The 144,179-nt window shown below is 36.7% G+C and overlaps 3 protein-coding genes and 1 long non-coding RNA gene across 9 annotated transcripts; 2 read left to right on the top strand and 2 right to left on the bottom strand.

The window, feature by feature from the left end:
- Positions 1 to 25,173: 25,173 nt before the first annotated feature.
- Positions 25,174 to 30,197, bottom strand: LOC113081301 (BEN domain-containing protein 6-like). 3 transcript variants are annotated; one of them, XR_003282154.1, is made up of 8 exons: positions 29,850 to 30,195; positions 29,185 to 29,336; positions 29,015 to 29,074; positions 28,802 to 28,910; positions 28,287 to 28,420; positions 26,580 to 26,782; positions 26,384 to 26,480; positions 25,174 to 25,882 (listed from the first exon to the last, which is right to left on the bottom strand). XR_003282154.1 is itself a non-coding variant. In XM_026253376.1 (7 exons), exons 1-6 carry the CDS (start codon positions 30,061 to 30,063, stop codon positions 26,603 to 26,605), a joined length of 849 nt encoding a protein of 282 aa, XP_026109161.1. In that variant the 5' UTR covers positions 30,064 to 30,195; the 3' UTR covers positions 25,174 to 25,882; positions 26,580 to 26,602. The 3 variants fall into 3 exon arrangements, 2 of the variants coding, with proteins under 2 accessions (XP_026109161.1, XP_026109162.1); XM_026253376.1 differs by lacking the exon at positions 26,384 to 26,480; XM_026253377.1 differs by lacking the exons at positions 26,384 to 26,480; positions 26,580 to 26,782 and having other exon boundaries at positions 29,850 to 30,197.
- Positions 30,198 to 30,372: 175 nt separating this feature from the next.
- On the top strand, positions 30,373 to 38,366 carry LOC113081300 (uncharacterized). Of its 2 annotated transcripts, none has more exons than XM_026253373.1 (8): positions 30,373 to 30,527; positions 30,605 to 30,726; positions 31,238 to 31,291; positions 31,502 to 31,552; positions 31,671 to 31,730; positions 32,008 to 32,064; positions 32,443 to 32,505; positions 35,210 to 38,366. In XM_026253373.1, exon 8 carries the CDS (start codon positions 35,554 to 35,556, stop codon positions 37,450 to 37,452), a length of 1,899 nt encoding a protein of 632 aa, XP_026109158.1. In that variant the 5' UTR covers positions 30,373 to 30,527; positions 30,605 to 30,726; positions 31,238 to 31,291; positions 31,502 to 31,552; positions 31,671 to 31,730; positions 32,008 to 32,064; positions 32,443 to 32,505; positions 35,210 to 35,553; the 3' UTR covers positions 37,453 to 38,366. Both variants share the same exon structure in this region, with proteins under 2 accessions (XP_026109158.1, XP_026109159.1).
- Positions 38,367 to 41,841: 3,475 nt separating this feature from the next.
- LOC113081297 (LON peptidase N-terminal domain and RING finger protein 2-like) lies at positions 41,842 to 136,998 on the top strand. 2 transcript variants are annotated; one of them, XM_026253371.1, is made up of 12 exons: positions 41,842 to 43,416; positions 91,282 to 91,400; positions 99,921 to 100,043; positions 104,356 to 104,517; positions 104,704 to 104,872; positions 104,982 to 105,084; positions 105,164 to 105,278; positions 121,734 to 121,855; positions 122,094 to 122,252; positions 135,093 to 135,255; positions 135,351 to 135,500; positions 135,699 to 136,997. In XM_026253371.1, exons 1-12 carry the CDS (start codon positions 42,675 to 42,677, stop codon positions 135,855 to 135,857), a joined length of 2,286 nt encoding a protein of 761 aa, XP_026109156.1. In that variant the 5' UTR covers positions 41,842 to 42,674; the 3' UTR covers positions 135,858 to 136,997. The 2 variants fall into 2 exon arrangements, with proteins under 2 accessions (XP_026109156.1, XP_026109157.1); XM_026253372.1 differs by lacking the exon at positions 104,356 to 104,517 and having other exon boundaries at positions 42,675 to 43,416; positions 135,699 to 136,998.
- Positions 56,984 to 59,555, bottom strand: LOC113081299 (uncharacterized). 2 transcript variants are annotated; one of them, XR_003282152.1, is made up of 3 exons: positions 59,510 to 59,555; positions 58,045 to 58,130; positions 56,984 to 57,037 (listed from the first exon to the last, which is right to left on the bottom strand). It is a non-coding gene; the product is annotated as an uncharacterized LOC113081299 (long non-coding RNA). The 2 variants fall into 2 exon arrangements; XR_003282153.1 differs by lacking the exon at positions 59,510 to 59,555 and adding an exon at positions 59,449 to 59,466.
- Positions 136,999 to 144,179: the final 7,181 nt, after the last annotated feature.

The raw sequence follows: 144,179 nt of genomic DNA, 5'->3' as shown, positions 1-144,179 counted from the left end.
GGACTGAGGAGATCAGTTAAGGGAGAGGCGACAACGGAAAAATTTGCGCAAAAATTCCTGTAATACCCAACCATGCCCAAAAATCGAGGCAACTCACGGCGCGTAGTGGGCACAGGAAAATGAATAATAGCCTCCACCTTAGACTCGACAGGCCGAACTTGACCGCCCCCCACAATCTTTCTCAGGTAAATCACCGTAGCTCGTCCGAACTCGCATTTCGCTAAATTGATTGTAAGATTCGCGTCAGACAGACGACTGAAAAGAACATGAAGCTGTTCAACATGTTCTGACCAGGATGCACTATAAATAACCAAGTCATCCAGATATGCTTCAATGTTATGCATGCCGTCAATAACACGATTTACCAACCTTTGGAAAGTCGCCGGTGCGTTTCGTAGACCAAAAGCCATTACAGTGTAATGCAGGAAGTGATCCGGTGTTACAAACGCAGAGATTTCTTTTGCGCGATCCGACAGAGGCACCTGCCAGTAACCTTTCAAAAGATCGATTTTGGTGACGAAAGCAGCATTTCCAACACGATCCACACAATCCTCCATACGAGGCAGTGGGTAGCTATCTGGTTTAGTTACGGAATTAACACGTCGAAAGTCGGTACAAAAACGAAACAAGCCGTCTGACTTTTTAACCAGCAAACAGGGTGAACTCCAAGGGCTAAAACTTGGCTCAGCGATGTTATTTTCGAGCATGAAAGTAACTTCTTTTTTCAACTGAGCTCGCTTCTCAGGATTCACCCTATATGCGTGCTGTTTTATAGGCCTTGAATCGCCAACATCAATATCATGCTCTACCAGCAATGTACGTGAAGGAATGTCAGAGAACAGATTACCATATGTCTGAATTACACTAATCACGTCAGAGCGTTCGATAACAGTCAAATGAGAAAGAAACGAGTCAAGATTTTGAATTATCTCAGAATTTCTCAACCTTCCCGCCACCAACTCTGTAGAAGGAAAATCAACATCATCCTCCAGCGTGGTCAGGACGGCGGCACTATCAGAGGTATGCGAGTACAATAGACAAGGCAAAGGTTCAGCACTGGACAGCACCCCATCAGCAGGTAGATCAGCACTGGACAGCGCCTGCTCTTTGACCACCGGAGAATCTGTAGGTGAGACTATTAACACAGCGGACTTCGCTCTAGACAGATCTGGCTGTCTCTCAAAGTACGGTTTAAGCATGTTAATATGACACAGACGAGTTTTTTTCTTTCTATCGGAGGTCATTATCACATAATCAAGCTCACTCACCTTCTCCTTCACCTGGTAAGGACCATGATAACGAGCCTGCAGTGCAGATCCAGGTACTGGCAACAGCACTAGCACTTTATCACCAGGAGAAAAGCTACGAAGTTTAGCACCACGATCGAAACGTGTTTTCATTCGGTGTTGTGACATCTTCAAATTTTCTTTGGCTAACTCACATGCACGGTGCAGTTTCAAACGGAACTCTGAAACATAATCAAGAACATTGTTTGTTCTCAGATCATTAGCCCAATGATCTTTGATTAGCTTTAGTGGGCCACGAACAGTATGACCAAACACTAACTCGGCCGGACTAAAACCTAACGATTCCTGTACTACCTCCCTGACTGCAAACATTACCATAGGCACTCCTTCATCCCAGTCTTTCTGGAACTCTAGACAAACCCACGAAGCATTGATTTTAAAGTCTGGTGGAACCGTTCGAGTGCCCCTTGGCTTTCTGGATGGTAACAACTTGACGTGCAGTGTTTAATGTGTAGCTGATCTAGAGCCTGTTTAAACACACGCGACATTAAATTCGTACCTTGGTCGGATTGAATAGTACGCGGAAGACCAAACAATGAGAAAAACTTGAGAAGTGATTTTACGATCACCGGTGCAGTAATTTTCTGCAAAGGAATTGCCTCCGGAAAACGCGTAGATGTACACATTATTGTCAATAAGTACTGATTACCAGACTTCATTCGAGGCAAGGGACCGACACAGTCAACCATCACACGCTCAAATGGTTCACCAATGGCTGGAATTGGATATAACGGAGCAGGTGGAATATTTTGATTCGGTTTCCCAATCTTTTGACACACATGACAACTTCGGCAATAACTTGCTACATCTTTTTTTAAGCCAGGCCAGAAAAAATGTCGGATCACGCGATCATATGTTTTGTTTACTCCTAAATGACCGGCGAACGGACCGTCATGTGTAAGTCTCAAGATTTCAGGACGATATGAGGAAGGAACTACTACCTGTTTAACAATCTGCCATTCGTCAGCAGCAGCAGCATTTGATGGTCTCCACTTCCTCATCAACACACCATCTTCAACAAAGTATCCTTGCGATACACACTCAAGTTGCTCAACAGGAACAACAGCTTCAAAGAGGGATGACATTTTCTCATCTTTCCTCTGTTCAACAATAAGCTGCTCGCGTGACAGAGACAATTTATCAAGCTCCATGAAATGTTCGTCTCGTTTCTTGATGGCGATGTCTAAACCATCAACAGAGTTTGAACAAGTCCTTTCACCAAAATCTGAATTCGAGAGGAACGTATTATTCAAATCAAATTCCCACTCACCTTCTGATTTATCAAAGCTTTTATCTTTAAGTCTCTGTGAAATAGCGTGGGTCACAGCACACAAAGGAAATACCTCTGGATATTTCTGAGCCAATTCATCAGGAGTATCAGGAAAGAGGAACATTTGTTACCTCAGGGCTGGCAAAAACTTTTCCTCCCGCCAAGTCATTCCCCAAAATAAATGTGACATCACGAATGGGAAGACACGGACGCACTCCAACAACAACGCGGCCGGTCACAAGGGAGGTCTCAATTTCAATTCTGTGCAGAGGCACATTCACAAAGCCCATCTCAAATCCCCGTACCAAGACACTTGAACCAATAGAGCTCTCATTTGACAACGGTAATATTCCTTATAGAATAAAACTCTGAGCCGCTCCTGTGTCACGAAGTACCCTGACTGGTTTTCGCGAATTTGCATTACCAACCAAAGACACAAATCCATCCATTATGAACGGGACATACCCCTGTTTTTCACACATGTCAGCCTGTAAAGCTAACGACTCCAGTCCTTCTAAATGTGGCGAGGCATCAATAAACCTACCGGTTTAGGGACACTATTTTTCTTTTTGAGTGCTTTGCACTCAGCAATAATGTGTCCATGTTTCTTGCAATAGAAACAAACGGGTGAGGACACGGATTTGATAGTATTCTCCGCCACTTTATCCTCACGCGGAGCGCGATCCAAGATGCGCTTTACCCGTCGACTGTTGCTACCAGGATTTTGTGCAGTACCAAACACAGTCTTATGTGTAAGCACATATTCATCCGCTAGAGCAGCAGCGGCAGAACATTTGAGAACTTTCTGCTCATTTAGATACGTTTCAATGCGTTCTGGTAAACAGTTTTTAAATTATTCTAAGAGAATCAGTTCACGTAGCTCTTCATACGTTTTTACTTTCATAGAAGCACACCACCGATCAAACATTGACTCTTTCTCATGAACGAATTCAACGTAGGTCTCATCAGTTTTTCGATGATTACGAAACTTTTGGCGATAAGCCTCAGGAACCAATTCATAAATTCGAAGAACAGCAGCTTTTACTTCCTCATAATCGAGAGACTCCTCCACGGACAAAGAAGAATAAGCTTCCTGGGCTTTTCCCACAAGAACACACTGCAACAACATGGGCCAAAATGTTTTCGGCCACTTAAGATTGATGGCAACCCGTTCAAAAAGAGCAAAAAACTTATCTACCTCTTTACAAATATTGCGACCCACATCGAAATCCTAAACATCCGCGGCACCCCTTTCACGAGCTTTCAGCTCGATTTCCTTGAGGCGGCAAGCTTGTTCCATCTCAAGCCGTTTCAACTCAAGTTCATGCCTCTCACGCTCTCTTCGTCTCTCTTTCTCACGCTCCCATTCTTCCCTTTCTTTTAACAACTCTCTATCGTGCTCTTTAGCTTGCAACTCCAACTTCTTGACTTGTAAAGCAAGATCTAAACTAACCTCATCCGCTTCAGGATAATCAACCAGCTTTTCCTCCTCACCAAAGACGCCCTGTTTATGCAACGAATCCACAAGCAACACCTGAAGTTCCCGTTTGGACTGCGTATTACGAAAACCAACCTTATAATGTGCAGCAATCTTCATAAGATCAACCCTATTAATTTGGAACAACTCAGCTTGCGTCGGATTCGCAATAAAATTCGTTAATTCAAACATGATTTATAAACGTCTCAGGTTAAAGAGAAAAACAATAAAGCACTACACAATCCAAAAAATGCCCATCAAAGTCTGTGATTCAACAAAGTTACAAAGTAACAAATTCAAGTGTGAACAGATCAAAAAGATCACACGAAGTCACACAAAATCCAGAACAATCCCTGGACGAGCGCCCAAATATGTTACGGCCCATTACCATTTCAAGGCTCGTGAATTCTAAGGACACAGGCCGAACATATAACAAGGAAGAATCACAACCCCTGATGTGAATTCCAAGACGTCTCTATTTAATTAAAGTTCGAAATCAAACATTCACAAATAATATTTATAATAAAGAAAACAATCTAATGGATGATAAAGAGAACAATCAGTTCACGGGTAGGGAAGCTAAGAAAACAGTTCCCTAACTGTTCCCTAACAGTTCCCTACACCTGTTCTCAGAGTAAAGTTCTTACCTGGCTACCGAAAAAAATAAAAACAGGTGAGTCTTCCGGACATCTGCTTCCCTCGCTCAGTTCTCACTAAATAAGCAAAGTGAACTAATAAATAAATACATACACTACCCGCAACTGAACAGTAAGAAATATACTAAATATCAAAACACAACTTTATACGTTAAACCTAAGCTTAACATAAAGCAAACAAAAACCGCCTCCAAGAGGCGATGAGAGACGCTGATGAATGGGAAGCGGAGAGAAAGAGAGCACCGCCATTGCCGTCTCGGAGCCTTTTAGCCGGTTTCCCTGATGATGTCACATAATTCTCGCATAAGAAATCCTCCCACAAGGCCACCTACGGACTCAGAAATAATTAAATCACACAGATACACATAACACTCAAGCAAAAACTTACCTGTCAACCAAAGATGTCTCTGGGATTCTATCTTAGCTTGAGCAAAGAGATGAGCCCTTCTTCGGCCTGCGATAGTGAGCTGATGTTTTATGATCTGCAAAAACAGAGCACTGACTGAATTATATCTGCCTATGTTTGGCCGACACTTGATGTTAGAAGTAATGTGGCCAACATTTCATGGTCCGACGTACATGTGCTGTCTGGGAATGGTTCATAGGTGTTCACTTTACAATAAGATTCACTTAAACAGGCTGCTAACATTTATAGCTCATTAATAAATGGTTCATATGTGATCACTTTACATTAAGGTTCACTTTTAGATGTTATTAACATTTATATATTATTAATTATATAATTATATAATTCATTAAAAATCAAGATGATAATTTCAACTAAATATATTGGAATCTTATCATTGCTGTGGAATCATGCACATTTGTGGTGAATCATCTGTGAGGTACAGAGTAGATTCTTGTAAGAAACATTGTTAGAAAAGTGACACAATTCATGAGATATAAATGAGAAAAACGTAAATACACCCTTTAGTCTTGCGAAAATAGTAAATTTTTCCTGCATCATGAAATAAATCAAGAATCTGGAAATAATTATTTATAAATATGTTTGTTAAGCATTTATAACATGCAAGTAAAAAAAATGGCTCACTATTTGTCAGGTATTACATAAAAATCTGCCTTTTATTAATGTATTTATAACTGCTTATCAATTATTCATAAAGCATTTGTAAGTGAGTTATTAGTTATTTATTATTTTTTATAATTAGTTATTTAGTTTTTTATATTTTTTATGAACCCTTTATAAAGGGAACCTTAATGTAAAGTGTTGCCAAAAACTTTTCAACTTCTGAACAAAAAAGACAACCCACCCTGCCACGTGTCTGTTCATGGCTATGGCCCCATGTAAAATCCTCTATTGGAGGTCACCTGATTGTATGTTAATTGGTCCTTTATATAGGGACCACCAAAAGTCTTTAGGAGAAAAATTAGTTCCAATGTACCCAGTCCATATTGTTGCTGGAACTCCTCTCAAAAATGAGCATTAGATGCCTTTACTCGGGAAACATAAAAGGTTTTCCTCTTCCTCAAACTTTTTCAACTGAAGGGTTTTTAATGGCAAAAAAAACTATTTTCATCATCTTCCCACTCCCCACATGAGGGAAACACATTAGGAACTCCCATCCTCCATTGATCAGTTGTTGTTAGATCACTTAAAGGAGCTGTAAGAAATCTATTTCAATAAATCATAAAATGGCCTTGATGTGTCACTAGACATTAAGAAATCATGTTCATTTCAAATACTTATATCACTGACAACAGTAGTCCGGCCAGGATATTGTCATTTAAAAAGTGGACTTGCAGCCCTCAACTGATGTTGATGTTGTCATTTTGTGTTTTGGCCTGACCCGCCTCCCTCCACCTATCTACCAATCACAAAGTCAGTAGTGTTTCGGGATCCGTGTTGCCAGCTTTGCTGTAACCTACCCTAACTCCAGTCGAATAAAAATGTCTTAATGTTACTAAATCAAAAAGACCTTGTTATAATTCAGAAATTTGGTGTGACAAAGTCCGAAATAAAAAAAGAATTTGTAATGTAGATGCTTTTGAAAGTATTGTCCCAGCTCTATGAGCAGCAGCAGCAATTAAACGTGAGCGCAGAATAGGGGCAGGCATGAGACCTAACCTAACATCCCTAGTGAAAAAATAGTATGCTTAAGTACAATTTATTCATATGTACTTTAGTATTACTAAATATATTTGTGACACACTATAAGGTATAATTCAAGTCTGCTAAATTGGAGCAACTAATTTTTTTTTTACTAAATGCATTTTAGTTGTGCAAAAGCAGTGCTGAAGTTCAACTAAAGATGTATTAAATATACTTGTTTGTGCTTAAGTGGAACTAGTATACTTAAGTACACTTATCCACTATTTAATAAAATTTTTGAAATGCAGAATTAATTCAGCATAAACTTAAAATATATTTTGGGTACATTACGATTGCAATTCAATTACACTTTAAGAGTGTTGAACATACAATAATATAAAGCTAATAACAAACTGAGGTCATACTATCCCTTACTTTTAGGCTACATTCACACTGCAGGGCTTAATGCTCAAATCGATTTTTTTGCAAGGCCGTTCACATTTCCAATTAAATGCGACCTTTTGTGATGTCTTGTGTGAACGTGAAATGGCCCAGAAGTGACCTGCATGCACAGAAGAGTACTCAACGGTGAATGACGTCACTCGTTGTTTGCGGAAATAGCTAACGTTAAACATGGATGTCAACAACAGTGTAGTCAACAGCGGAGCTCTTTTTGCAATATTAAAGTTATTTTCCCAACGGAGCCAGCACAATTACAATCTTCTCGTTTTAAGAAGAAAATTAAAAAGGTCTTTGGCCATGGCGTTTTGTGGAGCAGTGTTAGCATCGTCGGTACAAAGAAACGTGTGGGTGCGGAGTCGACTGTCACGCTGTCAGTCTCTGTTTTCCTGGGTGTTCCCTAGTGAGCTCACTTCTCCTTAGGCACTTCACCATAGGCACTTTAATTCCTCTAGTCTGGTCCTGTCTTCACAGTAATTGCACTCCAATTAAATCGCACAGGTGCTGACAATAAACCATACTTGCAATTGGATCCACCCTCTCCTTGTGTTTTTCCCAAAACCCAATCGTCACATCGACTCGCAGCCAGGAGTGATGGGATACTTATGTGAGTGGCTCTTCTCGTTCCCGCCTAACGTTACTTCAACGCAGAATTATGATGTTTGTATCGTATCAATGGACGTACGGGTCGGATACATGTGTCCTGACAGTTCAGACGGAGGTCGCATTTCAAAAGATCGGATATGTATCGGATTCAGGGCCACATACCCAAGTGGCCTGGGTCACATTTGAAAAGATTGGATCTGTGTCATTCAGACTGTCATGAAAAGATCAGATACAGGTGGCATAGGGGCAAAAAAAATGGAATTGGGTCGTTTCAGCCTGCAGTGTGAACGTAGCCTTAGTGACTTTAAAATGGATTGCAATGGCATTCCAAGTAAACTTGAAGTGTGGTAATGGAACAATTAGTGTGTGGTTCTAATGCAATATATAAATAATGGCACAGCTTAAGAAATCGCATTTTACTTATCCCCAGCATACCAGTCAACTAAATTATCCAGAGAACATCAGTGGAACACTGGACACAGCCATTTGAACATTGGCTGAAAAAAATATACTGCAGAATGGATTTGAACATGGGTCACTGCCACAAACATGCACTCACTTTACCAAATACGCCACCAAAGCAGACAAGTGCTTTGATAAATTGCGGTTACTTGTACTCTTTCTTTACTGTTACAAATACTACGCGTAAACAGTTTTTTTTTCCCTCATCAGTAACAGCACAAATTATATGAACTTAAAGACTGAGAATCACCTAAAAGTGTTAATATAAGAAACGGCCTGTATAGAACATGAAATTGTATTAAACTTGAAGCTGTTAACAGTCAACAGATATACAAAATTAAATATAATCTGGGGAATGTTTTGCTTCCCTTTTATCTTGCATGATCTTTCATTAACGCTGCAGGAAACAGTTGGATAAACCAGCATTACATTAATTTTATTCTTGCATATGCACTAAAACACAGAAAATGCAATGAAATGTTGTGTCTCGCAGCACTCTGCGGATTTATATATGACATATGAATTTAAATTATTTGAGTACATTTTGTTACTTATCATGTAGTTAATGTCTCAGAATTTATTTGACATTTGAAATTTTTGTGTAGTTTTGAGGGCAGGGCAGGGCAGGTCAGGATAATTTTAATAATTTGTTTAATAATTCATAATATTTTGACAGCCCAAAGAGCTATATAGATAACGAGAGCTGTTAATATAGATAACATATCAAATGTTGAAAGTGAGACCTTTTGAAATGTTTTGTTATGTTGTAATAAATTGAGAAAATGCACATCAATGTTTTAGTGGAAAAGGGGCTCTGCTGAATTACAGCACTGATACACACCTGAAAAAAGTTGCAGTGTGAGAGAGAGACGTGCAAACTAAAAGTGCAAAAAGCAGTGTCTGTTTTATGCACAACTTGCACAAACTGCAACAGGTAAAGCTGTCAGATGTGGAGATATTAGCAATATCATTAACAATTACTTATAATCAATACTATGGCTTCTTGTTATAAAGTTGTAGTTTATGCTGGGTTCTGTTGATGTGTGAACTTCCGCATTAACAGTAGCACACTTGCTGTCCAGTAATCGCAGTAAATTTTGTGTTTTGTTAGCTTTTAATAAAAAAAGCTAACAATTGAGATTGTGATCGCTGAATAAATGCACTTACTCTACCGCTGATGTTTGAATAGAGAAACATAGACTATGGCCATTTGGAATTACTAATAGGGATTATAGATATTAGATATTATAAATTTAGATATGTGCTTCAGCAAATAGCTCCCCATCTAAAGCACTATTCGGACGGGACTAGTTTTCTAAACTACGTTTGAGTTTCGATTCTTATCACCTGACGTCTGTGATTTTCATGTACCAATTCGGACGGGACTAACATCTCCGTGTTTATTACAGAGGTGGGAGGGTCCGATTTGTGCATCTGGGCGTCACAGAGATCACGCGCTCTGTATGCGTGCATTGCATTCATTCAGAATGATTGCCTTAGTATTATTACACAATAAATACTAAATGGCTAGTATGACAAAACCATATTAATGTGTGGTTCCTTTAGTTTAACTTGTTTTCATCCTTTTTTTTTTTTTTTTTTTTTTTTTATTAAATGTAATTAAAACATTATGTAACTGAGTACATAAATGAACGTGAGTAATCTTACCTGATGCTGATATTACAATAGCCGGTATTAACAGTTTATGCGATCTTGCTCTTGATTTTATTATTTGTATTATTTTGTTATTATTATTTATTTGCCGCTAAGCAAATAACGCAGCAGGGGTTCAGATAAAAAATCGGCAGCTGGCAGCAGGAAGTGGCTGCCATTGACAGCCGGAAGGCAGTAACTGACAGCCGGAAGGCAGTAACTGGCAGCCGGATGGTAGGCGGGACCTGCCATTCGGTGGGAGCCAATCAGTATCGACCAACGTGGGCGCAACCAATCAGATATAACTGCACCCAAACGCTTCAGTAATGGTTGCGATTGATCAAACGGTAAATTCAGAAATTGGTCATCGGAGTAAATAATGTTTTTTTGCGTTGTAAGTTTGATTTTAATTGTTATCTTGGTGAACGACTTGGTAGACTTGGTGCCTACTTTGGTTTAATTGTTCAATGAAATCTAATTAGTGGTAGCAACGTTGTTTGTGTACCTTGTTAGGGGCCTACCATTAACTTCAAATTACGTTTGACGTACCATTAAATATTAACGTTTGTTACCGTGTTAACAGTCTATTGAATAATATAAAAGAATGTTGTTTGACTGGAATGATAGAAGATAAATTTGCAACACTAACCATATATTTTTGCATGTTAAGTCTTTCAGGAGATTGTGTGATATACATTAACTTAAGAGTTCTTAAAATAAGTTTTTTTTTTCTTTCTTTTGCACTATTGAGGTGTGTTTTCTCTAATACTATGCATGTGCAGAACTGTTCTGTGTACCAGTTGAAGTTGTAAGCATGTGAACGCAAAACTATTTTGTTATTTTATTTTTATTATCTATACAAAATATTATGGACCGGTTCATAATTCCTTATAACTTTTAGGTCTAGTTTCACAGACAGGGCTTGGATTAAGCCAGAATTAGGCTGTAGTTAAATTTATTACATTGAAGTAGCTTTTGTAAACATGCATTTAGAAAAAAAAAAACATTACTGATGTGCATCTTGAGACAAAACCATGGCACTGACACCTTTTTTTTTTTTTTTTGTAATACCCAATAGTTGCCAGATGCTGTCCTGTTGGAATTTCTTCTTTACGTGATCCTGGAGGAGGGTGATGCTACATTGCTAAGTCCGTCTTTGGTTTGTTCCAAATTCAGAAGTCTGCTGTACTGTATACAGACTCCTTTCGAAAGAGGGCACAATCCAGCTGGCTTGACTGAGTATCTTCTTTTACATATTTGATTAAAGGTTTAAAAAGGTGCCATAACATTACATTTCTCAGTTGCCATGTCTGAATGTTTATCTTTGTAATAATGCTGTTTTTATGCTCCTCATCTCAATATACAGGTGGAACAAAATGGAGAACAAGTCTAAGCCATGTCAGGAATTCAACAAAATGTACACCCTGCAGACACTGCGACGAGGTTTACAACAACTGCTTACCAGGTGTGCAAATTATGCATGAAAATGTAATCACTGCTCTGTACATGATGACAACATGCAATGGGAATAATCATTAATATGGCTGTGCATGCATGTCTACTGTTAATAAAGCAATTTAGGTATTAAAGTCACCATTTTCTTATGAATAATAAAATGCAGCAGCTAGAGTTCTTCCTAGAATCAGGAAGTATGACCGGATTAGCCCAGTTCTGTAAACCCTGTACTGGCTCCCTATCAAACATCGTATAGATATTAACATCTTCAATTATATTAATCTGTTTCTTTCTTATTCGAAGGTCACTGCAGTCACCCGGATCGAGTACGTATCCAGACCAGATGGTGGATCGCACCTAGAAAGGACCTCTACAGCCCTGAAAGACAGCGAAGACCAGGACAACTAGAGCCCCAGATACAGATCCCCTGTAAAGACCTTGTTTTTTCTCCATTTTGTCACCGGTGGAGTTTTGGTTCCTTGTCGCCTCTGGCTTGCTTCGTTGTGGTCACTTCATTTACAGTGATATCATTGTCATGATTGCAAATGATTCCACAGATACTATTTAAACTCAACCGAGCTGAAGGATGACATCACTGAATTGAATGATAAACTGCCTTTTAAACTGACTACAAACTGAGTTTACTAATGTCCTTCTGCATTATTGACTGACACACTATTTTCCTATTTAATACTGTAAAGTTGCTTTGCTTTGATCTGTATTATTAAAAGTACTATATAAATAAACGATGCTTGACTTGACCATGTTGCAAGGGGAAAATGAGGGGAGATGCACATCCACCCTGGGTTTTAAGGTGATTGGTGCAAGATGCTGGAGAAGTAACTCTGTATACCTCATCAGTTCTGATCTAAGAGTCTTGAAAATACCTCCGGATTGTTGTTAGTGATTCTGATTGATATTTTAGTCTGCTTGCTTACTGGATATATTTTATACGGTTTACTTGTAAAGCACTGACTTTGACACCTTACTAACCCAGTTACAAATTTAACAGCTACTTTATACTATATAAATTTATACTATATATATATAGTTGTTTCTTGAAAACTACAAATATAACCGCAAATTATGATTTTAAATAAAGGTCTCTGAGACTTCTCTCTTTTCAGTCATTTGTGTATAGCCTATAATAAATATACAACATACACCCAGTAAGTGCCACTCTCGTATATAAATATAAATTGTTTTATTTCACACAAACAATGATACATGCATGCATAAACATTCAGCTGGAAATTAACGTTTAGCAAAATAATCTTATTTCTTTGTTTATATTTTATCAATATTTTAAATCAAATAATATACAATACTGACCTTTATACTTATTTAAAAAAGTATTAAACATAATCATAAGTGTATATAATTATTTATTTGTCTTGTTGCCGCTGGCAGCCTCCTCCAATTTCCGGGTATTAGCGACAGCTGCCATCCGGTTTTATTGGCAGCCACTTCCTGCTGCCAGTGACAGCCACTTCCTGCTGACAGCTGCCGATTTTTCGCTGAACCCCCTCTCAAATAACGTTATATCAAACTCCCGCGCTGTAAGAGCATCTACGGTAATTCACGTTGGCCAAAACACACAAGGAACAGCGTTGTGAAATAAAATATCACCAGCAATCACAGACATTCGCATTCGGACGGGATTAGTTTTCTCAGAGGATCACTGAGTTTGCTGAAAAACGGTAGGTAATTTGCTCTGGAATTATCACAGAGGTTGTGTGAGAAAAACTCAGACGTGGCAGATTCGGACGGGATTAAAATCACCAAGTACGTATGTGAAACGCAGATTTCTCTAACGACCCCCTGTAAAACTAGTCCCGTCCGAATAGGGCTTTAGAGGGTTTTTAGTGTCAGTGGGAACATAGTTTCATGCCACAGAGCTTCTCTTAAAACCGCAGAAAGTTGACAGACTTGTGTTCTTAACTAAAAAACTTGTAAAAAAAAAAAAAAGAAAAATTGACAGAATGTACTTTCTGTACTTGTTTTGCACTGCTTCAGTTACATACATGTGTTCATTTAATAAAGAGCAGTACGTGATCACTTGGTCTAGATTTTTTTTTTTAACTGCTTAAACCAGCTGTTCAATCTAAAAAAGTTTTTTTTAATGGGCAAAAGAAAATCATGTTATTATTATGGTAGCACTTTTTTTGCAGTCCTGTTCCTCATGTACATACTATGTACTTATTATAGTAATTATAATAACTATGTAATAACTAGGTACTAACCCTGAACCTACCCCTAAACCTAACCCGGTAGCACTTTATTTTACAGTCCTGTTCCTCATGTACATACTATGTACTTATTATAGTAATTACAATAACCATTATTATTATTTAAATGCAAATGCAAATATATCAAGATATATATTGAATATCATAATTTTGACAATATAGAGATATCATTTTTTATATATATCGACCAGCCCTACCCAATGGTAGTTGCTTGCATGCAGCTTGTCTGAGTGACATTTCTAGCTGGATGAATGACCATCATCTTCAATTCAACCTTACTAAGACAAAACTGCTGGTGGTTCCAGCTAACCCATCGTTTAATCACAACTCTATAAAGCTGGGCTCGTCATAACTCCTTCCAGGACAGCCAGAAACCTAGGAGTTGTGATGGATCATCAGTTATGCTTCACAGACCATATTGCTACAAGGACCCAGTCCTGCAGATTTGCCTTATACAACATTAGGAAGATTAGACCCTTCCTAGCACTAAGCTTTTCTTTTCTTGTCTATCATAATCTTGAAAAAAAAATAAAAAAATAAACTACCTAGACTAAGCTAGACTAACTGTGACTTGTCATGGCACTTGTATACTGATGTTGTTCTCTTGTAGGTCTGATTGCTTCTATTGTTTTGGATAAACAATATTAAAAACGTCTGCTAAATGATTAAATGTAAATGAAATGGAAATGTACTGGTCACACAACTTCATATGATGCGAATTCGCAGGTCAGAGTTCACCAAATTTAACTTTGGAATGCAGCGAAATGGTAAATTTTTCACATGAGCTTGCGTTTCCAGTCTGACGCATTCACATGCGAATGAATGGAAGTCAGTGGCTTCATCCGAAATCTGAAAAATTCTGCATTCGAAGGATGCATTCCAAGGTAGGAAGTGTGGTGGAAAAATTAATTTAACATTGCTTCTGTATACCTATATATATGCATGTGTTTTCTTTGAATTGCTGTGTTCAACAAGACACCTGGGTGGGAAACAGATGTCTGAGTATGACCTGAGAGGGTCATTGGGCCATATAGTGGGGGGGACGATGCCTGAGGATGACCTGAGGGGGTCACCTAAGTCCTAAATGTGTGAGAAACAACCCATAGAGAGTGTTACTGTATGTGTGGAAAGTTACAGTTGCTAAGACTTTGAAACCTTGACGCAGCAAAGGGATATAAGGTGGAGGACTGCCCTCTTCCTGGGTCGGTTTCACTTTGCAGGAACTCAGTGTTGCTGTATGACTGTCTGACCTTCTTTGCAAAGGATAAAAGCTTTCTTTTTAATTATACCTGAATTGGAGTCTGTCTCTTATGCTGACGAGAGTTGATTTAAATTTTGCCACAACAGAAGGCATCAAGGCACGTACGAAATCAATGTTAGCTTCACTTCTTGTCCCCTTAAGATACCTTCATCTGGCCGATTTTCAAAGGCAGCATAGATTTTGCTGCCTTTGATATCCCACAATCCTGTGCAATCCATTCTGTGAGAGTTAAGCCAAAAAATAAAGATGGCATCTGAAAGTTGCGGTCGGTGGTCAGTTTGTGTGTAAATGTATGTTTCTGGTCAACATTTTCCGCTTTTTATGTCATTAGCGAGAAATTAATATTGCAGTAATGAAACATCCACATAATTTCATTTCAATTTCATTTAATATTTTCCTGTAGATCCTAATTATTTCATATTTTGCTCTGCCTCAGAAGCCTGTCCAAAATTTTTGTGAGGAGCCTTCATGCAAAAACGCTGCCTGATACGGCAGCGAGGCAGCAAGTCACCTGCCTTCGTTTTCAGATGCGGCCAATGGAATGAAAAGTGCAGTGTGACCGCCCCTTGAGAAGGGAGCAGGGTTGCCAGGTTCTTGCAACAATACCCTCCTGTGGACATGAAAAGCAACCCTTTTATCTATGGGGTATGTCGAGATAAAAGTTTGCATACACACTCTGGGGACATCAGAGAACAATTTAAAGTCTTGTATCAATGCACTCTATTGCACCTTTAAATTCTAGACATGTATCATTAAGGAAATTTGAGTTACTTCTGAGTTTCCAGGTAAATATATAACTGATTCCTTGCAGGCTTTAAGAAGGTGTCCATTGAGAAAACCAATTAAGTTTCTCACTGTACATTTAAATTACAATACAATTACCAATGTAAGTACAAGAGCTCTCGTATAGTGAGCTCTTGTATAGAGCTTACTAACCTATGTATCACATGTCATCAGAGAAGATGTGGGGGTGGGCATGTTAAGATTTTTTATTAAAGATTATGAGGGAACTTAAAAAAAAATATCCACAGATAAATCATACATTATATAACAAACACTCCAACACTGCATAAAACACAATAATTTTCTATTTTGATTTTATGGTAAAGCCCAGGGTGGGTATCTTTAACTTCTTCAGACAGGTGTTTCCAGGGAATACTTTTAAATATGATTTTAGGTGTTGTAGGATTACTACAAGGATTGAGTACACTTGGAGATCCCAGAAGTTCATTTTTGCCACTTTTCACAAAGAAACTTTGAAGATTTAGCTATTCTTAAAAATTAAGTGTGGCAATTTCCATATTTTAGTGTGCAAGTTAACATGCAGGGGAGGATTTAGACATTTTGGGGCCCAAGGCAAACACAGACATTGGGCCCTCTACATCTCTTGTTTCCCTCCTTTTGTCAATCATTATTTTTTTTATTTTTTTTAAAGTCCTACTTGTTACTTCTCTTGTTTTTTTCATGTCTGTGATGTGTTCTGCTGACCGCTCATGCTGTCTTAAGTGTGCAGAAAGATTTTTCCAGTAATTAAACCCATCTGCACTTAGCTGAGTGGCCTTTTCTCGGTTACCAAACAAGCGGCAACAAAAGCACAAAACACAATTTTTTTTACTGTACACGAGCCAGGACCTCTTTATTTTTTCTCCATTCTTCATTTGCAGGTAATAATTGCTGTTTCTAAATCTTCTGCCCTCTTGATTTTTAGGATAAATTCTATCCTTGCTCTGAACTGGGCCTCTCTGCACTATTGAGCAGCGCTCTTTGTCAGTGAGATGTTTTGGCCAGAGTGCTGGGTCATCTTCAAGTTCAAGTGTAACACATTGGTCAGAATGACTGCTAGTACTGATTAGTTGTTCATTGGACATGGAATTGTCATCTTTTTCATCATAGACGTCGTTATCATTATTATCACTGTCACTGAAAGTGAACGCGGAAGTTTTGTTACCTGCAGCTGCAGTTGAAGGATCCTCCTCATCCTGTAAAATTGCTGTGCATGTAACGTTAGCAGCAATATCGCTTGAACAGCCTGGGCTAGCACTGTCGGCGCCGGCGGCAACGGGTAGCTCCTCCACGCTAGCAGCAATGCTAACAGTCATGATGGTGTTAGCGTTGTTGTCATTGTCAGCGGGGCCGGGCATCACAAAAAAAGTTTGTTACCTTTGGCAATTTTGCTAAAAACTTTTTGCTTTCCTCCTGTTTCTTCCTTTTTTCAGCACCGCTTGGGTAGCTTCGCTTCATTTTTACTGTCAACACTCTCTCTCTGTACACTCTGTCTATCACTGTCAATCACTTCTTCTTCGTCAGTTTTTTGGCGCATTACAGCCTTGTCACTTTTGCAGATGCGCAGTAAGTGAAATAATGGAATAGTCCAATGTAGTGAGGTGGGGGGGGGGGGGCTCCTGTTTGCGACACTAATGATTTGATGCCATTTTTCGCAAATGGAGTTTTAGAAATATATATTTTGCACGAAGTAAAAAAAAAAAAAATCTTTAAGCAAGTTAATGGGGCATTTTGGGGGCCCCTAGGTAGCTCGGGCCCAAGGCAATTGCTGACTTTTGCCTAATGGTAAAGTCCGCCCCTGTTAACATGTACATCAAAACTGATGTTTATTTCAGTACATAATGTGTTTAATAAATAAATAATAGCCTGCTGCATGTTACATAAATATCGCACATTTTTTCAACAAGGTTTAGTCCTTATTGTTACACACTGAATGTAGGCTATTAAATGGTGTCTTACATAAAGTAAACAATTACATAAAACTTTGCATAAATGTTAGGTGACTATGTTCTACCAAGTAGCATTTATGAATGTCTTGTCAGATTTTAAATACCTTTAGATGCCATAGACTCAAAATTTCATATATTCTGCATACCTTCCCTGTTTAAAGGGATAGTTTACCAAAAAATTATGTTCATGACGTTCATGTACATGTCGTTCCAAACCCGTAAGACAGGTTCGGAACACAGTTTATGATATTTTAGATTTAGCCCGAGAGCTTTCTGTCCCTCCATTGAAAGTGTGTGTACGGTAGAGTCCTGCACGGGTTCGGGTACATTTGGCTAAAACGGGTGAAAAATATCCAACTGTGTCGGATACGGGTGCGGGTCGGGTCGGACACAGGGGAAACACGGGTCTAAACACGGGTTCAAAACGGTCATGTGCAAACATAAAAATAGGCCTACGTTCCACTTTTTAAAAAATCACAACCGCGCGAATGGCTGCATGAGGCTGCATGAACGGCTGCAAGTTGTTTCCGTTTATATATATATATATATATATATATATATATATATATATATATATATATATATATATATATATATATATTCTGAATTAAAATGTGTTTGATTTAAGCCTATTTCAAAATTTGTGTCATAAAATTATATTGCGCATACAGCTCAACTAACGCAATCGTTATAAAGGTTATAAAGGTGTTTAAAGAACAATACACTTCCACTTGCATGTATTTGGCAATCGGAATATCAGATATTTCATTCCATAGCTAACACATTTGTGAATATGGGCCTATAATATAATCTAGGCTATCCAGGGTTGTTTTTGTTTTTTTATTGCATCTGAAAATGACTTTGTGCAGCTCATTCACATGTGCGCCCTGGCGCAGATCCACCTCTCGCGATGCTCAGCTGTGAACGATTTAAAAATTGGTGCATTCGACTTAAAGCACAACCTCAGACGGTGATATGATTCGCTCTTTTGTGGTTCTGTTTTCTTTCAGGATCAAAAATACAACAAAAGAAAGTTTATCTGTATTTCCAACTGATGAGAACTATGCATATTGTGACGAGTCAGCTGCCTCCTCCCTGATTGTCACCGGCACCACGTCCTAAATCGCCGCTCTTCACCAGGCTCCCGAATGGAGTGGGTGAGAGGAGGGGCGCTGGACGAGTCAGGGCTGGCGGCGTGTGATGGGGCACACCTGAAGGAAGTGGAGCCTCATTACCGCCGCTGTTTAAAAGCCCAACGCGCCTCTCCTCAGGAGAGCGGTCTCTTCCCTGTGCATGCACACTGCATGGTGTCCTCGTGGGTCTAGGAAGGGTGCGTTGAGGGACTCCCGCGCCACCAAGACGTGAGCTGCCGGACCCGCGATCCGGATGGGAACCGCACCCGTATACACGGCCGACGGGCCAGGATGCCGGGCCGTCCATCCCCTACCAGCGCCGCGGCCAGCGAGAGAGACGCGGCCGCTAGGAGAAGCCGCCGCCCCTCGCGCCCCGGACCGAGGAGGGGAGCGCGTGCGGCCGCCGGACTCCGCCCCTTGCCTGGACCCTTCCTCGATGAACACTGCCCCACCCACACAAACCCCGCAGCACGACGAGGACACCAGATTCCCTGTTATTTTGGACACTTCCCCCCTTTGGCCACTTTTATTCCCTGTGTTATTTTATGATTTCTGTTAATAAAAGCCTCTCCGAGGGCTGCCCTTACGAAAATTAACCATGGTTTTACTATAGTAAAACTGTAGTTAACTATGACTGTAGTAACCGTGGTATTTTGGTGCGAACCATTTTGATACCATGGTTTTACTTCAATTGTATTGTAATAATAATATAGTAAAACTGTAGTTTTCCATGACTGTAGTAACTGGTATTTTTAAAAACCATGGTTATGATTCCATGGTTCTACTACAGTTATATTGTAGTAATACTACAGTAAAACCATAGTTACCATGGTCTTTGGAGCAAACCATGGTTTTTAAAACCATGGATCATTACCATAAATTGGTTATAGTGTAGCCATATGGTTTTACTAAATTATCTTGAATTACATTTAAGTCATTTTAGTTACAACAAACATCTACAAAATAACAACAGAAAGAAGTTCCCATGATACAGACTTTATTACAGAAATTACATAATCTGAAAGAAAATATAAACTTGCATTTGTTCTCACGTGTGACATAAAACAATAAACTACAAAGTTGTACAAAATTATTGCTGATAAAGTGGTGCTGTGCAATGGTTCAGTTGCTCATTTACAAATAAAAAATAGCAATTTGTTCTACTGTAATAATGATTTATATACAAAAATAACATTGTACAAATAAACATGACTAAGAGCACCTTTAAATACACAGCTACCTCCTCTAAAATGTCTATAACCTGTAAACACGTGCCCAAGCATAAATTTGCAATTTATACTGTATATTAACATGATTACAACACCATTACTTAACAATGAATTACTTCATTACTTAAAAACACAACTAAAAGTTTATTTTTCTTTTAAATGGAAAATTCTTACATAATACAAAATAAATTCAGAAGAAATGAGCAGTTCTGTAAAATAATGTTTAAAATGATATCCACTCACAAGAGATGAAGACATAGAGTCTCCTCATGGGGGATGAATACTCCACACTTGAAATTCAAAGGGAAATTTTTTTGTTCAAAAACATGTGATGCAGCATCCATGCCAGTAGCTGTCAGTATGAAGTCTGTCATATAGGCCAGTAGGTTACAGTCCAGCTTTGGTTTGGTTCTGTCTTGACCTTCAGCCCAAATGGACGCAGGAGCTAAAATGAGAAGAATACACACCACATTAACACACAGCTTGCTGGAATACTCAACTGTACTATTGAGTAGCCATGTAACAATGTCCAAGTGCAATAATGTCCATTCAGCCAGTGTTTTAATAAATAACCCATAAATTATTAGGGCTCCAAAAGCCAAGCAGAAAGAATGTACATTATATGATCAGCTGAGTGTATTCTCCTTTAAAGTGTATACTCTTGAAATGTTAAACAAAACAAGAAGTACTAGTCTCATATATACATCATTTCACAAAAGAGAAAATGGGTTGGAATAAAGGACAAAAGACATCTAACCAACAAAGGGATAGATCTCTAGACACTCAATTCAATCTTAAATGCATAAATAATAAGGAATTGAGAAATACCCAGATAGATAATCAAGAAAGGGTTTTTATTCACCTAAAGCTATTGTATTGTTTCAAACTGGACCTATTTTATGGTTATTTTTTATTCCTTTTACAATTTAAAAAAAAGATTGGCTCTGTTATATTTCACTTCATGGTAAGAACAAATCAGAACATTCTTCCAAAGTTCACGTTTTGTGTTCCACAGAGTCATAAAGGTCTGAAAAAACATGCGAGTAGATGATGACAGATATAAGATATTTTTTTTTGGTAAGTTAATTATCCATTTAATATTTATCATATTTAATTTGGGGAGTTATACTGACATTTGTTAGACAAACATTCATTGGATTGTAAATGTACTTGCCAATAGAACTCACTTTCTTTCAGTCCAAGAATTATTTCTTTTTTTTTTTCATGTTGGTATACACTGGACAGGTCTTTTTTAGCAGACTGGGGACCAAAAAAAAAATTAGATATACAGTACATACCATATAATCATTATATGTTTATTGATGGCATTCACTACGACTTTACTATTTACCTATAGTAAATAAATCAGCAAACAGCTGATGGTTTCACACTCTCTCTTTTCTGTATTAAAGAAGATGATAATTAGAAATGACATTTTTGCCAGTCACAAGTTGTCCAAAATCATTAAATGTAATGTTTAAAGGGTTAGTTTATGCAAAAAATGAAAATTCTATCAGTAATTACTTACGCTCATGTTGTTACAACCCCGTCATTTTCGTTCATCTTCTGAACACAAATTAAGATATTTTTGATGAAATTTGAGAGCCGCCTCACTCCTTCATAGGCTTCTTGGTAATTTCATCCTGCTGGCCCAGAAAAGTTAGTAAAGACATCGTTAAAATAGTCCAAGTGACTACAGTGGCTCAACTAGAAGTTAATCAAGCAATGAGAATACTTTTTGTGCACAAAAAATAAAAATATATAAATAACAACTTTATTCAACTATTAACTTTCTTCAGTGTGGGCCTCTGACGTTATGGAAGCATATGGGTAGCATTATTCAATTTGGGATGTAATATGCAAAATGACAATGCAATATGTAAAATGGCAATGCATTTCTGTATTTACATTTACATTTTCCAATACATTTGTGCAACCTTTGGTGCAAAATGAAAATGAAAATGAAATTACATAATTTTCATTTGCCATTTCCTACACCAGTTTTAATATGTAAAATGAATATTAATTTTAACGCTTTATAAGTTGCAAAATTAAAATGAAAATGTATTACAGAAATGATTAGATATGTCTAACACGTTCAAGCAAAAACTGTGGCAAAATGATCATTTAAATGCTATTTTTGTTAAATGCATTAACACTCACAGTCAAGACACTTACGATTGCATTTTCATTCAATGACCCTCAATGAATGTAGCAAAATCAAAGTGCACATTGAAAATGTATTCCGAGCCGATCAAATCTCCGCCCCCTCCCGCCCTGTCAATCACTGCGTGAACAAGGCGGGGCTTACAGAAGGTCAAGAGACTCAAGTGAGAGAAAATGGACAAGACAGTTGGCCGGTGTACGTTTTGATCATTTCGGTTTATGGCTTCAATATTTCATTCGCACTTGTGGGCGGAGCTGAAACGCTGCTTTCATCTGATTGGTCGAATCGCTCCGCCTTCAGCTCGGTCTTTTTATTCTTTCAGGCAGAATAAGAGTCAGTGCGAGTGAAGCACTATGTCTGAAACCACCGCTCACTGTTCATTAGCGTAATATTTGAATCAGATGTAGCTGGGCACATAATTCGTGCTGCTGAGACCTGCAAATTATTTCTAGGTTGTAGTATTGTATGATTATTGTCCCACTGATAAATACAGTGCAAATAGTTCTCTCTCTTTGGATAAAAGTGAAGTGGAAATAAAAATCAATAATAGACTGAACAGTTCCATGTCTGTAACATTTACCACTCTCATCTTTTAAGTCAAAAGGCACTAGGTATGTGTGTGTGTGACATTAATAAATAATTGTAAAAATTAATATAGTTACATTTCTAAATAAAAATAGTAAAATTAGCTCTATGCTGCTCAGTGCTCATGCTGCTCAGTGCTCCTGTAGCCTACCCCAGAGCGCCCTCTCGCGGCTGTGGACGGTAATGTTTTCTCTTGGTCCTGAATAAATGCGACTTATAGTCCAGTGCGACTTATATATGTTTTTTTCCTCGTCATGACGTATTTTTGGACTGATGCAGCTTATACCGAAAAATACAGTTAACATTATTATTATTATTTATTATGAGAGTAATTGATACAGGCTAGAACTTAAATGTTTCACCCAATTCAGCTCAGATCTTCAGACTCGTCCGACCCGTGTTGCTTGTATAACTGGCCAGACTTACCTTCCCAAAAAATCCTATTTAATTTTATTTCATAAATTTAACTATATTTATTTCCACTTCACTGTTATCCAAGGAGACAGAACTATTTGCACTGTATTTATCAGTGGGACAATATTCATACAATTATTTAACGGGGTCTCTTGCAGGTCTCAGCAGCACAAATTATGTGCCCAGCTACATCTGATTCAAATATTACGCTAATTAACAGTGAGCGGTGGTTTCAGACATTACACTGCTTCACTCGCACTGACTCTTATTCTGCCCTGAAACAATAAAAAGACCGAGCTGAAAGCGGAGCGGTTCGACCAATCAGATGAAAGCAGCGTTTCAGCTCCGCCCACAAGTGCGAATGAAATATTGAAGCCATAAACCGAAATGATCAAAACATACACGGACCAACTGTCTTGTCCATCTTGTCTCACTTGAATCCGCTCCTTGAGATTTGAGTCTCTGACCTTCTGTAAGCCCCGCCTTGTTCACACAATGATTGACGTGGCGCGAGGGCGGGGACACGTGATCGGCTCGGAATGCATTTTCAATGTGCACATTGAATTTTGCTACATTCATTGCGGGTCATTGAATGAAAATGCAATCGTAAGTGTCTTGACTTTGAGTGTTAATGCATTTAAGAAAAATAGCATTTAAATGATCATTTTGCCACAGTTTTTGCTTGAACGTGTTAGACATATCTAATCATTTCTGTAATACATTTTCATTTTAATTTTGCAACTTATAAAGCGTTAAAATTAACATTCATTTTACATGTTAAAACTGGTGTATGAAATGGCAAATTAAACCTATGTAATTTAATTTTCATTTTCATTTTGCACCAAACGTTGCACAAATGTATTGGAAAATGTAAATGTAAATACAGAAATGCATTGCCATTTTACATATTGCATTTCCCAAATTGAATAATGCTACCCATATGCTTCCATACTGACGTGAGTTCATGAGAGCGATGGGTCAGGATCTACCATTATAGATTGGTCTGGATGTAGTGTTTAAAATGGTTATAAAGTGTGCATTTCCTGGATGTCCGAATCGTGAGAAACCTACAAGAAAACGTAAAAGTGCCTTACCAATGCCGCAAAATTAATGGCTTACATTTCACTTTCCCATCAAATGATCGTGAGCTTCATCTTCTCAGTTCTCGCGCATGCGTTTTGGATTTCATCAAAAATATCTTAATTTGTGTTCCAAAGATGAACGAAAGTCTTACGGGGTTGGAACAAAACGAGGGTGACTAATTACTGACAGAATTTTCGGGTGAACTAACCCTATAAGATCTGTGCATGGGAGACAGTGGATGTCAAAATATATTAACAATACAAAACAATTTTAGATTCAAATTCAATTTCTATTGTTTATAGATCTGCCAGGTTCTCACACCAGCCAATCACAGTGCACTCCCTCTCCCGAATACTGATTACTCAGACCTGCACCTCATCATCACACTCATCACCTCCATCATAAATACACACACCTTACCCCAGCTCATTGTCCGGTCTCATTACCTTACCTCATCCAGCAATCTCCCAGCTTTGTCCTTGTTCCTTCTCCATTGTATCTGTCTTGTCACCCATCGTATCATCCATCAGTCCTCTCACCTGTAAGTGAAAACATTCCATTCACCTCCAGAATCCAGTTCTCCAATTTATCATTGTGCATCTCACTTACCTGCTTTTTTCTGTACCGCTCACTGTTTTCAATAAACTTCCTGTTAACTTCCCTCTTCCTTTCCTGAGTCTGCTTCCAAAACAAAGTTCTGTGAATGTGAGATGCATTACACACGGAAGAAAATGGTGGGTAACAAAGAAATCTCCAACCACAAGAACTCGTTTTTCTCAAGCCATTTTTCCACACCTGTCGAATGTAGTAACATTTTCAGTGAGACGAGATTAAACGTGACTTCCGAAGAAAAGCATATCAACATTGCGATTTGGCTTAGTGCAGATCAAGTGTGACATGGGATCATAGTCAAATACTTCATATATAGATGTTCATCCATATTTTATTTGGGAAGTAAAACTAAAACTAGTTTGACAAAAGTATTTATTTATTTTTTTGTACAAATTTACTTATCACAAATGCATTTGAACTAGAACACATCTTCAGGTCCTTTTTTTTTTTCATGGGGGTATAGTTGGCTGGAAAAAAGGTTTTAAAAAACAAAACAATTCATTATGTACCATATATATTCATTAATGTTATTTTAAGGCAATAGTTAGAATTTATATTTGAACAAGCAGCCACAAGTTGAAAAGACAGTTTGAAGATGAAAATGTGATTGAAAACTTAACTGACACTTTTTTTTAATTTTGGTCCAGAAAATTTTTGTTTTATTTTTTTATTTGGAAGTGTATTCTTACTGTATTTTAGTCTTGTCACGTTATTTAATGATTTCTGATTCATATAATTTGTCAGATACAAAGCAATAAAATCAAAAGGCAGAAAATGAACCCAAATTGACTAATAAACCTATAAGGACATACAGTAAAAGATTTGGCAGTTGTATTATTATTACCTTTTCCCATCTGATTGAACACATTTAACAAATTTCTTTTACTGGGGTCCAAAGTAATAACATTTAATGCACTAAAGAGATAACTAATAAAACAATGTATTTTAAAATAGATTTATAGAAAAGTCAGAAATTGTATCCAACATCCTTCCTTTACTCCTCATCCAGAATTTGGTGAGATCTGTAAATACACAAACACACAATACATCAGCATAAAGCAGAAGTCACAAAACTATTTTTTTAACTCAGGTTAATGCATTTACATACTGCACGAAATTGTAGTAAGAGACACAAAACTAAAAAGTCGACCTTACTCCGGTGTGCGTTATTGGTTTATTAAGCATAATTGGATGTTTTTAAAAGAGAACTGACAAAAAAACTAGGTGTTAGTTTTATGGCTGGACGATATAACGAAATATATAACATTGATATGAGTGATCACCGGGATTTTGACCTAACTATATTGTATTTATATAAAGCATTCACAGGCAAATTTTGCTTTATATCTTGGAAAAATCTGACATTGAGATATGTTTTTTTCTTCTACACATATTTGCGATTTGAAATTATACCCTCGTCTTCCATTGCTCAGACAAACAGCTAGAACCAGCTCAAACTCAAGTCATAGGAAGGCAAATATTCTATCACTTGCCCAAGATCAAAAATTGCTGTCTTAACCTACCCTTTCTTGAACAGCTTGCTTGCATTGTTTAATTTATTTCTTGCTGCCACTCTTAGCTCGTTAATATTTGAAGAAGGAAACTTCTTTAAAGTGTACTCTAAAAATTAATTAAAAACTATTATGAGAGATATTTAGTGACAATTAACACAACTGTACACAATATAATGAATAAAAAATAATGTATGAAGTATCATACCAAAAATGGCATTGACATGCTTCTTATTCAAGGAAGGTTTCACACTCTGATGCACCTCCCTTTAATCCAGTTAAGGAGTGTGTTGACAGCTCCTCCATTGTGAACATCACCCCAAGCAGATCACACACAAGTTTTGAAGGTCTCTGATGGTTGCATCGCATAAGCTGTATTTTGTTAACTGTAACGCCATCAGCAATGGTCACCTAAAACATAATAAAATAATAGTAGAACACCCAAAATGGCATTTAAAAAAATGGTAACACTTTACAATAAGGTTTCATTAGTTAACATTAGTTAACTACTATTGTTAACATGAACTAAAAATTAATAATACTTCTACAGCATTTACTAATCTTCGTTAATGTTAATTTCAACATTAACTTATATATTATCAAAATCAAGTTGTATTCGTTAACATTAGTTAATGCAAAGTAGGGCTGGATGATTGAAACCTCGATTAATTGAATATTTTACCTCGATTTACGATTAATGAACAATTATTTTGTTTCTGTTTTGTTTTTTTTGCCCTCATAGTTCACTGACAAGGTTTGTACTGTAAATATGATTGACTATTAAAGGTGGGATATTTTTTCCTGTTGAGAGAGCGATCTGACATCATAGCTCACTATCAGCAGTTATCTTATCTATGTTCGTAACATTTCTTACAGATCTCAGTGTAAGAGATAAATAAGGATCAGATAAAGATAAATTAGCCCAGTACCAGTACCAGTGATTGCGTGTGTGAATTAGTCATACCGTCTCTATATTAATTGTGAAGCAGTGGGTTGTAAAAAGCAGAGATCTAGACTAACTTTTTGCATATACATTCACATTCAACATAAAACACACTCTCACATATATAAAAACTGTTGAAAAATAAAAGAAACAAAGAAAAGTCGATCGCTGTAAGTTCCGCCTCCATCAGCTGACAGGTGCGTCAGAGCGCGTCACGAGCCCACAGGAGAAAGCGCCAAATTCAAATAAACTATCTTCCGCCTATTTTTCATTCATTCTTTTTTCTGGTGGATTGCCTCATTCTGTTTGTGACACTGTACGCTGCAAAACCATGCCATGTTTTTACTACCAAGATGCAGTTTCCGGCCGTGAGTTATTCCATAACGGACACAAACAATTCTGTCGCTGAAGAAATGAAATGTAAACAAAGGAATTATGATCCATATAACAACGTTATTGCTTTGTTGGACTAAACGTGCTTCATGAGATGTCATTCAGTGGACCCTTACCTTCCTAACTAAACCGGGATTTACAGCTGTGGATGTGTTTATGACTCGTTATTACGACGGATCTGGTATGTACAGCGTTTTCATTGCTTATTTTTTTTTATGTGTACTGCTTACACAAATGTAGCAAATACAGTCTTTATAAGCTTTCCATTGAAAAACAGCGATCTGTCGTCAATGCTTGGGGCTTAGATCTTTATAATGATACATAGTTTGTCAAGATTACATTTTTTTCATTTAATCTATTCATAATCACTGACACGTGCAAGTGGAGAGGCTTTGAGGACGAGGTCGTTCTGGTGCAGGCTAACAGGTTAAAGAGTACCTGCCCACGTTTTTAGTTAATAAAAGATTCTATTTATGTCAAAATATTTGAATCCTTATGACAAAATAGTAAGAAATGTACTCAGCTTTTACAATTTTATTTTATCAACCAATTGTGCTTAAAAACAACAACTAAACTTACATCATCCTCAAGGGGTTCCACCTGGTTGTCTTGCGATGAGTGTGGATGTGCAAATATGGCTGGTTTTTGATGCTTTGAAGGGGCACTTCTTTCTTCTAAGTCCCCTTTCAGCGCACACACCATGCTCTTCAACTCTGAAACAGGGATTCATAAATTGTGCTTTATTACATGACATATAGCTTATAACACGCTCTTACACATTTATTTTTTAGCATTGTTGGGAGGAATACAATTGTGTATATGTGGTTTTCACAATATGTGGTTTCATAAACCAGATGCATTTACACCAGTTTTGTCTGGAAAGTGGCCCAGACCCCCTCCTGAAGTGGTTTGAGCGATTGGAATTAAATCTGCCTCGAATGCATTATGGAGAGCATTTACACCTGATCTTTTCATGATCGAATAGATTAAACGCATGAAGTGGCCAGATGTAAAGAGCCCCTATAAATCTCTATCAATTATAACAATGCACTATCTGTACATAGACTACAAAGAAGGCCTGAAATGTTGTTTACCATTTATGGTGTCCAAGTGAAGAACTACTCTTCTGTTGTCTTCTTCCAGCTGCTTTATTTTTTCTTTCAAGGCACAGCAATTTGTGCATTCCTGTACAGCTGTACTGCCCTATACACATATAATATTGGTAGTACAAACTGTTGCAATGTATGTACCCATTTACAGCTAACAATATCTATAATCATGCACTAAATCATGATGCATTCACTTACAATTAACTGCTCCTTGCGCTTTTCCAGCAGTTTTGATAAGAGACTAGGCCTCTTTTCAGGCTTAAAAGTGTAGAAGATCACAGTATATAATTTTTCTTAGCAGAGTTACAATATTACAGGTTAAATTATATAAATTTAATTGGATACTATTTTAAACACATGCTACATACCTTTTTCTTAATTATGTCCTTCTCCGCAGGCTCTTCATCATCAGAAGAGATGCAAAGAGCTTTTCTCTTCCTTTTTCCACGACCACAGTCCTCTTCGCTTTCATAGCCCTTTATAAGCTGATCTCTTAATTTGATCAGACTGTGCTTATCAGCTGTTTGGAAAATAAATTTGTGCAAAATTACATTGAAACCTCTCCTAAAAGCGGTTTAATTTTTTAAGCATTTGACAGTAGAGCAGAATCTGTGGGCTTGATAAAACTGCACAGTTTGTTTGATTGCATAAAAACACCAAAAAAAGTTAAATATTTTTTATTTGAATTTATCCACTTAAAAGCTTTTCACGCTATTAGATATATATATATCGTGCCTGTGTGACGTCACTCGCTTAGTTTAGGTCCATGTTTGACGCCTCAGGGCGAAAGTTTTATTTTTATTTTGCAAAAGCACCGTTTTTTACGCAAATAAAAACATAACTACAGTATGAAATTATGTAACGTTACTTACACTCTTATTGTTGTATGACAAAAAAAAAATGAAAATGTGAGTGAATAACGTCGACCGTCCTGAGATGTTAGCAACGACTAACTTATTAGTTGGGAACAGTGACAGCGAGAAAAATAAACATTTTAAAAGGATTTTCACTGCGGTCCAAAAACTTAACTTACCTGACATTTTAAGAATTTTCGCAGGGTAGAGCTGATACTGGCCCTTTTTGTCAGGCCATCTCACCGTTATCACGGTATCTTTTTTCCAATGTTTTGGGTTCAATTTGTCTCTAGACACTCCACAACCACTCAGGTTTACCCACTTGAGGTCCCCTACAGCAAACGAGTCCTCTTCAAAAAATGAAAAAAGGCAGTGGAAATTCGGCACATCCATTTTCCCACAAATTAATCTGAATAAAGGCTAAGCTTAAGCAAGCTGGAACTGGAACCACAATTTAAACTGTACTGTAACCGTCCGTTTACTTCTGAGCTGACGCACGCGACATCACGCGAGTACGCAATCGCATACACGCCAGTAAGTGGTATGTATACACGTATTTCGCGCCCTTTTCGTTTTGAAATGTGAACTGTGAGCCCGGTACTGGCTGCTATCAAGCTCTTGTCTACTGATTTTTCTAATTATTATAGTATATTAGTATATTAATTAATCAGTACATTATTATATACTGATTATTTTCATACAAAACGTCTATTGACGGGTAACGTTGTTACTCATCACTTAGTTTTAATTTACTTTTTTTTTTTTTTTAATCGGAACTTTGCAGTGGAACAAGGTCTTGTTGACATAAATCAGCAATCTAACATAATCCAACCAGTACGGGGGTGGACGACATGAAGGTGAGTTACAGTCTTTTTTCCGTTTAGCAGCGATACGTCTGTGCCTAATCTTTCTTTAACGTTACATATTTGTTTAGAAAATGTTAAACAGTTGTTGAATCAAATCGACCTGATAATGGCGCAGCGAGGCCCATACAAGAAGTATCTTTTGGACGTGGAGGCCGAGATGCCTGCAACTACCAAAAGGCGCAGGTTGCAGGTAAATAATTCATGTAGAGAGGCATTAGGTTACATTGATATCCACGGAAATCATCAGTTGTTAAAATACAATGTGTATGAATCAATAAAAATGTTTTGTGGTTGATTTCATGAGCTATATTCTTGAGTCAGCAAAAAAATCTAAATTGATCATATCATTTTTTAAATGTTACTGTAAACAATTTATCTGTTTGTTTATTTTTGTGAAACTATTTTCCATATGAAAATAGTTTTCACAATCCAATCAAACAGCCAATTTATGTATGTAATGAGTGGAGCTTGTAAAGTCTCCCAAACCCTGTCCATAAACATAATTAAGCTTCACCCAGTAACTGTTATGTCCAGAGAGAGGCAGCTAGACATCAAGCACCACATGAAGTCAGTCGCAACTTCAGTTTCATGCTAACTTAAGCTTTTAATTTTTTTTTTCATCAGTGCACAAGTATCAGTTGTCTTGTTTTACAATGTGATGGTGGACAAACACTTATCAGTTTATATCTTAAAACATTTAGGCAAAAGATGCCCAAACAATACATGGCGACATATGTTCTGAAATGGAATCTCAGGTTTGTGTGATTTAATTTATATAAGAAGTTACTAAACTAAAAAAAGTAATTTTGATTTTAGTAAAATTTACTTTTAAGGCAAATAAACAGAAACACCTGTTAATCGTTAGTTATAATGTACATTTTAAAGAGTCAAGTATGTGGTCTTTGAATCATTTTTACAAGCAATGGCATGATAGATAAATACTTCTGTAATACAATATTTTTTAGGAACCAGCCAATTCAGAAAATTTGGAGGTACTTCCAGAAACTGAACATGAGGTCAGTATTAAATGTTATTGGATTTAAGTGTCACAGAGTATTTTTGTCTAAAATAAAAGGTCCTAAAATCTCAGCCAAATAATAACTAATGTGAATAAATTTGTAATGTGATGTGTAGCAATACACAGATTCAGCAGAGATTGAAGATGTGAATGAATATCCAGAAGCTGAACCAGAGGTAAGCTAAAATAGTTATATATTACTCTTTAGTTTATTATAATGTTTGATTAGGATTCAAGCTAATCTCTGCAGGACATACAGCGACAATTGGTATTTCTATCTGATTTTAGAAACTATTTTAGAATATTTTAGAAAGTCTGACTGATAAAACTTTTGCTTTTGCAATTACATATTATGTCATACTTGTGGTACAGACATTGCACACTTCACTTAAATTTTCGTCTCACGTTTTCTGCGTGTTATTGACTTATTGACTTCTGTGTTGTGTTTTACAGGAAAGCAATAATTATTTTGACCATGAGAGGACTAACAGTTCAGATGAGGAATCTGAGGTGTGTAGAATGAAGTGTTTACCCAGAAATTAAATATCTATTATTCAACCTCATATTGTTCATTTTATCATCAATGGAACACAAAAGGATATTACAAAAAGATTATCAAGTTTACAAGAGCTTGCTCTATTTAGTTAATTTAGTTAGTTATTTTTTCAACTTTCAAGACTATCAAGTTTATAAATGACCAGCTTCTAAAAACAAATTTCTAGTTTTGTAAAAAAGCAGCTGCGTCTGCAGCTGCAGTGACGATGTAGTTATGCTGACGTGAAGCTGACGCGCCGTTCACGCTTGCGATGTGAAACAGCCGTGAGCGTGAATACAATTCTGTAGCAGTTAAAAATAAAAAATGCAATGTTTTGTTGTTTTCTATTGTAGGAAGTGGATGACCCACAAAATGCTGAGTGGAGCAGTGATGTAAATTCTCAGACTGCACCTAAGGTTTGTTTGAATTTGAAATTAGTAAAGTGTTTATTTTGTAGTCATTATCTAGTAAGTGTTGGATCATTCCGTGTCAACTCAACCAGAGGGGTCCCTGGCAAAAAACTGTGAAAACTCACACTTATTTAAAAATAACATTAAATTACAATCGTAACAGTGGCTGCAAAGGAGCATTCATTAGCTATTTCCACTCCCTTATTTACATTTTCACTCGTTTTGATTTGAATTAATATTAAGACATTATGAATGATAATAAAGTTAATTTGATCTACAGCTCAACTCAAGCTCATTGCTTTATCTTCAGCCCCCCAGTGCTACCAAATACTGTCTGTAGATCTGAGTGGCTCTGGTAGGGCTGGGTGATATATCTGACGATATGATCATGTGCATCTAGTCAGTTAATCTGGTGATGGCGATTTAGCGGTAATCAGGGAACCAGATTTACTGACTAGATGCGCATGATCATATCGTCAGATATATCACCCAGCCCTAGGCTCTGGTGCTGCTGCCCTCAAATGTTAGTCTGGAGCCTGTGAACTTAAAAATAAAACTGCACATTGTAATGTCTGTAAAAGGCATTTGTTTGTAATACAGTAAAAATGGGGGGAAATGTGAAAAACTGCGTTGCAGATTGATTTAAGGTGTGCCTCTAAATTTTCTGCTTGTGCTCCTAAAAATGTTCAGTAAGGGGCTACAGTGTTCCTAGTAAAAAAAAAAAAGTTAGTCTGGAGCCCTGGATAGTATTGAAGAAAAATGTATATTATCAATATATACAATATATATACAATATAAGCTTCAACAACTTCTACAACTATGACAACAGCTGCTGCTGTAGTCACTACAAGTGTAGATACCGTAGGAAAATCGAGCAACATTTGAGCAGCATTTGGCTATTGATAATCTAAAGTCTCCAGAGCCATTTCTAATTCAGTTCAGAGTGATATAGTTTCATCATTGCATCATCGTCAAACTGAATGGTTGCAAATCAGAATTTGGGACATGGGTATTAAAAAAAAAAAAGTATTGTGTATATATGTGTGTGTATATATATAAAATCTGTGGTTAGTCATGGGTCATGTATGGCATTAAGAATGTTAAAAATAACATTAAAAAGCATTAAATTGGATTTGAAGATACCTGCAGAAACCCTGAAAATAGGTGGAACTAACGTTCGCGCGAAAGTCTCTGTTAACAGTGACAATGATGGAGATAACTAAACATTCAAACGACTGGTTACACTTTAGCCCTGTGATATTAATCAAATTTTATTTTCGATTTCGGCTTCCTAGGATTATAATAAGAAGATATTTGAGGTAAAACTATTAAAAACTAGCCGCATTCAGTTTAGTGCATCTTCCTTCCCTTCACATTGCAGTGATCGCACGCTGTCATTTCTCCCTAAACCCAAATTTAACGTCGGAATCAGCACAATCTGTGATTTTTGTAAAATGCAGTCTCTGCTGTTGCTAAATTGCAGGACGTGTTTGATAATAAAAAGAGCTATTAAAAGCATAATCTGTGCAAGAGACGTTGCCCCGTTCCCAAGGCGTGCACACTCGGAAACGGACCGCAACTAAGCAAACTGTATTTTGGGTTTCGTGTGCGCGTCTAAACAATCAAATACACACAAAATATAAACACAGTTTATGTCTTAAATGGTAGTTAATAGTTTGGAGAAAATATGTGTATTATTAGATCTGCATTCCGTCTTAAAGTGATAGCATCTAACAAACCTGCTGATGATTAAGCCATTAATGTGAATCAAACAACTAAAGGCAAAGAGAAAATCACTCAAGCTCTTGAATGAATAACTTTAGCTTTAATAAGCATTAATCTATCTATAATAAACTATGAAGTGTTATTTTACATTTGATAACTTGGTAACACTTTACAATAAGGTTCATTAGTTAGGATTAGTTAACTACATTAGTAAACATGAACTAATCATGAACTGCACTTATACAGCATTTATTAATCTTTGTTAATGTTAATTTCAACATTGACTAATACTAATAATTGATTAAATATGAACTTTATTAAAACCTTGTTAACGTTAGTTAATGCACTGTGAACTAACATGAACTAACAATGAACGGCTGTATTTCTATTAACTAACATTAAATATTAACAAATACAGTAACAAATGTTATGTGTTATATGTCATGGTCATGATTAGTTCATATTAGTAAATGTATTAATTAATGTTTAATAAATGAACCTTATTGTAAAGTGTTACCGATAACTTTATTAATTTCTTTTGTAGGTCATATTACTTAACTGAACAGCATGTAGACCTTCCTTAAATTAAAGCACTGTTTATTTAATTTCTATCTTTGTTTTATTGTATATTTATTTTATTTTTGTTTTTGTTGTTTGCTTATTGTGTCTTATCTTATGTAGTCTATATAAAACACAAAAAATGCCAAATAATGTTAAAACATTACTGTTTCTTTTGCTGTAGATATTTATTTTCAAAATATAAAGCCATGTTAATGTTCTTAATTATTTCTTTAAATAAAATAACAAAAATAACCGATAAGAATACTGTTAAACTGGGGAAGTTTCTCAAATTTGGTTGATTTGACATGAAATGACCCTATTGCAGTTTAAGTTCTTTTTGTAAGGTTGTTCCATCCAAAATCATGAAAGTTTGCACACATGGCTTAAAACAATTTAATCATGGTAATACTTAACTTTTTTTTAGGATCCCTTGCACTTGGATGATGGAGATGAACCTATATATCCAGGAAGTGATGTCACAAAGGCAGAGACTATTTTAATGATTCTCACATTTGTCCTGCGTCATAAAATAAGTGAAGAGGGTCTGAAAGATTTCCTGTCACTACTGCACATCTTGTTTCCAAGTATTCTGCCAGCCACAAAATACCTATTTTTAAGTACTTTCTATCCATTACAAATCAATTTGAAATTCACTTTTATTGTGAGTCGTGCAAAGGATACATTTGTAAGGAAATAACAGTACTCACCAAATGTCCTCATTGTGATCTTCCTTTTGACATTGCCTCTAACCTTAAAAGTGGATCATTCATGATCTATTTGCCATTGTCTTCCTCATTGAAAGATGTCCTTGAAAGTCTGAAAAAGAACTCCCAACAGCTAATAAACAAAGCTGAATGGGAATGGGATGACACAATACGTGACATTTTTGATGGTGACGTCATGAGAGAGCACATTCAGAACAAAACAACTGGCCGGTGGGATTTGACTTTACTGTGGAATTGTGATGGAATTCCCGTATTTGAATCATCTCAGTGTTCCCTCTGGCCAATACAAGTAACTATCAATGAGCTGCCACCAGCTATGGGAAAAGAACATATCCTGCTGTCATCACTATGGTTTGGCAAGTCAAAGCCAGTCATTGAGACCTTTTTAAAGCCATTTGTTGAAGAGATGGAAGTTTTAAAAGAGACTGGACTACAGTGGATCGATGGTGATGAGATTCGCACTAGTAGAGCCTTTGCAGTTGTAAGTGCTTGTGATGCGGTTGCAAGACCAATGCTAAAAGACAGCACACAGTTTAATGGCAAGTATGGATGTGACTGGTGTCTTCACCCTGGTGAGCGTGTAGAAAAGGGAAATGGCTTTGTGAACACCTACCCTTATGATGATTCCCCTGTAGAAAAAAGGCAACCCCAACAATGGGAAGAGGATGCAGTCAAGGCCTCACAAGAAGGCTCTCCTGTGAGGGGAGTAAAAGGAATATCCCCACTTCTGTTTCTGCCATTTTTTAACATCATAACTGGTTTCGTCCCAGAGTACATGCATGCTGTCCTATTAGGTGTTGTTCGTCAGTTTATGACCCTGTGGTTTGACAGCTCATATCACTGCAAGCCATGGTATATTGGAACAAGAAAACAAGTCATTAGTAGTCGGTTGCTGTCACTTAAGCCCCCCAAGGAAGTCACACGTACTCCTTCTTCATTGGACAAGATAAGATTTTGGAAAGCTTCGGAATTTAAGAATTGGCTGCTTTACTACTCCTTTGCTGTTCTTCAAGGTGTCTTGCCCTCACAGTATCTAAACCACTGGTTGCTTTTGGTTTATGCTATGCATGTGCTCCTTATGAATAACATCTCACGGCAAGCTATACAAAAGGCTGATCTTGCTTTACATAAATTTGTGATACAAGTTGCACCGTTATATGGCAGAGAACACATCAGCTTTAATGTTCATCAGCTAACACATTTAGCTGATACTGTCAAGTTATGGGGTCCATTGTGGTGTATATCAGCATTTGCATTTGAAAGTAATAATCATAATCTCATGATGTATTTTCATGGTACCCAGTGTGTTCCTGAACAGATCTGCCGCACATTTCTCCTTTGGCGTTACATCTTTAGACAAACAATAACAGAGCAAAATAGTCTTGTTTTCCGTTACTGCAGGAGACTTACGGGAATGAGACAGGTAAAAAACCTGCTCATTTTAAACAATCTACATCTCTTTGGCACTCCAAAATTTCAACCACTGTCACCAAGCCAACTTGCTGCTATTAACCGAACATTTCACATTATCGTACTTCGTCCATTACAGTTCTTCAAAAGATTTTTACATGATGGCATTTTGTACACTTCTGATACGTACACAAAAATGCGAAAGCGCATTAATTCTACAGCGATGCTTCAGGATGGAAGCTTTTTGCGTATTCAGCATTTAGTTTTGCTGAGGGGTCATTGTGGCTGTGGATTTAGTGATTGTTCCTGCGCATCAATGCCTTTAATTCTGGGTCGTCCTCTCAAAAAACAAACAAAAGCGCCATTCACAGACAGACAATTAAACTTTAGTATTGATTTTGTGACCGAGGTAACGGAGAGTCTCGAAACAATTGCGGTTCCGGTTTCATCACTAAAAAACAAATGTGTTTTCATCAAGATTAGGGAAAAGCGGTATGTGATCCCAATTGTAAACACAATCGAAACAGACTAAAAGCTTAGTTTAGTGTTGTTACAAGCATCTGAACAGATAGGTAGCTTTACCCACTTGTGTTATTAGATCAAATATCTATATCTAAATATCTATACGCTACATTGTACACCATACAATTAAGTTTTATTCAACAGATTAGTTCTATGAGTTCAACACTCTTGTGTCAGGAGAAAATGTCTTTTTTAAACTTTGTAAACTACACAATCTGTTTACACAATGATTCATAACTATTGTACTCCATAATTAAACACACAAGTAGTCCTATATAGTAATGTTAAATAAAAGACAATAAGATGTCTATGTTATAAGTAGATGGAAGTTTTAAAAGAGACTGGACTACAGTGGATTGATGTTGATGAGATTCGCACTAGTAGAGTTTATGCAGTTGTAAGTGCTTGTGATGCTAAAAGACAATACACAGTTTAATGGCAAGTATGGATGTGACTGATGTCCTTCATTGTTAAAAGAAAATCAGATGTCAATGTACTAGCTGGATGAACATGTATGAATATTAAACATTGTAAACCATACAATTATTTATTTATTTATTTAATAGACCAGTCCAGCAGTTCAACACTCTTGTCATGAGAAAATTTAATGCACATGTACAACAGAAATGTGTGTGTGTTTTAAACATTGTAAACTACACAATTATCTGTTTATACAATGATTTGTTACTGTACTGTTATTAACACAAGTAGTCCTATATACTAGTGGTAAAAGACAATTAGATGCACATGTTAAAAGATGTAAGGAAATGTGTATGTGCTTTTTAAATATTTTCTTGGCTTTATATGTCTGGATTATATAAAGATATGTTGAAATGGCACTTAAATTTGGATGTTGGTATAGTGTTGAAAGACTGTCATAAACCAGAAGTAATAAAGAGATTAAATAAAATGGTCTTACATTTTTTTGTCTTATTAATGACATGCTGTCATGATTCTGCCCTCGTGTCCTTGATTTTTCCTAGTCTTGAGGCAGGATCATGACAGACCCGTGTTTTGTGTACAAGCACATGGCCTTGCCTTTGGGCCATGTGCTTGTGTTGTCTCGTTCCCTTGCCCCGCCCCCCTTGTTAACCTAGTCGTGTCTTGATTGTCCCATCTGTGCCACCTGTCGTGTCTTGATTGTTCCCCCTATTTAGCTTTCCTAGTGTGCTCTGTCTTGCGTCGGTTCATTGAGATTTGTTCCCTAAGAAGTGTCATTGTGATTGTACCTCAACTGTGTCCTACAATTGTGATTGTGTGTGAGATTGTGCTGTACCCGCTGAAGTCCTTGTATTACCGTGAGTGTTTATAGTTAGTATTTAGAGTCCTTGTTTATCTTGTCAGTCCAGTCCTGTTTTAGTTATTTAGTCTTTACCTTGCTCCGTGTTTTCCCCCTCGTGGGTTTTGTTTTCCCCTTTTTGTAATAAACCCTTTGTTTGAGAATCCCTGTCTGCACCTGAGTTCCTCCCTTACCAAACCCTGACACATGCTGCAAGTTGATTTAGAAATATTTTCAGGGAAGTTTAAACATCAATGTGTATAATTTTTTTTAGTTCATTCATGATTGTTCATTTTAAAACATGCATCTTATATGGCTGCATTTTCGTCTTATCTAAAAAGATGACTTTCAGATATTGTTGGCTCTTATTTATTTTTGTTACCCCTGGATTCCATATTTTTCCTTTTAATTTAGTAATTTTATGAAAACTTATTTACTTTTGAAAACTTAGATTAAATTCAAAACTCACAATTTGCAATTGCTAATTTTATTTGCCATGTTTACATTCAAATATAAAACATGTCAAGTGCTGAGAATTCAGTAGGCTAAAAATTTTTATATTTAATGAAAAATAGTAATGACATTTTGGGTGTATGAAAAATAAATGATAGATGACTAGACAAACTCATTAGTAGACCTGTCACAATATATATATATATATATCTATGTATGTATATATGTATGATTTTTAATGTCTTCATTTAGTTTATCAAAAATACAGTGAAAAGTAATTTTGCATTGCTAGTTTAAATTTTTTTTTAACTTAATAAAATGTAACTTATTCAAAGCTGTTTTATAAATGTTTTTTGTTGTAACAACTTACAAAAAAACACATTTGCCAAATTTAATGATTGTTTCATTTTCACAAACTATTATAATAAGATTAATTATAATTATTCTATTAAAACTAAGAAAAAGCTAAATCCCGAGTTAATATATACTGTAGTAAAAGCATTCTTCATTTCGTTGTTGGTTCTTCTGCAAATGCTGTGGTAAAACCATGGTTCATCATGGTTTTCTGTAAAAACCATGGTTCATTTTGTAGTTTTTTTGTAGTTACTATGGTTTTACTACAAAAACCATGGTTAAACCATAGTAACTACAAAAAAACCATGGTTACTACAAAATGAACCATAGTTTAACTATGGTTTTTGCAGTAAAACCATAGTAACTACAAAAAAACCATGGTTCCTACAAAATGAACCATTGTTTAACTATGGTTTTTGCAGTAAAACCATAGTTACTACAAAAAAACCATGGTTAAACCATAGTTACTACAAAAAAACCATGGTTAATTTTCGTAAGGGTGACGCCACGCCCACTGTGTCTGTCTTGTGCTCCTCCCGTGACAATATAAATTCATAAATCAGTCAATTTTGTATTTTATTATGAGATTTTATTCTGACTCAAGCACTGATGGACGAAAAAGCACGTATTTCGACATTTGCAGTAAAAACGTGAAATATAAATTCTCAGAAAATGCATTTAATACCAATATATTGAAACATCTGTTTATATACTCCATTAATAAAGGAGTCCAGACATTGGAAAAATATCAGTCCACATGCGTTTTATATTTAATATGAGGGAAATAGACATGCATGCATGCGTTACACAAAAAATATTTAACATTTAGGTAGCAAAATATTTTATAGTAATTCTGTCAATTACACTAAGGTTATTACATTGTCTGCTATATATTTGCTTCTTATTTATTAAATACGGGCAATGGATTGATAAAACATTGATAAAAATTAAGATAAAATCACAACAGACCCCGAAGAGAAGACAATGCTGAATAAAGTAGTAGTTTTTGTTATTTTTGGACCAAAATGTATTTTCGATGAGTATTTTCGTTACACAAAAAATATTTAACATTTAGGTAGCAAAATATTTTATAGTAATTCTGTCAATTACACTAAGGTTATTACATTGTCTGCTATATATTTGCTTCTTATTTATTAAATACGGGCAATGGATTGATAAAACATTGATAAAAATTAAGATAAAATCACAATTGTCATCCAGTTCTGCGCGCGCGCACATTACAGCACGTGGAAGTCACGCAGAATTTCACTGTTATTTCACATCTATTTTTGGGCTAAATTTGGACCAAATCCGACAGACAAAACAAAGACCAACTTTTCAAGTCAAGTTTGAAGGCCATGACGAGTCGAGTTGATTTAAAAAAAAAAAAAAAAAATGAATTAAAAATAACCTTTCCAAACGACGTATGGTGGCAATCCAAGACAATACATACCACCAATAGAAGAAAGCAATTTACCAATAGAGACCCACAGGGACCATTACTGTGACCATTACAACCAACATAATTTCCATTATAACCATTAAAACCATTACAAATTTTGTAATAGTTTCTATTGTTTGTGTGTTCATTTTTTTTCAGCAGTAGCCTACCCACTAAGACCATTACAGTTTTCCAAAGAAACCACTAAATTTATTGGAGTCATAATGGTTTCTACTGGTGTCCAGTAGATACCACTAGAAGTTTCTAAAGGTGTTCTATTGGTCCTTAATGGTATCCAATAGACAATACACGCCACCAATAGAAGAAAGCAAATTACCAATAGAGACCCACAGAGACCATTACAGTGTCCATTAAAACCATTAGAATTCCAATAAGAACCATTAAAACCATTACAAATTCTGTAATGGTTTCTATTGTTTTTTTCAGCAGGGAACAGACCCCGAAGAGAAGACAATGCTGAATAAAGTAGTAGTTTTTGTTATTTTTGGACCAAAATGTATTTTCGATGCTTCACCAAATTCTAACTGGTCCCTCTGATGTCACATGGACTACTTTCAGGATGTTTTTATTATCTTTCTGAACATGGACAGTATACCTTACGCACACTTTCAATGGAGGAACAGAATGACTAAATCTAAAATATCATAAACTGAGTTCCGATCATGAACGGAGGTCTTACGGGTTTAGAACCACATGAGGGTGAGTCATTAATGACATAAATTTCATTTTTGGGTGAACTATACCTTTAAATTACACATCTGTTTTGTAATTATATAAGGGAGCTATATAACACACCAATGGTGAAGGTTCTCTTGCAGTCTTCAGACAGACGCTATTGCACCAATGAGGCTTCAATCCTGACGTCATGTGCTTCTTACGTGAACGAGAGCCAGGCAGACCGTATTACACGCTCCCGTCTCGTGTTAGTGCGGGCAGAATGGTAACGTCTCGACTTTATTATAACAACCGATTATTATTTACCGTTTCTACTAACTCGTATAAGACATGGACATCCTGTAGAATCATCAGAACAAAAGTGCCCCGGAGAAGGACCGTTTTAAAGGGTACTCTAAGCAAGAGAGTTCAGGAGGATTAACGTTACGCAAAGTACCGCTGCCGGAGACATTGAGTCTTACATAAAACGAATGGGCCTCGGTCATGAATCTGCTTCATTCGACAGAGATCAAGAAACTTATCATCAGCACTGAAGTAGATGTGTGTAAATCAGCTATCGACTTTTTTTCGACGGTCGCTCGTCAGCTTCGTGTTTCGAGACTCGTAACGTTATGTGATTTCATATTTTGAAGACATTTAAACATTGCCCTCGTTAGATGTGTTATGATAATATCGTTAACGTTAGATGTGTTATGTGGGCCTCTTGTTTTGTCAGAGGTTAGACAGGATTTTTTTTTCGCTTTACCGGGAAATGTACCGTAAAGTCATTTAGATGATTTGGTGGGCCTAGCCGTGGTGAATGGGAAATGAATAGTGTAGGTTATATAAACATTTAGCCTTTGGTCTCATTGTTATAGATTTCTGCCAATATTCCGATCGTGCTACGTTAAATGTGTCTTTATTTTGAAGGAACTAAAAATAGGACTATAATTGGTTATTTGTAACCTGTATTCTTAAAAAACTTTAAACTAGAGCCCTGCACGTTGCATTTTATGCGGTGTAGCAGACAATGGACGCAGGGATTCAAAACAACGCAGAACATTATGTGCACGACCTCTCCAGCCCGACCGCAACGGGATTGTGTGCGGAAATGCTCGGGGTTGCGGACGAAGCTTGTCGGGCTGGAGACTTTGATCTGGCCGCGGATATCTATACTTCTCAGCTCGCCGAGCTCGAGCACACCGACCGTGGCCTCTGCCTGCGGAAAGCTGACGCGCTAGCCCGTGGGGGACGCATATCCGATGCGCTGGACTCGTATTGCATCGCTGCAAACCTCCAGGCACTGAGACCTGATGAACTGCAAATTTTAGTTGAAGTTATAGCGCATACGATCCATACAAATAAAGAGCAGAGTGACAGTAAGACAATAAGCGTGGGCTCTACCTCAAATAGCAGTTTTTTTGAGAGTGACGAGATGGAAGAAGAGCAGAACTTAGACTTGTTTTCATGCCGCCTTTGCAAGAGCTTATTGATGGAGCCGATGTCTTTGGTGTGTGGACACACTTTCTGTAAGCGCTGTCTGGAAGATGACCTGGCAAAAGAGTGCAGAAGCTGCAGTTTAAAAACCAACAATTCACCCAGGCAGTTTACTATGGACGGACTCAGAGTAAATGTCATTATCAGTGGCTTGATTGGAAAATGGTTCAACTCGGAAAGCAGGGCGAGACGATACTGGTCGGAAGGGGAATGTCTTTGGAAAAAAATGGACTTAACCAACGCAGTACTGAAGTTAAACACGGCGATTGATCTAGGTAAGATACTGTTACATTCACGGCCTTTTTATAAAGAACTGACCTACTTTCCGAGACTGACAGAACAGCCACAGGGGGCGACGCTGTGCTTCTTATTCTAAGTGATGACACTGTTTTGTAACAACGTGACCAATACAATTCACATAAACCAGTTGAATTAGGTTTGAATTGACCATATGCACGGAGCGCTATTTTTAGAACTTGCGGATAAAGATAAGCCAGCTCGTAATCTTGCGGTGAAGCTCATTGTTCTATATATAGGAAGCGACTCCTCTCCATATTCTTATCAGAAACTGAGAAACAAAATAATTGCAACCTCATAAATAATGATAGCGGAATTAACATAAAGTTTCATGTTATTAAAGAACACATAATGAGTCTGGTAATCCCAGGAAGGCACCGAGACACATAACTGTACATTTAAATGCTGACATTTATTCATTTACATTTAGCTGACGCTTTTATCCAAAGCTATATATGCCAGAGGTCGGACGCCTCCGGTGCAACTAGGGGTTAAGTGTCTTGCTCAGGGACACATTGGTGTCTCACAGTAGATTCGAACCCGGGTCTCTCACACCAGAGGCATGTGTCCTATCCACTGCGCCAACACCACCCCTTATTATTTAATTTAATAACAAAATTGTTTTATCCAACAAAGACGTGTTGCTTCTGTAGTTTTGTTTAGTCTGAATCAATTAATGCACAGGTCTATTTTGACATCAGCTCGTCAGATGATTCAATCAGTTGCCACTGTAAAATCACTCGTGTCATGATTTAAAAGATTTCCTTGCGTAAATTTAAATTTAACATTCACATTTGTCATTCCTGCAACAAATGGGTGGATGTTTGGTCCTCTCAGGCAAACAAAACTTTTCTCCAAATTGTGAGTGTATTATGTAGAGGAACTGAGCAAAGTTTGGTCCCCTTACTGCATCGAACAGTTGAATGGAAATAACTGAGGTGGCTTATCTAAAACCAGGAAGTAATCATGCGTATGGTCAAATGGGGTTCATTGAGCTGTTAGGTTGATGGAGAATATGTACATCAATGTTTAGTCACAGCTGTTAACAAACAACATCCATTGTCTTTGGATTTGTTACATGTTATTAACCCAACCCAAAAGTCTTCTGAACATGCAGTGCTCTCTGTCTACACAGTTAGGCACAATAATGATTAATACTAAATTAATGCAGATCTTTTGTATGAACTTTAATGAACTTTGTTTAATTTTGTTTAGGAGGCTGTTAGACTTTTGTTTTAGGTCTTATCTGGACTTATCAAAAGTAGATCAATGCATTGGCCCTGCTTATAATTTGAAGTGTGAAAAATATATGCTGTCTTCAGTTTCATAGGCTATTAAATTTCAAAGAATAATAGTCAAATTTTGTAATGGTTATTTTTCTGAAATGAGACATCCTTGATAATGTATGCGGCTGACATATAGGCTATGACCTGCAAATGCACAGCCTTCAAGACATAAATGGGACAGTGGCTTAATAAACCTACTGAATAGCAGAGACACTTTTAAAGGATGCATGCTTTATCCAACAGCTTAGCCAGACATTGATAAGATTTTCTATATACATGAAAATATTTTTCCAGATACATACAGAATTTTAAATGGAAAAATTCAGAAGTACCCATTCCTGTTCTTGAAAATCTTCCTTTCTGCGAAAATTGAAACCGCTAATAAAGATTTTGATATTCTTTATGTGTAAATTAAAGTATAGTACCAGTCAAAACTATTGACTGGGACTGTATGTAGAACACTGTATATACATAAATGCTTGTGTGTGTGTGTGTGTGTATATATGTGTGTATATACCGTATTTTCCGGACTATAAATCACACTTTTTTTCATAGATTGGCTGGTCCTGCGACTTATAGTCAGGTGCGACTTATTTATCAAAATTAATTTGACATGAACCAAGAGAAATGAACTAGGGCTGTAGCTATCGAATATTTTAGTAATTCTACCAAAAATTCGATTAATCAAGTAATCAGATAAAATGTGTTTTTGCTTAATTAAAGTGCAATATTAATTATGCAAGAGAGAATGAGACTCCTGGGTCTCTTAAAATGAACAACTAAGTTTCCTTTTTTAGAATTTTTTTTTTTTGTATTTTACAAATGCATAGAATGCAATGCATACATCAAAAATAAACATTTAATTATTACCCATTGTTTCTCTGTCTGTACTTGTACTGTGAACAGTGACAATAAAGTTGACCGATGAATTATTTTTTTAAAAAAAAATTTTGTTTTAGTAGTAGGCTATGTACATTCTGCTGAACAAATATGAAATCACTGCGAGCGTCACACTCTTCAGTGTGTGTGATAAAAAGGAAGACGCGTTTCTGCTCCATTCATTTTCTGCATTGCGAATTTAAATTTAAATTTACATTTACGTTTGCCCGTGCCCTTAAACCAAAACACTGCTGACTCCTTGCAGTATGTGATTTTGGATTCAGCACTTGTGTCTCCTTCCGCTTTGTGGATGACGTAAACGCGTTGTCAGATTAAAAAAATATTTGTGATAGAACCTGACGTGAGATTTAAAATAAATTAAAAGAGGCTTCGAGGCAGAGGAATTTGCCTTGATAATTTTTTGTAATCGAGTTACTGTAGGAATCGTTTCAGCCCTAAAATGAACCAAGAGAACCAAGACTGCAGAAAGATACATACTTTTCAGTGTGCTACATTACTGACTGTACTGTCAAACTATGCTGGTGTTGTAAGCATCAGTGACATGGCAGTTTTAAGGGATCGAGTTATGTTGTATTGGTCTTGGGAAAAGGCAAACTTATGGGGACATTGCTTATTAACTTTACAGTAAGTTATGCATTTCACAAACTAGTTAGTAAATATTTGTTCTTGAATAGGATTAATTAATGTTAATTTTACAGATCATGCTTGACCTAATTTTGTTTGGATTCCAAGCTGTATGTGTAAGGAGTGGTTGGGCAATATGACGATATATATTGGATGGATGAAATTAAAAGTCTATCATTTTATATAATGCTCTATCGTTTATTTTGAGGTGATTCAAAACACATTGTTTACGGCAATACATTTTCACTATTTGAATGACGGCAGTCTGTCATGCATTACACGGTGATGCAGGCAGAAACGTGAATAACCGCATTAGGTCTTGGACGATAAATCGATGCAGAATCGATTCGTGGATCGATTCTTAGATTTTCAGAATGCATCACGATTCCTATGGAATCGATTCTGAGCTTAGATTTTAACAGCAGATCGCGCTCTAATCTAGATTTTTATCTGCACACTCATGAAGAAGAGTGCTAAAGAGTGCTTGTGTGTTCTGCCTAGTCATGTAACTTTACTTCATCTTAGAATGCTTTTATGATACAAGATTAATGTAAACACAGCCCACTGTGGACACCTTTGTAATTCGCTTCAACCTTTTTGAATTTTATGAATGATTATTTTAGGTTCAGGTGTCTGTAAGGATTTGGAAACCAGCAGAGTACGGGTGTTTCTAAAGCATGCACTGTAAAAAATGTATTGTCAAATTAACAGTAACTTACTGGCAACAATTATCCAGTAGATGCTGTATTTCATTCAACAGTACAATTACTGTAATACTAACTACAGTAGTGTTTAGCTTACTGTAATGTTGAATACAGCATTTTACTGTATTTTTAGTATTATACTGTTGATTTTTAATAATACTGTATAGTATTATACAGTTATGAAATGTTATTTAAATTTTTTATAGTGCTACTGTATAACATTTAGAATTTGTAGAAAACCTGTAAAAGTGCTATTTCAACTGCTGATGGGAAATAGGAAAAAGAATAATTGAAGCTTTAATTTCACAAAAACTGTTTATTTAAAAATTTTAAACAATACATTAGTAAAAAAAATAATGACAAATCTAACAAATTAAACCTGCAAATTGTGTGAGTGTGCGTGCTTATGTGTTCGATTAGCTTACCGTATTTTCCGGACTATAAGTCACACTTTGTTCATAGTTTGGCTGGTCCTGCGACTTATAGTCATTTGCGACTTATTTATAAAAATTAATTTGACATGAACCGAGAGAAATGAACCGAGCGCGGATGGTAATGTTTTCTCTTGGTTCTAAATAAATGCGACTTATAGTCCAGTGCGACTTACATATGTTTTTTTCCTCATCATGACGTATTTTTGGACTGATGCGACTTATACTCAACTAGATTTATCTAATAAAGCCTTATTCATATTGAAAAGAGAAGTATCTTGTGTTTTGTTCTTACAAGTTAATGTCTTAAACTGCCGATATTGTTACTGTGCTAATTAATAGTGTTTTCACTATAGTTTGGATATTAATATCCAGTGCAGATTTGATGTTAAATGGCTCGTTCAGTGAATCGCAGGGCGTCTCAGTGATCAGCCATGAAAAAGTGATTCCGTTCAAATTCCCTTTAAAATCTTAAAAATGATGCCCTTTGAGCTAAATTGACCTGTTTCCCTTACATTTATTTATTGCAATTTATTGTCCTATTGCTTGTAATTAGTTTCTTATTCTTATTTCATCACTGATTGTTTGTCTCCAGTGAGCTTGAGTTGTTGTTTTTTTTTATCATTATTTCCTTGATGAGTTTGACAGCGGTGACAAGAATTATGAAAATTCTATGGTATCAAAGATTTTAATATCATAAAATCCTTATAAAAAAACAAAAAAAAAAACTATATTGTAATATATTGTTATGGTGATATTTATAAAATTACTCACATTGTGATACAAGATTATGGTCATATCGCCCAGTACCAGGGCACTCACAGAGACCGCATGAAACAAATCTGAAAACTGAGTTTGTGTCATAGTGAGCGTCGCTGCTATATTTATGAATTAGAGTGTTGGCAGAAATATCTTTGGGTCTCTCACATGGTTGTATGTAGGCGTTTTGTGGGCTGCGTGTTTTCTTATCTCACAATATGTTGTTCAGGCAGTTTGACAGTAAACCCATATGTTGCCTGCTTGTTCAATGCTGACACAGTCTCTGACTTCAGAAACATTGTTGAGTCATATCAAATCCTGTTAATGCTGAGAAACATTTCTCTGTTATTTTCTCACTGCTCTTAATGGTTGGCTCATATGAGAATTTAACTGTTTGGACTTAGTCCTTACCAGACTAAATAAGCTCTTTTGCACTACAATAATTATATCTGCACTGTTTACTTCACTGGTTTGCACTCTCTGCCATGTGCTGCTTTACTTATCTTTCTTTTTTACATTAGCTATTTGTATAGTTGTACTTTATATTTGATTATTTTATTATCTTTATTTGATGTTCTACAGTGTGTTATCTGTACGCACCAAGGGTCTGAGAATAATTCAATTTAAATTCTATATATGTATGTACTGTACATGTGAAAGAATTGACAATAAAGCAGACTTTAGTAGCCTATATAATATAATCATAAAATTGCCATTAGGAAACAATTATCGATTACAAATGGTTGATTATTGTCCAGCAGTGTATTTGATTTCTTAAAGCAAATTAAAAGTAACAAAAAAAGAAGAGAAATATATATATATATATATATATATATATATATATATATTAGGGGTCGAACCGGGCTAACCGGCAGCGAGTGGCTTTAGTAAATAGGTAAACAATGAGAAATATTAGTTTAAACTCATAAATATAAGTAGAATATATCAATGATTATTCCATATATGTGCCAATCTTCCTATCATTATAATGGAATATTGGCCTTCAGATGTGTTCAGGAGAGGACTCTTATCGAACATGTCAAGTTTGGGGAAGATTGAACATTTTATGCCGGAGTTACAACAAATTATCTTGCTGTGGCGAGACATCAAATTTTTTCATGGCGTTATGGACACGCCCTTTAACAAAAACTCAAGATTAGATTAGACTGACCACAAAAAATACATTAATGTCAAAAGATTTCTAGGAGTAGTTTGGCGCAGCGTAAAACATGTCACTTCCTGTTGCAAATAGGTACCGCAATGACTATAACTGAATATGGGCATGTCAATCTGTTCAGGGTCGGAGTCTCATCAAACATGTGAAGTTTGGGGCAGATTGGACCTTGTATGTCTGAGTTATAGCAACTTCACGCCCTTCAACGGAAACTCAAGATCTTCGCAATTTAAGGCCTTCGCAAAGGCCTTTAGATTGGGCATACCAAATTTGGTGTTGATTTGAAGAAATCTCTAGGAGGAGTTTTAAAATACAACACATGGAAATGACCAAAATTACACAAAATTTGCTCATAATATTAAAAGTAACCGACTTCCTGTTGGGTTTAGAATTTTTCTCCAAGAGTCTTTTTTGTAGGTATTGGTGTGTTACATATGTTTGCCAATGTTCGTGCATGTACGTGAAACATAGCTGGAAGGCTGTTGATTTTCTTAGTATAGGTGGCACTGTCGAGCCATTTTGCCACACCCTCTTCTGAATCCTATATCAGACGAAAATTTTCACCAGGTTTGACGCGTGTGCAAAGTTTCATGACTTTTTGAGCAATGTTTAAGCCGTCAAAAATGCGATTGATTCGGGAGAACAAAAAGAAGCAGAATAATAATAATAGACAAAGCAGATACAAGAGGGTCCTCGCACCATCGGTGCTCGGGGCCTACATATAAATAAATAACTATGATTACAGTGCAGCATTACCAATCCCAGCTTGTAGGCCTGCTCATATAAAAAAAAAAAAAACGCTTGATGCATTTTGAAAACATTAGGCCGGTGACACACTAGCATATTGCACCTGTCAAACATAGTCTATTTTGCCGTCAATACTGTTGACGGTGTCCTTTATCAGTAGGCTTTATATTTATGATCAACGTGAAGTATAGATATTGTTGTTGTGAAGTCAAGATCCTGGTCTGTCGGCGGCCTCCCAATCATTCAAGATTCTGTTGAATGCTTAATAATAATTTGCCAATATGCTCTTGTGGCTGCTGTGAGTCACAAGACGACCCCCCCCCCCCACTCGTGCCCCCTCAAAAACAATGAGTGCATGACTCCCCTGCTTATAGATTAAATAAAATATTATTTTTACATTTAATAAGCTGTCATAGAGTATGAAATAAATACCCTTTGATGAATAGAAAGCTAAAGAGAACATCACATCACACATATACACAAACACCTATATATTTTATATATCCCAACCCAGCATATCCACATAAGAATATATTATAGATATTGAGTATATGATCCAAAGTATCTAGTAACTAACTACTTGAGTAGTTTTTTTATTCGATACTTTTTTACTCTTACTCAAGTAACTATTCAGACTAGTACGCTTACTTAAGTAAATATTTCTATAAGTACTTTTACTTGAGTACAATTTTTGGGTACTATACCCACCTCTGGTTATACTTGAAGTGCAGCTTACAGTTGGGAAAGTCTCTTATTACTGCCCACATTACTGGGTAAGATTCATAACCATTCTTCTTCCGCTCTTGAAAGTCTATGGAAGCCCATAGAATTGCTTGCAGGAAAGTGATGAAATTTGGTCCACAGATCAGAGAATCTGATTGGTCACCATAGCAGTTTTGGTGTCTGTAACTCAGGGTTAGGTAACTCTTTAGTGCTATAAAGACACAGAAAACGCGAAGCAGCCATCACATAATATATATATATATATATATATATATATATATATATATATATATATATATATTAGGGATGTCAAATTTCGATTATTTCCATGATCGATCGTCGTTTAAATTAACGATCAATTAATCGTTAACCATAATACTGCAAAATGCGTCTATTGCAGGCACGCAGTCAGCGGTATGACAGGATGTGCAAAAGCCACACACACACACAAAACGCTTTCTCACTTGAATTAAAGAGGTTTTAGTCTGAATAAAATGCTAGTAGCAGGATTATAAAATGAATAGATGCGATTATGATCATTTGATAAAATGAAGAGAGCGCGCCATACTTTTGAGGTCATTTTACTTTGTTGACAGTTTCCAATCCCGCACGGAGAACGCTGAACGCGCCTCTTTAAATGGTTTTGTGGTGCTCGTTGTTGTATTTTAAAGCACAATTGCAATGTTTTCAACTGACATTATTGTATAAAATTATCCGAAATGTGGAGCGCGTGTGACTGCGCTGCACATTAAGTGAACTACATCGGCGCTGCTGCACCAAAACACAGTTGCTCACATTAATTTGATCCTGCTGGATTCTGTCCTAGAAAATGTCAGATTTTTAAAAATCCGGCATACAGCGCATTAGATCGTGACAGTGCATGCATGCAGACGAAGATGAGCGAGCGCGGCTTTGGCTAGATTTATTTGGAGGTTATTGCTCATGTCTCATTCGGCACAAATCGAAATGTTTCCATATTCGCAATGTATTTGAATGTTAAACTATTATTTATAATGTAAACTAGGCCTGTAGCCTACTTAACACGCATTCGCATATAGACGGAAAAGATGATCCTCTTCATATGAGCAAAAACGTCCTTGGCATAACAGCAGAGTGGACCGGTATACTACGGTCTATTTAAACTGACCAGTGTAACCTTTTAATGTTTAGTTGACATTTTATTTTGATAATGAACAGACTGCGATGTAAGTTTGAATCGCTAGAATATACGTGTGCAGCAGGCTCCGGGGCGATCGAAACAGCTGAGACATTAAAAAAAATATATATTTTCCGCAAAAGTGTTTACTTTCATTTGTGCACACTCACAATAAAAACAGAAGATTTGTGCTCTTGTAAAATAAAGCAAACAAACAGAATGCGTTGTCATCCTTTTTTTTTTTTTTTGTGTGAACTTATGGAGCGCCCACACTTCTGTTTTAAATCCGTTAATCTTAATTAGCCTATTTAAGTCGGATATATTTCGCATAGCCTATTTAAAAAAAAAAAAAAAAAACACATGAAAACAAATTGTTATTTTTATGTTGGGCCTATTACTTAGTAGGCTATAAATTTTCCTTAAAGCATCCCATTTTGTCCCAGGGCTTAGAACCTGTGCCCTAGTCAGGTCCATGCAGAAACTTGTGAACGATGCTCGGCGTCATCGTTTAGTGACAGCAGTGAATGCTCCAGGAATGTGTCGGTCACAGCGCCTATTAATCGCTGTTTTGAATCCAGCAATTATTTATTTAGAAATGATAAGATCTGATTATGACAAGTGTGGTATAAAAGCTTTGTTTATTAGAGGAATAATAGGTTAACTGGAAAATGTTAGATCGCGACCATGCTTTTGGACCCCATAGTCTTCATTTACGCGGCTTTGTTCTGGTTTGCTGGTTGGTCACGAATTTCCACAAATTCAGTATATTTAGGCATTGTTTCTTTTCCTAAATCTTCATAGTCTAACCCTCTAATTTCCCAGGTTTATTTTATTATCTTTCGCTTTTAATAACTGTTTTCGCATCTCTTACTGTGGTAAACATGGGAAGGGAAATTAAAGATTTCATGAATTAAGAATTCGTTCGATTTATTAATTTGTTCCCTTATTTCACTTAAATCATGGGTTATTTAGGGAACAAAATTAATGAAACATGGGCAATTGCCACATTAATAATTCGTAGGAATGAATTAACAAGTTGTAGGAATGAATAGACTACCTGTCCTGTCACTGTGTCCCGCAGCCCTGCAAAGCGCACGATATAAAACAGTTATCTGATGAAATGATTAGTAACTACATTTCTATTGCATTTAATGTTGAATAACTTTTATGTTGTTTCTATTTTAATGTACTTTAAAGTTTAAATCACATTAAAAGCTTAATTTGTACATTGTGAATGAATGATGATGCTTTTATATATCGTCACCGTCACTCACAGCCGTTCGCACGTGTTGAGTGCGCATGAGCCGCACGCAGCCCAACATTGAATCGGTTAACCGACCATCGATAGCCTTAATCGATTGCATCTCTTATCGACAATTAATCGATCATCGATTAATCGTTGACATCCCTAATATATATATATATATATATATATATATATATAATGTGATAATACATAGGCTACATACATCAAATGATTGTATTTGATATTTTTTTCAATTCTGAAATTACATAATACTTAAAGCTTTTTTTTTAAATCTTGGCTTACATACATTTTTATGTATGCCATGTCATGTCATGCCATCAAAACCATTAAGCGGGCATCCAACAATGGGAATAGGAGATGTGGCAAAAAAAAATGTATCATAGATAATTATCATGATAAATGTCAAATTTTTATTTCTTTCAAGTTTAAAGTCAGACTTTTGCTCCAAAGTGAAAGTTGTAAAAACTAGACCATTAAATTTCCATAACAAAATAAATATCTAAGTAGAAAAAGTTATTTTTGGTAGCACTTTAGAACAGGTAACACTTGTTAACTATTAACTATGACATTCCTCTCAATAAATTCTTAATTTGCTGCTTATTAATAGTAAGGTAGTTGTTAGGTTTAAGTATTGGGTAAGATTAGGTATGTAGAAAAAGGTCAAGTGGAGTAAGGCATTAATATGTTCTTAATTAGCACTAATACATGGCCAGAGATGTATAAAGTACTAGAGACCCATACTTGAGTAAAAGTACAAGTGCTCTATCAAAAAAGTGACTTGAGTAGAAGTAGAAGTGCTCTTTAAGCACCACACTTAAGTAGAAGTACTAAAGTATTCAGCATTTTTTGTACTTAAGTATTGCAAGTAGTCTATTTTAAAATTTACTACTCAAGTACTGAAAGTAAAAGTAAAAGTATTGTGTTATGTAGCTAATAAAGAAAGTAGTCAAAAGTTTGAACATATTGTTTTTACTATTTCAAATGATTAACCTAAAGGACAATCACAATTCCTTTGACTGTATCTTCTTGCAAACAAAAGAACGGTTACTAGGGTTAGTTAGCCCAATTTGCAAAATGATGTCATTAATAACTTACCCTCATGTTGTTTCAAACCCGTAAGACATCAGAGGGTCATTTTGAATTTTTTGAAGCTTCGAAAATACATTTTGGTCCAAAAATAGCAAAAACTACGACTTTATTCAGCATTGTCTTCTCTTCCGTGTCTGTTGTAAGACAGTTAAAAACAAAGCAGTTTGTGATATCTGGTTCGCGAACGAATCATTCGATTTAATCGGATCGTTTTGAAACAGTCCACCAAATCGAACTGAATCGTTTTAAACAATTCGCGTCTCCAATACGCATTAATCCACAGATGAATTAGGCTGTTAACTTGTTTAATGTGTCTGACACTCCCTCTGAGTTAAAACAAACCAATATCCCGGAGTAATTCATTGACTCAAACAGTACACTGAACTGATGTGAAGAGAGAACTGAAGATGAACACCGAGCCGAGCCAGATAATGACTCGTTCACGAGTCAAGAACCGTTTCTGTCAGACGCGTCCGATTCGTGAACCGAGGAGCTGATGATACTGCGCATGTGTGATTTAGCGTGAAGCAAACTGACACACAGAGCGTCTGGAACCGAACTGATTCTTTTGGTGATTGATTCTGAACTGATTCTGTGTTAATGTTATGAGCCCATGTGCAGTCAACGCCAATGACGCCATTGCATCGAGCGCAAAAGAATCGGTGAACTGTTTTCTTCAACTGGTTTATTGAATCGAACTGTCAGAAAGAACTAACGTTACTGGTCATCCGAAAACCGATGCAACCGGTTCTTGACTCATGAACGAGTCATTACCCAGCTAACACAGTTACGTCGTGACGACGTAACTGGACCAGATCATATTCGTTGCAGCGACGTCCCAAATAACGTTCCAGCGACGTAACTTTGTGATTCCCATATCCGTCGTGGCGACGTTATAGTGGAACGTCGCTGGAACGTATTGAGTACGTCCCAGCGACTAAACTGGCACATTATGAGAACGTTACTATAAAGTACCATATTAGTCGCAGTGACGTACCATATAACGTTCCAGTGACGTAACTTTGTGATTCCCATATCCGTCATGGCGACGTTATAGTGGAACGTTGCTGGAACGTGATGAGTATGTCCTGACGACCAAACTGTCACGTTATGAGGACGTTCCTATAAAATACCATATTGGTCTCAGGGACGTACCACATAACGTTCCAGTGACGTAACTTTGTGATTCCCATATCCGTCGTGGCGATGTTATAGTGGAACGTTGCTGGAACGTGATGAGTATGTCCTGACGACCAAACTGGCACGTTATGAGGACGTGACATTACAGGATCATATTGGTAATTCATATTTTCACCTCACCATTACCTTGAAATACATAAAGAACTAATAAAGTCAATTCATCTCTAGGGCAAAAAATAAACCTTATGAAATCTAATTGTAATCTAATTATAGGGGATTCATAGTTAATACATTAATTACATACATGCAATGCAAACAAATACAAAAACATTCTAATATAAAATAGACAAAAACACACTGCATTCATTCACAAATCAATATTTATTCAGCACTACTTTCTAAAAATACGAAGCCAAAACATTTTGAACATTGCACCTGTTCTTTAACCATGCAAAATGTTACTAAGTTATGAGCACAGAAAACTAAACACATCAATTCATAGATTACACAATATGAACAACAGAAAATGTTTGTCTTAAGGATGGGGAGATGGTTAATCATGTTATCAGTGAAAATTATAAATAATTATCAGTAAACTTATTGATACAACATAATTTAGTGCAACAAAAAATACATGATATATAGATATGAAACAATTCAGCAGATACTGCACAGAGATACTGCACAAAGTAAAACTGTGAGCGTCGTATGAGGCTCCTGTTATAAATGTCTGGTGGTGATGTGCTTTAATTACACGACATGCAGGAAGAATATTTGGCTAATTCATGCGCACGATTTTCTATTTCATTCCCTCGATTTGCTAAAACGTGTACACTATTTATACATCAAGAGAACAAATTAGTAAATTGTGCATACGATTTAGCAAATCAATGAAATGTAAAAGTAATCGTGCACGTTTTAGTACATCGAGGGAACAAATTAGTAAATCATGGACATGATTTCTTTCTTTTTCTTGCATGTCATGATCAGGGCTCTGTGCTCACTATCAGAGGATAAACCTAAACAATAAAGCAAAGAACCATAATTTTTGAGCTTCTCAGAAGAAAAATATTCATAAAGCGTAAAGATATGAAAAATGAACAATATAGAGATTTCTAGCATCTCTCCTGTATTATTTGTCCCACCCGAAAAAACAAAGTTTTTTCAGAAAATGAGCATATCGACTTTCTCAGAAGAATCTGTGATCTCTGATTACTGACTGTGGAGAAGACTCTTTCAGACAGTGCTGAGGAGGCAGAGTTAGGTGCAGGACAGCTGATAGAGAAGAGGAAGAGTGTGTTTCTTACCCCAGCAGCAGAAGACAGGCTCTTCTGAGGGAAGGACAGGAGGCTTGATGCAGTGTTTTGCTGTAGAACAAGGATCTCTCAGCACCTGATCTTCTTCAGAAAAGAGTTCCTCTAGTGTAGAGTCAGACACTCAGATTTCTTGCAAACTGGAATCTTTTAATAACATTTAGCATATTATTGTAGCCATGTTCATTGTTTTTATTATAACACATGGCAAGCTTATGAGAAAATTGTTAAACGTGTTCTTCCTCCTCTTCTTCATCCTGGGCCTGCACTGTCAACATCCTCTGAGCTGAAAGGGAGGATCATCTTGTTAATGTTGCTCATGTATGTTCACAACCAGTCAAAAATCTGGAATCTTTTCTTTATGGTTTTCAAGAGAAGTCTCTTCTGCTCACCAAGGCTAGATTCATTTGATCAATTTAAAAAAAACAAAAAACCGGAAAGAAAGAAATAACAGTTTTCATACTGTTTTTTTGAATATACTTAAACATATTTATTGAAATAATTATGAGGCAAAGCTGAATTTTTCAGTAACTTTACTCCAGTCTTCAGTGTCACATGATCTTTTTCATATACTGATATGTTGATCGGGAAACATTGCTGATTATCACAAATCAGTGCATTTACATGCACCCAATCGCATTATTGCCGCTAAGATCAAAGTGTACATCTGCTCATGACATACATGATGTAAATCACATCTGCAGTTAGCTTGCTACGGTTGTTAGTTCCACTGAACTCTATTGGTAACGAAGGAACTTTTTGAACAAAGTTGGTTTTAGGGAAGCGCACCCCATATTAGAAATGATGGGGAAGAAAACTTAGCATTTCTGGAAAGTTGAATTTTTTCTTCATGATTACTTTATGAAACACAAAGTTCAAAACATTGAAAAAAAAGGTAATCTTTTGTAAAATTACAAAAGTCTACTCTACCACTGGTTTTCAATTTTATGCATTCTTGCTATTAGCCCCCCCCCCCCCCAAATAAAATAAATAAATACAATAAATAATAAATAAATGTAACTAGTGTAGACAAAAGTTTGGGCAGCACAACTGTTTTCAACACTGATAATAATCAGAAAAAAATTATTGAGCAGTAAATCATCATATTAGAATAATTTCTGAAGATCATGTGACACTGAAGACTGGAGTAATTAATGCTGAAAATATAGCTGTGCATTATAGAAATAAATTAAACTTTTAAAATATATTTAAAACTTTTGACCAGCTGTGTACATTGCCACATTTAAATGAAAACTCAACTTGTAATAATGCACACATTCTCAAAGAACTTACATTCTGGTGATTACTTCCTTCCCGCACTGCTGTCAGATCCCTTCAGTCATTCCCAGACCTCCTTGTTTTTAATCTTTCCCTCAAATCTACAGAAACAAACATCATTTTATAGACAATTTGGATAAGTCACGAATTGCAATAGTTATATAACTATAATCACAATGCTAAGTTATATATATATATAATTATAAATATATATTGAATCGGCATCACAATTATCGGGATAGTATTGAATTGGCAGATTAGCATATCATCCCAGCCCTAGTTACTACAGTCAAAACAATGAAACTCTCTTCAAGAGTGCACAATAACTGATATTTAAAACTGTTAAAAGAAAAGGCTCAAAATATTGCACACATATAATACACAACAATATCTCTTCCTTTGGTGTTTTGAACATTTCTATGAGTAATGCTACACGCTGTGACTCTGTGTTGCTTCAAGTGCGTCATTCTGCGCACTGGTTGTGTTTACGCGATGCACGCTGTATAGGAGCCATACCCTTTCGTATTATAATACATTAGCACAATGAAAGATTCTTGTTCTGTCCCATCTACCACATGTTGCTGCCTTCATTACTGTGCTATACATTTAAAAGAAATGTATTTTACACACACACATACATTATACACACACACACATATATATACAGACGGTTTCAACGGCAACAACATAAACAAACTTTTATAAACAAACGCTTTTGTGGACCTAACCTAACCGGTAGACTTCCAAATAGAATCAATAACAACAGCCAAGTCCTTCTAGAGTAGATATTTTTTGATAACAAACAAAATGTTTGCTGTGTGAATCAGGTGGACTTAATGAAAATGCAAATTCATCCTTTGCCAGCAGGAGATGTTTTAAAGCATAGACATAAAGTGCGAGAAATAAAGGTTTCCCCAGTAACAACTGTAAACAAAGCAGAGCTACGCTCACACGCTGCTTTATCAGGCATGTAACATGCACGTCTTCTTTCAGAAATACAGCGATATAAAAACACCTGTGCCTCGTTTTGATATTTAAACATATAAATGTTAGGAATTATTAAACGTGCAGTACGTAACGTTACTCATGTTTATTCAACGAAGCCTTTTTGAAAATTGATCAGTTTTAAAATTGTGGCGAGTCTCCAAAAATAAATAAATGTATGGGAAACATATCCCGCAGCACTACCACCTGAGCCCAACTTTAGACTACTCATCACCTTGACTTTAAGTTTGAGACCAAAAGTTTGGACACACCTTCTCATTCAAAAAGTTTTCTTTATTTTCATGATTATGAAAATTGTAGATTCACACTGAAGGCATCAAAACTATGAATTAACACATGTGGAATTATATACATAACAAAAAAATGTGAAACAACTGAAAATATGTCATATTCTTGGTTCTTCAAAGTAGCCACCTTTTGCTTTGATTACTGCACACTCTTGGCTTTCTCTTGATGAGCTTCAAGAGGTAGTCACCTGAAATGGTCTTCCAACAGTCTTGAAGGAGTTCCCTGAGAGATGCTTAGCTCTTGTTGGCCCTTTTGCCTTCTGTCTGCGCTCCAGCTCACCCCTAAACCATCTGGATTGGGTTCAGGTCCGGTGACTGTGGAGGACAGGTCATCTGGCGCAGCACCCCATCACTCTCCTTCTTGCTCAAATAGCCCTTGATGCCTTCAGTGTGACTCTACAACTTTCATAGTAATGAAAATAAAGACAACTCTTTGAATGAGAAGGTGTGTCCAAACTTTTGGTCTTTGCTGTAAAATATATGTAAAACTGTGTGTGTGTGTGTGTGTGTGTGTATATGTATATATATATATATATATATATATATATATATATATACACACACACACACACACACACACACACACTTTTGCACATCCTGTCATACCAGTGACTGGGTGTTACTGCAATAGACTTTGCAGCATTAAGGTTAACGATTAATCGATTATTTGATTGTTAATTTAAACGACGATCGATCATGGAAATGATTGAAAATTGACATCCCTACACAGAAGTATAGAAAATTCTACATTGATTTAAACATTTTTTTTGCAAAAAACGACACTGATATCGGATCAGAATTACTGTCTCTTCTCATAGTGACAGCCAATCACATTAGTTTTCTGGTATTGCATGCACTCGATTGGCTTGCGTCTGCGCTTGGGTATTTGCATAAGATGTTCTGACTGGAGGAGGGCTGCATTGGCGCTTGAAAAGTCTTCAACTTCTATTTAGAATTAATTTCTAGAATTAATTTCACCATGCTTGACGTCACTTCATTTAAAAGTAAACGAGAGGCGTTGACGCCCCGTGTGATGGGGCGTTATATGTCTGGATACCGCTGCACAAATCTTTCAACCACGAGAAATGTAGTTCCAGCACGGCCTTACATCCTGGACAGCACAATGGTCAGGATGACCTGAAACACAACCAACTGAAATCAATTTAAAAGTATTTAGTCTTGCCTGAGTGATGCTGAAACAACCAGGTTTAGTATTTCACCCAGGAGAAACTGTTTCCTGTGGAACAGTCTCCATGAAGAATGATCTCTTGATCCTGGATCCTTGCTGCCATCCACTCGGAGATGATTTGGAGGATATGTGGTTGTGTCTAAAGGGTAATGAATCAATGTTACAAGAATACTGATAGCAGCACTATTGATCCTGTACCTTATGTAAATGTTTTCAGTGCTGAACAAGTCAGGAACCAAATTAGTACCAGTTCTTGAAACCCATCTCTACTTGTAATAGTTGTCTTGTTGCTGCTGCCCAGACTGTCTCTTCCCCTGATGATAAATATATGTGTTCATTTTAAAGCAATAAATAATACATTTAAATTACTAGGTGGTAACAAATATATTTCCTTATAAGGAACTGAATCATGGACTCAACTGGTGGTTGTCAGGCCCTAAAAAAGTGAACAATTTGTTTACTTTTTGTGAAAGAAAGTATCAGATCAATTTGAGAATTAAACTAGCATTAAAAAGCATGCATGTGAAAAACACCATTAACACCAATAATGAACAGATGACAGAATTTACAAGCCTGCCACTTGAGGGAGAAAAGGGGAAATTATTAATCCCACATAACGTTACACTGAACATGATTTCGGCAGCCTCGGTCTAATTAACGTTAAACTTTATATTTAACGTTATATCGGATTATATTCAAGTTCACAGCATGGATAGCATGAGCATCATCAAGCTCGAGCAGCAGGTATTCAAACAAACTAATTAACGTTACTACGGTTAAAAATTGAATAATTAGAAAGTTAATACTGTATAGTTTATAGTGATAAATTTCAAATAATTTAAAACAGGTAAGGTTATATTCGATTTTTACAGTTAACGTTACCTTAGACCACCTCTGAGACTGCTTTTGAGCTAATTAACCAAACAGAGCATTTATTTATTAAATTGAAAGAGAAAACCTACAAAAATACAAAACACTACTCCTCTTTGATGGCATTTACCGTTGTATCAGTTAAAATCTATGAATAAAAGTAGATTTATAGGACTTACCTTTCCTCCGTGTCCGTCCGCTGGAAGTTGACCGTTACAAAATGACGGGCACGCGCACGTCGCGCACTTCACTCAGAAAGTGACGTGCCCTGCTAGTTTAAGGTTTAAATGTTCTTTTGTCCCGTACTCTCTTTCATTAACAAACATTATCACCATTTGCTAAGTAAATTGTTTATTTTATTTTATTGTTCTTAAACTGATGGCGCATATATATATATATATATATATATATATATATATAATTATTTTAACATGCTTGATAAATTTTTTTGTATATTTCCCAAAGAATATGCTGTTCAAATGGTATCTTAATAATAATAATACATCTAGTGCAATAATATTAAAAGTTATCTGAAGACCAGCTGACCACGTTGCTACAACGTCCCCAATGGGACTAACTAGCGACGTCTTTTGAGTACGTGCCCTCAACGTTTCTGGGAAGTTAGCCAAGATTTAAAAAAATGGAACTTTACCACGACGTCCTCACAACGTTGCCATAAAGTAATGTCGCGCTGACCAAATGACGACTAACTGGCGACGTCCTCACAACCTTCTGTGTTTGCTGGGTATCTGGCTCGGCTCGGTGTTCATCTCTCTCTTCACAGCAGTTCAGTCAGCACGCGCAGTCTCGCTTGATTCGCTCAATGATGTGCCAGCTTCATCAAACCTTCCATCTACAGTTCTGGCAGTGGTTTGTAATGGAATGATTCGTAACATTATTATAATTGTAACGAGTAACGATGCAGCACATAAAAAAAATATCGGAGTAAAAGTATTAAACTCAGCGAAAATATGTACCGAAGTAAAAGTGGAAGTAGGAGAAAAAAATAATACTCTAGTAAAGTACAGATACCGCCTTTTAGTACTTAAGTACAGTAGTGAAGTAGTTCTACTTCGTTACTATACATCTCTGTACATGGCTAATATTCTAGTAATATGCATGCTAATAAGCAACTTTATAGGTGTTACCTTAATAATAATTATATAATTTTTTGTCTCTTAGAAATGGACATTTGATAGTAGCTTGAGTTAGGATGCAGAGGTACATTCTTATTCATTTATAAAATGTAAAATGTAATTAAAATTGTAGCATCCTCAGTTTTATATGGTTTTATTTATTTAATTTTAAATTAAGCATCAGTCTCCCATAGTAACACACATACAGTACATACTATAATTATATACCATTACTCCTTTAATAAAATTAAGTATGAATCCCAATCCCAAATTTCTTCCACAGTACCATGGTGCAGTGAGTGTTACTACAGTAAATCCATGGTAAAAGATGGTGATGTGTAGACTGAAAAGCCTTCTGACTTCTGTTTGGATTTGAACTACTTTAAATCATGGAGTCATTGTGTTGTCACTGAATTCAAACACTTTACACTGGATCTCATGGTGAGCGTGATTTCACCAAGTACAATGTGTTCTTGGATCAACATCATTATTGATCCTGGAACAACATTCCAATCAACCAATCAGAATTGAGATTTAACTTTTCAGGAAATATGTTTTAGGCTTAAAATCAGAGTCAGGTGATTCTACACCCTTGTTGAGCAGCTATCATTTCTCACTGATTTTAGGAATAGATTATGGGTAGGGTTAGGTTTAGGGGTAGGTATTGGGTTAAGTTTATATTTTTGGACCATAATGTTGATCCAGGATCATCAAAAGATGGGAACATGTCTTACTTGGCAAATCAGGGCAACCAGATTTCACAGCGAAGCTTGGTAGGGGTGTAATTCACTCGTTTTCTCAATGCATCGATTACAAACCCTGACGATGTATATGCATCGATCTTGAAAAAAAACTATTTAATGCTAAGAATCGAATGAATCGCAATTTTCTATAGTGATTCAGTGCTTTTAAAATATATACACATTAAATGACTACACGCACAAATTAATGAGACCTTGAACTAGGGCTGGACGATTAATCGAAAAGTAATCAAAACCGAAATTGAGAACCTCTAACCAACACAATTTTCCCATGTCGGTTATTTCGGGGTTTTTTTTAAATCCTGTTAATTCTTCCCCCTTAAAAGCATACTAGCGCGTGTGTAGCCACATGACTCTGCCCTGTCCAGTCAGTGGCATAAAAGCAAAACACGGAGGTGAACGCCGGTTCAATACTTAGTGATGGCGCACGAGCGGTGAGCCTTGCGTCTTCAATAAACTTTGTCAGTAGTATTTGTTTTATGGTTTGGACATTCAAGCGATTGGATGATTGGATGTGTATTATTATATTGAGCTACCATGTTCCCGCTAGGGAAGATCTTGTTTACATCAAAACTTAAACCAAGCTGTTTACACAGAACACATATTTTGCATTTTCTAGAGAGGGACATCTTCTATTACCCTTGCACTCGCGTCTCACACAATAGAGCTGCTTGTTTAGAAAGCCATGTCAAATTTAATTTATTTTTTATTTAATGTATGTTTTTTTCAAAAACATATCTTGAGACTTTATGGTGGGTTTTCCCCATCCTACCGCATCTTATGTTTAAATGAAAAATGTACTCTGTGTTATTGGCTTTCACCCCTCTGAATTAAATGCATGCACACATGATACTGTTTTGTTTATAGTTCTTTAAGCTACTATATTAAAATTGGTTTATAAACATTATTTTAAATATTATGCACTTTTTTTTCACAGTCATATTTTTTTATGCTTTGAATAAACGTCCATTAGTAATATTTTGCCCAATGCGCCCTCTTGTGGCCTCAGAAGAGAAGCCAAAAGCTTTTCTTCACCCTAACTAAAATTATGCATTTTAAATTTGAATATAATTCGAATTTGGATAATATTTAATTGCAAATTCGAATTTAGTTTTTCAGCCATTTTGACAGCCCTAGTTCGCACAGCTGCATTGTGGCACGAACACTCATATAAACAGTAGTTGTGAAGATCACAGGCACAGAGGAACGAATAAACTAGTTGTCAGCGCTGTCCTGTGATTTATCACTAAAGTAGCTTAGAATCTCAAAAATTATTATAGCATATTTTTCTACTTTTGAAGGAACTAGGCTATTTGCAATCAATCGTACTGATACTGTGCTAATTTATCTTTATCTGATCATTTATTTATCGCTTACACTGAGCAATAATCTGTAAGAAATGTTGCGAACATAGATAAAATAACTGCTGATAGTGAGCTATGATGTCAGATCGCTCTTTCAATAGGAAAAATATCTCCCCTTCAATAGTCATTCATATTTACAGTACAAAAAGCGAACTATGAGGGCAAAAAAACTAAACCGAAACAAAATAATCGTTCATTAATCGTGATCGAGGTAAAATGTTTAATTAATCAAGGTTTTGATTTTAGGCCATAATCATCCAGCCCTACCTTGAACAGTGTTCGTGCCTCGCATCTATCCTTCACGTGTTCCACTATTACCCCCCGAGACTGTCACAGGATTGTGCTTGTGCTCTGTTCATTTCTGACGTAACTGATGTGTGATCTCCCCTCAGGACTTGTGGCCAGTAATCGTTACCTTTAGAAGTCGAAAGCTGCATATTTATTGCATGGGCAGACCAGAAATGTCTCTAAATCCTTCCACTTTAATGATAAACTAATGAACCGACTGTACGAAGGAAACTGTTAAAATAACCACAGAATTAACAACGACCTTGAAATAAGAGCGCAAGGTTTATCTGATAATCAGATGCATGAAAGCAGTGTTTGTTGCTTTAGCAAACAGACATCTGGCGCGTTGTCTCTCAGAAACATAGTTAAATGGCTACTATAGCATTTTATTTTGTAAAAATGAGATAAAGAAGTTTTCACAATGAAAGAGAAGTAGCACCATTAAGCTGGCATGTAACAATGGACAAAAGGTATTTTTTTTTACCTATAGTTCTCTAACCATAAAAGCTGCAGTGTAATTTTCTCCCTGACTAAGCATTTAAAGAATTTAGGAGAAGCATTTAAATAATCCTGTGAATCAATCAATCAATCAATCACCTTTATTTATATAGCGCTTTAAACAAAATACATTGCGTCAAAGCACTGAACAACATTTATTTGGAAAACAGTGTCTCAATAATGCAAAATGATAGTTAAAGGCAGTTCATCATTGAATTCAGTTATGTCATCTCTGTTCAGTTTAAATAGTGTCTGTGCATTTATTTTCAATCAAGTCAATGATATCGCTGTAGATGAAGTGACACCAACTTAAAGGGGGGGTGAAATGCTATTTCATGCATACTGAGTTTTTTACACTGTTAAAGAGTTGGATTCCCATGCTAAACATGGACAAAGTTTAAAAAATTAAGTTGTACGTTTGAAGGAGTATTTCTGTTCCAAAAATACTCCTTCCGGTTTGTCACAAGTTTCGGAAAGTTTTTTTTCGAGTATGGCTCTGTGTGACGTTAGATGGAGCGGAATTTCCTTATATGGGTCCTGAGGGCACTTTTCCCGGAAGAGCGCGCGCTCCCGTATAGCACAGCACCGAGAGCACAACAGACTTCACTGATCAGAGCCAGAGCGTCACGAAATGTCACAAAAGGAGTGTGTTTTTGGTTGCCAGGGCAAGACAACCCTGCACAGATTACCTAAAGAGAAACCGCATTAAGGGACCAGTGGATGGAGTTTATTTTTACAGAGCATCAACGGAGTTGTGCAAGTGTTTGTGTTTGTTCCCCTGCATTTCGAAGATGCTTGTTTTACAAACAAGGCCCAGTTTGACAACGGATTTGCACATCGTTTATTTCTTAAGGATAATGCAGTCCCAACGAAAAAGGGTCACGATCGTGTGTTGGAACCGCACGCGGTAAGTAAAACTGCTTCAAATATCTCTGTGTTGTTAACTTAGCTGTCGGCGTGTAAGCACATCAAGTAAACAACATGTGATGTTGTCATCAAACTGCACGAGTAAAACAGCTTCAAATATCTCTGTGTTGTTAACTTAGCTATCGGCGCGTAAGCACATCAAGTAAACAACATGCGATGTTGTCATCAAACTGCACTTTCCACATGTACAGCTTAAAAAAAAAAAAAAAAAAAAGACTACAAAGTGGAACTAAGTCTTTTTCCAAAACCGCTAAGCAAATATATACAGTTTCAGTACATACCACATAGAGATGTTGTTGTTGCTGCTGCTCTTGTTAAATTTCAGCCTCTGGATCTGATTCTGGATCATAAATATACGCTGAATCTGACTGTTAGCCATGGTTTGTTTTGGTTGGTTTTGTCCTCACGTAATGTCACAGCTTCTTTAGCTCCGCCACACGTCACGCCTACAGACGCTCGTGTTTTTCCGGGAAAAATCGGTACAGACTATCTTTCTCTTATGAATATAATAAAACTAAAGACTTTTTGGAGTTATGAAGGATGCAGTACTACTCTATAGGTACTCAAGATTAACAGGATATTGAGTGAAAACAAGCATTTCACCCCCCCCCCCCCTTTAAGCAAGCCAGAGGCGACAGCGGCAAGGAACCGAAACTCCATCGGTGACAGAATGGAGAAAAAAACCTTGGGAGAAACCAGGCTCAGTTGGGGGGCCAGTTCTCCTCTGACCAGACGAAACCAGTAGTTCAATTGCAGGCTGCAGCAAAGTCAGATTGTGCAGAAGAATCATCTGTTTCCTGTGGTCTTGTCCTCGTGGTCCTCTGAGACAAGGTATTTACAGGGGATCTGTATCTGGGGCTCTAGTTGTCCTCCGCTGTCTTTCAGGGCAGTAGAGGTCCTTTCTAGGTACTGATCCACCATCATGTCTGGATATGTACTGGATCCGGGTGACTGCAGTGACCCTCTGATCTGGATACAGACTGGATCTGGTGGCCACGGTGACCTCGGAACAAGAGAGAAACAGACAAATATTAGCGTAGATGGCATTCTTCTAATGATGTAGCAAGTACATAGGGTGTTATGTGGAGTGTTTCCGGTTCTGGTTTACCTAATTAATGCAGCCTAAAAATCCTTTAACGGATTTGGATATTAAAGCATATTAGTATGTTATGTGTATAGCAGGTTAAAGAGATGGGTCTTTAATCTAGATTTAAACTGCAAGAGTGTGTCTGCCTCCCGAACAATGTTAGGTAGGTTATTCCAGAGTTTAGGCGCCAAATAGGAAAAGGATCTGCCCCCCGCAGTTGATTTTGATATTCTAGGTATTATCAAATTGCCTGAATTTTGAGAACATAGCGGACGTAGAGGAGTATAATGTAAAAGGAGCTCATTCAAATACTGAGGTGCTAAACCATTCAGTGCTTTATAAGTAATAAGCAATATTTTAAAAACTATACGATGTTCGATAGGGAGCCAGTGCAGCGATGACAGGACCGGGCTAATATGGTCATACTTCCTGGTTCTAGTAAGAACTCTTGCTGCTGCATTTTGGACTAGCTGTAGTTTGTTTACTAAGCGTGCAGAACAACCACCCAATAAAGCATTACAATAATCTAACCTTGAAGTCATGACATTGAGAGCATAGGCCGTAATTTAGATATATTTTTGAGATGGAAAAATGCAGTTTTACAAATGCTAGAAACGTGGCTTTCTAAGGAAAGATTGCAATCAAATAGCACACCTAGGTTCCAAACTGATGACGAAGAATTGACAGAGCAAACATCAAGTCTTAGACAGTGTTCTAGGTTATTACAAGCAGAGTTTTAGGACCTATAATTAACACCTCTGTTTTTTCTGAATTTAGCAGTAAGAAATTACTCGTCATCCAATTTTTTATATCTACTATGCATTCCATTAGTTTTTCAAATTGGGGTGTTTCACTGGGCCGCGAAGAAATATAGAGCTGAGTATCATCAGCATAACAGTGAAAGCTAACACCATGTTTCCTGATGATATCTCCCAAGGGTAACATATAAAGCGTGAAGAGTAGCGGCCCTAGTACTGAGCCTTGAGGTACTCCATACTGCACTTGTGATCGATATGATACATCTTCATTCACTGCTACGAACTGATGGCGGTCATATAAGTATGATTTAAACCATTCTAATGCACTTCCACTGATGCCAAAAAAAGTGTTCAAGTCTATGCAAAAGAATGCTGTGGTCAATTGTGTCAAACGCAGCACTAAGATCCAATAAAACTAGTAGAGCGATACACCCACGATCAGATGATAAGAGCAGATCATTTGTAACTCTAAGGAGAGCGGTTTCAGTACTATGATACGGTCTAAATCCTGACTGGAAATCCTCACATATACCACCATTTTTCTCTAAGAAGGAATATAATTGTGAGGATACCACCTTTTCTAGTATCTTGGACAGAAAAGGGAGATTCGAGATTGGTCTATAATTAACTAGTTCTTTGGGGTCAAGTTGTGTTTTTTTTTTTTTTTATGAGAGGCTTAATAACAGCCAGTTTGAAGGTTTTGGGGACATATCCTAATGACAATGAGGAATAAATAATAGTCAGAAGAGGACCTATGACTTCTGGAAGCACCTCTTTTAGGAGCTTAGATGGTATAGGGTCTAACATACATGTTGTTGGTTCAGATGATTTAACAAGTTTATACAATTCTTCCTCTCCTATAGTAGATAATGAGTGGAACTGTTCCTCAGGGGGTCTATAGTGCACTGTCTGATGTGATACTGTAGCTGACGGCTGAATGGTTGCAATTTTATCTCTAATAGTTTCGATTTTAGAAGTAAAGTAGTTCATAAAGTCATTACTGCTGTGGTGTTGGGAAATGTCAACACTTGTTGAGGCTTTATTTTTCGTTAATTTAGCCACTGTATTGAATAAATACCTGAGGTTATGTTTGTTTTCTTCTAAAAGAGAAGAAAAGTAATCAGATCTAGCAGTTTTTAATGCTTTTCTGTAGGATATGTTACTTTCCTGCCAAGCTATACGAAATACCTCTAGTTTTGTTTTCCTCCAGCTGCGCTCCATTTTTCGGGCTGCTTTCATTAGGGTGCGAGTATGCTCATTACACCATGGTGTCAAACTGTTTTCCTTAACCTTCCTTAAGCATAAAGGAGCAACTGTATTTAAAGTTCTAGATAAGAGAGAGTCCATAGTTTCTGTTACATCATCAAGCTGTTCTGAGGTTTTGGATATGCTAAGGAATTTGGCTACATCAGGAAGATAACTTAAAAAGCAGTCTTTTGTGGTAGAAGTGATGGTTCTTCGATACTTGTAACAAGAAGTAGAATTAAAAATTTTGGCTATATGAAGATTGCACAGAACTAAATAATGATCTGAGATATCATCACTTGGCTGAAAAACTTCAACACTATCAACATCAATTCCATGTGACAGTATTAAATCTAGAGTATGATTTCGACAATGAGTAGGTCCTGAAACATGTTGTCTAACACCAATAAAGTTCAGAATGTCTATAAATGCTGATCCCAATGCATCTTTTTTCATTATCAACATGGATATTAAAATCACCAACTATTAAAACTTTATCCGCAACCAGAACTAACTCGGATGTAAATTCATCAAACTCTTTAATAAAGTCTGTATGGTGCCCTGGTGGCCTGTATACAGTAGCCATTACAAACATAACAGGGGATTTATCATTAACATTTGTTTCTCTGGATAATGTTAAATGAAGCACCATTACTTCAAACGAGTTATACTTGAAGCCTGCCCTCTGAGAAATCCTGAAAACGTTGTTATAAATTGAAGCAACTCCTCCCCCTTTGCCTTTTAGACGTGACTCGTGTTTATAACAGTAATCTTGGGGGGTGGACTCATTTAAAATAATGTAATCATCAGGTTTTTGCCAGGTTTCTGTCAAACAGAGCACATCTATATTATGATCAGTTACCATATTATTTACAAAAAGTGTTTTCGTAGAAATGGATCTGATATTCAATAAGCCAAGCTTTATCATTTTTTTATCCATATTGCATCGGTTTTTTATTTGTTGAACCTCAATTAAATTGTTAACCTTAACTTGGTTTGGACGTTTTTTGTATTTTCTAGTTCGGGGAACAGACACAGTCTCTATAGTGTGATATAAGACGGTCGGTTTAGCCAGTCTGTCTGCTTCCTGACCTGGGCCCCAGTTAGTCAAGTATAAACACTAAGACTATTTGCCATATTTCTAGAGAGAAGAGTGGTGCCCCCCCAGGAGGGATGAAGACCATCTCTTTTCAACAGGTCAGGTCTGCCCCAAAAGCTCGTCCAATTGTCTATGAAACCTATGTTATTCTGTGGGCACCACTTAGACATCCAGCCATTGAGGGATGACAATCTGCTATGCATCTCACCACCACGGTAAGCAGGGAGGGGACCAGAGCATATTACAGTGTCTGACATTGTGCTTGCAAGTTCACACACCTCTAAAGTTATTTATAGTGATCTCCGACTGGCGAAGTCGAACATCATTAGTGCCGGCATGAATAACAATCTTACTGTATTTACGTTTAGGATTTACCAGCACTTTTAAATTTGCCAAGATGCCAGGCGCTCTGGCTCCCGGTAAGCATTTGACTATGGTGGCTGGTGTCTCTATATTCACGTTCCGTACAATAGAATCACCAATAACTAGAGCACTTTCATCGGGTTTCTCAGTACAGAACAGAAGAGCTGTGTTTTGACCCACGACTACGCTGCCTCACCGTCACCCAGTTGCCCTGCTGCAGGTGCTCTGTTTCCGGAACCAAACAATGTACAGTATTCCCTGAGCTAGACGCGTCCAAAGTCGTATCTAGAGCCCTAACATTCTTACTGTCCTCAATTAAAGTTTGGATGTGTGTCTCTAATTCTGAAATCTTCTCTGTCAGCCTAACTATTTCCCTGTATTTATCACATGTGAATCCCTCATCAGCGACAGAGATAGATAAACTGTACATGTGGCAAGAGGTGCAAATTACGATAGCAGGCAAAGCCATTACTCACCGTGCTTGATGAAATATTCTTACTGCGGTTGTTTGATGAACTTGTGAAAAACTGGAGCGAGAGGAGAGGAGAAAAGAAAACTCTAATGACAAGCTAACGAGTACTAACGCTTTGCAGGTGTACTGCACTCACAGAAAAGTGAACGATCAAAGTTAATCTGATAAGATTGATCGATAAAATAAGAAATATGGTGTGAATTAAGTTATATTTTACCACTTAAAAAAACAAACAGACAGTGATAGTAAAATAAAGATTCTAGAGAAAAAAGAAAAAAAAAACAGTAGAGAAAAAAAACCTTGAATGCACTTAAAGAGTTTCGAATTGAATCGGATTTAATAAATTTAATTTGAGTAAAAGCATCTGCTCTGGTAAGCTCGCGCCTATGGAGCCAAAAGAGTATCAATAAAGATAAATGCACACACTACATTCACATATGCACACATAGGATTCATACATGCGCACACACAATTCATAAATACACACACAGGATACACAAATGCGCCCAAAATTCACAAATGCACACACAGAATTTAAAAAGCACAGAAGATTCACAAATGCTTACAAAATTCAGAAATGCACACAAAATTCAGAAATGCAAACAACATTTACAAATGCACTCAAGATTCACAAATGCACAGGACAAGATTCACAAAGATATTTCTGATGCACACACACATACATCTTGATTTACAAACTGCTTGCGGTCTGTGAACTTCACTGCATTTGTGTGTGAATTTTGAGACTCCTCTGACGATGTGCAAATCCGGCGTCAAACTGGGCCTTGTTTGTAAAACAAGCATCTTCGAAATGCAGGGAACAAACAAAAACACTTGAACAACTCCGTTGATGCTCTGTAAAAATAAACTCCATCCACTGGTCCCTTAATGCTGTTTTTTTTTTGGTAATCTGTGCAGGGTTGTCTTTCCCTGGCAACCAAAAACACACTTCTTTTGTGACAATTCGGTCTCTCGCTCTGATCAGTGAATGTCTCGTCTCTGCTCCACGGGAGCGCACGCTCTTCCGGCAGAAGTGCCCTTAGGACCCATATAAGGAAGTTCCGCTCCATCTAACGTCACACAGAGCCATACTTGAAAAAAACTTTCTGAAACTTGTGACAAACCGGAAGAGGTATTTTTGGAACAAAAATACTCCTTCAAATGTAAAACTTAATTTTTTAAACTTTGTTCATGTTTAGCATTGAAATGGTTAGTTCCTGTAATGAACTCCGTTATCCCCGCTATTTCTTTGCCCGCTCTTGAACAAAAGTCACAAAACATTATTTGTGTCTCGTTATTTATACCTCAGCCAAGAAAACTCCTGAATCCAGGACGTTTTGAAATATCTTTTTTGTTAGCTGTAATAGGATTTATCTGAAAACTTTAACAAGGGTTTTCAAAAATCTCCATTCTGCCTTAAGAGCAGTGATGTCACATCCATTTTTCAGCAAGATGTCTTGATACCATTTCAGCAGTGTGTCAATTTCATTTACCCCAAAAGTGTAGATGTAGTCTGGCCAAGAATCATGACAAAAGATTGAGAAGCATTGAATGATCTCTGTCCCTTGTGTGTTTTTGAGTGTAGTCTCTCATTATTTCAAACCTCCTTTCAAGCTCCTTAACTGTAATGTCTACAGTTTCATCAATGAGGTGGTTTAGTTCTTCACTGAAACCTTGGAGATCACCGCCTTTCAGCTGTATGATTTGAAAGGAAATGCCCACGTAGTCAGATGAGGCTGCTTTTTTCTGCCTTCTGGTCTGTTTTTCTCTTTGGGCTTTGTCCTGATGCACCACATTTTCATGCTGAGCAACTGAATTTAAGTTTGTGTGACTGAGAAATTCCTCCAACTATCCATTTCTCACTGGTTTGTCCTTCATTCCCTTGATTGTACAAACACAGGAGTCAATAGCTGCTTTAGCCTGAGGTAGAATAAGTGAGTTCTTCTGAAGCACAAGACTCAACTTTGAGATTTCTTCAAACAGGTCATGGAGAAAGTGACAAAACCCCACAAAAGGCAACTTATCCAATTGTTGTGAGATGTGTTTGGCTCTTCCTGTTATTTCAGTGTTTTTGGATGAGGCAGCAAGGTGTTGCATGTGGAAGTGAACAGCTGTATATTGACCCTGGCCTGTAGTCTGATCAGATGCAAGAAAAACAAAGGGCTCTGTAAATGTGAGGCAGCCAGCGCTGGGTCTTCACAGCAGAAGGTGTTCGTATGGAACAGCCTAACTCCATGCCAGTGGCTTTCAACTCGTGCTTGCTTTTGGGGCTAAAATGGTATGTTTTCCATATTAGCTGCAGCAAGTCATAGACATTTTCAATCATTGGAACAGACTTGTGAACATCTAGCATGGTTAATTCCAGTGTGTGTGGCATACAACGAAAGGAAAGAATGTGCTGTCCTATTTCTTCTCTTAAGAGAGCACCTACTCCTCCTCGAGCACACGTTAACGGCAGCCCCATCTGCTCCAAATGCAGTAATCTTCTTCTGCCACCAATCACGATCAATTTGTTTAGCATCACTAAACAAGCATTTTATTTTATCTAATACTCCATGTGCATGGCAGTGTTCAGGCTCAGTTAAACCAATAAACCTGTTCACTGCCACACCTGCAGAAATGTGCCTGCAGTATACAATAACGTTGTCTTTCCCAGAAACGTCTGTGCCACAGTCAGTGATAATGGAAATGTAATTAGCTGTCTGTGCGTCAGTCAGTGCTTGTTCTTTGAGCTCATCTGCAATGCATCCTACAAATTCTGCACAAGATGTGTCGTTATCATACGTTTTGCTCACATCAAGTCCGTCTTTTCTTATTAATAATTTCTGTGAACTAAATTTATTGAACGTCAGCTCTTCCCGTGTGATCATATAGGCTGTGTTAAATTTCATTTTTAACTCCTTCCATTCCTTTTCGTCCTGCAGCTCGCATGCAAGGCTGTAGTCTGTGGAGCATTCCTCGCGATTATGTGATCAAGTGCATTTTTATGCTTGTTACTGTCCCCGTGTTTTCTCACAGTCTCTTTTTTGAAATGGTTAGTTCCTGTAATGAACTCCGTTTTCCCCGCTATTTCTTTGCCCGCTCTTGAACAAAAGTCACAAAACATTATTTGTGTCTCGTTATTTATACCTCAGCCAAGAAAACTCCTGAATCCAGGACGTTTTGAAATATCTTTCGGCACAGTGTTCATTGACTGATGCGGAAAGATGAATCTCTGTGTCTCTGGCGTTCTCTACAGCGCTCGTGCTGGCACAGCTGCTGGAGCCTCCTTTTTGTTAAAAGGAGTGTCATCCGTGCTGGTGATTAACAGAGATGAGGATTGCTTGAAGTAGTCAGATATTTTTTGCTTTGACATTTTTTTTCTGGCACGGAAAGGTGACATTTGCTTTACCCGTTCATATTTTGGCGTTTTGGTAACACTTTAGAATAAGGTTCCATTAGTTAATGTTAGTTAACTACTTTCGTTAACATGAACTAAGCAAGAACAATCCTTCTACAGCATTTATAAGTCTTAGTTCATGTTAATTTCAACATTTACTAATGCATTATTTAAATCAAAAGTTGTGCTTGTTAACATTAGTTAATGCACTGTGAATTACCATGAACTAACAATGAATAACTGTATTTTCATTAACTAACATTAACAAAGATTAATAAATACAGTAATAAATGTATTATTCATTGTTTGTTCATGTTAATTAATACATTAACTAACATTAACTAATGGAACCTTATTCTAAAGTGTTACCGGCGCTTTCACTCAGTGACGTTCACGCAAAGTATCTCATTTCATGACGTTAACAAAACTAATGAAGCGATAGGCTATTGGTTATAAAACATGCACGTAGGATGCAAATTTTACAATCAAAGGGAGTACATTTTTATTGACCTTGATAGAAATTTCACTCACGAATAAATATATTCGGTCACAAATGCGACCATTTTAGTCGCAGTTTGGAGCCCCGTGTTCAGTGACAATATTATTCCTTATGTCCAGTATTTGCTGACTATATGCTTACCTCAGCTTACTTGTTGTTTTGGCTCATACTCAACACATATGTAATCCATATCTCATTGGAAAAGCTAAAGCACATCCCATTGCAATGCAACTATATAATGTGTGAATGTAATAATAAACTTGGAAGAAGTTAGTGAGCAGACTAAAAGGCTTTATGTTCATTTACTTCTTTCCATGGGCCCATGCTGAGAATGGTCAGATGGCATCGGAACATAAAGACAAAGAAATGTGTTAATTAAAAACTACTTTATATGAAGGTAAGAGGAGAAGAAAATGCCATTGCCATCGAAAGTTTTCTCAAGACAATTTCAGTTCTTATCAGTGATACATTCATATAACCCATCATCCCCAATTCAATGTTTTCTTCCTATATTTTGCGCATCGTGAACAGTGAGCGGCTCTGCCTGTGCAGTATTTTCTCCTCTTTTCGAGATTAACTGCAATAGTGATAAAGATCTACCAGTTGATCGTGATCGACAGGTTGGCAACGACTGGTATAGCACAATTATTTTTTTTGGAAATTATTTTTATTAATTTATTTTTATTATTTTACTTGATCTTGCCATGGTGCAAAATTATTAACAAACATCTTGCTGTTAAAACATGTAATATCATAATTCTGTCTGACTCTGTTTACTACTAAAGTTGTGAAGTGTCACAACGATATATTATTACATAAGTATATGAACATAAGCATTGACAATGTGGCTAATGTGGCCTATGAAGGGGAAGTAGATTAATTTGTGAATAAGGCATCCGCAGTGCTGTAGCCCTTGAGTGCTGCTCTGATTTTGCGATCTGGTTCATATGTTGCTTTACAGGTACTCAGAGATGTATAAAGTACTAGAGACCCATACTTGAGTAAAAGTACAAGTGCTCTATCAAAAAAGTGACTTGAGTAGAAGTTGAAGTGCTCTTTAAGCACCACACTTAAGTAGAAGTACTAAAGTATTCAAAATTTTTTGTACTTAAGTATTGCAAGTAGTCCATTTTAAAATTTACTACTCAAGTACTGAAAGTAAAAGTAGAAGTATTGTGTTATGTAGCTATTAAAGAAAGTAGTCAAAAGTTTGAACATATTGTTTTTACTATTTCAAATGATTAACCTAAAGGACAATAACAATTCCTTTGACTGTAACTTCTTGTAAACAAAAAACGGTTACTAGGGTTAGTTAGCCAAATTTGCAAAATTATGTCATTAATAACTTACCCTCATGTTGTTTCAAACCCGTAAGACATCAGAGGGTCATTTAGAATTTTTTGAAGCATCGAAAATACATTTTGGTCCAAAAATAGCAAAAAGTATGACTTTATTCAGCATTGTCTTCTCTTCCGTGTCTGTTGTAAGACAGTTAAAAACAAAGCAGTTTGTGATATCCGGTTCGCGAACGAATCATTCAATGTAACCGGATCTTTTTGAAACAGTTCACCAAATCGAACTGAATCGTTTTAAACGGTTCGCGTCTCCAATAAGCATTAATCCACAGATGAATTAAGCTGTTAACTTGTTTAATGTGTCTGACACTCACTCTGAGTTAAAACAAACCAATATCCCGGAGTAATTCATTGAATCAAACAGTACACTGACTGAACTGCTGTGAAGAGAGAACTGAAGATGAACACCGAGCCGAGCCAGATAATGACTCATTCACGAGTCAAGAACCGTTTCTGTCACGCGTCTGATTCACGAACCGAGGAGCTGATGATACTGCGCATGTGTGATTTAGCGTGAAGCAAACCGACACACAGAGCATCTGAACCGAAATGATTCTTTTGGTGATTGATTCTGAACTAATTCTGTGTTAATGTTATGAGCCCAGGTGCAGTCAACGCCAAAGACGCCATTGCGTCGAGCGCAAAAGAATCGGTGAACTGTTTTCTTCAACTGGTTTATTGAATTGAACTGTCAGAAAGAACTAACGTTACTGGTCATCCGAGAAACGATGCAACCGGTTCTTGACTCGTGAACGAGTCATTATCTGGCTCGGCTCGGTGTTCATTTCTCTCTTCACAGCAGTTCAGTCAACATGCGCAGTCTTCTTAATCGCTTGATTCGCTCAATGATGTGCCAGCTTCATCAAACCTGCCATGCCATCTACAGTTCTGCCAGTGGTTTGTAATTGAATGATTCGTAACATTTTTATAATTGTAACGATGCAGCACATAAAAAAAATATCGGAGTAAAAGTATTAAACTGAGCGAAAATATGTACTGAAGTAAAAGTGGAAGTAGGAGAAAAAAATAATACTCTAGTAAAGTACAGATACCGCCTTTTAGTACTTAAGTACAGTAGTGAAGTAGTTCTACTTCGTTACTATACATCTCTGCAGGTACTGCTACCTAGGCCTTGTAATACAGCTGTTATATTTTATTCATCTTCCAGAAGTTTGTGATTCACAGATACTACCCATTTTAAATTACCTTTTTTCTACATTAAAAAAAAAAAAACAGCCTAAATATTAGGGGGTTCCAATCAGGATTTTTGATGCCGATCACATTAAAGGTCCCCTTTCTTGTGATCCTATGTTTTAAACTTTAGTTAGTGTGTAATGTTGTTGTTAGAGTAGAAATAATATCTGTAAAATTCTAAAGCTCAAAGTTCAATGCCAAGCAAGATTTTATTTAACAGAATTCGCCTACAAAAAACGACCCGTTTGGACTACAGCCCTCTAGTTCCTGAAGTAATGGCATCACTAAAACCAGTTTTTTTACTAACCTCCGCCCACATGAATTCACAAACAGGGGGCGTGGTCTTGTTGCGCTCTGACGTAGAAGGAGAGCTGCGTTTGTCGCCATGTTGTTGGAACGCTGTTATTTTCATCTCGGAGTCCAATCACCTTTGTTTGGGCTTCCCAGGGATGCTGTACTTGGAGATTAATGGTTACAATTTATGTTTAACTCTGTTCCCGAAAATTATAATCCACATGTAAAACTATGTGCAGCACATTTTGCTGAGGACAGCTTGCTGAGGACAACTTCCTCAATCTCAATCGGTTTAATGCAGGATTCGCACAAATATTATTCTTGAAAGATGGAGCAGTTCCCTCTTTGTCTGGTGAAGGTGTTGTTTATGGACCACAACCGGTAAGTTTATTTTATTATTTAAGTTGGTGCATTTAATAGTTTCTGTAACTTATTACACAAAGGGCAAATCTGTTTAGCTTTGTTAACCTAGATGTTAGGGGTGTGCAAAAAAATCGAATGCGATTTTCATGCGCATCTCATAAGTAAATACGCTCCTGTGATTAGAAGTACATCTCCAGCACATGCTAGTGCCCACTTGCTTCTCAAATCTACTCCAAAACTAGTCCAAATGCATTTACAGGAGGGCCGCGTGCTTTATGCTGCTGTCGAATCACAACACAGGAACCGCTGGCCCAATCAGAACTCGTTACATATTTCTGAAGGAGGGACTTTATAGAACAAGGAAGACATCAGCCCGTTTTTATGATAGTGAAAACAGCTATATACAGATAGGTGAATTGTGTGAAAAATACAGTTTTTTTTTACACGTGAAACATGAACACGTTATATTGCAAACTGTAAACACAATCAAAGCTTCAAAAAAGTGCAAAAAACGGGACCTTTAAGCAATATCTGCACACTGTAAAAAATTTTGCCGTTAAATAACAGTAATTTTCTGGCAGCAGGGGTGCCATTAAAGTACTGTTAATTTACAGCTCTTAACCATTAATTTACAGCTCTTATTTTTTAACAGTATTTTACCGTAAATTCTACCATGGAAATTAACTCCACTCCCACTGCTTCAAACAGTTCGAGTTTTTAAAACTAGCATTCCTACGATGTTAGTACTATGAACTTATTTCATTTGAGTCCACTGAGAAGAAATATTTCTTAATATAACGATGCAAGCACTTAATGTGCAGTAATAAAGTAACTAAATACATGACTTTTACTCAAATCACTGCAGCTCATTGTCAGCTATAGCACACATGTATGTGCTGAAGTACTTAACACAGAGATCATCACTGTATCAGCGACTCCACATTTACTGTGTTTATATAAAGCAGCAGAAGATCAGAATTTGTGGCTCATCATTGACTGAAGCACAGGCTCTACTCTCCAGCACAATGGTGAACAACCAAACTACATTAAACTAAACGATCTCTCTTGTGCAAACACACATTAATACAGTCAAGTTCAGTATTTACTCTCATTATCAGTGTATGACTTTGCCTAATTTTTTTTCTATGGATGTTCACAAATATTTTAGTTAAATTAACTTTTTTTTTTCATTTGGTAAATCTGACGTTTACATTTTACAGTATATTACTGTTTTTCCTTGACTTAACGGCAACAAACTGTAGAAAAACACTTTTTTTGCTGGCAAACATTTATTTACCGCAAGAAACAGTAGAAAAACAGTCATTTACTGGCAGCAGGGGTGCCAGTAAATAACTGTTTTTCTACAGTTTGTTTCCTGTAAATTAATTACAGTTTATTACTGTTAAATTATGTTTCATGCTGTTTTTTTCTTCATCTTAAATCTTTAACCCTTTAAACCCCACAAGAAAATCCTCAGTTTTAAATGAACACTTATAATGTGTGCACACTACAGAGTGTTAGAGTAACACCGAATCAGTGAAGTTAATGAGATAATTCGGTGATTAATTGATGATTGAGCATTAGTGATGAACACCTGCAGAATCACTGAAGCAAAGAGAAACACAAGAACTACAAATTACTTCAACCACAGCCTTAGATGAAATCAACTGAATAAAAGAATACATCAAATCTCTCAAGATCTGATTAAACAACTACTAAAACAGCTTCACCAGATTCACATTACTTACCAGACTGACTTTATTTCTGTCAGATGTCTACAGAAGAACTTATGGAGAGTTAAATAGGTTTAGGTGTTTTTTTCACTACCATGATGGAGATCAGTGTTTACTTTAGTTGGGCTCTTGAACGTGACTTTTCAACAATTAAGGTTTTTTTTTTTTTTTTTTTTACATGCTGTAACAATGTGCCTTTGGAACCTGTTATAGCAAAACAAAAGTACACAGAAGAAAAAAAATCTGATGTTGTTTATAGATTGACAAGAACAAATACTATTATTTCTGATCTAATCCCATGTCTCTTCTCTTATTGATACTACAGCATAAGAAGGAACACTGCTGAGCCATAAGTTATAAAAGACTGTTAAGAAAATTTCACTCATAATAAAAAAAAAAAAACCTTTGCTGAAATTTAGACAGAAACATCAAGAATCAGCGTATGAATCACAGCAATGGTGACAATCCAACAGACCAGTTCTGAACATCACAACACATGCTACTAAAACTTAAAACAAATGCAAAATGATAAGCACATAAGAATTCAAGAAAATAAGTGAACAATTCAGTGGCATAATTTATGCATGCCGCAATGCATGCTGGGATGGATGAGTTTTATCCTGTGCTGGTACCCAGCATGCATTGCATCATAAACCTTTTGATTGTCACCATTGTTGAGATTAATATGCTGATTGTTGATGTCTCTCTTTCAGTGTTGTGAGGACTGCTGCCCAAAATATTTAAAGCTCAAAAATCCATATCCAGATAATCACATTACCGTTCAATCTTATAAATTTGAAGAAACAAACAAAAGAAAAGTGTTATTCACTCACATATTTCAACACCAAATTATTATTTGACTATTATAACAACAAGTCAGTCTAGTAGATCATGCCTGACAGAAACAATCATAATCACTTGATCATCAAGATTAATATTGCTGTAATAGATGTATCATAAAGATACAAATATAGCAATGAAACAAAAGTTGAAGTACAAAAGTCAAGGGTCAGGAGCCCAACTAAAGCAAACACTGATCTCCACAATGGTGATGCTAAACGAAACTAAGATTATCATCTACACCTCTGTAATTCTCAATAAGATCTTTTGATCTCTGATCTCTGATCTGATAGAAATAAAGTCAGTCCGGTTAGTAATGAGTGAAGTTGATAAAGCTGTTTGTTGATTGTTTAAATCTTCAGTTGATTTCATCTAAAGCTGTGGCTGAAGTCAGTTGTATTTCTTGTGTTTGTCTTGTTTCTTTTTTCTTCAGTGATTCTACTCATTAACAGCAGCTGTTGATCATTGTCTGAATTCACTCATTAGTTTTCATTCTCTCTGTTAGGTGGACTATATTAGTAAACTCATGTAGGGAATAGTGAATGAGGGAGTAGGGTGTGATTTGAAACACAGCCGCTGAGTGTCGACTTTGAACGTTGTTAATTTACGATATATAGCAGCAGGCTACCTTCTCGAAAACGATGAATATTACCCAGAATGCACTGTTTTACTGAAAAACAGTATGTTACTGTCGAAATTTGGCCGTTTTTTTACAGCGATTTTTAACAGTGCAGATAGCGATCTTTTCAAAAAGCCTTCTTTTTATAATTTATAAATGTTTAAAGTGATAATCCAATCAGTTTTTTTTTTTTTTTTTTTTTTTTTTACATTTATTCAGGGCCTGAATTTCATTTAAAAAAATGGAGCGAATTCCCCTTATGGTGCATTTCCATTACCCGTACCAGCTCGACTCAACTCGTCTCGGCCCGGCTTGCTTTTCGCTCTGTTTTCCATTGCAGATAGAGATACCTCCACAATAGTACCTGCCTGGTCATCATAGCGACGGCGCAGGAAACTGCCGTGAAGTAATCTTCTATGCGACACACACCTGCTACCAGGGGTGGTTCTAGGCTGAGTGGAGATCCGGGGCTTAGCCCAGAAAAATCCATGTATGTGACTTTTTATTTTAATAAATCCGAAAGATTTACCTTGTTTAAAATATACAAAAACAATAAAAACAAATTTAAAACATTTTTTTTAAGTTTATCCCTTGTATCCTGACACATATGCTGATGTTGTGTCTCTATCTCACTTTTTTTTTTTTTTTTTTTTGTCTCTGTCTCTGTTTTATTTTATTTTCCAATCAAGCCAGACTGGCTACAGTCGTCCTGGTAGAACAGGGATAAGAAGCAAACATTAAGCAGTGCACTGACATACTCTTACTCTACAAAGATATACCGGTCAAAGGACTTTATCTCTGTGTTTATGTACACTTAAAGGGATACTCCACCGTGTTTTCATTTTAAACTATGTTTTTCCCTTAACTAAGACGAGTTCATCCATACCTCTCTCGTCTCAGTGCGTGCACTCAATCGCTTTGGCGCGCGGTGACACTTTGAAAGCACTTCGCTTAGCCCATTCATTCAATATGGGCCAAGCAGAGAAGCTACCAAACACCTCCACGTTTTCCCCATTTAAATACAGTTACTTGCTTAGTGTAACTCGACCTAGGACAGTAACACAAAACAAAACGTTGCGCTTTTCTAAGCGTGTAAAATGGATAACTATATTGTATGGCGGAATACCATGGCAAGTGCTTGTAAGCAATTCGTCTTGGCGCAGTAATATCTTCACTTGTGAAAAATCCTCTCACCGGCCCCCGCTCCCTCTAGTGAAGATATTACTGCGCCAAGACGAAGTGCTTACAAGCACTTGCCATGGTATTCCGTTAACCGGTATATCTTTGTAGAGTAAGAGTATGTCAGTGCACTGCTTAACTTCCTTTTTTTTTTTTTTTTTTTTTGAAGAATTTTGAAATATCCATTTTAATTTTCAAATAAATTGATCTAGTAAAATACTACACGCCAACAAACCGCCTGCCTCCAAAAGATCTCATTTCATTGGCTGGATCGTACAGACGCTCATCGATGGTTGGCCAGTTTACATGTCAGTCCGAAGCACTAGTCTCAGTGGGCGGTTTTCATCGGGTGTGAAAGACAACGCTTAATTTACAGACACTGTGGATGTGAGAGTCGAGAGATATTTATTTATTTAAATTCTAATATAAACTACTTTATTGGGCATGAAAACTCATTGATGGCATGGTGGTAATAAAAACATTCGAGGCTTTACTGAAAACATTCGGGGCTCCAGCCCCCTTAGCCCACCCCTAATACCGCCCCTGCCTGCTACCCACACACACAGGACAATGGAGGAAAACGAGTGTATGCTGTTTTTGATCCTCGGATGTGGCTGTTTCTCACAGCAAGAAGACAAACATTGTTTCAGGAGAGGCTGAGGGCAGCAAAACAAAACTGCTGAAAAAAAACAGGAGAGTTTACGCCATCTGGCGCGTGCAATGATGAGGCAGTGAATAGTGACGATTCTCTCTGACCAATCAGCAGTCTGCCGTGTTTTCACGTCACATTTTAGTCTGAAGCGTCCCAGAAGCGTGGCGGATTCTGTGTCTTTACACACCAGAAGCGTGAGTGACGCGGCGCTGGCGCGCTGCTGCTGTAAAGGAAGCCCGTTGACAGACCAGGCTCATGTCTTCATTACAACAATATATACTTTTTTCTACACACCTACGCCTACTGATAAAGGGCACCGTCAAAAGTATTGACAGCGAAATAGATTGTTTGACAGGTGCAATATTTGAAAATCGATTATTATTATTATTTTTTTAATTACATTTATATCTGAATTTATGTCAACCTATAGACTTTCAAATATCAAAATATCAGGAATTCATATGTATTTGTGTACAAAATGACATTTAAACACATTTTCCTATTATATTTAGCCTAGAAAAGCTTCCAACACGCGCGTGTCGCGGTAAAAATAGGCGTCGGTTCTATTTCTAGCAAGCAAGCATTTGCCGCGCGGCTCGAGCCGCTCCTGAGACGCACGCGCGTCTCACGCAGGCGGTCTGTAAGCTCTAACCTGTTAACATGGGAGCCGAATTAAAAACCGACACGCCACACGGGTGATACGCTTGCGCCACGCATCCAGTGTGTCACCGGCCTTACACAGTGGATAACCAAACAGTTGGGTCGAGCTGGTACTGTGTAGTCAGGGCCAGATTAACCATATGGGCAACTGGGCAATTGCCCAGGGGCCCAAGACCTCTAAAGGGCCCAGGGCAGCAAGGGCACGCGCAAAATACTGTATCTGGTAATCTCCCGACTCCCGCTTTATATTAAACAAACTGTCAACACGGGCTTTTGCACGCTTGCACAGAAGAGACGCTGCGCTGCCTATGACTTTGAACGTGAGTTGAGAGCGGCTGAGAGTCAGTCTCATGTGGACTGACCAATGAAGAGAGGGCCTCAAGTTAAGACCCTCTCCTCATTGGTCAGTCCGCATGAGGTGGGTCAAATGTAACGCAGAGCGGGTTACGTCCATAGACAGTAAAAGAAATGTGAGTGAAGCCCATTATTAGTGTTTTTTAGCACTTCCGTTTCTGACGCGCAGACTCAAACGAAGCTTGACGACGTCAGCAACCTGTCTGACAGATGTACATGTTCTAGTAGCTGTGCGTGCAAACTGCCATCGTTAATCTTGCAGAGACGGCGAGCTTGAGCGGGGAGTTCTTTGTCGTGAGTGAGCAGGAGTAAGTATTCTGATTAATTATTTTGTATAGTATTTTAAAATGTAACGCCAGTACGCCATATTAAGTTAATTGCCTGCGAGCTTCTCCTCCTGTCTGTACGGTAATGCGACAGAGAGCCGAGTGGTTATGACGTTATGACTTCAACTTCCGGTCGACTTCCTTGCCCCCTGGTTACGTCAGGCGTTGCTACAACGGAAAAAAAATCTGACATGGAGAAGCTAAGTGGGAGCGCGAAGCAGAAATTAAAAAAGGAAAGTACATCAGAAACGAAGAAAATTTAAAGTGTATACCTAAAATAGGCAATTCCTTCACTCCTGTTAATGTTGCCGACAGTTCTGTTAAGTCAGCTTCCGTCAAAGACGAGGACAACTCAGCTAGCCAGGACGTTTCTACACCGCCAGCTTACGTTTACAGCCCCGAGAGTGAAGAGCATTTCAAATTAAAACATGCACTTCGTCATTATTTAGGACTTCCTAAATTGTGCTGTGATATATTGTTCTATTTTAAAACAAGTTAAAATGAGCTTTTTCTTTGAGGTGCCTGCTTCATTAAAATGCTGTAAATTGTTGTGGAGGGATAACTGGCAGATTTCAAATTGCCTTTAGAACATGATTAGCATTTGACTAGCAAGTTGCTAACATGTTTCTAGCATGATTAGCATGTTGTTAGCATGATTAGCATGCGACTAGCATGTTTCTAGCATGATTAGCATGTTAGCATGTTTCTAGCATGATTAGCATGATTACCATGTTAATAGCATGTTGCTAGCATATTGTTATCATGACTAACATGTTGCTGGTATATTTCTAGCATGATTAGCATTTGACTAGCACGTTGCTAACATGTTTCTAGCATGATTAGCATGTTGTTAACATGACTAGCATGCGACTACCATGTTGCTAGCATGATTTTAGCATGATTGGCATGTTTCTAGCAAGCGACTAACAGGTTGCTAGCGTTATTTTAGCATGATTAACATTATGCTAGCATTTTTCTAGCATGATTAGCATGCGACTAGCATGTTTCTAGCATGGTGCTAACATGTTGTTAACATGTTTCTAGCATTATTAGCATGCGACTAACATGTTGCTACCATGATTACCATGTTGCTAGCATGTCGCTAACATGTTTCTAGCATGATTAACATGCAACTAGCATGTTGCTAGCATGATTTTACTATGATTAGCATTGTTGCTAGCATATTACTAGCATGATTAGCATGTTGTTAGCATGTTTCTAACATGATTAGCATGGGACTAGCATGTTGCTAGCATGATTTTACTATGATTAGCATTGTCGCTAGCATGTTTCTAGCATGATTAGCATGTTGTTAGCATGTTTCTAACATGATTAGCATGGGACTAGCATGTTGCTAGCATGATTTTACCATGATTAGCATGTTGCTAGCATGTTTTCTAGCATGATTCGCATATTGCTAGCATGTCGCTAGCATGATTAACATGTTGCTAGCATTTTGTTAGCATGTTTCTAGCATTATTAGCATGCGACTAACATGTTGCTACCATGATTACCATGTTGCTAGCATGTCGCTAACATGTTTCTAGCATGATTAACATGCAACTAGCATGTTGCTAGCATGATTTTACTATGATTAGCATTGTTGCTAGCATATTACTAGCATGATTAGCATGTTGTTAGCATGTTTCTAACATGATTAGCATGGGACTAGCATGTTGCTAGCATGATTTTACTATGATTAGCATTGTCGCTAGCATGTTTCTAGCATGATTAGCATGTTGTTAGCATGTTTCTAACATGATTAGCATGGGACTAGCATGTTGCTAGCATGATTTTACCATGATTAGCATGTTGCTAGCATGTTTTCTAGCATGATTCGCATATTGCTAGCATGTCGCTAGCATGATTAACATGTTGCTAGCATTTTGTTAGCATGTTTCTAGCATAATTAACATGCGACTAGCATGTTGCTAGCATTATTTTACCATGATTAGCATTGTTGCTAGCATATTTCTAGCATGAATTGCATGTTGCTAGCATTGGGACTAGCATGACTAGCATGCGACTAACATGTTTCTAGCATGATTTAACATAGTTTACCATGATTTACCACGATTTACCGTAGTTTACCACGATTTACCATGTTCAAGTATGATTTACTGATTCTAGTATGATTTATCATAGTTTACCATGATTTACCATAGTTTACCATAATTTACCACAATTTACCATAGTTTACCATGATTTACTATAGTATACCACGATTTACCATGTTCAAGTATGATTTACTGATTCTAGCATGATTTATCATAGTTTACCATGATTTACCACGATTTACCGTAGTTTACCACGATTTACCATGTTCAAGTATGATTTACTGATTCTAGTATGATTTATCATAGTTTACCATGATTTACCATAGTTTACCATAATTTACCACAATTTACCATAGTTTACCATGATTTACTATAGTATACCATGATTTACCATGTTCAAGTATGATTTTATTCTAGCATGATTTACCATAGTTTACCACGATTTACCATAGTTTACCATGATTTACTATAGTATACCACAATTTACCATGTTCAAGCATGATTTACTGATTCTAGCATGATTTACCATGATTTACCATAGTTTACCATTATTTACTATAGTATACCATGATTTACCATGTTCAAGTATGATTTTATTCTAGCATGATTTACCATAGTTTACCATAGTTTACCACGATTTACCATAGTTTACCATGATTTACCATGATTTACCATAGTTTACCATGATTTACTATAGTATACCACAATTTACCATGTTCAAGCATGATTTACTGATTCTAGCATGATTTATCATAGTTTACCACGATTTACCATAGTTTACCATGATTTACTATAGTATACCACGATTTGCCATGTTCAAGTATGATTTACTGATTCTAGCATGATTTACCATGATTTACCATAGTTTACCATTATTTACTATAGTATACCATGATTTACCATGTTCAAGTATGATTTACTATGATTCTAGAATGATTTACCATAGTTTACGACGATTTACCAGTTTACCATTATTTACCACAATTTACCATAGTTTACCATGATTTACTATAGTATACCACGATTTACCATGTTCAAGTATGATTTACTGATTCTAGCATGATTTATCATAGTTTACCATGATTTATGATCTATGATAGATAGATAGATAGATAGATAGATGAGTTTGAATGAGTTTAAATTGATTAGCATCAAAGCTTGATAGAGTCTAATGGGATTTGGAGCTTGGGTCATCTGAACATCCTGTCAATGAAAGTCTATGGGATTTTTATGACTTTTTAATATTAATTTTTAAGAAAACCGTAACTCAAACCAGTCTGAAAAGATATAGCACACCAAGTCAGAACAAATTTTCCGGCAAGAAGAAGAAGAAGTTTAAATAGGATTTCAGTAAGTTGGCTTTCTCAAGCCAACTTAACTATGTATTCATACATGGTGCTGTTTTTTTCTGTAGTTGTTTAAGCGACTTAATTAATTATAACTTTATTTTTAATATTATGCACTTTTTTTCCCCAGTCATGTTTACTTATGCTTTGTATGAACGTGCATTAGAAATATTTTGCTCGATGTGGCCTCAGGAGAGAAGCAAAAAGCTTTTCTTCACCCTAACTAAAATTATGCATTTTAAATTAGAATATAATTCATAATAATATTTAATTTTAAAATTCAAATTCAGTTTTTCAGCCATTTTGACAGCTCTACTCTGTACACTCTTAAGAGAAATGGTTCTAAACTGTACGGGAAATGCTAAACACTGTAAAAAAAAAACTGTACCGGATATATATGTATATATATATATGAAAATAAAGAAAACTCTATGAATGAGAAGGTGTGTTCAAACTTTTGGTCTGTACTGTGTATATGTGTGTGAGTGTGTGTGTGTGTGTGTGTCTATATATATATATATATATATATATATCTATCTGCCTGGTATTACAATATCCTGCAGTGTCTGTTTAACATAAAAACAACAACAATGTGTCAATTCTCCACTTTTATTTTTTATGACGTGAATTTGTACCAATAATGACAGTGCTCTAAGAACAGTTATTGGCAGAATAAATTGATAAATGACTATTCACATCAATTACCGATAGCTATGTTAGACCACACTGGCCGATACCGATTAATTAACCGATAGATTTTACAATGGATGCTGAATAAAAACTAAAATAGTGCTTTATTTACAAAAAAAGAACGAAAAAACAGTACTGCTTGAAGTGTACTAATGAAGTGCTTTGACAGTTACAGATTTGAAAACAAAAGAGCAAAATAAAGAACCCTAAACACTGACACAGAGAATCATTTCAGCATTTAAAGGGTTCTTCAGGATGCTATGGTTCTAAATAGAACTGGTTCTACATGTAAAGAACCTTTAAATAACCATTTTTTTATATTATAGGCAATTAAAGGCTCATTATAATGATTTAAATGGTTTATTAATAAACATGCAATACGTTGATTAATGCTTCAAATGAATGACTACTAGTCGACCAAAAAAATCCTTAGTCAAGGGCAGCCCTATTAATTACACTCAATTTATCACTAGTAGATGAATGGAAGTTTGACTTCTAATTGTTAGTTTGATGGGTAAAGTCAAGAATAGCTGGCTAAGTCAAAAATATTTCTTTACAGGCTATAAAAGTAACCTTTAGATCAATTAAGAAAAACAAGCCATGCTCTTTATTAAATATAGTTGAAATACATAGAGTGAAAAAGTATTCCTATAGTTTCATCACCACTCTTGTGTAAAAAATTGGTACCCATCTAGATAAGTCACTTCATATTTCTTTTTAACTGTTTGGTAAGGAAACAAAATTGTCTCAAGTCAATAGTTTCTTATTTTAGTATAATTTTATTTATGCAGACCCTATTGCTTTAGCTAGAATCAAGAAGTATGAACCTTCAGGACCTTGTAACTCTAGTTATTGTTTATGCCATGGAGTAGGGCTGCATGATAAATTGCATACAATTGTCATGCACATCTCGTCAGTAAAGCCAGTTCTCTGATGAGATGCACATGACAATCAAACAAGATTTATTGTGCAGCCCTACCATAGAGTGTATTACAATATATAATATTAGTTAGGGCTGTAGTGATACACTAATCTCACGATACGATGCAATACCCGATATTCAGCTCACGATACAATATATATCACGATATTCAGCCAAAGATGCGATTCGATACGACTCTAAATAATTTGATACTTTTACATCATTTTCTGATAGATTTAAAGGGCACAGAGTGATTTTGTTGACATCTTGTGAGCGTTTCATTTACTTGGATTTAATTAATTGAAATGAAAACTCTAAAAACATCAGACAGCTTGCAAAATAAATGCTGGACAAAATTAATCAAAGATGTGTTGAGAAAATTATTTATTGAAACAGTGCAAATTGTAGCTTACAAGCCTTTGAAAAGTAAATAAAGAAATAAAGTAAATAAAGTGCAAGATTGCAATTAGCAATTAACAATGGAGTTAAAGTGCAAGTGGGTGTGATGGTGACATATGCTTCAGTTGCGCGCGAGGTCCAGCCGTCGCACGTCAGGGCAACTCTCTCCGCGCTGGCCAGGGAAGCTTTAACGTGTGCCCTTGTCTGAGAGTACAGCCCGGGAATGCAAACCTTGGTGAGGTGTTCGCGGGTTGGAATTGGATAGCGGGGCTCCATCGCGTTCACCATGCGCCTAAAGCCTGGGTTTTCCACCACTGAATACGGTCTCAAATCCTGACAAATAAAGTAGGCAATGGACTCTGTAATTTTCTGCGACCGTGGTGAAGCAGATGGAAACTTGTGGGAACAACCGCCATCAATGTCCAGCGTAGTCTGTTTTGGGTCACGCGGCCGATGCTGCTTTGGGTCCTCCGTAAGCTTAAACTTTTCCAGGTGGTGACGTTTTAGGTGCGATCGTAAATTTGTGGTATTGCCGGAATATTTTACATTAGTGCCACATAGCTTACAAACCGCGACGCTTTTATCCAAGTCGTTGCTTTCCTTCTTTTTTTTAAAACCAAAGTGCTCCCACACATCTGCTTTGAAGCAGGCGGGTGCCGGATTTATATTCACCGCCATTCTCTGAATATCCTCGCTCTGACTTCGTAAACAGGAAGAGGTAGTCTGTGTAAACTTAGTACGGGTAACTTGCTCTACAGCAACACTAGCGGCTGGCTGACCAAAATCACTCTTCCTGCAACGCCAACGGGGGTAAACACGGGGAATTTGAATGGGACATATGTATCGATACTCGCGGCTAAAAAATCGATACTTTCTTTGGAAAAAAAATATCGATTTATATCGCAGAATCGATAAAATTGCCCAGCCCTAATATTAGTCTACTAACATGATTAAGTAACATCTAGCTTACAACCTTCTTAAAATGATGTAGTTACATTTCTGTTCTGTTTGTTTTTAGTAAAACCCCTTCTCTTCTTCACAGAGCCCTGTGAATGTCGGCTACTGGCTAGGCGGGCAGAGCTGTTTATGGAAATGAAAAATTTTGGTCAAGCCATCAAGGATGGGGACGCCATGTGCCGAATCCGTCCCCTGTGGCCAAAGGTAGGAATCTGTGACTCCTCTTGCGTTCCTCCCCCCACTTCCACAGACACTTGTTGATTGGACCTGACCAAGGCTGTCCCCATGGCAACTTGCTGTGACGTTGTCAAAATCTGCGAATTGAGGCACCTAGATTGAATCGCAACTCTCCAGGCCTAAAAATACACAAACTCTTACATACACATACACATATATCAACTTATATACATACACTTGTGCACATAAGTTAACATACCACTTGCAGAATATACAAAATGTTAATAATTTTAACGATATAAGAGTGATTGTGGGATATCTGGTGTGCAGTTGGATGGTTGATCTAATTATTTGGTTAGAAAGAACTGCAGCTACTCCAGAGTGAACATGTATAATCTTTGTTTAGTACTGTCTTGAATAAGCCATTTCACACAACGTATGTTTCTATGTACCTAACAAGACAAAATAATAACTGAATGTATAAAAAGTTTACATACCCTTGAATATTAATACTGTGAGTGATTTCCTGGATGATCCACAACTGTTTTTATGTTTTGTGTTAGTTGTTCACGAGTCCCTTTCAGGTCCTGAGCAGTTCAACTGTCTAAAGTTCTTCAGAAAAATCCTACAGGACATTCTTTGGTTTTCCAACGTAATCTGCAAATCTTAACCATTTTCAGCAGTGAATGTATGATTTTTTTTTTTAAATCCATCTTATCACTTTGAGGGACAATTACATTACAATAACAGGGACATTTCAAAAGGTCAAAACATTTACTGAGGCTTAAGAAGGCAACATGATGCATTAAGAGCTGGAGGGTGTAAACTTTTTGAATTGGATGATCAGGGTAAATTTAAAGCTGCAGTCAGTAACTTTTGGCGCTCTAGCGTTTAATAAACAGAACTGCTTGCGTCTTGCGGAAGAACATCATAGACGGAACTACTTCTCTCTGTTTATGTCTATGAAGAATCACAAAGGTACTGGGTTACTCCACCGCGGTACCCCCGAAGCAATCTAAAATAGTCTGAATATAAACACTTATTATAGGTGCACCCTAGTGATTCAGGACAAGCTAAAAACACGGTTTGGAAAATGGATTCATGGTGTACTCGCTTATTATATACATGTTTCTACATTTTGAACACTAACAAAGTTACAGACCGCAGCTCTGATTGGTTGTTTCTTAACGGGAGCGATGTATTTTCTGCAAATGGCAATAGGACCACTGGAAGGAGCCAGAGGAGCTTGATTTTTTTCACAGATTATCTGTCTCATATTCTACTGTCGGGACATAATGACAGGTTTAACAAATATGTAAAAAATATATTTTTACAAAAGTTACCTACTGCAGCTTTAACTTATTTTGTCTTCTGGGAAACATGTATGTATTTATGTAGCTTCTGAAGTGCAGCACTAAATGAAAAACATGATCTTTAATCAAAATAACAAAAATGTACACATCATCATCCGGTTCAAAAATTATAGGGCATTGTAATAATTAAAGGGTATTGGCCTAAATCGAGCACAAAAAGATACAATGTTCATTATAACGGAACAAATCAAGCACGTACAAATGCCACAGTTTTGGAATGATTTAAACTACAGTACATGGGGTGGAGAGTGACGTAACTGTTCCTAAAAAAAAATGCTAAAATGCCTGGAGTCTAAAGCAAAATGTTTAAAACATTAGTTTAGGCTATAAAAACGTCAATCCAAAAACAAATTAATCTAAGGTGAAGCTGATGCCCAACTCTCTCTTTTGGCACGAATCCAAATGTTTCCATGTTCCCGACGTATCTGGATGCTAAAATTTTATTTAATATAAAGAATATAGAATAATGGTAAATGTATAATAAGTAACACTGTATATGCATCTGTAAATGCATTTAAATTACAGTATTAAGAAAAGAAAAAGAATTAAAAATATAAGGAGCTATAGCAATACTAACAACAAACTAAAACTAATTAATTTAGGCTAAAATGAAACTGAAACCAGTGGGTCTCTCATTCAACACAAAATCAAATGTATTTTTGCGATGTATTTGAATGACAAATGATTATACAAAATAGCCTAGTGTTTATTATAGCCTAATATTTGTAAACATTTTGTGTCTGCATTGTCTATTTCTGAATGAAATAATTTTTTTCTCTCGCTAAAAAACATATAGGCTATACAAGTTATTTCTCTCTCTCTCTCTCTCTCTCTCTCTCTCTCTCTCTCTCTCTCTCTCTCTCTCTCTCTCTCTCTATATATATATATATATATATATATATATATATATATATATATATATATATATATATATATATATATATATATATATATATATATATATATATATATATAATATATGCGTAGCGTATTTTAACCATGCAGCAAACCTTTTAAAATATTTTGATAATTTACTGAAAATAAATAAATGACTTTTTAAACCGTTTAACTGATTATTAATCGGTCAAAATTAGCTGATACAGTTTACTGCATTCATGCGCACTCTGAAACCGGTGACTGTGAACGAATCAGCAGAGCTTGTACGAGCTTTTGTCATCGCTGAATCTTTCTCAGACGTTTCCAAATGTCGAAATTAGTTAGGGCATATATCTGTTCATGATGATGTCCAATGACTCCGGCGATCGGAGCTTCTCAAAGTTGGGAATAATCAAAGGAGAGCTGCGGTCCTCAGTTCTGTAGGAAAGGCTAAGTATGCTGGTGCTTGAGATTTGAATCCTCATGTACTAACGGCGAGAAAAAAAGGCCCTTTTTGCGCTACGTCATCAGGCCTAATTTGGTCTTAATCTGGCCCTGAAGGCGGTTCATTGTCATCGAGACTTGCCTATGATGAGTTCTCAGCTGAGCCGACATTTCACTCGTTGGCTTCAGCTTCACATGGAATTTGTGATTAGTTGACAGCAAATTTCAAATATTAAATGGAACGATAAAATAACGTTATTAAAGGGGGGGTGAAATGCTCGTTTTCACTCAATATCCTGTTAATCTTGAGTACCTATAGAGTAGTACTGCATCCTTCATAACTCCAAAAAGTCTTTAGTTTTATTATATTTATAAGAGAAAGATAGTCTGTACCGTTTTTTCCCGGAAAAACACGAGCGGCTGGAGGCATGACGTGTGGGCGGAGCTAAAGAATCACAAGCGCGAGTTAGGGCTGTGCGATTAATCAAAATAAAATCGCGATTTGAGTGTGCACGATTTCTAAATCGCTTTATAGCACGATTTTCCGCGGCCCTGACCTCCCGCAGTATGTTATCTGAACCAATCAGGATGCAGTGGACATGAGTGGAGCGCGAGAGCAGAGCACTGAGAGCAGCCTGGGCATATGCCTAACTCCAGGTTCACACACTGTCTGTGATGCGCAGCCTTTTTGTTTTTCGAGCCATGTTAACAGATCAGAACGTTCACACTGCACGCAGTACAAAGATGAGAAAAGAAAAGGTTATAAATAGAAAGGTGCGAAAAGATTTAATATCTTGTGCGTGAGCACCGAGAGAGTTGGGAGTGCACAGGACGCAGGTTGAATGAGAGGAGACACGTTGTAAGGCAGCATGTATCTGAGCCTTATACAGTCTATGATCTGAGCACGCGCATCTGGTTTTGTTAACTGAGTGAAGGAAATCTGCTTGCAAGTAAGTGATGCGCGGGTTGATCCAAAATGAGCGGGTGCCCACGGTTATGAGTCATCCAAAAATATTTTTAATGATATTCGGCTCGCTGTCGGTCGGATCCTTTGAAATAAAAATGCCAATTAAACCTTTGTCATTTATATAGTACTAAACACATTTTTGCAATACATAGTCCTACACTTTATTGGCTGAATAATTGGCATGAAGATGACACACATGCTCAGTCTGCACATAGAGATGGAGGCGGCAAAGAAGAATGCATGGGGAGCAACGTCGCTGTTTTTGGTAAAACATGATTTTGACGACTTCATTAAGTTTTGTTTTATAGAAAACTATTTTTAAAAGATTTTCATTTTGTATAAATTGTATCTTAATTTTGATCAATGTTTTATCAATCAGTTGCTCATATTTAATAAATAAGAAGCAAATTTATAGCCTAGCAGACAATGTAATAAGGCGCCGGCACGATCACTTGCATTGCATGTGAACTAAACTCAGCGTGTGTGCCTCAGATTTGAGAAATATAGGCTTTATATTACAGAAAGCTTGAAATGTCTTCTTTTAAATGAAAATATTCAAACCAAAATAAATGGGCTACTCTCTGATGATGTAATCCATATGAAATGTGCATTTCTCTCTGACTTTCATGTGGAGTCTGCATCGTCAACTTCATCTTTGCAGCGACACAGAAAACACCAGTTTATTACTAAACAATTAAATGACTTGCATAATCAGCAGGCCATTCTGGGTTGAGCGAGACCCCACGGAATGAGCGAGCGAATATTCAGAAATGCGCTCTCCTCCGCTCACGAGCTCGGATCGGAATAAACCTGAGCCTCAATGTCTGCTGCTGACCTTACAGAAACATACAAATAGACACAGCCAGACTAGATTATTTTAGTACAAATTATGAGCTTACTGACCATTTCTTGTTTTTTTTTGCCTACTTAGTTTTGCCTACGTTCCTATGGCCCAATGACGCTACGATGAGAATTGACTGCTTTTTAAAAATGCTAGTCGGGTACAATATTTTATTTGTTATTTTTTTCGGTCCGAGTTGCGGGCGGGTTATTAATACATTGACCCGCGTATCACTGGTGCGAGTAGAAAGATTCGCGCTCGCGCATTATTTTAATGTGCTTTCGCGTTACAATAATGCACTCTTGTTGCTGCTTCTGAACCGCTTACACATAACTTACTTGATTGAGTACGTGACCCTTGGGCAATAAATATATTGGGCAAAACATATAACACCTGAGGTACCGCTACAGTGAGCTCTATGACCAATGCATGGAGAAAAAAAAAGAAAAAAAAAAGATCCTTGAACACTGTTTTATTTTATTTTATTTTTTCTATATGTCTAGACATTTTGTTTGACATCTTTACTTAGTGATTATTTTGACTTATGTCTGTTCTAGAGACATTTGATAAAGCTCTCATTGGTTTTCTTTTGGAAATATGTTTAAAAATTATACTGAATGCATTTATGACTGTAAAGCATGTCTAGGTTTGTCAAAATCGTGATTAAAATCGAAATCGCAAAATTGATCAAAAAATCGTGATAGGTTTTTTGTGTCCATATCGCACAGCCCTAGCGCGAGTAGGCTTTTGCGTTGAGAGCGTTTGGAAACTGTGATATTACCGTGAGGAAAAAAACATAATCCAAAACAAACCATGGCTAACAGTCAGATTCAGCCGTATATTTATGATCCAGAATCAGATCCAGAGGAAATTTAACAAGGGCAGCATCAGCAACGACGTCTCTATGTGGTATGTATTGAAACTGTATATATTTGCTTAGCGGTTTTGGAAAATGACTAAGTTCCACTTTGTCGTCTTTTTTTTTTTTTTAAGCTGTACATGTGGAAAGTGCAGTTTGATGACAACATCGCATGTTGTTTACTTGATGTGCTTACTCGCTGATAACTAAGTTAACAACACAGAGATATTTGAAGCAGTTTTACTCACCGCCTGCGGTTCCAACACACGATCGTGACCCTTTTTCGTTGGGACTGCATTATCCTTAAGAAATAAATGATATGCAAATCCGGCGTCAAACTGGACCTTGTTTGTAAAACAAGCATCTTCGAAATGCAGGGAACAAACAAAAACACTTGCACAACTCCGTTGATGCTCTGTAAAAATAAACTCCATCCACTGGTCCCTTAATACTGTTTTTTTTTTTTTTGGTCTGCTGTGCTTTGGTGACATTTCGCTCTCGCTCTGATCAGTGAATGTCTCTGCTCTGCCATACGGGAGCGCGCGCTCTTCTGGGAGAAGTGCCCTTAGTACCCATATAAGGAAATTCCGCTCCATCTAACGTCACAGACCCATGCTCGAAAAAAACTTTCCGAAACTTGTGACAAACCGGAAGAGGTATTTTTGGAACAAAAATACTCCTTCAAATGTACAACTCAACTTTCACCCCCCCTTTAACCTGTTATCAGCCATTTAAAATTTTAGATTCTGTTCGGAACTATAAAACCTGATTTCGTTTCTGGTTCTGTTCCTGTCAAAATTTTGTTCGTTTCCATTTTCATTCCTTGAACCGGTTCGGAGCCCTGACTTTGAGATCTACATTTAAAGGCGCTATAGAAAATAAAGTTTATTTTTATTATTATTAGTAGTAATTATTAGGGGTGTAACGATTCACTCGTTTTCTCGATGCATCGATTACAAACCCTGTCGATTCATATGCATCGATCTTGAAACATGATTTTTGAATCGTGAATCGCCCGATCTTGAACAGCAATCGATTCAAAATGCTAAGAATCGAATGAATCGCGATTTCTTCTAGAGAAGATGGAACGAACATGGAACTATCCCTGCATCTCACTGTAATGTACTCCTTTGGTGAAGGAAAAAGTACACACTTTTGTGTAGTAGAAGAGTAAGCAAGCTTGGGACACAGTATCATGCAATGGCGCGGGAAGGGGGGTGCTGCGGGGGCTGCAGCCCCCCCCCCCCCCGTCATAGCATCAGCCCCCCTGGTGGGGGGGCTGTGGACTAACCTAATATTGTACTTAAAAACGTGAAAAAAATAAAATAAATAAAATAAAAAACAGACATAACAATGTGTTTAATGTGGGATTGAGATAAAATATAAACTAATGATTAATTATTTTAATATTTCGTTGATAAAAGACTAACCTAGCCTCCTCAGGAATGCTTCCGTCACCTCACACTTGTTTGGTCATGGCTAGCAATAAGCAGCAGAAACGTATTTCGGACTTTTTTTCGGGTAACACAGTTAAGAAAAGTAAAAATAGTGATGGGAATTCTTCTCAAACAAAGGATGTCATGACCATCCCCGTTCTCAGTGGCGTTTTCTCCCTGAAGCCAAGGGAAGCCATCTCTTCCGACAATCACTATTATTGTAAATAAAAAAATTATTTGACTTGTGACTTGGCCTCTCATTTCTATGGAGAAAATGAAATAAATGTAGAATTTGTCATGCTTTGTTTCGATCAGAATAATGGGCGTTTACTAGCCGCTCTCAAGCGCACGACCGCATGCATAATTTTGCCACAAAGAAATGATTATGAATTTGTCAAAAATAGCAAGGAGACATTTAATTGTTTATTAATAAAATAGTGTTTTCTGTGTCGCTGCAAAGACGATGCGGACTCGCCATGAACGCCAGAGAGAAATGCACATTTCATATGGATTAGGCCTACATATTCAGAGAGTAGCCCATTTCTTTTCTTTTTAAATATTTTAATTTAAAAGTAGACATTTTTAAGCTTTCTATAATAAATAGCCTATATTTCTCAAAACTGTCTGTGAGGCACAAGCTGAGTTTCTGCGCCCTCCAGTTCACGTGCAATACAAGTGATGTGCCGGCACCTTATTACATTGTCTGCTAATATATTTGCTTGTTTATTAAATACAGGCAATGGGTTGATAAAATATTGATCAAAATTAAGATACAATTTATACAAAACGAAACTCAATAAAGTGGTCAAAATCATGTCTTACCCACTCCATATCTCATAGGCTATTGCGCATGATGTATCATATCTTTCTCATGCTGCATGCTCACTTTCATAATAAACATTGATTAAATAAATAAGAAAATTACATTAGCCTATAATATTTAAACAAATATGAAACCAAATGTGGTTTCTTTAATGGCTACAAAACATAGCCTAAACAGTACAGAGATTTTTTATTTTTTTATTTATTTATTTTTATTAAACATCAAAGTACAAGTACATCAAGTACAATTTTTGTGTATAAAACAGTAACAATCACGCCAGGGGAGAAGACTAGTAGAGAAATTTCATATATATATTTATTACCAGGGTAAATGTTGATTATTAGTTACTCAAACCCCTTTTTGTAACCCTCTCTACCTAAACGTGTCAAGACGTGTGCTGATGACGTCATAGTTTCAGAAAATATACGGATTCGCTGTCCAAATGAAAACTCATGGGTGGTGTTTTAAGATTTATCCACTCTGGGACCCACTTAAAAAAATATCACTTTCACTCTCTCAAAATGCCGGATCCGTGTGGACGAAATGCCTATATGATACAAAATGTATGTTTATACAGCGAAACGAGACTCCATGTGGACGGGACCTTAGACCCTTAAGAATTTAAGTATGACTCTTTTTAAGACCATTTTTGCCTTTACCAGGCATGTCCAATATTTCTTTGTACGTTAACATGGCAAATTCCAATAAAATTTGGTCACAAACAGCCAAAGACTACCCATTGCATATTGTTTTTCATAAAGCTATGGGGTGGTGGTGGCGCCTTGCTTGGGTCTTCTTTGCTGCTTCCAGCTAAATTTTAAATATTGCTTTTGTGTTATAATAAACAAGTTTTACCTTTCTAGTCAGTTTTAATTTAATGATAGCTGGGCTTTAATTACTTTTACCTACTTTTATTTTCTCTTTCCAGGCTCACTACATTAAGGCTTCAGCGTTCAGGAGCGCTGGCCGCAATGAAGAGGCTCTGCAAGAGTATTTCTGCTGTTTGGCTCTTAAATCTGACTGGATTGCTGTAAAACTGGAGGCCCAAAAGGTATGTTAATATTTGTTTATTTTCAAATGTCAGTCTTTATGTCGTAAATCCGTTGTGTGATTGTTTCCCTTCTAATTTTTATGTTCATTTTAAATCTTAAACCATGAGGGTGAGTTGCACCAACAAGGATTCATTTAAGCAAAGTTTAGAGCTAATCAAGGATTTGTTTATCTGGGTTTTATTTTAAATTGAATTGTAGTGGCACCACATCATTTTCAACAAATAAGGGATTAGAATTCTAACCTGCAATTAAAATCTCCATCTATGATTAATTTTCTCTGCCATGATGGTCTCGTCATTGCAATCAAACAGCAGCCATTGTAATATTCATTCATTATTCTTTCTTGCTGATTACCAAACTCTTTCTGACATAAGTTGCTCGTCAATAAAGGAAATAAACTTGTAAAATATCTGCCATTTTAATAAACTAGATAGACCATTATTCAAATGGTTGATCAAGCAAGCAACGTATACACTTAGGCAGTGCATAAGGATTTCATAATCCTGGAAATATATTTATAGTATCAATAAATGGAGTATATCTTACGACAAAAACAACAAGATAAGAGAACGCAACTGGCATGATTCGTGGACCTCCGCTCGTGACCGTGGCACTGTTATGAGCACATCATAGTTAACATGAACTTATGTCTGGTCTTAGTCAGTGGCAAAGGACCGACACAGTCTAAAATCGCCCGCTCAAACAGCTCATCAGCAACAGGAATGGGGCAAAGAGGTGCTGGAGAAATTGACTGATTTGGCTTGCTCACAATCTGGCAGGTATGACATGGCAATATTTAACTGATTTCATCTGATTTTAAACCAGGCCAAAAAAAGTCCAGTAAAATGCGGTTGGATGTTTGTAATGCCCAAATGACCCAAAAACTGATTGTGAGTTAACAGCAACACATAAGAGCGAAATTTAATGGGCACGACTGTCTGATAAACTGCATCAGCTTCACATTCAGAAACCGCTGACGTTCTTTTTCGTATAACCATCCCAAAAATAAGCAATAGGCTGTTTAAACCATCTTCCTTTTTCACAATGGTAGCTCTGCAGAGCGCCAGTGAATTGTCATGTTTTCACGCGTTCACTTAAATGACCCTATCAATAGTTGAAGACCGATCAATTTCAATACCAGGTACAGTGGACAGCGACTCAGGGTGCTTATGTTTTATTACCAGATGAAGCTCCTGGCAAGCGTTAGCGCTGTCAGGGGAAGCCAGAAAGCTGTCTGAAAGTTCAACCACATCACTATATTTATGTGACTGCACACATGTAATCAAACACATGCAGGAACTACAGAAGTTAGGTTCGAAACCAAGTCTACAACATTTCATGGTTCAGAAAGTATTATATTATAATATATTTCCACCTGCAAGGTTATTACCAAGAATCAAATCAACTCCTTAAATAGGCAGTTGCGATAGAACAGTGCCAGATTGAATGTTTATATAATGTAAAGGAACTCTGACTATTTCTAATTTTATTCCTTGAACCAGCACATTGAAACTACAGTACTAATCCCTAGTAAACAGTAAAAAAAAAAAAAAAAAAAAAAATTTGAGATGTTCCGATACCCTTTTTCTCTTCCCGATACCAATTCCGATATCTGGGCTCAGGGTATCGGCCGATACCAAGTACTGATCCGATACCTGGGTGTGTAACTGTATATACTACTAACCCTGTGTAAATTGCTAGAATTATTTTATGGTGTGCTTCAGACTGATCCCTTAATAAAACATTACAGTATTTTTATTATCTGACATGAATTTAACAGTATTATTTATTTTCTTAAGCGAAAAATAACTTCAATTGCAGCCAAAAATCTAACACCGCAAACTAAAAAAGGTATTTTAGTTTTACAATATAACTGTATGAAAAACTGCAACAAATAAGTCTAGGAATATAAAAAATGATATATTAATCAGATAATCTCTTTACAACAAAACAAGTATAAACAAGCAACCGTCTTGGCATAATTATTATTATTAATAGAGACGTATTATTATTATTACTACATAGAGACATAGCTAAATCTACTGTAGGCTACAGCAGTAGCTTAATATATTGTCAATTTGTTAAACCAAACATTTATTTTAATGGGTCGCCATGAAAATCTTTGAGTGTCTGTGTTTATGATATGACAGTTTTCTCAAATAAAACGGTACATTCTCATGAATTGACGGTTTATGTGTTCGCGTCCTCATATAGAGACACACGGCAGAGACTACAAAACAGCGAGGTCCCGCGCATCTGCACCCGTCACCCACAGAGGTGTAGAATTTGCAGAAGTAATATTTAAATAGTATTTTGCAGTTTAATATTCACACTAGTATATATATTCGGCTAATGTCTGGAGCCCTGCGCTTTGACTAACACGGAAGCGACTGAACGCAGCTGCGGGTACCGAAAATACTCGGGAGTCGCTAACTACCGGTACTATAGAGACATACTGCTAACCACTGATCTATAATATAGAAGTGGCTTCACTGATTGTGGGCCGTTTAGAATACGATGAGCGATCCAGTCATATATAGATCAGTGCTGCTAGCGCGTTTTCATTTCTTCTTCGCTGCTCTAAACGGGTTGCTTGTGGCAACACAGCACAACTTCCTGTGTTTGCAATGCATTCTGAGCAGCGAAGAAGAACCGTGCGGCGGTTAGGCAAAGCTAACGGTCATAAATAGGTTTTGTGTACGAAAATGGTATCGGATCGGTTATATGGGTTCATGTACCCGTCGATACCGATGCCAGAATTTGTTGTGGTATCAGGGATATTTCCGATACTAGTATCTGAATAGGAACCACTCTATAAAAACTTCATAAAAAACAAATGGATCATATCCAGAATTAATTCTTTGCTCATCAAAATCAACTGGTGGACTTGTAACACGAACAAATCCCACACTCTTCAACATCTGACATGTCGGGGATTGTTTTTTTGTTTTTTTTCAAAACTGGACAACCAGCAGTGAGGTGGCCCCTCATGTCAATAAAAACTTTCATGTGGATTCACCCTGATTCGTTATAGTAGTTTTCAGATTTTTCTAATTCTTTTCAGATCCAGATTGGGAAGACTCACAATGCACAGATGAAACAAAAGCATTTTTGTGAGTCAATACAAATTCAAAAAGTTGCTTGTGAGTTTTTACTGTTGCTCATTCACTTTTTGCTCATTCAAATATATGACAATGCTGTCTGGTAACGTATTTTTTAAATAACACAAGTTCGAAGTTGCTCAAAATCATTTACCTTGCTAGACGGACACCATTTATCAGAAAGAGTTACCTTTTCACGGGCGAACTCAAAAGTCCGGTTGGCGGCTTTTAAGTGACCACAGAACACAGAATCAGATAAGCTTCGGGAACAAGGTCATATGCCCTATGAGCTGAGGCCTTCAAAAATCTTTATCTAAACTCTCTTCGATGGTCAAAGCTGCACAAACTTCTTGAGCTTTACCAGTCAGTCTGCATTGCAGCAAGAATTACCAAATCTCTCTTGGCCAATGCAGAGTGACAGCTATATGCGCAAATGCACTGAAGTACAACTCAATCTCCATTTTCCTGAAAGAAGGGACTAAACTAATCTGTCTACTGATAACAAAAACTCACCCGTACTAGGGGGATGTAATCGGGTGAAACAACAGGAGGGACACTGGGTACAGACGTTGTAGGGGTTTGTGATCCACCGTGGCAAACGAGAGGCACATCAGCGATCACTAGCCCACACTTCATCATCACCACTGCTGTTTAATGCTATACAGTATGATTTATTTCTGTTTTGTTTTCTTTCTCGTACACCAAATGCAACAAGATGGTTGACTTAATTACATCCCGGACTTGCAAGTTTACTATGTGCTACCAAGACTCTCACAATTTGCTAGCACAGTGCACTTTAATCTTAATTTTTATTTGTAATAAACTCCTCTCCGAGACCTCACGACACACCCGCTGTTGTTTTGTTTTTCTAATCAACCACATAATTGTAGGTGCATGTTATTTCATTTCAACCACCTCACCTGTAAATGTAACATTTAAACAAATTTAAATCGAAGTTATGGAGCAACAGGATTGAGTTAATTAATATTAAATATAAATTAAATCCAGGATCAAGATGATGGTTTAGATGTAAACCTGCTTATTTAAAAAAAAAAAAAAGGTTTAAAGTTTGGTTCTGCAGAATTACAAGATAAACTTTGATTTAATATAGATTTAAGATTAATCCTTATTGGAACAACCCACCCTTAGTTTAATTAATTTATGACGTGGTCGGGGTTACTTTTGCACAACTTTTGCTGTCTATCTACAGATCCTGAGTCACATGATCTCTTCAGTCTTTGTGACTGATGGTCTGGTCACGTCCATGCAGACCCTTCCAGGTGGACTCTCCTCTCATATCAAACCTTCATTCCTCCTCAGCTCTCTTCACTCTTCTCCCCTTAGAGATCAAGCCGAAGAAGGCTGCTCCAAGGTTACTGTGTTTAGATACAACTGATTAAACAATCACAGATTTGCTACAATGGAGATATTATCACACTGAATAATTTTGATTTGCAAAGCAATTTTAGATTCATAGCATAGGATCATAGCACTATCAAAGTTTATTTTATTTTAATAAAAAAAAATAATAATACAAATTTGTGTATATGTGTCTTAGGAACCAAAACTCAGTTGCAGCAAGTTCAAAGATGGGAACTCTTCTATTTTACCAAGATATGAAAATGTGAACTCTGGCATCTCTTCACCTTTTGTTCAACCAGTCCTAAAAAGAAAATGGACAGTAGATACTAAGGTCTTTGAGCCACCAAACAAACAGCTTAAAGAAGGTATAAAAGTCATGGTTTAAAAACATGATTTATTCATTTGGAAAAAAATAGATATTAACTAAGATGTCTGGCTGGTTGTACAAACTTTCTCTCTCTCTCTCTCTCCCAGATAATGTATCTTCATGTAAAACTCTCCCTACTTTTTCTGGGGAGAGGCAAGTTCCATCACAGCTCTTGGACAGTGCAGACTTTGAATGCTCTCTCTGTATGAGGTAATGATACATTTTCTCTCTAAAAATAACACTTAACTTGGCAAATATTTAATTCCTCCTAACTAATGTATTATTTCAGACTGTTTTATGAGCCTGTCACCACACCCTGTGGACACACGTTCTGCCTCAAGTGTTTAGAACGCTGCTTGGACCACTGCCCTAACTGTCCTCTGTGCAAGGAGAACCTCTCTGAGGTAAATATAAATACAATTGCAAAACAGTCTACACACCGATATGAACAAACAGCAGGCCTGTATGTTTTTGCCTTAGGATTTCTGGTGGTGATCTAAAAACATTATAATGCATAGAAGTATAATAATCTTTTTTCAATAACATAATCTTTCTTATTTGAGGTCTAAGCACTGTAAATCGCAAACACCTCATACTCTGCAGACTGGTCCCAAACATGCACCATTGCACAGAGCACTAGGTGGTAGAGGTCTGCACGGGACTATTTTTTTCCCTACTCCTGCAAAGTTATATTCCGCACCTACCCGCTCCAGCTATATATTCACTCTGTTCACCCGCTGTCTGCTTAGAATAATTTTCTACCTGACCGTTCCCACTAAATTTAGATCTCGTTTACAGAATCTCACATTTTAATATCTGCTACTGAAAGAGAGAGTTAGGCTAACAAATAATTGTAGTCTACACAACATTGTATGTTATATTATTCATCTTGTCAAAATTCTTGCTTTTTTTTTTTACTTCGACTTGAATCTATGTGAGTTAGTTATCTTAAGACACATTTTTTTTTTAAATATTTTATGCAACTCAGTAGGAAAGTACAAAAATGTTGTACAAAAATTTTATTTCTTATTTTTACTTGTCTTGTCAGGATACAATTTGTTTAACATTTGCAACACATTAGGAAAAAGTGTCGCAGAGAGAGACAAAAAAGTAGGTTGTACAAAAATTGCCTATTAGCAAAATATTAAATTTGTTTGACATTTTTCTGTTAACACAGTAGGAAAAGTGTTGCAGAGAAAAATAAAGAAATACAACATCTGTCATTTAAAATTATAGGTTAAGCAAAATAAAAAACAAAAAAGAGTTGAACGTCCTTCAAGGACAGTGCATCCACACTTTGCTCAATCCTTATTCTGCTCTGTCGCTTATAAACAACCTGCCTGTTCTGTCTGAGGGCCATATATTTATCCTCGGTATAGCTTTCTCTGAGCATCATCATGCACATGCTGCACACAGACCCCGCAAATAAAAGGCGTGACGCAGAAAGAATGCATGCAGCATGTGCATAACACTCCCAAGTGCAGGTTGTACCTGTGGTCAATAAGAATAAAGCACTGATATATGTGTTCTGAATGGACTTTGGGAAAGGGATATTGTTTGACCGCCTGCTCAAATTCAAATTACACCAGAGTTACCGACCGCTACCACATTTTAATAGTTTTTAATCACCTGGCGCAATAAATCTGTTTGGGTCCTGCAGGAATGCAGACCTCTACTAGGTGGTGCTATAAGGTGGTAATTTATGTCTTTGTTCATAACCAGTTTCTTCACAATAATTTTTCTAATGTCTCTTTGCCATTGTTCCAGTCTACATTCAAATAATTTTTTTATGACATATGGAGTGGTTTAAAGTATGCCACAACTGAACTCTTAAGTAGAGCCTTACCCTTAAGTAGAACAAACTTTCTTTTCAACTTAAACTTTTCAGAGTCTTACAGTCATTAATATTATCATAGGAAGTTGGGTTGAAAGTTTATAGTTCAGATATAAACATCAGTGTCTATGGTAGCAATCCAAATAAAACTAAAAAATATATAACTGTGCTTCAATTAACGTTTGTGTCGATTAGGGCTTGCATGGACTAGTCGAGTAGTCAAGTGATTGACTACTTCGACCGCTAGTCTGCGCTGTCGGAAACAATCGACTAGTCGAGCATGCATTAACCATAATGCGTACAAAGAGTTTGCAAGTATGACATGAATTTTAGGATTACAAAATTGCATGTAGCTTTTACTTTCTATGACCTTTATCTATGATGCATGTAAAATAAAATATGTAATGTAATAATTAGGGGTGTGCCTGAAGCTGAATTCCTTATTCGGAATGGCACGGATAATGGCTTCAAAAATTAATAACAGACAAATAAATTCAGAATAATTCTGCCTGAATACTCGGCTGAAGCTGGCACAGTCCGGAGTTTGCTAGATAACAGGTGAGCCAGGGGATCAGCGCAATATTATACATAGAACTCTAAAGTCACGAGTGTGAAGTGAATCAATGTAAACTTTGAGTGAAAAGAGCGCAAATCAAACACAGCTTTTCTTGTGTTCTCTCCGTGCATCTATCAGAAATCAGAGCTTTGCAAGAGTAATATCACCTATAATAATACATCATACACTTATTATTTGTATATGTTTGAAAGGCAATGATTTAAACCTTAGGCTACGATATGATACAAATGAATGGATTAACCCTCAAAGACCGAGACAGCCACCCGCGGCTAAAAATAACTGTTGTTCTTTAATGTTTAATAACTTTTGAACCGCTAATCCAATCTGAATGCTTTAAAAAGTAATGTAAAGCAGAGATTCTCCACTATTTATCTAATTTGGATATTCAGAGGCACCATAGTGTACCTGATTACGTCATCGCATTGTGAGAACATTGATTCGTCAGAAGAAACCAATGCTTTCGTTCCTCTGAGCCAAACAGAAATGATTGTTGATGCTTAGTCCCACCCCTGTGCCCAGATTGGTTCAAACTGTCCCATATTAAACCAATAAGTACTCTTTGAACTACTACTTAACATATTGCTTTGGAAAATGAATGAAAACAAAGTGAAAGTGAAGTCTGTCGCGAGTGCATGAATACAAACACAAAATAACACATTTGCATGAGAAAACTCTCTGAAAAAAGCAAAAAAAAAAAAAAAAAAAACACGACAGAGAACTTTGACATAAAACAAACCAAACCAAGGATGAAACAGTGGTACATATTTAAAAAAGCTCTGGGATTTGTATCTTGTGTAACTAGGTGATGTGTCGGTAAAATCGATTCTGACGCAGATTACAGCAACTGATCGAGCATTTATATTATGTATACTAAGTAAATCATTATACATAGTTTAAAAAAAACTAAAGATAGTTTGCACTATTTTTTCTGTTGCAGTCTGAATATTTCTCTCTCATTTTGTGTAGTTTGTGAATCATTTGCACTGTATGTTGAAGACAATTTGTGCAATTTTTTTTTACTATATGCTGCATAGTTTGTTTATTGTTCATAAGCCTCGTTTCCACCGCAGGAACTTTACCCAGGAACTAGGGACTTTGGCCTGGTACTTGGTGTGTTTCCACCGCAGGAATCAGGAACTAAATAAAGTTCCGGTAAAAAAATGCCCCTCAGAGTCCCTGCTGGCGAGGTGGTACTTTTTCAAAGTTCCAGAACTTTCGGGGGCGGGACTTTGGCGCTAAAAATCCTGATTGGTTGAGTTCAAAAGCATTGGTTGAGTTCAACCACCATTTACTCGGATCAACATTTTCAAAATATTACTGTTATTGTGTCATGAAATGTAATTTTAAAAGTATTTCAGGCGAGAATGTAGTTCTTTAAAACTCAAATCTGTTGTTTATTTATAAAGACAGTGCCTATTTAAAAAAGTGTTTCGCCGATCTCGGAGATGGTGAGCTCAGTGATCATCTATCCGTCGATAAGTAGCCTCACCTCGGATAGACCTTCTGATATGTGCCGCTGGCTCTGATGTCTCTTTAGTGGTTAAACATAAAATATAAATATAGCTGCAAGCAGCAATTACGGGGCCAAGCACTAAAACTGCAAATTTATGAGGTAAGCAAGGCATGGAGGACCACATCAAATGCAACAGTGAGCAGTTACAGCAATTTTAGGATGATTGTAATTAAAATGGTTGAAAAATCATAAATACAGCCACTAGTAATAAGACTAAATGGCCTATCACTCTTGACCAACAGGTGGCGCTGTAATTAAATCATATTGGTGTGTTCTGTCAGTGACGACAATAACACACAAAAAGATTAGTGTCAATATGCTAAAGCATTGCAGAGATACAGCCTCAAGTGTCATTTTGGCATTGTGCCTCAAATTCGTTGCGGTGGTATACGAGAACGGTTTTATCTATCGACACAAAATCCATAACATTTTGTCAGCACAGTCTAAAGATCGTCTGATTCAATTTTGGTGAAAATCGGACTAACAGTTGATGAGGAGTTCGCAAAAGTAGGTTTTAAACATAAATCAAAATGGCGGACCGGAAGTTCAGCAAACACTGGCATATTTGGTATCTATGTTATCGCCATAAGCCAGGGAATATTTTGAGACCATTTTCATTCAAATAGGCTAATGCAATAAAAAGTTATTAGCATTTTTAAAAGTGTAATTATTCATGGTTAATGAATGGTTTATTACTCTTGACCAATAGGTGGCGCTGTTACCAAATTTATGTGGCATGGTCAGTGTGAGGTGTTGATGACACATACAAAGTTTGGTGCAAATGTGCTAAAAAGATGCGCTAAATGAGAACCGTTTCGTATATCGACATGAAATCCATAACATTTTGCCAGCATGGTCTGAAGATGATCCACGTCAAATTTGGTGAAAATCTGACTAACGGTCTAGGAGGAGTTCGAAAAAGTAGGTTTTCAACATTAATCAAAATGGCGGACAGGAAGTTCAGCCAAATAAGGAAAACGTTGTATCTATGTTCTCGACTTGACCCAAGGAATCTAAAAAAACCAGCATGATGTCAATAGCCAGATTTATTCAAAAGTTATTAGCCTTTAGGTAAATTGATTTATAACTTTTGACCACTAGGTGGCGCTGTTTCAAAATATTTTGAGTACCTTCAGGGGATGGTGTTGTTGGCACATTCTGAGTTTCGTAATATTACACCAATGCATTTGTTTAGTATAGCATTTTATTTCACAAAAGTGTATTGAAGTCAATGAGAATTTCATGTTTCGTTCTATTATAGCGCCACCAAGAGGCTCAGTCCCACCATTTTTTTTATGTGTGTTCAGAGTGAGCCCATACATATGTGTGTAAATTTTGGTGAAAATATCTCAATTCACTTCAGAGTTATAGACATTTATATGAAAAAGCACGTAAAAAACGACTGACTCTTGACTTTGATTGAATATTACTACCCCTTACTATCAATATTTTGGCATTTGGGCATTGGTGTATAGCTATCGACCTATGTTTTCGAACTTCTGACGGTGGTTTCGTCTCGATCAGACAAGCGGTTTCGAAGATATAGCCAAATGTTTTTTAAGTGCTAAATCACAACGCTACACAAACCGTAAGGCAAAACCTAGCATGTTTGGTATGGTAGGACTCGGTAAGGTTTCAGGAGTCCAATTTGATGAGTCTCGTGAAAATAAGTCGACCACACCCAAAGTAATAAGCATTTAAAAAAAGAAGATCACCACTAGGTGGCACTGTTTCGAAACTTCTCACGCTCCTTCGGGACATTGTGCTGATGACCCACACCAAGTTTCGTAACAATCCGATGATGCGTTCTTAAAATACAGCATTTTAGCACAAAATTCAAAATGGCCGACAGTCAAAATGGCCGAGATGGTCAAATTGGATATTAGTCGACTCGGCATGTTGCCCTGAATCTAACAAGACCAATTGATTTTTGGACAAACTGTTTAGAAGTTATGAGCAAAAATAGCAATTTTTCATATCTCCGGACCAGTAGGTGGCGCTGCGCCGAAACGCAGCAAGTAGCCTCAGGTCATGCTTGTTATGACATGTACCAGGTTTGGTCTGAATACGATAAATCGTTGCAGAGATACAGACTTGCGACTGTTTTTGTAACCGTTATGTAAAATTTGTTTGAGCGTTTATCGAAAACGGTTTGCCGAATCAATTTGATTTGCATAACTTTTTGCTGGCCTGGTCTGAAGATGATCTGAGACTATTTTTGTGGCAATTGGACTAACCGTCTAGGACAAGTTCGAAAAAGTAGGTTTTTCGAAAAATTGAAAATAGCGAAAAAACTAAACCTTGCGATTTTTGAATTTCGGGATTCAACTTGCCTTGAACCAAGGATTCAGAGGAAAAACGAATTTCCATTTTCTGGCTTACGGTTCATAAGTTATTAGCATTCAAACATTGAAAGTTTGGACAAGTGGTGGCGCTAGAGAGTAGGAGCTAGAGACTTCAAATTTGCTATAGTTAATGTTGGTAATGTCCTCTATCAGTGTGCCAAATTATACAACTTTCCCGCAATCGGTTCTATGGGCTGCCATAGACTTGCGGCGGAAGAAGAAGAAGAAGAAGCAGAACTAGAATTCCATAACTTTTTGCCAGCATGGTCTGAAGATTATCTGATTCAATTTTCGTGACAATCGGTGCAACGGCCTAGGACGAGTTCGAAAAAGTAGGTTTTACGAACAATTGACGATAGCGAAAAAACTAAGCCTTGCGATTTTTGAATTTCGGTGTCCATTCGACTCGGCATGAGCCAAGGAATCACAGGAAAAAAGAATTTTCATTTTGTGGCTTACGGTTCAAGAGTTATTAGCATCAAGTTTTTGAAAGTTTAGACAATTGGTGGCGCTAGAGAGTTTGAGTTAGAGACTTCAAATTTGCTACGGTTAATGTTCAGACAGTCCTCTATTAGTGTGCCAAATTATACAACTTTCCCGCAATCGGTTCTATGGGCTACCATAGACTTGGTGTGGAAGAAGAAGAAGAATAATAACGCCAACAAACACAATAGGTGCCTTCGCACCTTCGGTGCTTGGCCCCTAATAATAACGCCAACGATTACAATAGGTGCCTACGCACCTTCGGTGCTTGGCCCCTAATAACGCCAACGATTTGAATAGGTGCCTACGCACCTTCGGTGCTTGGCCCCTAATAATTCAGCTGCGGGGTAAATCTAACCGGTTTTCTTTGGTCTGTTTTCAATTTATCTGTATGTTAAAATGAAAGTAAAAGCACGCAAAAATGCATGTGAGGCTATATCTAGGCAACGGTTTGGCGTATTGAGACCAAACTTGGTGTGTGTTATAATAAGCATGACCTGAGACTACGTGCAGTGTTTCGACACAGCGCCACCTAGTGGTCAGGAGATATGAAAAATGCATATTTTGGCTTATAACTTCTGAATGGTTTGGCCAAAAATCACACAACTGGTCTCTTTAGATTTAGTAAGTAATGGCGAGTCGAATGATATCCAATTTTCCTGTGTCGGCCATTTTATGCGTCGCCCATTTTGAATTATGTTTTAAAATGCTGTATTTTTTGAACGCAGCATCGTATAATTTCGCAAATAATTAAAAAAATATTCGGCTCCATGCCCTGAAGGTACTCAAAATGTTTGGTTACAGCGCCACCTTGTGGCCAATAGTTATAATGAAATATCACATAAATGCTAATAACTTTTGAATAAATTAGACTATTAAAATTAAAATGGTCTAGCTATATTCTGTGGGTCATGCCGAGAGCATTGATACCAATTATGTGAAAATTGGCCATACTTCCTGTCCGCCATTTTGATTTATGTTGAAAACCTACTTTTTCGAACTCCTCCTAGACCGTTAGTCCGATTTTGACCAAATTTGACGTGAATCATTGTCAGACCATGCTGGAAAAAAGTTATGGATTTCGTGTCGATATACGAAACGGTTCTAATTTAGCGCATCAACGAATTTGCTGGAAGGGTGCCAAAATGCATTTGAGGCTGTATCTCTGCAACACTTTGACATATTTGCACCAAACTTTGTATGTGTCATCCACACCTCACACTGACCATGCCACATAAATTTGGTAACAGCGCCACCTATTGGTCAAGAGTAATAAATAATTCATTAACCATGAGTAATTACACTTATTAAAATGCTAATAACTTTTTATTGCATTAGCCTATTTGAATGAAACTGGGCTCAAAATATTCCCTGGCGTATACCGATAACATGGATACCAAATATGCCATAGTAAGCTGAACTTCCGGTCCGCCATTTTGATTTATGTTGAAAACATACTTTTTCGAACTCCTCATCAACCGTATGTCCGATTTTCACCAAATTCGAATCAAATGATCTTCAGACTATGCTAACTCAAAGTTATGGATTTTGTGTCTATAGACAAAACCGTTTTCGCATACCACATCGACGAATTTGAGGCACAATGAGAAAATGACACTTGAGGCTGTATCCCTGGAATGCTTTGGAATATTGACCCCAAACTTTGTGTGTTATTGAAAAGTCACACAGAGTACACCAAATTGATTTTATAACAGTGCCACCTATTGGTCAAACTTGATAAGCCAAGTAATCATGCTACTAGAGGTAGTATTTATGATTTTCTTTTAGCCGTTTCAATAACAATAATTCCAAAATTGCTGTTATTTCTCATTAATGTATTTGGTGTGATGCTCCATGCGATGCTTAGCTCCTAAATTTGCTGTTGGAGTGCTTGGCCCCGTAATTGCTGCTTGCAGCTATATTTATTCTGCTTCTTCTTCTTCTTCCGCCGCAAGTCTATGGCAGCCCATAGAACCGATTGCGAGAAAGTTGTATAATTTGGCACACTGATAGAGGACAGTCCCAACATTAACTATAGCAAATTTGAAGTCTCTAACTCCAACTCTCTAGCGCCACCACTTGTCCAAACTTTCAATGTTTATATGCTAATAACTTTTGAACTGTAAGCCAGAAAATGGAAATTCTTTTTTCCTCTGAATCCTTGGCTCAAGCCAAGTCGAATGAATCCCGAAATTCAAAAATCGCAAGGTTTAGTTTTTTCGCTATTTTCAATTATTCGGAAAACCTACTTTTTCGAGCTCGTCCTAGACGGTTAGTCCGATTGCCACGAAAATTGTCTCAGATCATCTTCAAACCAGGCCGGCAAAAATTTATGGAATTCAAGTTGATTCGTCCAACCGTTGTCGAATGACACGTAAACAAATTTGACAAAAAGCACGCAAAAATGCACGTGAGGCTATATCCCGGCAACGGTTTGTCATATTGAGACCAAACTTGGGGTGTGTTATAACAAGCATGAACTGAGACTACCTGCAGTGTTTCGACACAGCGCCACGTAGTGGTCAGGAGATATGAAAAATGCATATTTTGGCTTATAACTTCTGAATGGTTTGGCCAAAAATCACACAACTGGTCTCTTTAGATTCAGTGAGTCATGTCGAGTCGAATGATATCCAATTTTCCTGTGTCAGCCATTTTAGGCGTCGGCCATTTTGAATTATGTTGAAAACATACTTTTTCGAACTCCTCATCAACCGTATGTTCTATTTTGACCAAATTCGAATCAAATGATCTTCAGACTATGCTTACTCAAAGTTATGGATTTTGAGTCGATAGACAAATCCGTTTTCGCATACCACATCGACGAATTTGAGGTACAATGAGAAAATGACACTTAAGGCTGTATCCATGGAATGTTTTGGCATATTGACACCAAACTTTGTGTGTGTCATTGCAAAGTCACACAGAGTACACCAAATTGATTTTATAACAGTGCCACCTATTGGTCAAGCTTGATAAGCCAAGTAATCATGCTACTAGAGGTGGTATTATGATTTTTTTTAGCCATTTCAATTACAATAATCCCAAAATTGCTGTTATTGCTCATTAATGTATTTGGTGTGATGCCTCATGCGATGCTTAGCTCCTACATTTGCCGTTGGAGTGCTTGGCCCCGTAATTGCTGCTTGCAGCTATATTAATTAATTATATTAAAAAATATTGCTGTATTTTTTGAACGCAGAATCGTATCGTTTCGCAAATTACAAAAATATTCGGCTCCATGCCCTGACGGTACTCAAAAAGTTTGGTGGCAGCGCCACCTTGTGCCATACTTTTGCTATACTTGGGACCCAGGCGTGGCACAGGGGCTCTACGGCGCCCCCTGTATCACAGTCAGAAATGTTGATGTATAGCTCACACATACTTGCACATATTCATATGAAACTCAGTACACATACACAGTACACAGAAGTCAGCTATTTAGAGTTATGTAAAAAACGCATGCTCTGGAATTTGAAATACTTGTCATAGGTTTTTTTACTCGATTGCCGCCAAACTCGGTGAACACGATCTCAAGACATTGGGGATGAAAAATTGCCAGGGGATTTTTGATATCTCGAACGGTTTGCTCGTGGCGAGGCTTTGAAATTATGGCGAGAAATGAGAAACAGGAAATGTCTAATAACATCCACATACATTTCCTGATTTGAATCAAACTTCATTAGATTATTCGTTGTTTGATGTCAATCGCATATATGTGACTATTAGGAGTCAAAGTCATAGTGCTACCAATTGGCAGAAGGAAGTGTGTCATTTTCAAAATGATTTGAATTCAGCATCTTATTACTACTCGATTTGCTGCAAACTTCATCAGAATAATGTTAAAACACAGCCGATATAAATCTGCAAGGGGGATATTGATATCTAAATATATTGTTGCCGTGGCAACGTCAAACTGGAATAATTCTCAGGTGATTTTGAGGCATATAACATACTTAGAATTTCACGAAACTCAGAACACACATCAGTATTTCTGATAGCTAGACACTGGCAAAAGTTCATAAGAGGGCGTGGAAGAGGCACTCTATAGCGCCACCTTTTGTCAAAAGTGGGGGGGGGGTTAGTTTTAGCTACAGACACCAAACTCGGTACACAAATTGTTCTTATCAAGACAGACAACTTTCTAATTCACAGTCATCAGCTAGGACCAACAGGAAGTCAGCTATTTTGATTTGAATGTGGATTTTTGGGAATTTCTGCTGTGAATTAATGCATATTGCTCAGAGGAGAAGTACACTTGAAACACCAAACTTTGTCTATATGTTGGAAAAACATTGAGGAACTTAAATTGTGAATGGGTTTTGGATAGCTTGAATGGTTTTGCTGTGGTGATTTTTTTGAAATGACCGTAAAAAGGGAATTAATTAATTAATCCTGAAGCGAAAGTGGTCATGCACGCGTCCTTTTCTCAGCACAATGCTCCTCGACTTTGCTGGCTTAAACTCCATCCTGGCACCTTCAATAATCTTGCATAGGTCTTCCAAAATCCACCGACCTTCTGGAAATGATCTTGCCGTTATAGTCAGGTCAACCATGAATGCCTTAACTAATTAAAGAGATAGTTTACCCAAAATAAAAAGTAATTCACTCCCTATATGTCTTCTACACGTTTCAAACCTGTTGGTTTTGATTACTAGTGTTCTTCAAAGTATCTTCTGTAGTTCTGCAGAAAAGGGGTTTAAAAAATGAGGGGGAATTGGTGTAATAATTTTAATGATGACAGAATTCTGGGTCAATTATACTTTTAAGTAAATTAGTAGAAACACTTTTCACTAGTCTTCACTGTGCAGGGAAAAATAACAGTGAATCTAGGGGTGGGAAATATGGAAAAAAATATATAATTTATCTTTATTTTATTTATAAAAAAATACAAAGATACACATTACTACTACACATAATATACAAATAAAACAAACAGTACTTTACTTTCAGGTACAGTGGGTGTATTTAGCAGGAGCATTCAAGAAATTAAATGAACAAATATAAAAATAAAACACTATATAAACTGATTCCTAAAGCAACTGTATTTAATTTCTTCAGTCAAGAGGAGTGAGTGATTTTTATTTTTTCCTTTTGTGTTTTGTTGTTTTATTAATGTTAAAGGAATAGTTCACCCCAAAAAAAAAATTGTCAGCTGTCTGTCAGTTCTGTCATAGTGTTTGTTTTTATACCACAATTTACTCACTCAAAAGTGGTTTTAAACCTGAATGAGTTTCTTTTTTCTTCTGAACATAGATGCTATTTTGAAGAACGATGAAAACCAAAAACTTTCAAAAGTTTCTCTTCCATAGTATTTTTGCTACTATCAAATTCAATGTTGACCAGTTTGGTTACCCTCATTCTTCAAAATATCTTCTTTTGTGTTCAGCACAAGAAAGAAATTAATACAGGTTTGGGACAATGTGACCATGAGTAAATTAAATGAAATCTTAGGGTGATCTATCCCTTGACAGTAAGCTGCATGTTTAATAGGCCTACTATCGCTTTAAGACCTGCACACATCTAATATACAGCTACTTATACTTTTTTCTCTCAACTGTTTACTTTCATTTTATACATAACCATCTGAGTCTACATGTAAACCTTGTGTTTTGACAGTATTAGTGCAAAAGATTACTCTGTTCAATAATCAGGCACTGTTTGACAGGCTTCAGGGCGTGCGCTTGGTGTGTATACTGTGCGAATGAAACATTTAAAAGCACATGCAAATAATGTAAGAGTAACTCTGCCACTGAGTTAATACTGCTGTAAATGTATGTGACGTTTTACAGTATACGACGGAGGCGCCAGAACTGGAGCTGATAGAATGTGCGCTGTAGCATGATACTACAATATTTATTCAAAAGCAGATTGTGGATACATTTTTATCGTCCATGATTAAAAATCATCATATCGCTCACCCCTAAGTAAATCACACAGTAAAATGCTCGGAAAATACACATTCAGTAGACATAGCTTCCTTTTGGTCAGTTTGTCTCTTCATTTAAGATTTCCCCCAAATGTTGCAGAAAACATTTTATTACATGTTACAATCATGGTCAGTGCAGACATGTACTTGTACTTGTACATGTACTACATGTACACATGGACTCTAATTTTTCCTCACTATTCCAGTCAAAGAAGTATATTAAAAATAATGTCCTCTGTGAGGTGTTCACAGGTGTCTAAAGAACTTCTGCCATGTCTTCTGCGATGATACTTCTCTTGGTTACTACAAAACATAGGTTAAAAAACATTTGTGGCACATTTAAGAGAAATTTTCAGTTATTCCTGTATTTCTCTACATGCTAAGTGAAGAAGCAACCAGCATAACAACTGTGATTGTGTGTTTTGTTGTAGTCATTTACATGTGTTCTTGTCGTGCTGGGCACCTGTACATATAAGTCTGTTTACACAGCTACTGGAAATTATCTCAGACATATTGATGCATATACATTTGATTGTAGAACATTGTCATCGTAAAAATCACAGCAATTGACGTTAGCTTATACATTTAGTTAACTGAGATTATTTGAAAAGAACATTCTTCTAAAATGATACAGTAGGTGGCCAGCCTATCTGGGCCTATACCGCGGCGGTAACTGTAATTCAGTCGCGTGTTGAAATCATTCGCGAAACTACCGCCAGGTGGCGCAAAGGGACGGATTGCGAAATGAATGTAATTGTAAAATGAGATAAAAGAAGTAAAACAACAATAACATTATGATATAACATTGTAACATTTAAAAATAAAAGAACATAATTTTTTTTTAATTTGTTAATTTTTAAAATGTAGGATAGTCTTAGGCTACAGTCTACTAAACAAAAATTAAAAGAAGACCTTTACACAAAGGATCATATGCATGCTATTTTTAATTAAACAGTAAATAAATATAAGGCCTATATATATATATATATATATATATATATATATAGACACACACACACATTTATTTTGTGCGCACCAGTCGTCCGTGAGGGGCTGGTGCGCTGTTTTGTTTATTTTTGTCATTAAAGTTTCATTTTGATTGTGCGCCGGTTCCCGCCTCCTCCTTCACGATGATTATGGACTTCTATTATTACAGTGGTGCCGAAGCCCGGAAGGAGGAGGCGGGAACCGGCGCACAATCAAAATGAAACTTTAATGACAAAAATAAACACAAAACAGTGCACCAGCCCCTCACGGACGACTGGTGCGCACAAAATAAAAAGCAAACATAAAATATTGCCCAGGCCTGGTCCTCTCTCAGCCTTCACGGTGGTCGCACCAGTTTTATATCCTTCCATCTCCTATGTGGGACTCGAAACCGGTGGTGGGTCGCAGGTGTAGCTCATCTCCAATAACTACACCTGGCCTCACTCCTCATTCCCACGTCTCTCGGCCCCGTCCCACTCGTCACATTATTTAAATAGTAAAAATATTTAAAACTTATATTAATTTTGCTTTACTTAGGATCAAATAAATGCCGGCTTGGTGAGCAGAAGAGAATTCTTAAAAAAAAAAAAAAAAAAACTTTTTACAATCTTGCTGTTCAAAAACTTTTGATTAGTGTTTTAGCCAGTATAAAGAGTATGTAAAGTGCTTAGAGTTGCTGCAGAAAACTAAATAAAAAAGAAAACTAAAACATGTTGCTGGAGACGGGCTTATTGAAAATGGAAACTGATTGTCTGCCAGCAGGAGTTGTTGTGAGAGCAGTAGAACTAGCAGTTTCCCCAGTAATGGCTGTAATCAAATCAGCTCCGCTCATGAACGCTTCTTTATCAGATAAAATGAAAATGCCATCAAAACTTTTCTGAAGAAAGTCCTTTCCCTTCAGAGATACATTAATATAAAACACCCGCAATGTGTTTTGATTTTAAAACGTGCAGTGCTTATGTTTATTCAATGAAGTAAAACTCTACAAATAAATCAATGTATGGGAAACACTGGTAATGTATATCAAAATATCGTAAATGTGTTTAAAAATCATATCACCATTATTGAAAAAAATCATATCACAATACATTTTGATATTGAATTCAGCCCTAATCTGCAACAGGCTCATATTGGTTGATTGGTTGATAAAATCAGGAGAATAATATATTGGTTGGGGTCTACTCTAAAGCAGTGGAAATGTGTGGAATCACAAATCATGCTTCTCTGTTTGGCAGTCTGAGCCAAGAGAATGTTACCTACCTGACTGCGTTGTGCCAATTGTAAATGGACTTTGCATAAGTGGGTGTTTTTTTTAAATATGATTTCTTGATTTATTTTTACAAAATGATAAAGTATGAAACTAAAACTGCTAGTAGGTGGAGGCTAGTCACTGAATGAAGAAGTTAAGGAAATAAAAATATTAGGGAAAAATTACAGCTGCCATGCATCACTGTTTCATCCCCAATATGCTGTTGTAATAAATAATACATCGCAAATCTCAATATTTGGGAAGCAAGAAAAAAATTAAATAAAAACAGTGCAAATTTAATTTATCTATTATAACATTTATGTTGTTTTGCTGGCTTGGCTGTTTCCTTCTAGTCCAGAAATTTGTCAGGTTCTTCTTCAGGTGTCTTTTTTTAATTATATGATGTCATTAAATTGTCGTCTTGCCACCAGCCAATCACTGAATTACTGATCATGGTTTTTGGTATCGATACAAAGCCTCTTTTAAACCAACCCATGAACGCGCAATTATCTCAGATAATTTAATTCAGCCATACTTATCATCAAAAACAGGTGCGTTCGAAGAACAGAATTAGTCAGATCCTGATTAGCACAATGATATCATCATGAATGTGACATTTCATCTGGGATGTAATAAGTGACGTATGAAGAACGGGCACATGGTGAATTGGCATTTGATAACGGATAACGTTGTTTTACATTTAACATGTAATGATGTTAGTATACAGACATGATGTCTATGCATAACATATTGTCCTCTCCTCAAAGAAATGTATGCATAAATGTATAACTTGACAGTTTATGAGAACACAAGCAAAACTGTTTAAAGGGGGGGTGAAATGCTATTTCATGCATACTGAGTTTTTTACACTGTTAAAGAGTTGGATTCCCATGCTAAACATGGACAAAGTTTCAAAAATTAAGTTGTACATTTGAAGTAGTATTTCTGTTCCAAAAATACTCCTTCCGGTTTGTCACAAGTTTCGGAAAGTTTTTTTCGAGTATGGCTCTGTGTGACGTTAGATGGAGCGGAATTTCCTTATATGGGTCCTGAGGGCACTTCTGCCGGAAGAGCGCGCGCTCCCGTATAGCAGAGCACTGAGAGCACAACAGGCATTCACTGATCAGAGCGAGAGCGTCGCTAAATGTCACAAAAGGAGTGTGTTTTTGGTTGCCAGGGCAAGACAACCCTGCACAGATTACCAAAAGAGAAATAGCATTAAGGGACCAGTGGATAGAGTTTATTTTTACAGAGCATCAACGGAGTAGTGCAAGTGTTTTTGTTTGTTCCCTCTATTTCGAAGATGCTTGTTTTACAAACATGGCCCTGTTTGACGCCGGATTTGCGTATCGTTTATTTCTTAAGGATGATGCAATCCCAACGAAAAAGGGTCACGATCGTGTGTTGGAACCGCAGGCGGTGAGTAAAACTGCTTCAAATATCTCTGCCTCCTTGTTAGTGCGTCCCCTCCCATGCCGGAGACCCGGGTTCGAGCCCCGCTCGGAGCGATTCGTTGCTGCTGCTGCTTTCGTTCAGTTTCAGCCTCGGGATCTGATTCTGGATCATAAATAAACTTCTGAATCTGACTGTTAGCCATGGTTTGTTTTGGTTGGTTTTGTCCTCACGTAATGTCACAGCTTCCACATGCTCTAAACGCAAAAGCCTACTTGCTTGTGATTCTTTAGCTCCGCCCACACGTCACGCCTCCAGCCGGTCGTGTTTTTCCGGGAAAAATCGGTACAGACTATCTTTCTCTTATGAATATGATAAAACTAAAGACTTTTTGGAGTTATGAAGGATGCAGTACTACTCTATAGGTACTCAAGATTAACAGGATATTGAGTGAAAACGAGCATTTCACCCCCCTTTAATTAGATGATTTTAGTCACTGAGGAGATACTTGCTTTCTTATCCAAAATGAACACATCTTTCTGTTCTGCAGTATTTGGCCACTAGAGCATACAACAAAACTCTTATAATGGAAGAGTTATTGCAGCGCTACTTTTGTGATGAGCTATCAGAAAGGCAAAAAGTACATGAAGAGGAGTTGAAAGAATTGTCAAAGTAAGTGGACTTTGAATATAATGGTTTTCCTAACCCTTTTCTGGTCTTTATTGCACCATGTCTATACATACCTAGATTTTGATCACTTCTCAAAGGCTGGTATCTTTGTTATACCCTAAACAGTTAATGATTTATTTGCCATCTGTATAGTAAATGTTCCCTGTTTTTGTTGTCAGGACATTAGTATTGTCTATTGTTCATGTGTACATATTACATTTTTATATTCTTCTTGTTTCAGCTTGAACCAGGAAGTGCCCATCTTTGTTTGCACCATGGCATTTCCTACCATTCCCTGCCCACTGCATGTTTTTGAGCCTCGATACAGGCTTATGATTCGCAGATCTATGGAAACTGGAACGAAACAGTTTGGCATGTGCATTGCTGATGAACTGAAAGGGTAAGAGGCACTGAATCAATTTAAAGTGTGGGTCTACACTGATTTACTTAGGGTGCTTTCACACTAGCACTTTTGGTGCACACACAGGTTCGATTGATGTCAGAGTTCAGTTCGTTTGAATGATGTGAACTCTTTCTTCTGTACTCAGATGTGCAGCTGCGAACCGTACCCGAGTCCGCTTAAAAACGGTGATCTGGAGTAGGCTTCGTACCAAATCACGGAAGTGAACTGCTTTTAATGACAAATTATGTGATGAAAATGTGTGTTTGTGTGTGTGTTTCACTCACTTTCCTGATGAGCGTGACTGACGCGCTGCAAGCAGAGAGCTGTACATCTCATTTATTTTCGCTTTCAACGTTCTTTAGAACATTTTCAGTACATCCGTAAGACAGACGCAAGTGCCGTTATGTACCGAAGCTTTATAAACAAAATGAACAGTTCAAAAACGTAATGCATAAAAGTGCAGAGAGTAATGTTATGCATTTGCCGCCTTCTCCTGTGCTGTCGTTGCCAAGCAATGGGGTAAACAGCTGCTGGCTTGATGACACAAGCGAACCGCGGTTCGGACTCAAATATTATAATATGAACACAGTCCAGCGGGGGGAGGGGGAGCAACCGAACTCTGGTTCGGACCAGGCAAGTGATCCAAGTGTGAAAGCACCCTTAATAAGGAAATCTGTTTGGTATTGCAATTCAAAAGGTTAATACATCAAGTAACCCTGAAGGTACTCAAAAGGTTTCAGAAAAGCACCTTGTTATGGGATGAAATTAGACTCAAAATGATTAATAGATGCACACAAAAATATCAATGTACTACATCATATTCATACATGTATCTTATGAACTACAAACAAATGCCTTTCAATTTGATTCGGGATTAAATGATTGTGCAGCAGTTTTGTACATATACAGACATGTTTGCAAATAAAAATGTTCTGTTCTGTTTTTTTTTTTTATTATTATTATTGTTTGGCCCTATAATCTTCTTCCTACTCTCTCATTTGACACAAATCCAAATGCTTCCATTTCACAATGTTGGCTACTTGAATTTGAATGCTACAGACTATTATTTATTAAGCTTATGTAAACCTTCACATTAAAAAATTGTCCTCTTCATGTGCTTGACCCGAGCTCAGGCTGAACGGCACGGATTTTACTACGGGCTGTTTTAATTAACCAATATATCTAGATTCTATAGTGTATCTATATGTTTGGTTTAATGTTGTAAGCCTATATTATTATTATAATAATAATAATAATAATAAGTTGACTTGAAGAAAAAAAAAAGAAATTAAAGCTGCAAGCAGCGATGAACGGGCCCTCGCACCCGGGCTCACCGGCAGCGAGTGGCTTTAGTTAATAGGTGAACGGTGAGAAATATGCGTTTAAACTCATAAATATAAGTAGAATATATCAATGTTTATTTCATATATGTGCCAATCTTCCTGTTGCCAGCAGGTGGCACTATCATTATAATGGAATATTGGCCTTCAGATGCACTGTAAAAAAAATTGCCGTTAAATAACAGTAATTTTCTGGCAGCAGGGGCGCCAGTAAAGTACTGTTAATTTACCACTCTTATTTTTTAACAGTATTTTACCATAAATTCTACCATGGAAATTAACTCCACTCCCACTGCTTCAAACAGTTCGAGTTTTTAAAACTAGCATTCCTACAATGTTACCACTATGAACTTATTTCATTTGAGTCCACTGAGAAGGAATATTTCTTAATATAACGATGCAAACACTTAATGTGCAGTAATAAAGTAACTAAATACATGACTTTTACTCAAATCACTGCAGCTCATTGTCAGCTATAGCACACATGTATGTGCTGAAGAACTTAACGCAGAGATCATCACTGTATCAGCGACTCCACATTTACTGCCTTTACATAAAGCAGCAGAAAATCAGAAATTGTGGCTCATCATTGACTGAAGCAAAGGCTCTACTCTCCAGCACAATGGTGAACAACAAAACTACATTAAACTAAACGATTTCTCTTGTGCAAACACACATTAATACAGTCAAGTTCAGTATTTACTCTCATTATCAGTGTATGACTTTGCCTAGTTTTTTTTCTATGGATGTTCACAAATATTTTAGTTAAATTAACTTTTTTTTCATTTGGTAAATCTGACGTTTACATTTTACAGTATATTACTGTTTTTCCTTGACTTAACGGCAACAAACTGTAGAAAAACACTTTTTTTGCTGGCAACCATTAATTTACGTCAAGAAACAGTTGAAAAACAGTTTTTTACTGGCAGCAGGGGCGCCAGTAAATAACTGTTTTTCTACAGTTTGTTTCCTGTAAATTAATTACAGTTTATTACTGTTAAATTATGTTTCATGCTGTTTTTTCTTCATCTTAAATCTTTAACCCTTTAAACCCCACAAGAAAATCCTCAGTTTTAAATGAACACTTATAATGTGTGCACACTACAGAGTGTTAGAGTAACACTGAATCAGTGAAGTTAATGAGATAATTCGGTGATTAATTGATGATTGAGCATTAGTATAAACACCTGCAGAATCACTGAAGGAAAGGGAAACACAAGATCTACAAATGACTTCAGCCACAGGCTTAGATGAAATCAACTGAATAAAAGAATACATCAAATCTCTCAAGATCTGATTAAACAACTACTAAAACAGCTTCACCAGATTCACATTACTAACCAGACTGACTTTATTTCTGTCAGATGTCTACAGAAGAACTTATGGAGAGTTAAATAGGTTTAGGTGTTTTTTTTCACTACCATGATGGAGATCAGTGTTTACTTTAGTTGGGCTCTTGAACATGACTTTTCAACAACTAAGGTTTTTTTTAACATGCTATAACAATGTGTCTTTGGAACTTGTTATAGCAAAACAAAAGTACACAGAAGAAAAAAAAATCTGATATTGTTGTTTATATATTGACAAGAACAAACACTATTATTTCTGATCTAATCCCGTGTCTCTTCTCTTATTGAATATTGATACTACAGAATAAGAAGGAACACTTCTGAGCCATAAGTTATAAAAGACTGTTGAGAAAATTTCAATCATAAAAAAAAAAAAACCTTTGCTGAAATTTAGACAGAAACATCAAGAATCAGCGTATGAATCACAACAATGGTGACAATCCACAAAATAAATGAAAAGATCAGTTCTGAACATCACAACACATGCTACTAAAACTTAAAACAAATGCAAAATTATAAGCACATAAGAATTCAAGAAAATAAGTGAACAATTCAGGGGCATAATTTATTCATGCCCCAATGCATGCTGGGAGTCATGGATGAGTTTTATCCTGTGCTGGTACCCAGCATGCATTGCATCATAAACCTTTTGATTGTCACCATTGTTGAGATTAATATGCTGATTGTTGATGTCTCTCTTTCAGTGTTGTGAGGACTGCTGCCCAAAATATTTAAAGCTCAAAATTTCATTAAATCCATATCCAGATAATCACATTACCGTTCAATCTTATAAAATTGAAGAAACAAACAAAAGAAAAGTGTTATTCACTCATATATTTCAACACCAAATTATGAATTGACTATTATAGCAACAAGTCAGTCTAGTAGATCATGCTTGACAGAAACCGTCATAGTCACTTGACCATGAAGATTAATATTGCTGTAACAGATGTATCATAAAAATACAAATATAACAATGAAACAAAAGTTGAAGTACAAAAGTCAAGGGTCAGGAGCCCAACTAAAGCAAACACTGATCTCCACAATGGTGACGTCAGACGAAACAGTAACATTATCATCTAAATCTCTGTAATTCTCAATAAGATCTTTTGATCTTTGATCTCTGATCTGATAGAAATAAAGTCAGTCTGGTTAGTAATGAGTGAAGTTGGTAAAGCTGTTTGTTGATTGTTTAAATCTTCAGTTGATTTCATCTAAAGCTGTGGCTGAAGTCAGTTGTATTTCTTGTGTTTGTCTTGTTTCTTTTTTCTTCAGTGATTCTACTCGTTAACAGCAGCTGTTGATCATTGTCTGAATTCACTAATTAGTTTTCATTCTCTCTGTTAGGTGGATTATATTAGTAAACTCATGTGGAATAGTGAATGAGGGTGTAGGGTGTGATTTGAAACACAGCCGCTGAGTGTCGACTTTGAACGTTGTTAATTTACGATATATAGCAGCAGGCTACCTTCTCGAAAACGATGAATATTACCCAGAATGCACTGTTTTACTGAAAAACAGTATGTTACTGTCGAAATTTGGCCGTTTTTTTACAGCGATTTTTAACAGTGTGTGTTCAGGGCAGGATTTTTAACGAACATGTGAGGTTTGGGCAGGATTGGACATTTTATGCCTGAGTTACAACAACGTCCTAATTCATGGCGAAACATCGAAATTTGTCAGGCCGCCATGGACACGCCCTTTAACGAAACCTCAAGATCTTCGCAATTTAAGATCGAAAATGGCTTTAGATTACACTGACCAAGTTTGCTGTTGATCTGAATAAATATCTAGGAGGAGTTCGTTAAAGTACAACCCCTGAAAATGGCCAAAACAACACTAATTTTGCAGAGAAAATTCGAAATAACTGACTTCCTATTGGGATTCGGATTTCGTACCAAGATACTTTTTCGTAGATATTGGTGTGTTACATGTGTGTACCGATTTTTGTACATGTACGTGAAACATAGCTCGAGGTGCACTCCGTTTAAAGTGTATACGCACTCCGTTGAAAGTGTATAGGTGGCGCTATCGAGCCATTTTGCCACACTCGATGGAATATTGGCCTTCAGATCTGTTTAGGCCAGGACCCTTATCACACAAGTGAAGTTTGGGCAAGATCGGACATTTTATGCCTGAGTTATAACATCTTTTATTCCCATGGCGAGACATCGAACTTCATCACGGCGCCATGGACACACCTTTTAACAAAAACTCAAGATCTTCACAACTAAACATCACACAGGTCTTTAGATTAGACTGACCACAAAAAAGACATTGATGTCATAAAATTTCTAGGAGTAGTTTGTCGCAGTGTAAAATATGTAACTTCCTGTTGCCAATAGGTGGCGCTATGACTGTAACTGAATATTGGCATGTAGATCTGTTCAGGTCAAGAGTCTTATCCAACATGTGAAGTTTGGGGCAGATTGGACATTGTATGTCTGAGTTACAGCAACTTCCTTTTTCATGGCGAAACATCGAAATTTGTCAGGCCGCCATGGACCCACCCTTTAACGAAACCTCAAGTCCTTCGCAATTTATTATCGCAAAGGGCTTTAGATTATACTGACCAAGTTTGGTGTTGATCTGAATAAATCTCTAGGAGGAGTTCGTTAAAGTACAACCCCTGAAAATGGCAAAAACAACACCAATTTTGAAGGGAAAATTCAAAATAACCGACTTCCTGTTGGGATCCGGATTTCGTACCAAGAGAATTTTTTGTAGGTATTGGAGTGTCACATGTGTGTACCAATTTTTGTACATGTACGTGAAACATAGCTCGAGGTGCACTCCGTTGAAAGTGTATAGGTGGCGCTATAGAGCCATTCTGCCACACCCAGTGGAATATTGGCCTGCAGATCTGTTCAGGCCAGGACTCTTATCACACATGTGAAGTTTGGGGAAGATCGGACATTTTATGCCTGAGTTATAACATCTTTTATTCCCATGGCGAGACATCGAACTTCGTCGCGGCGCCATGAACAAGCCTTATAACGAAAACTCAAGATCTTCACAACTGAACATCGCACAGGCTTTTAGATTAGACTGACCACAAAAAAGACATTGATGTCATAAAATTTCTAGGAGTAGTTCGTCGCAGCGTAAAATATGTCACTTCCTGTTGCCAATAGGTGGCGCTATGACTATAACTGAACATGGGCATGTCAATCTGTTCAGGTTCGGAGTCTCATCAAAGATGTGAAGTTTGGGGCAGATTGGACATTGTATGTGTGAGTTATAGCAACTTCATTTTTCATGGCGAATCTTCGAAATTCACATCGAAATTCCAGGCCGCCACGGACACGCCCTTCAACGTAAACTCAAGATCTTCGCAATTTAACATCGCAAAGGCCTTTAGATTAGGCATACCAAATTTGGTGTTGATTTGAAGAACTCTCTAGGAGGAGTTCGTTAAAATACAACACATGGAAATGACCAAAATTACACAAAATATGCTCATAATATTAAAAATAACCGACTTCCTGTTGGGTTTAGAATTTCGCTCCAAGAGTCTTTTTTTGTAGGTATTGGTGTGTTACATATGTGTGCCAATTTTCGTGCATGTACGTGAAACATAGCTGGAAGGCTGTTGATTTTCTTGGTATAGGTGGCGCTGTTGAGCCATTTTGCCACACCCTCTTCTGAATCCTATATCAGACGAAAATTTTCACCAGGTTTGATGCGTGTGCAAAGTTTCATGACTTTTTGAGCATGTTAAAGCCCTCAAAAATGCGATTCATTCGGGAGAAGAAGAAGAAGAATAATAAATATAGCTGCAAGCAGGGATGGCGGGCTCAAGCCGTCAGTGCAGCGCCACCCCGGTGGCATCGGGAAAACTGTGCCCAGCGGGCATAAGCATTTACAGTAACCCTCTGGCAATCAAGTTTTAAGGGATATGGCAGTTAAAGGGTTAATCCGACCCATCTAAACTTTGAAATCAGATACACAGAACAATATATATAACTTTAGTAACACTTTATTTTAATATATATATACAATTTATAAGGTGTGCATTGTAGCTGACACCTAAATTAACACATTAAAATTGTTTTATGACTGAAAGTCTTTCTCATCAAATGCTATTGAGCTTCAAATTTGCTTTTGAGTCCATGTGAAAAAGTAGCATAACTTACATATGACTTACAATTTGTTTTAATAAACATTAAACATTCAATTTAATTGTGCATTATAGCTGTCATGTAGATGAACAATTACAGTTGTTTTTATGACTGTAAGTCATTCTCTTCAAATGCTACTGATGTTAGAAAAGTGTATAACAATATCACATGTAACTTTAGAGACGGTCCCTAAATTTGAGACTCTCGAATGTCCAATGTCAAGCCAAATTTATTATTTTTTACTTTCTTTTTTCTTTTCTCTGTGCCTGATTGCTTATGTCCTTTACCCGGGCTGATGTCCATCCAAAATTCAAAAATTCAGCCGCAAACATGAGGTGCGAGTGATCGCGAGCGCGGATGGGAGAATGGTGGATGTTTTTTTTTTTTTAGCAACTGGGATGGTGTCCCCTCTGGAAGTTGGTGCCCTATGAAGACCGCATACTCTGCATATAGGGAGTCGGGGTACTATCTGGAAGAGATATTCCTCAAACCGTCGTACAAGAGGAGGGGATGCTAGTCCTTCAAGAATCACTCAAAATATTCTGTTCATAAAGCCAATATATAAATAAATTCTTAATATATAGTATTCCACAATACATCATGCTATTCTAATTAAGTCCTTTTTTGGGATCTTTTACATCTCTCAGAACCTGACACATTGTAATTCTGAGAGTCCAGGAAAGTTACGGTTCTGAAAAATGGTGGCACTCTAGACTAAATGCTCCATTATAGTGTCACACCTAATTCTTCACTTTAATTATTTTGCAGTTTAGGTGTTTCTGTTCTTCTGACCCAGTAAGCATTTTGCTGTCCAGTGGTCATGTCTTTACTTTGTAATTACTGTAGTGATCTAATTTTGAATATTTCTCATGAAGATCTAATAATTTTGTTTTTTTTTTTCAGTCTGAGTGAAATGTCTTTTTTTGGCTCATTTTATCAGTAAAGGAAAAGTGCCTTTATAGTTTTTTTTTTTTTTCTCTTCCAGTCTTCACGGTCAACTACATGTATATCACACTCTTTGCCTTCTCTAGTGCAGCTCAACCAATTCACATCCCATTCGTCAATATTTGTGATCTCACAAATCCCGGAAAATGCTTGTTGTAGTCCAAACATTTTTTTGTTGTAGTTTTTAAAAAGTGATTTTTGTATAATTGCGCATGTTTAAATTTCATATATATATGTGTGTGTGTGTATATATATATATATATATATATATATATATATATATATATATATATATATATAATTAACCACAGCACCACCAAGTGGACAAAACCTTTACCATCCCCAACGTGTCTCCTACTATATATATATATATATATATATATATATATATATATATATATATATATATATATATATATATATATATATATATATATATAATTCAAGTGTACAGTTTACTTTTATTGCATATTGAAATAAATATTTCTGAGTTCTGTATCAATCTGTGTTGTTGTTTGTTTATTTTAATTTTTCTTAGGAAGATAACTGACCCTTTCCTTTGTAATAGATGTGCTTATAAACCAAGAACAAGCTATTTATAGCTGTATTTATAAACTGCTTAGTATTGACTATTAATGTTAAGACAAGGCTTTATAAAGCATAAACTGACTATTTACTAATGAGTGCAGTTATTATAAAGTGTTACCAATGCATTTACTAATGTTAACAAATTAGACATTATTTTACAGTGTTATCAAATCCTTAAATGATTTATAAGTTTTTTTTTACAATGATTTTATTAACCTATAAGCATTTGTGAAAGTTCTGCTTGCATTACAGCTTAGTCTTGATCTGTGAGCTGAACAGATTTACTGTAACATCCATGAGATTATGTAAATTCAAATAAATATCATGTCACAGGATGTCATAGGTCAGTATCAAATGAGTTTGAAATTATTATTTGCAGCACAAATAAGGTTTTTTAGGATTTTTAAAAATCCCTAAAACTGTCAGAAAAGGATAAGGCCTAAGATATTTCTATGTAAGTGGCTAAATGTATTTATGTTTTTATAATTATAATACATAAACTATGAAATTATACCAAATGTATAAAAAGTAAATAAATAAATATGCACAGACATTTAAAAAAAGCAGCCAAGACGAATGAGTTTCCTTTTATATATGTATAGATTAAAATTGAAGACAGAAGCAGGTAAATGCGGTCACTTAATATTCAAACCCAGTAGATCCACTTCAGATTTATTTCTCAAAAGTTTATATTCACGTGGCTGTTTTCGTTTATATTAGCCAAGCTATTATGTATTTTGAAATAATCTTGTCCGTGATGTGTTCGTTCTTACGACGAAAGGCAGAATCCTGCAGCTCGAGAGATACATGTTATTCTGCCAGTCGCGCTTTCAAACAGTCTTGCACACTTAAACGGGTCACAAACACCTGTATTTAGCTCGTGTTGTGTTATAATGGGTGTATTGTGTGCATGTATGGCAATAATTTTTTTTTAAAAGCTCTTAAACAAGAATAAATTCGTTTTATTTGAACTTGTGACACTGTACGCGCTGATCGGAGGCAGAGATTTCAGATAGGCAGCCCCAAATATTTCATTTTCACACAAACAGTTCAAAAACATCTTAATTTAGCTCTTGGTGTGCTCTAATTGGTGAATTGTGTGATATCGCTGCAATACTTTATTTTTAATAGCTATAAAATAAGAATAAACTCGTTTTTTCTGAGCTCATCATTCCACACGCTCCTGCTCAGAGCGTGATTCCTCTCTCGTGTTTCTCACGTATCACTGACCACACATCAATTATTAATGAGCCCTGACCTGATAATAATCATATATGTTGGTTTAGCTTGTCAGTGTGAATTAAATCCAAGTATTTATTTGTATTGTAACCGATTTAAAAGTGAAACCAAAATACAGTCTCCTCCCTTTTTTAGTCCGGGAATTGCACCTAGGGGCGCATTTTCTCTCAGACAATGGAAGTCTAAGCACACACACTCAAACAGAGGGACAGAGTTAAATGAGATGTCTGACAGTTTTTTAATTTTCTGTTATCCATACAGTGTTGTAAAGTCATGAAACTATGCATATTTACTCAGAATAACTTTTTTCTGTATGAAAAAAGGTTTTGAAGTGTTTGGAATTTAAAAATGCAGGAAAATTAATAATTCCATTTTTACTGTCATTTAAAAAAATCACCACGACAAAACCATCCAAGCTATCCAAAACCCATTCACAATTTAAGTTCCTCAATGTTTTTTCAACATGTAGACAAAGTTTGGTGTGTATAGTGTTACTCTCCTCTGAGCAGTATGCATTAATTCACAGCTAAATGTAAAAAACAATCCACATTCAAATCAAAATAGCCGACTTCCTGTTGGTCGTAGCTGATGACTGTGAAATAGAAAGTTGTCCGTCTTAATAAGAACAATTTTTGTACTGAGTTTGGTGTCTGTAGCTAAAACTAACCCCCCCACTTTTGACAAAAGGTGGCGCTATAGAGTGCCTCTTCCACGCCCTCTTATGAACTTTTGCCAGTGTCTAGCTGTCACTAATACTGATATGTGTTCTGAGTTTGATGAAATTCTAAGCATGTTATATGCCCCAAAATCACCTGAGAAGTATTCCAGTTTGACATATTGCCACGGCAACAATATTTTTAGATATCAATATCCCCCCAGCAGATTTATATCGGCTGTGTTTTAACATTATTCTGATGAAGTTTGAAGCAAATCGAGTAAAAATAAGATGCTGAATTCAAAGCATTTTGAAAATGACACACTTCCTGCTGCCAGTTGGTGGTGCTATAACTTTGACTCCTAATAGTCACATTTATGCGATCGACATCATACAATGAATAATCTGATGAAGTTTGATTAAAATCAGGAAATGTATGTGGATGGTATTAGACACTTCCTGTTTCTCAATTCTCGCCATAAATTCAACGCCTCGCTACGAGCAAACCGTTCGAGATATCAAAAATCCCCTGGCATCCCCAATGTCTTGAGATCATGTTGACTTAGTTTGGTGGCAATCGAGTAAAAAACCTATGACAAGTATATCAAATTCCAGAGCATGCGCTTTTTACATAACTCTAAATAGCTGACTTCCTGTTGGGCGGAGCCTATGACATGCAATACACAAGTTGTTCGGCATGATGAGATCTATATGTGTACTGAGTTTCATATTAATACGTGCAAGTATGTGTGAGCTATACATCAACATTTATGACTGTGTTCCAGGGGGCGCCGTAGATCCCCTGTGCCACGCCCGGGTCCCAACCTCTGCAGGCTCCTAAAGGCCACAGATTCCAAAGTGTGTGCAAATTTTCAAGAGTTTTTGAGTATGTTAGGGACCCCAAAAGCCCCCAAAACTTTGACGACAAATATGAATACTAAACCCTAAATAGCCAACTTCCTGTTGGGCGGAGCCTATGACATGCAATATGAAAGTTGTTTGTATTAATGAGTTCTATATGTGTACCGAGTTTCGTGTGTCTACGTACAAGTATGTATGATATATGGCCCTCCATATTCCAGGTGGCGCTGTAGAGCCCCTGTGCCACGCCCGTGTATCAGTCTCTGCCCGGCCCTAAGGGCCGCAGGTTCCAATGTGTGTGCCAATTTTCAAGACTTTTTAAGCATGTTAAGGGCCCCAAAAGCCCCCGTAATGTTAGAAAAAAAAAAATATAATAATAATAATAATAATAATAATAATAATAAATAATCCTAAGGAAAACAATAGGGCTCTCGTCCTCCAGGCTTGAGCCCTAATAATAATAAACAATGCAGATACAAGAGGGTCCTTGCACCTCGGTGCTCGGGCCCTAATAAAAAACATGGTAGGATATTGTCATGAAGTTCTTGTTTGACCAAATTAATATAAGCTTTTCTGTGTCTTAAGACAAGTTAAGTTAAAACCAGTTCAATATTTTTTTTTTTTTTATTTTTTTTTTTTTATTTCCACGGGCAGAGGAGAATAGCCAAACCAAAAAGAAACAAAGAAAGCAATGTAACATTCATAAAACTGTACACAAAGGAATGCGCATGTGCATGTGAGTGGGGCTGTAGTGCCATCTAGTAGTCACAGTCTTTCTTTAGCTCAGCTGTACGTGGATCGCAAGCTGTGTGTGTGGATTGGGCAAGGCTTAAAGGGCGGAACGAAAGTTTCAAAATTCAAATGAATCAAATAGAATCAACTCAGAAGAGATGTGGATGAATGCACACGCATGCACACGCCATCCCCTGATCCAAAAAAGCACATTTGAATCCCTAAATGCACAAATTATGATTTAATACAATCTAATACATTTGTATATGTCTCTATTTGAACAAAACATTAATGTAATTCTTAATTCTGCAGACACTGGTTGAAAAGCATTTGTTTCAATGTAGTAACGAACATTTGCAATTTTTTTAATCGTGTACACGTTAATGAATTGCTCTGGGCCTTGTTCATTAGTAGTTGTGTTTGTGTGGAACGTGTAGTGCTGTTAACTGCGAAAATGAAGTCTCAAAATCCAAATGAACTGAACAAGATCGACCTGACCTAGACGTCAAATAATGCACGCGTCACCCGATCCACATATGCATGGATTCCTTTTTGCATGAGCAATTTATGATATATTAAAGCAGAATAGAACATTTTTATAAAGACATCTGTATGTGGTTCATAAGATACATGTATAAAATGTATGCAGTACATGGATAATTTTGCGTGCATCTACAGTATTAATCATTTTGAGTCTAATTTCATGCAGCCTGTGCAATTGACATTTGCACAAAAACATATTACGATATTGATTTTATTTGAATATATTTTACAGCCATACATATTATCCAGAAAAGATTTGAGGCTGTAATTATTCCCAAAGGTGCTTCAGCTAGGTGCATAAAGGCCCCAATCTATATTATGTATGTTCAGCTCAATGATATCTATATGTGTACTGGGTTTAGTGCATATACTTTCACTGCTTTTGGTCCTAATTAGAAAGAAGTGTTAATGAAGTGCATACAATCCTGACATGGAGTTAAATGGCTGTGGTTTGTGATTGACAGGTTTGCAGACCATGGCTGCATGCTGGAGGTGAGGGATGTCAAGTTTTTTCCTGATGGGCGCTCTGTAGTGGACACCATAGGCATTGCGCGCTTCAAAGTGCTCAGTCATGGCCAGAGAGATGGATACCACACAGCCAATATTGAATATTTGGAGGATGAGAAGGTAAATGTATATTTTTGCATTCAATTGTAGTATGAATGCAAGAGTCCATATCCGTCTTCCACATTGACCATATATGATGTTGCATGTGTGTTCAGGTTGAAGGAGAGGAGTTGACAGAGCTCCTGAAGCTGCATGACTCTGTGTATGATCAGGCCTTGGGTTGGTTCACCACCCTTAAAGATGATATGAAGAACCAAATCATCAGCCACTTTGGGCAGCTTCCTGTCAAAGACTCTGATCCACAGGTGAATGTTTAGGCCAAATCATTCTCACATTTGTTCTAAATCATTGTTCATAGAGACTGGTTGGAGGCAAGATTACTATCATATCACACCAGTATTTAAAATTTTTGTAGTTTGGCTTTATAGGCAGGTTCATGTTGCAATTTTAAAATAGCAATCTAATACATTCAGTCCTAATGTTTGATTGTTCTTTTTTCTTAGGGTAATCCCAATGGCCCTGCATGGTGTTGGTGGCTGTTGGCTGTGTTGCCACTGGAAAACAAAGCCCAGCTGACCATCCTTGCCATGAACTCTCTTAAGGATCGGCTGGTCGCCATCCGCAGGGTCCTAATTTTTGTAACTCGCAAGCGGCCTCGATGATAGATGTGTTCTTGGTCTAAATATGTTTATCAAAATTAACCTATAGCTCGGGAATGCTGATTCAGGCTGGGGTCACTGAGGTTTCTTCAACTGGCTATCTTGGTCCGTCATTGCAGCACGCAGCCTTCACCAATTAGTCACCTGGGACATTGTTCAATAAAAATATTTGTATTCTTAATAGGTTAATTTAGGCTCATCAGTTAGTATTGGTGGTTTAAGTTGTAGTCATTGCTATGAGAGAGATCATTATTGCTGCCCTACATTTGGAAGTTCTCATTTAGTTCAGTTGCAGTCAAATCGTTTACCAGTTTAACTATAGCAAACATGAAGACAGTGGGAACTTTGTTTTTTCTTAAGCACCTTCGGTCCTTTGAAAATACCACCTCTGTTTTATGGTGAGATGGTGTGTACGACTGACCAAATGTTTCCCATGGGCTTGCAATTATCAATATGGGCCTTATTGAAAAAAATCCATGTGCTTCATATTGTAAAAGATGATTAAAGGAAAACATATTATTTAATATGACGTTCTGTAACCCTGCTTTCTCTGTATCTTTTGTTTCTTATATACATTTAGATGCCTAGGTCATTCAGAAACTTTGAATTCAGTCAGAAATGGCAACGCCCTGCTGATGTCCATTCAGTTTTCCACTTTTTAATTTAAAAGGCTGCACTCTCCAACCTTGAATACAGCCTTAATGATATTCAGTAACAACCACAGGTGTGTTTTTATATTTAAAGTGTCTATTTGTGATTTTTGTCTTGAATTTAATCTTAATTGGAAAAAATAAAAAAACAAAATAACATATCAGAATGAGTAAATTGTAAACTGGAGCCAAATTGTGTAAAGTCCTTCTGTAAAACATGTTTGAACAAGCACTGTTTTAATGTGTATACGGCGTGCAATGTGTGGATGGGTGGCTTATGGCTATATAACAGTCTTTATAGACAATAGGAGGCCTTTGAACGTTCAAACAGCTTTTTTTTTCCTTTTCTTTTTTTTCTTTATTCCTCATTCTTCTTGTCTCTGTGATATGCATGTCTTGTGTATGTCCGTTATCAACTTTTATTGTTCAAATTACTACTTAAATGCTGTATTTTTATTTTTATTGTGTAAATTTGTAAATCAATGTGAAATAAAACATTTATATTTTAAAATAAAAGATTTTGTTCTTTGCCTTTGTTTATATTACATAAAATGTTAAGAATTTAAATCATATTCGTTTTGTTTAATCACAATGTTTTACATGTATTTACATTCATGTGACCTCAATATCTTTCCTGATAGTCTGTGGAACTGATCAAGAAGAATGAAATGGGTGTGACCTATAAGGACTCTATACCCCGACTGCCATATACTGCTGTGTTCCACTTCAATTGTAAACATACACTCATGAACTTCCCTAAGAACTTCTACTCTGGTGAATCCTGAACATTATGACTGAAGGAGTGAGTTGACTTTTGTCACAGCAAAGCACACTTAACACCACCCTACACAAGTGTATATTAATTAATTTTATATTTAAACACATAATACTACAGTTTTTTTTATTCGCTTTGGTACTATTATCACAAATAAGGTGTACATTTTCAAAACTCTTAGTACAAAAATCCAAACTGATCACACTTGTAACAGCTAGTCATTCTTTCAAAACCTGATCTCATGCTTTAATTCAGTTGCACGTTTTCATTCCATATAATCATTGTTTCAAACACCAGATTATTGTAATATGTAATGAGAACATTTGGTTTAATCACCGAAACACAACAGTATGATCTTCTTTCAGTTTAGTACTTTTAACATTCAGTTCATCCAACGGCAAACAATGCAAGAAACTGGTTTCAAATCGGCCTTAGAAGTGCTGAAATTAATATGCTACAGTACAATTAAAGACAGATTACACAGTTTTCACATTAGGCAATACACTTTATATATATATTTAATACATTACCTAACATTTACATGATCTATAATTTCCAAAATATCCATCCTATGTGTAATCAAGTGAAGGCTCAATGAAGACATCCTCTACAATAATTTGGCCAAATTATTTTTTATTTTTCAGATAAAATTGTAACATAGGTATATTTTCTATAATGAAATTTAACTAAATGAGAAGAAAACATTACATTTTGTGCACACATTATATTAATTTGGATCAAGCCTGTCTTGAGCATTTGGCCATAGATTCTCATCCACATCACAATGAATGTTATCATTGTTCAAGCACCTTGGAAAAAACCTTTTGGCGTGGCGAATCCATGCTTGACATTGGTCTACACTAATGTCATCACATGCATCATCCATGGCCTGAGGGTAGCACGCTCAAGGGGTTGGCGATCATAGACCTTCCACCTCCATGCTGAAAAAAATTCCTCAATATGGTTGAAGAAGGGAGAGTATGGAGGCAGGTAGAGGGTCATGAATCGGGGATGGGCCTGAAACCATGCTTGAACTACCTCTTCGTGGTGGAACCTGACATTGTCCCACACAATTACATAGGTGACCCCTTCACCTTGACAGGCTGGCTCAATTTCATTGAGAAACTCAATAAGATGTGCAGCATTATAGGAGCCAAGTAATGGCCTACGTCCTACAACACCATCTCCAGCGATTAGCTGCGCACATGGAGATGTTTCCTCCATAATTTATATGTTCGTACAAACGCATTTTTATTTCTGTAGTTCTCAAAATCCATATACTGTATATTGCTGACAAACCAATTTAAAATCTATAGGTTTACCAAACGGTTCAGTGATTAACCATTAAGATCAGTTGGATTAAATAATAGACAAATGTATTTAACTGAACGAGAAGAGATGCAAATAAAAAGTTTGATAGTAAGAGATTTATGAAAGGTGGTTACTGTGAATGAACCATTTATTAAGATGAAACACTTATTCTGTGTAGTGAAAAGGATACTTTGTGGTTTTGTGTGTTGTACTAACACAATCGAAAATATGCTGAAATGTTTGAAAAAAGTGCACTTTTGATGATCTGATGTGATATTAGTACTATGAGTTGTGAAAATGTACACCTTGCTTGTGAAAATAGTACCAAAGTAAATTAAAAAAAAACTGTAATAGCTACTTAAGGGATGGATTTTACAATTATATTTAATATAGGGTAGTGCAAATCTGCAGTGTATAAACTAAGCTATCTGGCTAATTGGTATCTGGGTGCTATGCTAATATGTAAACTAACTACAACAGAAAAATAATGTTCATAATAAAATAGTTCAAACAACATATACTTTAACGTGATTTTGTAGGAATTGTAGGACCAACCTGAGTAAGGTTTTCTTAGAAAAGTCACAGTTTAGATAGTCTTTTTAAAATGACTTTTTGTACTTTTTACATTCAAGTCTATCGACGAATTAAAATACCATGCTAACATTAATAATTATAATAATAATTAAAGCTGCAAGCAGCGATGAACGGGCCCTCGCACCCGGGCTCCCCGCCAGCGAGTGGCATTAGTAGAAAGGTGAACGGTGAGAAATATGCATTTAAAGTCATAAATATAAGAGGAATATATCAAAGTATATTGCATATACAGTATGTTCCAATCTTCCTGTTGCCAGTAGGTGGCGCTATCATTATAATAGAATATTGGCCTTCAGATGTGTTCAGGCCAGGAGTCTTATCAAACATGTGAAGTTTGGGGAATATCAAACATTTTATGCCTGAGTTACAACAATTTCTCTTCCTATGGTGAGACATCAAATTTTATCAAGGCGTTATGGACACGCCCTTTAACAAAATCTAAAGATCTCCACAATTTAACATTGCAAGGACCTTTAGATTAGACTGACCAAAATAAAATGTTGATGTCATAAAATTTCTTGGAGTACTTCTTTGCAGTGTAAAACATGACACTTCCTGTTGCCAGCAGGTGGCGCTATGACTATGACTGAATATGGGCATGTAGATCTTTTAAGGGCATAAGTATTATCTAACATGTGAAGTTTGAGGCAGATTGGACATTGTATGTCTGAGTTACAGCAACTTCCTTTTTCATTGCGAAACATCAAAATTTGTCAGGTCGCCATGGACACGCCCTTTAACGAAACCTCAAGATCTTCGCAATTTAACATCACAAAGGCCTTTAGATTACACTGACCAAGTTTGGTGCTGATATGAATAAATCTCTAGGAGGAGTTCGTTAAAGTACAACCCCTGAAAATGGCAAAAACAACACCACTTTTACAGGGAAAATTCAAAATAACCGACTTCCTGTTGGGATTCTGATTTCGTACCAAGAGACATTTTTGTAGGTATTGGTGTGTTACATGTATGTCCCGATTTTTGTACATGTACGTGAAACATAGCTCGAGGCGCACTCCGTTGAATGCGTATAGGTGGCGCTATTGAGCCATTTTGCCACACCCGATGGAATATTGGCCTCCAGATGTGTTCAGGCCAGGACCCTTATCACACATTTGAAGTTTGGGGAAGATCGGACATTTTATGCCTGAGTTATAACATTTAATTCCCATGGGGAGACATCGAACTTTGTCACGGCGTCATGGACACGCCCTTTAACGAAAACTCAAGATCTTCACAATTTAACATCGCATAGGCCTTTAGATTAGACTGACCACAAAAAAGACATTGATGTCATAAAATTTCTAAGAGTAGTTTGTCACAGTGTAAAATATGTCACTTCCTGTTGCCAATAGGTGGCGCTATGGCTATAACTGAATATGGGCATGTCAATCTGTTCATGTTTGGGGTCTCATCAAACATGTGAAGTTTGGGGCAGATTGGACATTGTATGTCTGAGTTATAGCAACTTCATTTTTCATGGCGAATCATCGAAATTCGCCAGGCCGCCACGGACACGCCCTTCAACGAAAACTCAAGATCTTCACAATTTAACATCGTAAAGGCCTTTAGATTAGGCATACCAAATTTGGTATTGATCTGAATTAATCTCTAGGAGGAGTTCATTAAAATACAACACAAGGAAATGACCAAAATTACACAAAATGTGCTCATAATATTAAAAATAACCGACTTCCTGTTGGGTTTAGAATTTTGGTCCAAGAGTCTTTTTTGTAGGTATTGGTGTTTTACATATGTGTGCCAATTTTCGTGCATGTACGTGAAACATAGCTGGAAGGCTGTTGATTTTCTTAGTATAGGTGGCGCTGTCGAGCCATTTTGCCACACCCTCTTCTGAATCCTATATCAGACGACAATTTTCACCAGGTTTGACGCGTGTGCAAAGTTTCATGACTTTTTGAGCATGTTTAAGCCCTCAAAAATGCGATTCATTTGGGAGAAGAAGAATCGAATAATAATAATAAATATAGCTGCAAGCAGCGATGGCGGGCTCAAGCCACCAATGCCATCACCACCCCGGTGGCATCAGGTAAACTGTGCCCAGCGGGCACATGCATTCACAATATCCCTCTGGCAGTGAGGTTTTAAAGGATAGAGGGGAGCGTAGAGGGGAGCGTGCATTTGCAGTGGCTGGGCCACGACTCTGGAATACCCTGCCTTTAGAGATCAGACTGGCCCCTTCCTTGTCTATTTTTAAATCTTTGCTAAAAACTTTTTTATTTTCCTTAGTGTACTGACTACTGTGTTATGCTACATTTTGAAATGGGTGGTTTTAAATTTTTTGTCTGGTCTATTTTTATGTATGTGTAATATTCTTGCTCTTATGTTAAAGCACTTTGGTCAGCCAGGAGGCTGTTGTAAATGCGCTATACAAATAAATTGAACTTGAACTAGAACTTGAACTTGATATGGCAGTTAAAGGGTTAATCCGAATCATCTAGACTTTAAAATCACATTCACAGAACAATATATATATATATATATATATATATATATATATATATATATATATATAACTTTAGTAACACTTTACAATAAGATTTCATTTATAAACATTATGTTAACATGAATAATATTTATATAGCATTCATTCATGTCAGTTAATATTCCAAACTTAAACATTAAAACATTGTTTTATTGTGATTTTTTTCCAAGCACATTTTACCAATTCCAAACCATATCAATCTTAATAACTACCATTATTTTTTATTTAATCATTTATGAGTGCTATACAATAGTCCAGGAAAGCTGGAAGAGAAAAACAGGTCAAGAAGAACTGACAAAAGAATTGCAAAAGAATTAGGAATTAATGTGAAGATTAATTTTTAGTCAATTCTGCAAGACAGACTTTCAGGAAAGGAGGTGGAATAAAAATGAGCTCCTAAATCTTAATCCCGGATTCTGGAAGATATATTCCTCAAACCATCAAACAAGAGGAGGTGGTGCTGTTCCTTCACGAGTCAGTCTAATCTGTTCATTAAGCCTATATATAAAGTCTTAATATATAGTATTTCACAATACTTCATGGTATTCTAATTAAATATTTTTTTTGGAATCTTAGATCTCTCAGAACCTGACACATTGTAATTCTGAGACTCCAGGAAAGTGGCAGTTCTGTAAAATGTTGGCGCTGGAGACTAAATGCTCACTGATAGTTTCACACCTAATTCACTTAAAACACACACACACAGTGACAGAGGGACAGAGTGACATCAGATGTATGTTTTTTAATTTTCTGTCATCCATATAATGTTGTATAGTCATGAAACTATGCATATTTCCTCAGAATGACTTGTCTTCTATGTGTACATTTTTTTGAAGTGTTTAGAAGCTGCACTTTTTTTTACTGGTTCCTTTTTTACTATTATTTCAAAAAATCACCACGACAAAACCATTCAAGCTATCCAAAATTCATTCACACCTGTTCTGTAAGATTAATTCTTTAAACAGTGGTAAAAGAGGATGTGGTGCTGAACCTTCAAGAGTCACTTAAAACGTATCTGTCCATAAAGCCTATTAAGAATTATTCTTAATATACAGTTCACAATACTTCAGCTTGTTATTCTAATTAAGTGAGGGTCATTTTATCAGTAAAATTCCTAAAATACATATTATTTTATTTGAAAGATTTCTATAAATTATTTAAATCATACTCGTTTCTCCAATAATTATTTAAATGTAATCCTATAGCTCCCTCTGGTGGCCATTATAGGTACTAAGAATTGCAAGCTTGATTTATAAGTTATGATAGTTTTAATTTTATGCTGGCTCTTGAAAATGATAAAGCTATGAAACTTACTGTGCTTCCTTCAAATGAGGACTTCTACTTATATAAAAAATTATGAAGAGTTAGCATGAAAAATTTTAAAGATATAGTAAAATAACTATTGTATTTTTTATGTTACTTTAATAAATCTCTATGGCAACACCATTTAAGCTATCCTAAACCCATTCACAATTTAACATCTCAGTATATTGACATCATGTTGAAAAAGGAGTATGGAGTAGTATGAGGAGGAGTATGAATTCATTTACAGGCTGATTTTATCATAAATCCACAATAAAATTTCTGAGTTCTGTATCAATCTGTGTTGTTGTTTGTTTATTTTTATCTTTTATTTTTCATAGGAAGATAACTGACCCTTTACTCTCCTTTTTAATAAATGTGCTTATAAACCAAGGACAAGCTATTTATAGCTGTATTTATAAACTGCTTACTACTGACTATTAATATTGGGACAAGGCTTTATAAAGCATGAACTGACTATTTACTAATGAGTGCAGTTATTATAAAGTGTTATCAATGCATTTGCTAATGTTAACAAATTAGACATTATTTTACAGTGTTATCAAATCCTTAAATGACTCATAAGCATTTGTGAAAGTTCTGCTTGCATTACAGCTTAGTATTGATCTGTGAGCTGAACAGATTTACTGTTACATCCATGAGATTATGTAAATTCAAATAAATATAATGTCACAGGATGTCATAGGTCAGTATCAAATGAGTTTGAAATTATTATTTGCAGCACAAATAAGTTTTTTTTAGGATTTTTAAAAATCCCTAAAACTGTCAGAAAAAGGTTAAGGCCTAAGCTATTTCTATGTGAGTGGCTAAATTTATTTTTGTTTTTATAATTGTAATACACAAACTATGAAATTATACAAAATGTATAAAAAGGTAAATAAATAAATACGCACACATTAAAAAAGCAGCCAAGTCGAATGAGTTTCCTTTTTTATATAGATTAAAATTGAAGACAGAAGCAAGTGGTAAATGTGGTAAATGTTCACGTGGCTGTTTTCGTTTATATTCGCCAAGCTATTATGTATTTTGAAATAATCTTGTCCGTGATGTGTTCGTTCGTACGACGAAAGGCAGAATCCTGCAGCTCGAGAGATATGTTATTCTGCCAGTCGCGCTTTCAAATAGTCTTGCACACTTAAACAGGTCACAAACACCTGCATTTAGCT

The sequence above is a fragment of the Carassius auratus genome, unplaced genomic scaffold (genome assembly GCF_003368295.1).
Source record: "Carassius auratus strain Wakin unplaced genomic scaffold, ASM336829v1 scaf_tig00033710, whole genome shotgun sequence".
Classification (NCBI taxonomy): domain Eukaryota; kingdom Metazoa; phylum Chordata; class Actinopteri; order Cypriniformes; family Cyprinidae; genus Carassius; species Carassius auratus.
This window is presented reverse-complemented; position numbering and strand designations above follow the sequence as displayed.

What these genes read in the sequence shown, in the direction of transcription:
- LOC113081301 (XM_026253376.1), bottom strand. Translation starts at nt 30,063, where the DNA reads ATGGATGTGCCGAATTTCCACTGCCTTTTTTCATTTTTTGAAGAGGAC. An exon ending in GAAAATTCTTAAAATGTCAG is followed by an intron (nt 29,337 to 29,849) that starts GTAAGTTAAGTT and finishes TTTTCCAAACAG; the next exon opens with CTGATAAGCACAGTCTGATC. An exon ending in AGCGCAAGGAGCAGTTAATT is followed by an intron (nt 28,911 to 29,014) that starts GTAAGTGAATGC and finishes ATATGTGTATAG; the next exon opens with GGCAGTACAGCTGTACAGGA.
- LOC113081300 (XM_026253373.1), top strand. Translation starts at nt 35,554, where the DNA reads ATGATCTATTTGCCATTGTCTTCCTCATTGAAAGATGTCCTTGAAAGT.
- LOC113081297 (XM_026253371.1), top strand. Translation starts at nt 42,675, where the DNA reads ATGGACGCAGGGATTCAAAACAACGCAGAACATTATGTGCACGACCTC. An exon ending in AAACAAACAGCTTAAAGAAG is followed by an intron (nt 104,873 to 104,981) that starts GTATAAAAGTCA and finishes TCTCTCTCCCAG; the next exon opens with ATAATGTATCTTCATGTAAA. An exon ending in GAATGCTCTCTCTGTATGAG is followed by an intron (nt 105,085 to 105,163) that starts GTAATGATACAT and finishes GTATTATTTCAG; the next exon opens with ACTGTTTTATGAGCCTGTCA.